Raw genomic sequence first — 144,179 nt, 5'->3', positions numbered from 1 at the left:
CTAATTTTGTTTCCGAAAATAGATGATTTATGTCCGTCATAAATGCAGTACACGCTTTCCCTTACAGAAAAGTTTGAACAAAGCTCTCTGTACAATCAAGTCTGCTACATTCTTTACTGCAAATATTTCAAAATTTACTCATCTTGTTTTTAAAGTTTAGATAGAACGTCTGAGTGAATTATTGAAGAATGGATTATGCATCTTGTCAAAGTAGAGTATACAATAGCATGCAGAAAGAAAGCTAAACAATAAAGGAATAGTTATTATTTCCAGCGACATCCTTAACAGTGTTTTGAACATGTCACTGGCATTGTCCCAGGAGATTATTCCGCTGTACTTGTTATATCTCAATATGCAGACAGTATTACTGCAAATGACATTTTAGATACTCCGTTATTGTAATGAACCACGTGACTGACATGAATGTCTTGCATTCAGACAGCATACTGATGAAGTTAACAATCAGAACACATATTTATCAGAATTACCAGTTTGTGAAAATAGTGCACATTTGTGTCTTTTGTAGCGAATCTTTGATATGCTAAACAAAACTTGTTAGGTAGTAAGTTTGTGATGGAAAATTGTTACGACATCCTAAAAAACAAATGTATTAGCTTATGTTGTTCCATAGATTTGTTAGTATATCTGCTGCAACAATGCTTCAACATAAAATTATAAAAGTGGTAAAATGCGCTATCTGGAAACAATTTGTATTTTTGTCGACACTTCCATGTAATATATGTAGACATGGAAGATCTTTCAAATATTGACAACCTATATTTTTCCGGAATGGTGAAACACACTTTATCCAAACAATTGTGAGTAGTAATTTGAAAACAACAATATATGATAAAAGAGACGATTTCAGTTTTGAAATTGTCAACTTCACTTCCCTTCCCCTACTCTTATGGAGATGTCCCTTCGGTGTCTATATTTCTAAACTTATTGGTCATGCAAGAGTTTGCTGAACGTAAGAGGATGGATTTTAATGATAGAAATCTTTATATTACTAAAAAGCTTTTACCGCCTCAGTTGCCTAGTGGTAAAGCGTCCGCTTCGAGTGCGGGAGGTCGTGGGTTCGATCCTCGGCCGCGTCATACCAAAGACGTAAAAAAAATGGTACCAGCAGCTTCATCGCTTGGCGCTCAGCATTAAGGGGATATTGCTAGGGCTGGTCAGCCCGGTGTCAGTATAATGTGACTGGGTGGGGTATCATGCCACGTGTCTACGGCGTGATATTCCAGTGAGGCAGCACTATAAATTGGGCATTGTGCTCACTGCTACATGTAGACACCTTCGTTTATATGACTGAAAAATTGTTGAAAAAGACGTTAAACCCGAACTCACACACACACACGCACGCACACACACACACGCACGCACACACACACACACACACACACACACACACACGCAGACACGCAGACACACAGACACAGACACACACACACACACAACTGGGTTACTGATACCATACACAACAGACAGAATGCTTTCAGTAACTTTTACTATAGATAAAGAAATATAACACAAACCTTTAAATACTTCCATACCCTGGTCTTGCAGTGATATTAGGTATCCACCATATTTTTGGCCGAGGACCGTCTTTGAGTGGTACTCTAAGTTGTTTCCATCAGCTTGTTTGCTGTGTGTGTCTGTGTTTGTCTTTGGCGGTGCCCAACAATGACTTTTCCTGCTTGTATGCTTCTTTGTGTGTGTATATGTCTGTTAGTTGTGTGTGCATGTGTTTTTTGTACTTTTGTGTTTACGCTGCTGAGGTTTACGGTGTAAAGTGACTACGTTTTTGGGTCGTGGCTTTCCCTGTTTAATATCAATCCTTGCTTTTTCCACTTTTCACCCCCTTCATGTAAACTACCCCTTATCCATTTTCTATTTTTCATATAAGGAAAATGCACTTGTTGTTTGATTTTTCAAGCAAGTTGTCTGCTTTATATTTTTGTTACAGTTTCTATTTGTTGGTGACCTACTGTGCGATGCATGGCTCTATGGCTGTGTTGGGGTTCTCTCTGCTTTCGAGAAATCTATCCTTACCTTTTATTTTTTACTACATATTGACCTATTTTTACTGCAGTCATTATAGACCAAAGATGTATCACAGACTTTACTTGGCTATAACAATCGTGTTGCATTTTTAAACTGAGTGACAAGCAAATGCCTCTATAACTTTTAGTACATTTTAAACGTAATTGTACGATAAGTATATGACACAACGCTTTAGATGATACAGTATGTTGTTATGCTCCTTTTAAACAATATGACGTCACTTTGTTTACCGCTTTTTAAAGTTTTATTGGCCGTAAAATGTGCAGGTAAATGCGTGAAAGGTAGAATGCAAATAAATCATATGATCAACATTTTGCAATATATGGCTATGATAAGGAAGATCCGTCATGGATCGCCTAACCATATTTAACCTAACATTCACCTTGTAAATTAAAAGCAAGATGCCGACTGATTTATAGCTAACAGAAAATGCAATATTAAGTCAGTATGATTATTGACATGGCATGTTTTAAAAGAATTCATCAATTTAACATCAGATGACATGCATGAAAAAAGAACAGCTTTGGTGGATGTATTTGTTTTATATGGTATATCTGCGTAAAATTTAATGCATACCTCAAAGGGACTTTCCTCTCTAATTGTATTACTTACAAATAAAAGTTGTCTGGAACTTGTCATAAAAATCGGGAAGTAATCGCAACATTTAACAGGAAAAGTTTAGATTCCCTAATAACACATTCTTCAAATACTGTCTGTCTTTAGAAGGCAAAAGTACGTAAACATTAAATAAAAACACATTCCATGTGTTTCTGGGTGATAATTTGTCAATGCCTTTCAAACACATTTATTCCTGTACTTGCAGTATTGATTTATTCTAGAAAAATGCTCTTCTGTTTCAAGAAATTAGTGAATGTTTAATGAGGAAAACAATTACAATTCTAGTGTTAGTCATTGTATATAGAGAGAACAAGCCAGTGAGCAAGATAGAGAGAGAGAGAGAGAGAGAGAGAGAGAGAGAGAGAGAGAGAGAGAGAGAGAGATCAGTACACTTGTCAATACAAGTTTGCAGTATTCATATTATTAGGTAGCAGTTGGTAGTTTCCAGTTTTAGATACGAATTTGCCAGGGTCAAAGTCTTACATTCAATGTTTATCTCAACAACTGAGGCTTAATTCTGCAGAAAAAAAAATGTCCCCAACTGGTCGGTCTGTTTTGCTGAACATTTAGAGTAGTTGGTATGTAAGGTACTGCAAAATGTTTGACTCTTGCTTTTCCTTGCGTCTTGTCTATGTAACCACATTATACATTGTACATTGTTACTTGAAAACGAGGCTCTAATTTTGGCAAAGTATCATAAATGGCAGAAATTATTTATTGATGTTTATTTATTTCTACTGAATCTAAGGACGTTTTCTGGTTGGATTTAGAGACGCCTAAACTATCTTGAGAGGATTTATACGACAAAACTCACCACCAATCTTATATATTCACACACAAAGACACGATTGCAGAAGTAAAATAATAACATCTCAAAGTATTATTTTGTCGTGTTGTCGTTTTGTCGTTCTGGCTGGGGGCGCCATGCGAAGATACGATATCACGAAAATATAACTTGCTGTCCTGCTATCGTTTTGTCATAGGACGTCAAGCGAAAAGGCGAGGGCCTGACAAATTACTATGTCGTTGTTTCGTCCGTTTGTTGTCACGACCTTTAAAAATACAAATGCAATTCACAAATGCAATTTCAAGTAATTAAAGTCGTCAAAGTGAGAACCCGTCGCTTAAGCTACAGTCACACATACGGATATGTCCGTGCGTTGAGGTACTGTGCGGATGGGACTGGTCTGTGGGAGTTCGGACACGGAGAAGTACGGAGCAGTACGTCTTTGTACGGGGAAAATGGTGAGAAACGGGGACCAAAAATATACTGGACGCGAATAAGTACGTATTGGTACGGCGTACTACGTTGAACTACGTTTTACTGCACCTGTCAACTTGCCCAGCACGTTGACGGGTCTGCGGTAAACTACGTTGAACTACGCTTAAATACGGACAGCCTCGGATAACTACGTTCAGCTACAGATCAATTTGCATGACTACGTTCGCATTAAGGGTCGGTATAAATAGGCCACGTATAGCCAGCGTTTTCATTACGATTATCTTTAACATCATGTTAAACTACGGCAAGGTACGTTTCAGTACGGATAACTACGTTTAGTACGTTTAACAACGGAAGAATAAGTTTCACCCAAGTTGGACTAAAGTCACGCTCAAATTGGTACGGTTTGTTCAAACTTTGGGATAAGTCTTGAATAGGTTTTGACCAAGTGTTGGTACGCATTGATACGGATTACTACTTTGAGGTACATTGTACGGCTCAGGTACGGATTGATACGGATTACAACGTTTCTATCCGTAGCTAGACGTAGTTATCTGCGCCGCATGTGTGACTGGGGTATTGGTGTCCTGCTAAGCCAAGATCGCATCCTTTCTCATTTTATTTAATTAATGCAGTCGACGAATAAAGATCTTATATCGTCCTATTTTATCGTGCCCTGGTGCTGGCAGGTGCAACAATACGACAGTACGATATGACAGAAACAAGCTATCATATCCGTAACTAGAGATAAGTTAAATATATATAACAGTTTGGTATTGTACTCACCTTTTTCACCTGAATGTTCATCTTGCAGGGATGTACATTTAAATGAAATGTTGTAGAGCTATTCACGTGGCACAAGAAAGTAAAAAAAAACATACAGAAAAGGTGTTTACATATAAAAGAATGCTAAAGAAAGTTCTTGTTCACCATCATAAGCTGACCCTGTACAGCAAGAAACATAACTCCGTTCTGCTTTTTGCAAGATTTATGGCCCCTTTCGGATTTAGAAAATATCAGATTTCTTGGTTAAGTTTTATGTTTAGGTCAACTTTTTCTCTTAAACTATCAAAGATATTGCTTTGAAACTTGCAACAGTTGTTCACCTTATAAGCTGACCCTATACATCAAGAAACATAACTCTACCCTGGTTTTTGCAATAATTATTGCCTCTTTTGGACTTAGAAAATCAGTTGTCTTGGTTGAGTATTATGTTTAAGTCAGCTTTTCTCATAAACTATCAAAGCTATTGTTTTAAAACTTGCAACAGTTTTTCACCATCATAAGCGGACGCTGTATGTCAAGAAATATAACTCTATCCCGCTTTTGCAAGAACGATGGCCCTTTTTAGACTTAGAAAATCATGGGTAGGACAATATTTCTATTATACAAAAACAAAATCAGATGAGCGTCAGCACCCGCAAGGCGGTGCTCTTGATAATTCACTTACAATAATATTTTTATTGAATTACTTCCCTTTTATGTAACTTTAAATAGCTTATTTAGTAACTTTTTTTATTACCGGTATTGGCCGTAGGGAAAAACTGATACCACACAATTGCAGTGTATCGATTGGTAATGAAAATCATTTCTCCAATGAACTTTCACGGCCATGTGTTTGTTTGGCTTGGTAACTTGTTAATCTGTTACAGTTATTTGGATGAATTTAAATAATCATTTCCCTTTGCTTTCCTTTATTTTCAGATTATTGATGCGGTCGATGATGAACCATATGTTCGCTTTTTGGATAACTGAACTGTAAGAAACATTAAGAAGAAAATACTGACTGATAGAAGATAAAGCCTTAGTGGTACCATCACAGATTGTGAGACATTTGAATATTCCAGAAGAAATTATTCAAGGACGTGCAGAAATGTTGAATATTCCAGAAGAAATTATTCAAGGACGTGCAGAAATGTTGTATTTTAAAGATTACCCTGTTTAGAATTAAAAATAGAAAAACCTTTCAGCAAATTCCCATGATCAGCTAGACTGATCTTTAACAACCTTTGTCTGTAGCGTCATTATAATGGTTCCACTTGGTCTCTGTTAAGGGTTACTAGAGATAGATTGTGGGGGTGGGGGAGGAACTTCTTAGAACTGCCCTTGTCCGTCAGACCAACCAAGTTTGTGTCGTTTCCTCAAATACTATTTGACCCAGAGTTATCAAACCTACCAGGATTTTAATTCAGCACGGTAAGTTGTGTCCCAGGGTTTCACACAGCCAGACCAGAGTTATTGCTCTTGACTTAGTAAAACATATGCATAAAAAGGGCCTAAGTTTCAGTCGCATGTTTCTCTAGAAGAATATGAAACATCACAGGAAAATTATTCAGCATGTGATAATGTGAACCTAGTTTTTGATAGGAGATATCACTTATCCAGACTAGAGTTATTGCCCTTGATTTAGTCAAACAATGCATAAAGAGACTAAAATATTACTGAGCATGTAAAGTTGTGCACCTGTGACTTTGTTCAGTCTGTCAGTCTGCTCATAGTTATGGTCCTTGATAAAAAATACATAAATGGGATAAAAGTTTGTGTCGAATGTATCTCAAAATGTATTTATCTTAAAGGCATAAAACATTAGGGGATTGTTAAGGTACATTTTAATGAACTGTTTCTTTACCAAACTTGGTCAAGATCCTCTTAAGGCAAAGGACTTGTTTGTATACTATTGCATCTCAAATTGTTTCATATGTTTTTATTAGTCCCCTACTGGTTGAAAACCAGTTTTGGGGATTATAGGAATGCTCTTTTCCGTCATTCCGTCATTCCGTCTTTCCGTCATTCCGTCATTCTGTCATTCCGTCATTCCGTCATTCCGTCCGTCCGCAATTTCGTGTCCGGTCCATAACTCTGTCATCCATGAAGGGATTTTAATATTACTTGGCACAAATGTTCCCCATGATGAGACGACGTGTCATGCGCAAAACCCAGACCCCTAGCTCAAAGGTCAAGGCCACAATAGGAGGTCAAAGGTCAACAGGGCTTTTTTCCTGTCCGATCCACAACTCTCCCATCCTTGAAGGGATTTTAGTATTACTTGGCACAAATGTTCCCCATGATGAGATGATGTGTCGTGCGCAAATCCCGGACCCCTAGCTCAAAGGTCAAGGTCACAATTGGAGGTCAAAGGTCAACAGGGCTTTTTTCCTGTCCGGTCCATAACTCTCCCATCCATGAAGAGATTTTAATATTACTTGGCACAAATGTTCCCCATGAGGAGACGACGTGTCATGCGCAAAACCTGGACCCCTAGCTTAAAGGTCAAGGTCACAATTGGAGGTCAAAGGTCAACAAGGTTTTTTTCCTGTCCGGTCCATAACTCTCCCATCTATGAAGGGATTTTAATATTACTTGGCACAAATGTACCTCATAATAAGACGATATGTCATGCACAACTTTCAGACCCCTAGCTCAAAGGTCAAGGTCACACTTAGCAGTCAAATGTTAACATAGCATGAACAGGGTCTGTTTCGTGTCCGGTCCATAACTCTGACATTCATTAAGGGATTTTAATATTACTTAGCACAAGTGTTCCCCATGATGAGACGACGTGTCATGCGCAAATCCCGGACCCCTAGCTCAAAGGTCAAGGTCACAATTGGGGGTCAAAGGTCAACAGAGTTTTTTTCCTGTCCTGTCCATAACTCTGCCATCCATGAAGGGATTTAAATATTACTTGGCACAAATGTTTCCGATGATGAGACAACATGTCATGCGCAACACCCAGTACCCTAGCTTAAAGGTCAAGGTCACACTTTGAGATCAAAGGTCAAGAGGATTTTTTCCTGTCCGGTCTATAACTTTGTCATGCAAAGCAGGATTTAGATATCAGTTGGCACAAATATTCCCCTGGATGAGACAACATGTCATGCGCAAGAACCAGGTCCCTAGGTCTAAGGTCAAGGTCATATTTAGAAGTCAAAGGTCAAATTCAAGAATGACTTTGTATGGAACATTTCTTCTTCATGCATGGAGGGATTTTGATGTAGCTTGGACCAAATGTTCACCACCATGAGGCACCCTTGTTTTTAGAATAACATCCCTTTGTTGTTACTATAAATAGATTTTATTGTAACTTTTTTATTACTGGCAGTAGAGAAAAATCGAGACCACTTTTCTGTGGTACAGCATGCATGTTACATCCAATTTTTAGGTGTATTTTGACCTATCTCTACCTGGTAAAGAGTTTCTTGTGGACTTATATTATTAATTTTTTTTTTTTTTTTTTTTTTTTTTTTTTTTTTTTTTTTTTTTTAAAGATTAATTTCCCTTTGTTGTTACTATAAATAACTTACATGATAACATTTTTATAATCAGCCAAAAAAATTCAATATGAAAACAACTGTGGGTTTTTATATATGCACATTTTAATCCAAGTGTGTTGTTATAATGTTATAACATATTGTATATGTAGTACAATATTGTTTATACATCATTGACAGATATCAGTTCATTATGTTATACTGCAGTAGAAAAAATTAGGTGCCTTCCAGTAGGGGACTTTGTATTGCATGGCAATACTTCATTCACTTGTTTGCATTGAACTAAGATGTATATATTGTTAAACTGATTAAGGCATGTATATCCATTAGTCAAACATAATTATTTTTGCTCTATTAAAAACTGTGATAGCTTTGCACAAGCTTTATCATTATTTAGTCATCTTCAGGGTCACAAGGATTTTTTTTTATAAAATTAGAGTATAGGTAAAACCGGTCATGCCATGTACAAAATGGGAATAATAAGGTTGCTATGGCAACACATAGACGAAAAATATAACAAAGTTTGATCCTGTGATAATGTAAAAAGTACATGTGACTTTTGTCGAGCCCGCTTGCAGCTGGAAGATATGGCTAATCGGTGTATGTGTTTCTGTCCGTATTTGTTTGCCCGGACCATAACTGACATGCATGGAGCTATCTTTTCATACGCCCGAAGGGACGTATTATGTTATACCTCTGGTGTCCGTCCGTCTGTCCCTCTGTGACTCTTGAACCCCTTGAAGGATTTCAAAGAAGCTTGACACAAATGTTCACACCAAGACGACGTGCAGAGCGCATGTTTTGGATGTCTCGATTCAAGGTCAAGGTCAGACTTAGGGGTCAAAGGTCTAATCAGTTTGTTTCGTGTCCGCTCTGTAACTCTTGAACTGCTTGAAGGATTTCAAAGAAACTTGGCACAAATGTTCACCACACCAAGACGACATGCAGAGCGCATGTTTCAGATGACTCGCTTCAAGGTCAAGGTTACTCTAAGAGGTCAAAGGTCATATGACTTTGCTTTGTGTATATTGGTCTGATTGCAGTGCTCTTGTTTTTAGCTCGACTATTCGAAGAATAGTCTAGCTATTCTACTCACCCTGGCGTCGGCGTCAGCGTCACGCCTTGGTTAAGCTTTTGCATGCAAGTACATACAGCCATCAATTAAAGGCTTATAGCTTTGAAACTTATTTTTCCTTTTTCTAGGTCAATTAACAACCTCACTTGGTCAAGTCCCATAACTCTGACATGTATTTTGAGCAGATTATTTCCCCTTTTGGACTTAGAAAAGTATGGTTAAAGTTTTACATGCAAGTTACTATCTCCAAAACTAATGCAGATATTAAATTGAAAATTCACATGTGTCTACGGGATTATAAAACTATTTGATAGCACCAAGTCCCATAACACTGACCTTCATTTTGGCCAAATTATGCCCCCTTTTGGACTTAAAAATTCTGGTTAAAGTTTTTTCGTGCAAGTACTTACATCTATTTCTAAAAGGCATATAGATTTGAATTTTTTTTCTAGATCAATTACCAACCTCATTGGGTCAAGTCCCATAACTCTGACATGTATTTGGAGCAAATTATGCTCCCTTTTGGACTTAGATAATTCTGGTTAAGTTTTACATGCAAGTTACTCTCCAAAACTAATGCAGATATTGAATTGAAACTTCACATGTGTCTTCGGGGTTATAAAACTAGTTAATAGCACCAAGTCCCATAACTCTGACCTTCATTTTGGCCAAATTATGCCCCTTTTTGGACTTAGAAAATTCTGGTTAAAGTTTTGCGTGCTAGTACATATAGCTATTACTAAAAGGCATATAGATTTGAAACTTTTTTTTTCTTTTTCTAGATCAATTACCACCCTCACTGGGTCAAGTCCAATAACACTAGAAAAACTAGTTGATAGCAGCAAGTCCCGTAACACTGATATGCATTTTGGTCAAATTATATCCCCTTTTGAACTTTTGAACTCTTTTGATATTTAACCTTTTGGGTAATATTTTCCTGCTTCTGGGACAATATTTCGAATAGTCGAGCTTGGCTGTCTTACGGACAGCTTTTGTTATTTGGCAGATCCCTTTTTTGTGCACTTACAATAAAATAAGTTTGAATTACTTCCCTTTTATGTTACTATAAATAGCTTATTTTGAAACTTTTATTATTGGCCGTAGTGAAAAACCGAGACCACTTTTCTGTGGTACAACATAGATGGTACCACCAATTTTTAGGTGTAGTTTTATACATACCTATACCTGGTAAAGATTTTTTTGTGGATTTAGAATTTTGTTTTAAATTTCTTCCCTTTGTTGTTAAATTTTGCTGCCATCCTCAGATGTAACCCTTCAGGCGTATATTACCCCGCTTGGCGGAGCTCTTGTTTATATTTGGCATGAATGTTAACCTCGGTGAGATGGAGTGGCATGCCCAAATTCCAATCTCAAAGTTGGAGGTCAAATGTCATGTCAGCTCTTGTACGGCCCATAACTATGCAATGTGGAATCTTGTTTATATTTAGCATGAATGTCAAACTCAATAAGACGGAGTGCCCTATACAAAGCCCAGGTTCCTATTTCAAAGGTCAAGGCCACAGTTAGAGATCAAAGGGGGGGGGGTGGGGGTGGGCTCGACATGTTGCCCGTGGGCATCTAGTTCATACAATGTGGTTGGTAATGTAGAGGTTATGTACAGTCATCCTATTTTGTGGCAAAAATAGTCAAGAAATTTGAGAAAAAGATAATTTTGTAAATAGCGGGAAAATGATTTCACATGAAAACTGATTTGCAGTTTGTGCAAATAATCCAGATTGGAAGTTGGCAATACCTAGTTGATAAGATGACTCGTCTCATGAAAAGGTTATTTTAAATACAAGTATAATAAATACAGCCCAGTCTGAAATTAAATATAACTCTGTCACATAAATTGTGTATCAAATTATAATTTGAAATATAAATTATTCTTTGAGATCACTTGTTTAAGTGTTTGCGGTAAATCAAGGGAAGAAACTACTGTACGTAAACGGAACCGTGGTAACAAAAATAGAGTTATCCCCCTCTTTAATTTAATTCAAGAAATGACTTATTTAAGTGACTGGTGAACTTTGAAGTGATCACTTATCTAAGTGATGTTGATCTATAAGTGAAAGGGAAACAAATCTTACAGCTAAACGAACGGGCAAAAAAATCACTGTGTCTAGTGATTTTTCTGATCACTGGTTTAAGTAACTCCCCTGACTGGTGAGAATATCTAATGGTGTTTTGGTATAATTTCAAATGTAATCAAATTTGTCCCAGTAGATTATCCATCTTTAGTAGTTTTATCTCAATATGCAGACGGTATCACTTCAGATTGCATATCAAATAATCCATTATTGAAATGAGCGCTATGACTGACATGATTTCTCAAACTAGAGCAGTATACTGATAAATAAATGTACCAGATCATAAAGTGTATCTAAATCTTAAATATCTCTTTAATACAGTCAGTGAAAGGGACATGAGAATATGTGGTCAAATACAAATTACATTTAACTAATTTAACGTGCTTAAATATTTGTCGGTTTCTTCATTGCGACTATTTCATTGTTTCTTGCACACAAATAAAAGTACAATGTGTCGTTACTTTTATGTCCTTGCCTGAATAAGTCAAATTTGTATTTAAGTAAGAAAGGACATAGACAGAATAAAATTTAAATAAATACTTTTTTTAAATACTTAACTGAAGAGAACAGTTTAAGTGTGTGTACTTGGTGAAACACGGTAAATATTAAGTGCCTATTTAATGTCGATGTGTACCTCATAGAGACTTGCTGCTCTGATTGTATCACTTACAATAAACGGCTTGTAATGGTCATTTGCAAGATAAGGAAGGAAACTCAGTATTCAACTTGGCTATTTTAGATTTCTTATTATTGTCTGTATATTCGAAGTAAAGTAGACCTTAACAAATAAATTCCGTTCATACCGCATAATATTTGTAATTTGATATGTTGTCCATTCCAAGATAATTGATAACTGCATAATGGAGAATACAATTATACCATATCTTCAGCCAGTATAATTACAAAAGGAATGCTTATTATGCCCATTAAACTAATAAAAGATAGCGTTAATTGTTAACCGTATATAAATATATATCATACCAGACTACCAAAAAAAAAAAAAAAAAAAAAAAAAAAAAGAAACACGAAATAGCTACGAAGTTCCTACAGTAAAAGCCACGTTCCTGGAACTCAGACGCCCACCCCCACTCCTTTAAAATTCCAACTGTAGGATAAGTAGGGATGTGAAAGCATATCTGAGACAGCAATACTAATCTTGTCTAGCACAGGACACAGGACATTTACATACCGGCATATTATGGTAAGTTACGTAAGGTTTAACTCCTTCAATCTAGTGCTTCTTTAATATACACCAAGTAAATAGTTCAATATTTTATTTATGATTACATTTAGAATTAATCAAATTTTCTCTGTTAAAGGCCATTGCAATGTTAACCTAAAAACGAAATACACTAATATTATCACTTTATCAAATTCTCTAAATGTTTTAGCAATGCATTTTAACTGGTTCCAAAATGTCAAATAGGAGATTACACGGGTAATATACATTCATGACGGATGTGTTGATCCTTAACATTGTCCTAAAGGCATTATAAATTGTCCATCATTCTCCTGTTAATATTAAACTTAAAATGGATATCCTTGCATAAAAACTACTTTTTTTCACTGGATCCGCCCATGTATAAACGGGAGAAAAATCGTGTGCAAACAAGGCAATTCACGTGCTGTTAATACATTATTTTTATTTTTGAAATGCTTTGCAAGGGACGTATGTATGTATTTCTGCACAGACTGATATTTGGCGTCTGCATCTTGTTTCTTCCATAATAACATCTTCTTGTAGCATTATAGACACGATGTAATCCATAGTATGTTTAGCTGTATCAGTTTCCAACCCCAAACGTACTGCCCCCATCAATGTACGCACAGCCTTCTCTTAGAGTTTACTCCCTTTACAAAGCGTCTGTTCAGTTATTGTATATAACTGGGAATAAATAAGTAACGCGTGTAATTTGTGCTATTGCCCGTTTTTAGGTATTATATTAATGCCTTTTGTTAGTATCAGTCGGTTTGGTTTTACCTGAGTGTTCGCAGAATTCATATAATAAACCTCGAAAGCTAGTCACTAGCTTCGTACTCATCCGTACTCTGTTTGTTCGTACTCAAAATAATTCGAATGTAAAGTTGTTATTCTTAAAATAATTGTGTTCCTGTTTATCAAATTTTTTAAGTTATATGCAAAATTATGTGTAATGTAACGTTTGTAATAACTAAAAATAAAAATAAGATGATCAAAAACCTTCAAATCACGCTTTTAGTTGTGCTGTTGTTATGTGTGCCCCGGTTATGGATATTTAAAACATGTTGACCGTTTCCAAGAAAACAAGAATGGTAAATAAAAAATGTACTGGAATCGTCAAGTCATCACATATGAAAACAATGCATTTAGTCGTCGTGTAATGTTTTTTATACAAGAATAGCGACAATACACGTTTGTTTTGTGTATTAACTCCTGCAGAAGCCCTTGGGATATGTTTGTGACCTCGACCTTCGGTCTCGGTCACAACAATCCCGCGGGCTCCTGCAGACGTTAATATACAAAAAAACGTGTATTATCCCTACATTTGAATTTGTGTTAATTCCTCATAGAATTATTCGATGTATTATGAAGAAAACATATATCATGCGATATAATTTTAAATATTGGATGTACAGTAAATTGATCAAGATCTCGGTCACACAACTTGGGCTATCTAGAGTCCCTCTTTGGTCAGAGCGATACCTTCTTATGTAAAATGAGTGCTTATTTTCCATGCAGCGGACTAGAAAGTGGTTCTGAAAACATTTAAACATTCCACGCATTCGAAATGAAATAATACGTCGATAATAAAAAACAAATGAAAAATATTGTACACATCTTTTATTCCGTTTCTTCTCTAAAAGTGTTATTTCACCTGAATCGAATTGCATTACTTACTTACTTACTTAGTCCTCTTTGATCGTGGACGGGCCTAGGGCCTTCTTTACAGATTCCCATCTGACTCGGTCCTGGGCCGCTCTTTTCGCCTCACCCCATGAAAGCTGGATCTTTTGCAGTTCTGCATGAAGAGTCCTTCTCCAGGTCATGACTGGTCGGCCTCTCCTCCTCTGACCTTGTGGGTTCCAATCCAGTGCTTGACGGGTGATGTTGATGTTTAATTTCTGAGCACTTGAATCCAAAAACTTTCCAAACATACGCACCTTGATTAAAATAGAATCTTCATTACTTATTTTAATATTCATCTGTAATATATACGCTAAAACGATTTCAAAACGCACATCTGACATAACTCTGAATAGCTGCAGAATGAAATAATTTAAATTGAAGACCTAGAACTGTATAGATCTGAGACTCTTACATCAGCAAAATTGGAGAAAGAACAAAAGCAAAGTGTGTATTTGTCAGAAAACACAGCAGCGAAAATTAAAGTCACACAATTTTAATTTATCAACTGAACCTATACTCAATATAGCTGGGTTCCTATTAAACAGTTTAATGAGGGCGGTGCAGTGTATATTCGTGCATAGATCTACTCCTTTTGCATTTAATGTGTTAATCAAAGAGCCTTATAAGATTCTTTCACTGGTTGTAGGTGCAGATGGGAATTTTCGGCCTCGAGGGTAACTGTTTAGGCGGTAACGAGGTTCCTACCGAGTTACCGCCTAAATAGTTACCCGAGAGCCGGATATTCCCACCTGCACCTATAACCAGTGACAGAACCTTTTTCTTGCATACCGATATAAAGATATAATAATAAAAATAAAATCAGTTGAAATGCTTTCTTTTTAGAACTATTTCTTATAGCAGCGTATTTAAACAAAGCGCGGGAAATCAACGTCCGTAAACAGGAAAGACGTCATGACGTTTCAAAGACAAATAACAATGTTTAGTTCCGGTTTTGTTTTATCAGTTCCAGCGTAACGTTATGAATTTTTGATAAAATAACGTGTTTTGAATCGAGAAATATACTATCAGGAACAAAGAGGAACTGTCAAGGTATTGGATTTTTATTCCGTTTTTCGAAATAAAATATAAATAACTACATAAATCTTCTACATATATGTAGTTCGTAATACGTCATTTAAAGCACGAGAGTCATCTTACACCCCGGGGTGTAAGATGGATTTTTCCAGCACCGGTAAAAATACCGGAAATCCCCGTCTGGTATGCAAGAATCATTTATCTCTCCCCGCTATCCGTTTTGCGTATCAAGATAGAATTAAAAGAAATTTAAACGTTAGTCTTCTTTCACGTTGTTCACACAAATATATATAATTTAGCATCTTTATTACCAGATTTCTACCCGAAGAACAATTCAACAGTATATAGGAGTGATATGACGTACAACACCACTTGTTTCATAAAACATCGCTTCCTTGAATTATTCACACAAAATAATTCCTCAGAAATAGTCCTTTAAAGATTGAAGACATTCAAAGACATTAACACCATGCACTGAGAAAGCCATAACTGGATTTAATGATATTCCAATCACAAACTGTCCGGAACTTTTCCAAGCTCTCCATTCAATGTTTTTATAATACAAATAATGAAGTAAAACTCTTTCTGGTACTGGCAACAAAAGTCCGCCATTCTGCAAAAGAAATGCATACTATGTACACAACTGCTATTCAAAGCAAACAGATGGATGGATGGCCCGACATGTGTTATACGTTGTCGGTCAAAACAACGAATGACCACAAAGAACTATGAACCGCACTTGAAACCTGTTTTATATTGGAAGTATGTTATACTGACGAAATTAAATACATACATTTCAAGTAAAAACATATTGTTTCGTCTTAAACACATCAAATAGTATACATTCAACACTTTTTAATGGGGCATTTCGAATTTATTAATGATGTTGTAAGACCATCCTTGGGTTTGAAAATTACTGCCATTCAAACAATCTACAATTATACCTGTATTTGAAATGATATAAATCATCTTTGATAGATAAACAGATAAATATAGGTTTGATAGAATTATTATCACTGCCTTATATACAAGTGTTTATGTTGAACGTGAATAATTTTTTCCGATTAGGTGCATTTGTAGCGGCATATTATATGGACAACGGCTGACAGTTACTGTATTGATGCAAGCAGATGCATGATCTTAACCATTTTAATTGTCTAGTCATGCAAGTTGAAATCTAAATACATTGAAGGTAGAATATTGCAATATTTGGCATGAAATGATTTAAAATGATCTATCGAAAAACGTCTTATTTAATGAAAGTTTTATCTAATGTTCAATAAATACCGTTGGCAGTTACAGCTTTTACTATATCAATGCATTTCGTACAGGAATCTGATCATGTTTTAACACACTCATTAATCTAGTATTTGCGGAACATTTTCGGAATTTATTCACTTTTCAATTCTTTAAACAAAAAAGGCTGATATTTAAAACTGCAATTTGCTTTCTTTTCAGTTTGAAAATAAATGATGCTTAAGAAAGGTAATGCAAGAATAATTCAATGATATTGTAGCCTGAAAGATGAGACATTCTTAAAAGCACATTTTACAGAGTGTTGAACATAAGCGGAAGAATTGAAATTTGACAACGTTACGTTGGATTTAATAATGGAAGTGCCGCGAAGCTTAAAATTTCTGATGCTTCATAGTGCAAAACAATGTCTGCCATTGCGCAACCGTAATATTCACCGGCATCTATTTCGTGTCAAAATACTGTCAATGACACAAACACAGTCACGTGATTATTCTTAAATATAATTTATTTGGTTGAATTTACTGTTTTCACAAAAAATTTAGAAGCGATATTAGGACAGAAGAACTGATTCTATCAGATTATAATTAATCGATGCACACAGTTCCCGCATGATTGCCAGTTGTTTTGAAACCTTTCTTCTGGTAATAGAATATTTGTAACATGGTCAAACAAACGTAACCTTGAAATTGTTTGTTTTATGTTTTTGAGAGGTTTCAGTTTTTATTACACACATAGATAAAGTATAGCGGGCTATAATTTGTAGACTGTGTGTCGCTTTAAAGTCTTTATCGGATTGGTGATATCAAATTTTGTAAAAGGAAACAATGATAGCCACGTGATCTAGATTAGAATTCATCAATTTATTTGTCTGGAGATAAAACACTGGACTGTCAATTTCATAGCGGTGCGTTTGAAAGGTGGCTTAAATTCGCCTTGTACAGATAACAGTAACAAAGGCTTATTATGTTATGACGAGGGGCATTAGAAAATCATAGTAAGGATGTAAAAGAGTCTCAATATTCAGTTAGATAAATCATCTGACCTCAGAGTAAAAGCAAGGAAAGCCTACATTTTCAAAGATGTTGTGAGAGAATTGTTACAAGACTTTTTCTTAACATATTCTATAATCTCAACTTGTAATATCCTTAAATCAGCCTGTCTCTATATTTATCAAACAGACAATAATTCTGTATTACTTACATCATGACATCCCAATGTTGACATGGATCGATACTTTGAAAGATTTACACAACTGAGACAATACAAAAGTGCATTCTTGATTTATGAAAAATTTAAGGCATTTATTTCTGACTAAGCAGATGCAAAAGAGTTTTGTCTGTTAATATTCTTTGAATAGTGTAAACTTTGGGATTAAAGTCTCTCTGGCTGAGTCTGAATATACATATTTTAGCGCTTGGGACATGTAGCTGTCTGAGGCATATGTTTTAAAACTGGCAACACGACACAATGAAAATGATGCAGATTCATTATGTTCGAGCTTGTTCATTGACGTCATGGATCCTGAGTCATGTTCTGGTCCAGACTTGCAAGCCTCTATCCACTGTCACAAAACCAGGTAATGCCAATATCCATGTTATACATGTCAACCATGGTACCAATGTGAAAATATTCCAGCCTACTTCAATCACACATTTCCCACCTAAAACGCGCTGCTCTGCAAATTGGTCCTATGCATACTGAATAAATGGTGATTTTCTCAATGTTTTAATGGAGAGACAATGCGGTATCTTATGTTTAAACGCGAGTAGTAAAACTTGGATAAACTTGCGTTACTGAAATGAACTAGTATGAAGGGACTTAGCCATCTCAATGTTTTACTTCAAAATCCTTTACATGAAACATTGCCTAATAAGAAAAACAATTCACATGAAAATTTGAAGAAAAAAACATTCATAAAGGTTGGAATACATCGATAAACTTTACTGACTTTTTTCAGGAGATAAGTCTGTTGATATTCTATGCGAAATGAAAGAAATTTAAAACAAATCAACTGGTTGTGGCTCAGCATAAGGAATTGTAACATTGCTTTTACAAAAGAAATACAAACAGCCATTCATAGTCCTATGGGGTATTGCTTCCCCCTTTGTAGTTAGAATAAAACTGTGACTGTCAAGAAAAGGTCAAGCGATTTGTAGCCATGGTCATTATTATCTCCCTGATTGCTTCTATAGAGAAATTCGCGGATAATAAGCTTTTCACTTAGAAAAATAGCATGAAACAATCAATGAAAAGATTTGAAAACATATTCTAAGAAATATTAGTAACCAGTTTTACTTTTGACATGATATTTTATAAAGATCATTAAAACCTAATGTACCATATTTCCGATCCACGAAAAGGTCGTTATAAGACTTAGACGAACAATTACTGCGATAGATCGCATTGTGGATCCTATTTATATAATCTGAAATTAGTTTGTTCATTGTCCACTTGTTTGTTATTCTTACAACTCTTGGTACATGACTCCTTGATTTGGAATAGAATGCTTATTATAAAAAAAGTTCTAACGATATAATATATGTAAATATATTTAACTCACGTGTACTCTCCATGTTTCTTATCATTGCATTTACGTAAATGTTTGACAGGAGTTTAAGTTATGCATACATTGGTGGAAATAGAAGCATACATTTATTGTGAATTTACGACTTTTGCATTTTGAAATTTCTTCAACGCCCATAAATTATTATTCAGTTGTTTAGTTTGCATTCTATTTCCATACCATTTAAATATAAATATGATTTTAGTGTATCAAAATGAAAATGAGTAGCAATTCTGGAGACACAAAGGGATGCAATGGTACTTTATAATATTTTCTTGTCAGTTTTATATCAAAATATAGAGTATGCATTTAGACATCTAAGGATAAAATGTGTTGTTTTATACATAAATGTTTAGATGTTTTAGACTGTTATTATATTATATTGTGTGACTGTCGCTTACGATATTAACTAGGTGCGAATCAGTTCTAGAACGAAACGTAGATTGTGATAGCCATTAGTAACCTTCCTTTTTACTTTGCGCGCCATTACGAATACGTTAAAGATACGCTTAACATTTGTGTCAAATCGTTCGTTCGTGGACACATAATTCAGGCCCAAAGAGGTTGGTATTGATGCAAATTAGTACATTTAAATGTTTTACTTAACTCTTTCGGCTGTATTTGGCATTTGACTGATATTTGTATTGTTTCCAAACGTTCGAATAGATTTGTCACATAATTTCACGATGCAGTATTTTCTTTGTGTTCAGATTTAAGACCCTTAAGGTAATATTTCGTACTTATTTCTTTGCAGTTTCGACGTAGAATGTTAGAGTTTGTAGAAATGTAAACGACAGATTGTACACACAGGCAGAAATTAAACAGTTAAAGCATTCTTCAGTTGATTCGTTTGGGCCAGTTTAGTCAGTTCGTTTAACGTACCATCACATATTGAATATTGTACAGATTTAAAAGGTAATTGACATTTATTTTGTTTGATACGCGACTGCTCGAAAGCTGCAGTTTTAAAGAACGATCACTTTTGTTATTTGTTTGAAGCACATGTATTTATATCATGATGAACCACAAAAATAAGAACATAAATAGCTTGTAAACAACTAGCTACGCGTGGCACTAAGCTGACCTCTGAGTTCTGCACTGATATCAATTAGAAAAAAGTTCTGAACGGCTGTTTAAACAAGCTGCCAAAATTAACCTTGTTTCTGAAATCTCGGTAAATCTCCGTTGTGTAAAATAAGTACGAAGAGAAAGTAGTGTAAATGGTTATACAAGCATGAATCTTTCAGGTAATCTTCACAAGAAAAATGATTGCCTATGTTACAGCTCTCCAAATATTCACTTTTACAATACCAATTACAAGAAAGTGATGCTTTAGATAAGTTAAAGAATCAGTGGAATAAGGTTTGTTCAAGATGACATTTATTTCTTAAATAGCTGCATGAAATACATAGATAGATAGTTTCTGACAGATTAGTACTGTTTACCAAATTTCTGACATATTTCCAAAATACACTGCTAATATCGTATCAACATTTCAACAAAATAAAATTATGCCAATACATCATTTCATTCATTTTACTACCACTATCCATTTTTAAGTAAAAAAGCACACGAAAGTAGATATTTTACAAAGAAGGAGCAAATATCATTCGTAAGGATAATAAGGCGTAGATAAAAACGTTTCGATAATCAATGTGAAAAATATCACACAAAATTAAAAAAATGTTTTGCTACAATAATTGTGGTTATTAGACAGCTGATTTTATACCATATAGTCCTGAAGCAGTAGTCTAGTCGCCTAAAGTGTTCTACAGTCTCTAATATATCTAATCCCCGTCCTTGGTAAAACAAGTATACAATAAACAACTAACTTAAAGGCAATATCGTCAATTTCCTAGCGAAAACTAGGCGTAAACTAATGTTTTGAAATTTTATCTTCTTATTGGTATTTGTCTTATACAATCTGAGAATTGATTAATAAGATATGTGTGTGTGCGAGCGCGCGCCGTGCATCACTGAATATTAATTTCATGGTATTTGTATACAATTGTATCGCGATCTTGTATCATTATGCTGAAGTTGGGTTAAAAGTGGCAAATACTTTTGCAATGAATGCATATTTACAAAATTAAAGAAACATAGAATTCTAGATGTCATTTCTTGTTGTTTTAAGTTTAAAACAGAATCCATGGAAGCATTCTGCACACTTACATGTACCAGGACCAAAGCCATATTGTGCGAGATTTTTGGGGGATTAAATTATTTTTGTTTGTCATTCACTTTCTGATGATTTATAGACATTAGCTGGAAAGAATATATCTGACATTGGTCCTCCCTCGAATTTTACTAGATTTGTTTACAATGTATACAGCATATGAAGTCGTTTTATGATTTTATAAAATAACAGTACATCTTATATATTTATTTAAAAAGAAAAAAAAGCTGTTTTAGCCCTTACCATGTTGGACACGATTGAATCTGCATTTGCGACCAGTGTAGATCATGATCAGCGTGCACATCAGTGCAGGCTAAACATGAGCTGCATTGTTCGCCATTCAGTCAGCATATTTTTGGTAATCACCCCATTTAGCAGTTAATGGCACTGTCCAAATTGAAAGATGGACAAGTTCATTTTAGAAATTTAGCAGGGTAAGGGTTGAAAGCATTGAACGCAATCAAGCAACAACTAAATTGAATAGAGGATTAGGTTTGATTGTGCACTAAAGGTGACGTAATATCCCATGCGCTAACCACGCATTTAAACGGGCTGTAGCCTAAAGTCCCATAACAATAATTGGAAAGCATATTTTTTTTGTATTCCTCGTTACGGATTCTAAGGAATGTAATCATGCATCTGTAGTAATATCCTGAATCTGAAACTTAAGACTGATGGCTTAAAAGCAATATTTACAGTTTGTTACATCCGATACTGGACTGCAAGAGGTTAAATGGTGTGCACAATGTTTAAAAGTAGCAAATATCATGTTTCATCTACTAAAATATGTGATTGAAGTCCGTCAAACAAGTGTGTTTTGTGCTGCGTTTGCTTTTTTTTTCAATATATGTCACGACTGTAATGTACAACATTCCAAACGCAGCAATTAATTTCACATTCTGTTGGATATCTATTCTTGTTTTTTATTCCAACAATTGCTGAAGTGATGCGCATGCGTTCAAAGTCAAATTACGATTACATGCATTTGCGTACATGCTTCTATTATATTTGTTACTAGTTTTGTAACTGTTTACATTGATGTTCATCTGATGTCTTACTTGTATTATTTAAGGTATTTAAGTATTGCAGAGATTTTATTTACAGTGCGTGTTCCGTTTTCCGTTAGTTATCAGTGTTTCCTTTTCTGTTAATTGTTACTGTATATACCTAGAATATCTCTTATTTGCAGCTTTGTTAAGTTTGTGATATATATGAAGGTATTTTTCGAATCCCTTAAAACTTTAAGAAGTTGTTAAAATGATCCTACTTCAAATGATGTTTCTAGCATCTTCCATTACTTTTCTGTCTAGTATTCATTCGCTTATTTGTGGGTATCATTGAGTCAATTCAATTTCATTGCAATGGAGTTCAGCTCAAGCCGGTGATAGGGTACTTCAGAGTTGTTGCACATTTCATTAACTTCTCATGAATAGACTCAACCCAACGATGTTTCTATTAGTTGCTCTGTTGCGTTCTATGCTTCCCGAGGATATAATTGAGCCACGCCATGAGAAAACCAACATAGTGGGTTTGCGACCAGCATGGATCTAGACCAGCCTGCGCATCCGCGCAGTCTGGTCACGATCCATGCTGTTCGCTAACGGTTTATCTGATTGCAGTAGGCTTTAAAAGCGAACACCATGGATCCTGACCAGACTGCGCGGATGCGCAGGCTGGTCTGGATCCATGCTGGTCGCAAACCCACTATGTTGATTTTTCATGGCACGGCTCATATATCTTTCTTTTAATTTCTTAGTAAGACTCCAGTAGAGTGTTTGTAATACCCAACTTAAGGACGCTCGCTACAGTTTCGTAATTTTTTTCTCAATAATAGATTTTGATGAAATGTTTTGTATTAAAAGATCATGTTATGATGTATTGAAAAATGAAATAAAAATACTAGGTCATCAGCTTTATTTCAATTTAATTTGCCCCTAGATATGGTGCTATTTTAAACATTTTTCAAAATTTCTGTAATCCTAAAATATATTTCAGTAAAGTACAATAATCAGCATAAATTTGATTATCTAAGCATTTTTATAACAGAAAACAATATATCTATTTGAAACATGCTCAGAGAAATCAAAAGAAACATGATTTTGTAAAGAAAGGGATACTTGTTCAGCAGACCCAAGGGCTATTTTTGCATGTTTTTGTCAGCTTGGTACTTTTGCTATTTTATCGAGTTTCACATAATATAATTTAGTCAAACTCTGCACATACCTTTTGTTATGTCTACCTAATCTAAAACAAAAAGAAAATTGATAGGTCACCATATTAGATTTCGCTTAAATCAAATTACAACGAGGTGGGGTGTGGCGTGCATTTATTCAACGCAGGTTGGTACGAAATACTCTTTCAGTGTTTGAGCAAATGACTTAGAAATATATATATATAAAATTATCAAACGGCAGATTTCTTAATAGGCGGATTTTAAGGTGTTTCTGATGGCATAGAACGATGAAAGTGTTCGCCTTTTTTAACAAAACCTATAGTTTACGAATGTACGGGTACGGTATGGGATTAGAAACAGCTGTGACTCAATGCAGAGTTTGAGCGCTGGTATAAATAACAGACTCCAGTATATGTCGGATTGAAGCAATTTGAGCTAAAAGTACTTTAAATGTATATATTTTGTAATCATGGTGATACTTACCCTAACCTTTAGTCAGTATATTATACATTTCATGCGAACATACAATAATTTGCGAATTTACGCGACATTAGATAATCACTTCCGGGCATGCGCAGAAGACCGCACCAACTCTGCAGTCAGCTACATCGATTAGAAACACAACCAAATTGGCACGGTGTTATGGTAAATATAGACCCGTCCGGAAAAACTGTAGTGCCTTTAACGTCAAGTTAGGCCTAAAAGTAAATAACAGTTGCCAGAGTAACTTACAACTTCATTGTAAGCATGAATTAGATAGATTACATTAATGTAACAATTACAATGTTTGGTTATCTAAATGCATTAATGACATATATAATTATATGCAACAGAGGAACGTAAACGATGTATATATTTTGTTTTTAAAAGAAAGTTTAAGTGAACAAAACTTTAAGTAACAAATTTATAATGAAATTTAAACATGTCTTCACTATCCGTTCTAAAATAATCAATGTTCATTGCCAGCTATCCTTTAGAAGAAAGGTCAGTTTCTAATTTCAATACAAGGAGAATAGGAAATAGTTTTAGATGCCTGACTTGTATAACAAATAATCATATCGCGAGATTAAAAAAATCACTTTCTAGTGCAATCTTCAGAGCAGAGGTCACCAATTATATTTTTGGGATGCTCCTTTATTCATATAAATTGGAAAATGTGAATATTCTAGCTGAAAAACGTGTACTTTTTGCATCATGTCCATTAGAAAACTGTGCATTATGGTTGAAAAGCCTATATTTATTGCATAATCTCTATAACAAAAGGGAGTATTTTACATATCAATTTGTCTGAAAATATTCAACCAGTCCTTAGGGCGGAAAATATAAGCGTAATCACGGAAACTATTTTTCTCTATACTAGGACATATTTCTCTAGACATCACATACTTTCCATTTCCTGATATATTAGACATACAAGGTGAACACCAGTCACAGTAATTTTAGCTGTGGCAGTGGACAATGTGGTTTTCACCTGATACTTACATATATATATCGGCTAAATGTTCTTTTAAATATAGCTTTTTCCATCATGATGAGTGTATTCATGCTTTTTTCAGGTATCATTTATCATTTCCAATATCAAAATAATCTTTTCTGGATTATTTATTATTCAAAGTTATCTTTCCCATATATTATATATTATATATATTATATATTTCTTTTCCTGTGAAAATACAAAACAATGACCACAACAAGATCAACAGACACTTTTATTAATGCAAGATAACATATAGGAGAAACATGACTCGTTTGCTAAATGTGGATGTAGATGTGGACAGATATAATGATATATATCATGCAAAAATACAATTTACGAACTTCATTTAAGAGAGTACAAATCATACAGTCAGTAGATTCATATGTGAAAATGTTTGCACTAAAATTTAGAAATAAGTCTTGATTTGCGCAGAATTAGACCACGGAAATATATCATGATATTTTTTACTATTAAAGTGTAGGTAATAAACTGTTACTTCGGTAGATTGGTAAAACACGACAAAATCAATATTTGACACGTTCAGGAACATTAATGACCAAGAAGACAAGACCATATTTTGCATTAAATTTAATGAAGTATAGGCGTTTCTTTTCAGTCGTGACAAGGTTTCAAAAATACTTTATAAACTTCTAACTTTTACACTTTTTGTTTAAATCAGTTTAAATCTTAAATTTCTAAAATTTGTTTCTTAATTTCCTAAATTTGTTTCTCTGTTAACGGCACTTAAGTTGTTATGGGAAGGCAATCATTTCTAACGAAATAGAATAAAACATGATTTCACAGGGTTGATTAAGAAAAACAAAAGTGTTAACATCTTGCAACATTTCATTAGCTTGAACAAAACTACCTTGAGAATGGATTACACGATCAATCACTGTGCATTTTGTTCAACGATTTCTAACACGATAATATATTTTTATAATTTACTTTGATGTTTAAATTGCCAGTTAATGTAACTGGCAATTTCACTTTAATAACAATGCCCAATCTTAATATGTGAAAATTAAAAAAATCCGTTTGAGAGTTTTGGACGACAGTTCAGTGAATAAATTTTATAAAATGACATATTTCAAATGTAGGGAAGGCGGAGTTCTGGTTCTTGTATGCTGCACTCTTCACAAAATATCCTTTAACAATATCTACACTTAGAATAAATTCTTTAGCTGTATTAGAGATATGTGACGGACAATTAAAATCAATAATTTTCTTAGAATGTAATAAAGCTTTCAAAACTTCGAGATAAATTAGATTTTACTTGGCGAAGTGAATGTCGATAGATTAACATTTTACAAATTTGTAAACATAGAATAGTTTAAAATTAAAACCACGTCTATGATATTACAGGTTAGTTCAAAAGCCTACACAGATATGACAAAACGTCTGTAATGAGTTTAGGATGTATTTGGGTGATTTAAAATGTGCAATATGTAAAAGTCAAGCTAACATTAGACAGTTTATCATGTTAGAAAAAGCCATTTCTACAATAGCATTTCATGGAGAAACTGAGGGCCATACTATCATCATCAAAAAGTAACGTGCTGAACGATGTGTTCCGAAAGATTAGTAGAAAGTCGATAAAGAGAATGTGATTAACGTAACATTGTTTTCAACAATGTAGCTGTTTCTTATATATTTAGATTTGGAAGTATTTAGGACAAAGAAAGTTTCTACACGACTGTAATAAATTTCATACCCGGAAATATCGGACATTGCATTAAACACTTAAAAGTATCGCTGAAAAGTAGTTATGGCCAGTATTTTTTCTGCTTATGTCGAGACAGAGCATTAATGAGAAAATTGATATAACTAATATAACCAACAAAAGAAGACTTCGAAAAATATTAATGATAACCGATATAAAGTTTGAGTGAACAGCCTTTATATTTGTGAATTGACCGGGTTTAATTCGCAAAACTTAGCCAATTAAACGTTTTGGACATAGAATCATTTCGGAACTGTCATCCAACTGCATTTTGATACGTTGACCTAAACACCAAGGGTTAATAATAGACTGGACCAAATCCTACCGTTTTTGTGGATAGAAATAAATATATTATATATATTAAGGACTCTACGTTAATATGTATTATATATTAGATATAATATCAAGCAATATTCCTTCATACTTTGATTAAATTTGAATAACGTGACTAACGTTTTAGACATATTTCATTATTCAATGTAACTGTGGTAAAAATTGTGTGTGAATTGTAATTATCCTGGTATAAAAAGATAACAATTATACTATGTAATGTTTGTAAAATCCGAATCTAAATTTTTCATTTTCCTTTTTAGTTTCGCCCATCTAAACTCTTTACTGAGACTATAAAATCTTCCATAATACACGGCAGTGTTTGAAGGATATTAGCATTTATGTTAATTGCACAATTCATTGTTTGTCAGAACTATACTCCGCATCTCAGAGAAATAAAGGAAATGTTATTACTTTGTCATATATTTCATGATATTTTCTAGACTAAGTATGGTTAATATAAGCATGGAGAAGATAAATATACCACGCTTAGAAAACCTCTTTTCTTATGACATCACATGCAAATGAATGGTGTCTGGAGATTGTCAGATGTGTCATCTGCAAAGTAGGAAAGTAATCTCAACATTTAACAGGATTAGTTTAGACATTTTCCTAAAGGGATGCCTCTGTCGCATCGTGTCTATAACATATGCCACTGAGGTGGTAATGTTGTGAGGTAAATTATGTCGATTGAAGACTGTCCTGTTAGTGGATGGGTTTGTGAAATAATTAACTTTTTGTTTTCTCATTAAAATGTCAATCCGTCATTCTCAAGAGAAATTACAAATATAATTCATCGCGATGACGTTAACATGACCTCATCCTCTGTTTCTGTTCCCATTTGTGTTAAGAATAAATGTATTATTAAGAAATCTGTAAAAGTGGCCATTTTCTGCCCTTTCCGTGTGTCGTCTCTGTTTTTTTGTATACAATTAAAATACACTTGCTGGTGGATGTTTGAAGCAACCCGTCTACAATGTATGTCCGTTTCAGCTTTTTATTTGTTGGCGGCCTACCTTGTGGTGCATGACACTATGGCTGTGTTTTAGTTGCTCTGTGATTCCGGAAAATCTACCCTTACGTATTATCTCTTGATGCAAATTGTTCTGTATATAATTTATTTTCAGTCATTATATTTGTGATAAAAACAGTTAAGTGGCTGTATGTGAGTATTATATCGCAGTAACATGTTAAAAGGAAATATATAACAATTATTTTAAAGCCAATCCATGTTAATATTTTTGATAAAGGCTTTATTATGCTGACATTTGGTGGCATGTGTCAGTCAATAATGAGTAGTTTAATGTTTCAGAAGCATGCAAATAATACAACTGCCAATGATTAAATACAGTATCTAAAACGTTACCGCTCGGCTAAGATTTTATATGGTGATTTCAACTCGCACGCGTTCTTAACGTATAAGTACTGTAACGGTAATGTACTTACTTAATTTTTGGAAATGGATTTTAATCTCTTATAAGTAAAACACAAGCAGTTAATATTTAGAGATTAACAGATTAAAATTGATATGTGTGTACTTATCCATCATATCTTTGACGCTTTAGATTAGATATCAGATTTAACATAAAGGAGAAGTATATAGGTTCGAAGTATTTAATTCAGCAGGTCATAGGGAGTATTTAATATAACATATATAGGGTGTATAGTAAATTCGTTCCTATTCGTTTTGTTACCCCTGATAAACTGAATAGTATCGAATTGATTCCGTTGCACGTCTTGCATTATACTGTAATACCTGTTTGGTATACAATAATGTCATCAAATACAATTTGGCATGTTGACCGTAAGCTAGATTTCACATTTAAAAAGTGTGCCAAGTTTGGATAATGCCATTTCGGATAAAATCAAGCTGTTGAATATTTTAAAGGCTAGCTTTCACATTTTGTAACTGATATTGATTGAACTATTTCATTTTCGGATGAACATACCTATAAGATACTTAAGCCAGAATCATAAATTTTTTAAGTGACCAGTATATGTAAACTGTATAATTACGTGGATGGGGACAGTGAAAATATTTGCCTTTTCGAAATTGAGTGATTTCAAAATATATATGTTTTATAGACAAAGAATCCAGTTTGCCCGGAAATTATAATATATTTATTCAATTTTCTAATACTGATATGTTTCAATTACAGCGGCACTTGCCTACTCATTTGAAAATGAAGCCTATGGAGAAAATAGGAACGAACTCTTTACACACCCTTTGTGAGTACTTGACAGAAATTACTTATTTATACCGAGAATAATTCATCAGAGTATTTGAAAATATAGTTGTTATAACCTGTTTAAAGAGCAGTTTTAATAATACTAATTTTGCGTTACAGATATTAAGGGATTAAAGTTTGTAATAATAGTAATTTAGCAATGAACAATTTTGAACGCTTTTCCATATTTTCATAATAAACTGGACATACTACTGTTTACCTAGGTGTTTGCTGTAGTTAATCGGCGAGGAAAATTTTATACTGTACTTCAGCGGCGTGGATATCGTTTATTCAAGTTTTCCGGTAAGGGATGTTCTATGCTGTAGTTAATTAACAGCAGATAACTTACTGTTGAAGATAACTGGCAAGGGATATAATTGGCAATGGATGTCGCCTTGGCGTAGATAATAGACAATGGATGCCCTATGCTGTAGTTAATTGGCAACATATACCTGACTGTTCGAGATAACTGGCAAGGGATATCCTATGCTGTAGGTATTTGGCAAGGGATTTCGTATTGGTTTAGATAATTTGCATGGGATATTCTATGTGTTCACTGGGCGAATACAGACTTAAAGCCTTATCTGATGAACCTTGCTAAAATGGACAGAATGTATCTGTACGGTTAAAGATGTTTGCTTGCTTCAGTGTATAAACTCAATATCTTCCACATAGTGAACATTAAAATGCAAAATCATCTTGTGGGACGCGGCTGCCTTACCGTAAATAGACGTAAATCAATCAGACAACTCTCCATCAACATTAAGTTACTAAAGCTGTCTTTTCTATTGAGGTTGTATTGTTTGTGGTAGTCATTTCGATGTTTATTGCCACTTTATTAAGGTTGGCTGCACTTGGAATATTATCTGTTATATTACTTACGTCTGGCAAATTCGATGACATCATACAAGTCAATAGTTTATAGCATGACGGAAAATAGTCATAATTATTAATAAAGTATGTAAAAGTTTCATTTGTAAACATAGAATACAGTCAAACAGAATAATAGCAAACTCGGTTTAATTGAGTTTGTCTGTGAGAGGTAATGAAATATGCAGCACCTTCTACGCCCCCTAGCACCGGCTTAAGTGGCACCCAGAGCACAAATTGGCATACTTTGCATTTGCTACAAGCGTTATATCAAGTAACATGGCGTAACATGGCGTAACATTACGTAACATGGTTCCAAATACGGAGATACTTTTTACAGCAACCTTTTATACCTGTTTTTATGGAGGTGTTAACTATTTCTTGTATGCTGCAGTAATAACAATTCAAGCATTAACACGCAACCATCAACCCCTCTATATGGAAATAATGATACGTGGAAGTGTATACCCACTCACACTGACTGAGTACATGTGTACCTATATTCAGTACAATTTGTATTAAGAGACCTCCAAAGGGAAGAACAAAAAGTCGCTTAACACAAATGGCCTCTTAATATAACATAAATTGTTCTTTAACAACACAAAATGGAACTGGAAAAATAGTCTCTTTATGCAAGTGGTCTCTTAATACACGTGGTCTCATAAGCAAAATCGACTGTACAAAGTAATGCAATGATAAAAACACAGAAGGAACAGAAACAAACATACATGAAAATTAAATAGACCTTGTCGCCGCCTTTGAACAGTCTGTAACAAACCCACCACTTGGGAGTTTAAGCTATTTTTATAAGTTCTGAAACAGTTCACGTTCTTTTAGTATTATACACTGTAACTTGCCTTGCATCCATATAGTTCCTGTAGTAATGACATGTAAATTTCCTGGTACTTTAAGAAAAAAAGTGGGACGATTGATTTGGTCATTTCGCGATTGAGTTTTTTATTTCAAAACAGGTAATGCAGGAAAAAAGGCGATACCTGAATTATTTTCTTTCCTTTTCCTTGTTTTATTTTTTTTATATATATACAAATGTAAATGGAAAACATCTGCGAGTCCCCTTTATGCCACTGTACAAAACTTACCATGACACCTTTAAATAAATGTGCATGTCTGAGAGCTCTACTGTATCATTTGCATATGTATGTCTTTTGCGTTTTAACTTTTCTATAAATTTCATACATTTTCATTTTATGTTTGGTTTTGCATTGTATTTTCATTTTTATGGAAATGTGATTGAAAAGAGTAAATAATACAAACGAAGATGTCAAACTGATGCAATGACACTTGTTTTGTACAATGTAGAATTTAATGTAAATGAACAAACTCTATATAATTCTAGACTTTTTTCATTAAGGCAGTACTTGGACAACAATTCAATTGGGAGAAAAATATCTAGATTCTGCATAAAATCAAATATTAATATTTCAATATTTATTCTCCTAGAAATTATTTTTTTTTCTGTTTTATTTGTTTGTCATTAAACACAAAAACACTATTCTGATTCCATTTGGGTATCACCTTCACCAAAGTTAATATAGCTTGATGCATTTTTAACAAAACACCATTTAAAGGTAACTTATATGAAAATATTTTTAAATTTGAAAAAAGTACCAATTCTGTACTAATTTTATACCAATAAAATACTAATCAGTATATACAACATTTAATTGGCACATCATTTAATGCAGTACTCGATAAGATACTTTATTTGATGCAAATGAGAAACAATATTGAATTATTATTTCATTATACTTCAACAGTTATGAAGAGTAATGAAATGAGTTTTATATGAAAAGTACTAAAAATGGTACTTTATATTACATCATGCTGAGTAGTATAGTCACAATTACTTCCGGTTACTTCTGGTTTGTTTGTAGCAGATACTATGTGTGGTCTTATGTAACTTAGGAGTTGCTAGGATTCCGTGAATTTGTACACACAAGATTTGATTCACTTTCACAGAAGTTGTGTAAAGATTATGGTGTCGATGAGTAAAAATGTGAATGGAATTTTATCACTAATCAATTTTAAGGGAAAAGAAATTTATCTTAAATATATAGGTAAATTCTATTTTTATTGTTTTTATTTAAAAACTCATTTTGAATTAAGTGGTATAGTACATTGACATTTTCGTTTGCAATTACAGCAAGGTCTGTTTCAAAATTTGTAAACATTAACGAAAAAGAGCAATGTTACTTTTTCTATACAATTTCTGTTTGCATTTGTTTGGCATATGTTTTACGTTTCTAAAAACTTAATAGTCCGAAACCCATTCGAATTCTTCTCGGGAGATAAATAGAACCGGATCGAATCTGCGTAAATTTTGAATTTATCTTTCTAAGGCTGACCAGTAGCAGCATATAAAATACTGAATTTTGTCACAACATAATGTAGCGACTAGACTTACCACTAGACTTCTAATAAAGAATTTGTCACAATATTGCTTTTTGAAATATCTCTTTTATTTTATGTAATAGTGACAAATGTCAGTCTTTTAGAGATTGTCTCAGAAGCCTGATTGAACAGTGGATATTCACAAATCAAAATCTCATGTACATGAACATACTGAAATATATAGATTCGAAGCCCATGAAAAAATGCACGATTAATTTATTTTTCAGAAGATTAATTTCAAACTGTCCCTCAATGTTTAAATGTATGAAGTTATGTTCGTGAAGTACATGATTTATTGCATATATGTCATGGAATATACACGCCAAGCATGACAATGTCACGCAGTTTGCACGCTATTATTGACGTCGCATCTCTAATTTCGTTCAATAATTTACTTAAAAATACCGTAGATAATGTCAAGAAAAGTCTCAAATGTGAAAAGTAGAAGAATATTCTTCATACATATTTTCAATTTTACGTCACTAATACAAGTTTTGTCATGTAACGACTTAAAAAGGTACGAACTTACTGTACATGTTTAATGTCCGTTTCAATCTAATTGTAATGTGCATGAATATTAAATGTTTGTAATTTTCAATCCAAATTTATCGAAAGAGTTGAATAAATAAAACTAAATGATAAATTCGAGACTCGAAAAGTATCCCATTATTCAACGCATTCAATAACTTCAGTGCTGCCACTACATTTGATATCATCAATATGTTATGACGATACTTGAAAACATTAAATTTTGTCAATAAAAGCAGGGTGCATCAGACAACTCTGAAAATCTATCATTTTACAGACGCTATTTTCTAGTAATGACAACGTAGTGAAAAACATGGGTTTCACTCTATCATAATCGAGGAGTACTTTCGCTTAAGGAGCTGTCCCGAAGGATTACTAGACACTATGATTCTCACAAAATTATGAAGCAGTAGGGCCCACGGGGATTTATTTTAAGGCGACCATAGGTAAGTTCCGTCTTTTAAATTTGCACGTAGAATGATGAGTGCTTTTCCAGCAGCTATACTAAATAGTCTAGTCCAGATTTCAATAAATGTGAGAGGTACAGGCATTTTCTTAGTAAAAGTATTAAGGAGGTCATTGGTGTATTGGTTTGCGAGCTGGACTTAAATGCTAGGTTCCGAGCTTGATTCCCGGTTCTGGCTGATATCTCGTCAGTTCTAGATGATAACGTAAATTGGTACTGTTTGCAGCAGTATCGTCCTAGACCGACTTCTGCAATGGGTTAGACAGGAAATGATTTAATCGAAACCATCCATGAATGAGACTGTCGCGACCTTTATTTTTCCTTCATACAATGCTGATATTAATGACAGATAACGCTATTCAAACATCGGTCTATCCCTCTGAATATCTCGCAACGACGGTGTTTCCTACCGTCATTCAGTAGAGCACCGCTTTTTCTATGGTAAGAAATATACGCGTACTCTAAACCCAACAATGCAGGGCCGTGAGGGTTGTTGAACATTTTATTACCTTTCGTGATCAGGCCTAATCAGACAGAGTCTGTTAATATTTTGCTTTGTATAGATTTTATCAACTATCAAAACATCACGACAGCAGTCCTTTAGTGCTGTTTAGAAACTGTTAAATGTCTCCCGGTAGATGGATTTAGTGTATATTTTCTAGTCCTTTCGGACCATGGAGTCCATAACTTTTACTGTAATAGTTCTACTTATGCCGGTGTTAGAGATCTTGAGAGCGTTGTACCTTTCATTTCCACTCCAAACAGTTTTGTTGGGTTTAACGTCGCACCGACACAATTATTGATCATATGGCAACTTTCCAGCTTTGATGGTGGAGGAAGTCCCTAGGTACCTCATCGTGTATTATTTCATCACGAGCGGACTCCTGGGTAGAACCATCGACCTTCCGTTAGCTAGCTGGATAGCTTCCTCCTCACATGAAGAATTCAACGCCCCCCCCCCCCCCCCCCCCACCCCACCCACACCCATTTTCTAAAAAAGAATCAATCAAACGGAGTCTGCTCTTATTTCGTTTGGTTGCGTTACCTGCTTCCAAAGGTCTTTAGATAGATTTACTTATCTTTACGTAAATAACACAAACCCTTTTTGTATATTTACTGTTTTGTTTTCATCATCGAGGTATGTCGTCGCATCATAACGCACGCTTTCCGTAGTCAACCGCGTGAAAAATGTAAATACATTATGTGTCCATGTAAAAAAGACAGCTTTTTCATCGGTTTAAGTCTAAGTAAGTCTACGTTGTTAACATATTTATCACGGATTATAGACGGAGACGAGACAAAAATGAAATACTTAAAATATGATGTATTACCCTTAGAGATTTGGCTTTCTAATGGCGTCGGTTACAAATTGCACACTGTCTGGATATTGTCACCCTAATTCCTTGTGAATTGAACCCGACATTTATCAGTATTATGCGATTTCCTCAAGTGATACCACTACCAGATATAATCTATTGAATGTGCGACTGTTGGGTAATAAACAAGATGATTCTTCATGTAAGGAAGCCATCCAGCTGGTTTATGGAATGTCGGCGATTCTACAGAGGTGTCCGCCCATGATGAAATAATGCACGGTAACCTGTGGTCTTCCTCTATCACCAAAGCTAGAAAGTTGACATATGACCTGTAATTGTGTTTGTGCAACAAAAACAAATCAAAAAGACGTTTTTGAACATGAAAGTAAGTAGATACAGATGAAAAAAAAGTCGTCGCAAAACGAGGGTTAGACATTGTATGTTAATGACTTTCATTTGCCAGCTTCAAACAACTCCATTTCGCCAAACATTTAATCATCAAGATATTCTACCTATAGCCTTCCTCATGGTCAGACTTAGTCATACTGAATCAGCTATTATTTTGCTTGGCTTTATTCTATGCTTCAAAAGAGTCTTGTTACGGATTTTATTCCCTGTTGCAAAATATTATCGCTTCCATATCATAGAATAATTAATTATAATGTCATGAATGAACATGTTTATTAAATCATAGTTTAGATAAAACGCATATATTTTAGAACCTTGACATTCAGTTATTGAAAAACAAGTGAAAGAAACGTACAAATTTATGCAGAGATATATTCTTTACAAACCAATTATACTGTAGTTGTATGAAATAAGGTATCACATACATCTTTGCTATTTGTCTTTTCACATAATAAAATACAATATTTTCTTTCAATTCATTTTATCCCTGTGTGTGTGTTGAAAACCTTATACAATGTAGTATAAATAAATTAAAAGGCATGCGGACAGTAAAAATCAAGTGACAAATCCTAGTCATGACATCATGAGTTTCACAGTAACTTTATGAAAAAAAGCTAACATGTCATTAAAAATGATAACAAGTATTTTAAGAGACCATGTACTATGTGTAACTCCCGTTTAAGACGAACGCGAACATGCAAGGTATCACAGCGGATTAAAAGACAGAAAGTGGCATTACTTTAAAAAGGTCTCATATTGTATACCAGTGCATCATAATAGCGCTTAAAATATTTGCTTTATAAATCACCATATCCGGTTAGGTATGTCTCTGAATATAGAGCTAAGTATCAATTCATCTTGGTTTAACAAATAATTAAGTTCCAGTATCATTATACTATGTGCATTCCTTCAGAGTATGCCTTTCATTATTCTGTACCATGAGCACATGCTATAGTAAGCAAACTCTTATGGTTATAACACACTAAATAGTTGTTGTTCTTTATTCTATATAAAATTGACCTATTTCCAATGACCGCAGCACACATCAGGACCCATTTTAAATTTCTGTAACTTACATTTTCTTGAAGAATATTGTCAGTGCTAACTAAAAATCAAAAGAAAAGTGGGGGTCATGTTTGATGCAAGAAAAATAATTTCAGTCAAACACACAAACTGCAAAATCAGCTAAAAAATGAGACCCCAAATTATACTGGTGGTGTATGATCTAAGTTTCCATGAAAAATTTTGTCATGGTGTTATTTCATGATCAAAATGCTATCTTCATGTCAAGCATAGATCTGTCATGTGATTTTACCAAAAAAATTGCAAAGAAAATAAGGAAAATAGCTCTACACAGCGAAAAAACTGAGGACTATTTGTATCCGCCATTATGCGACTACCATTTTTTTTCGCGCCATTTTTCTATTTAGTGTCTGTATGCCTATAAGAAAAACTTTTTTCTCTGACAGTGTGCCAATTTCATTTGAAATGTACAAGAAACCCAAATGCATGAAGAAATCCAAGGTTTCAGCTTGATATCAACAGTTTCCAGGTTTTTATGGCATTTTCAGTACCATAAGACAAAGCGTCAGATTTTGTCAAAAATAGCTGTCGCGACATAATGTTGAAGCAGTTACCTTAAATTCAGCCTTGTTTTGCCCTGTTTTCACATTTTCTACTCAGATCTGCATGCAAATTACAAATTTAAACTGTTATATATCTTCACTTTTACCTCTGATGGACAGAAAATAGCAATCAGTAGCCTATAAATATGCAGTTTATGAAAAAAATACACCCAAAACAGTGAAAATGTGATATTTTTGGGTTTTATCCTCATTTTCAACAAAATTGCCATTAATTTGTCATTTTCTATCAAATTCTAATCAAACTAGCCCATTTCCACCATTATCTGGCCAGATTTCATTTTTTACCAATGTCATCTTATAGGTTATAACACACTAAATAGTTGTTGTTCTTTATTCTATATAAAATTGACCTATTTCCAATGACCGCAGCACACATCAGGACCCATTTTAAATTTCTGTAACTTACATTTTCTTGAAGAATATTGTCAGTGCTAACTAAAAATCAAAAGAAAAGTGGGGGTCATGTTTGATGCAAGAAAAATAATTTCAGTCAAACACACAAACTGCAAAATCAGCTAAAAAATGAGACCCCAAATTATACTGGTGGTGTATGATCTAAGTTTCCATGAAAAATTTTGTCATGGTGTTATTTCATGATCAAAATGCTATCTTCATGTCAAGCATAGATCTGTCATGTGATTTTACCAAAAAAATTGCAAAGAAAATAAGGAAAATAGCTCTACACAGCGAAAAAACTGAGGACTATTTGTATCCGCCATTATGCGACTACCATTTTTTTTCGCGCCATTTTTCTATTTAGTGTCTGTATGCCTTATGTTAGCTAGTAACCTTTCTTGTTTATCTACTTCCAGCCTGAAATGGGCTGTTGCAAACTGGAACATTGCAAGGACTGTTTGGAGTCTAAATGGCATATACTTGACATTGGGTTCTGTTTCAAAACTACATTTAAACTTTCTGAATTTATGCTCAACTTGTATCTCATAAAGATCTGTAATTCATTGATTAATAAATTTATTACATAATACGATCTACCTAGACAAGGCCGTAAATTGTTCACAAAATTTTTAATGTTGATTATATTACATTTGAAAATATTAGCGTTTGTGCATTTAGAAGTCAAAACGTCAACTAAACACAAGTATTAATATCAATTTCTTATTTTATATTACGTAATGTCATGCGTTTAAAACACAACCATTATACATTTAGATGTGGAAAGTGACACTGGTTATAGTGGCACCTATTCATCAACGACATTGTGATGTACAAGCCCACATAACCACGCGAATTTAATTTCTGCAGATTAAATGAGCCGTGCCATGAGAAAACCAACATAGTGGCTTTGCGACCAGCATGGATCCAGACCAGCCTGCGCGTCCGCGCAGTCTGGTCAGGATCCATGCTGTTCGCTTTCAAAGCCTATTGCAATCAGAGAAACTGTTAGCGAACAGCATGGATCGTGACTAGACTGCGCGGATGCGCAGGCTGGTCTGGATCCATGCTGGTCGCAAAGCCACTATGTCGGTTTTCTCATTGCGCGGCTCAAATAGACATTTATTTCAATTCTTTGTCAAAATGACACAAAACATATAAATGATTTCTTTGTTTAGCTTGCTGCGATAACGGAATTAATTTCTATATACGACATGCAGAAGTGCTATTTTGCAGATACTTGACAACAAAGAGGCGTAATTTGTAACATAAAATAAGCAGAGCTATGTTTTTGCTTATGTCGTGGTAAAGACTAATGAACCTACAGTTATCTTATGAATTGAGACGATCTCGGCAATTGGATTCGAAAACAAACTGTCCTGGATTTATACGTCAAACGAATACGCAGAATAAGAGTCAGTTTGCTCACATTTACGTAATTTCAGTTCAGAATAATCATTTACAGTCTATTTTACATGCATATGAATAGTGATTGAACTATTAAATTATTTACTGTGTATTCTGGTTCTGAGTACCTTAAGGCATTCAGGCTAATGTTAATGTTGGTAAAATGCAGCTGCTGCCCTTATTATCATTATTATCATCATCATCATCATCATCATCAAAATATTTTTTTCATCTTACCATATGTATATTTCTTAAATCATTCCAGCTTGTAAATTAATCTGTTGAAAGAACTTGTTTATGTTGGCAACAAAATTAAGTAACTCAATGATATCATTTTTCTTCCTCTATCCATTATAAAAATATTCATTGATAAATACGAATATTTTGTTACAGAGTGAACAAATTCGTCTTTGGAAAGTTAATATAAAAAAGTCTACTGAAGTTATATCATTATACATCACTTAAATATGAAAGAAGTTCAATTGCTAATCCAAATATTGCATACGGATCTAAAAGCTTCATAAATTATCAATGCTTTTCAAAACAGATTATTTTCAAATGAGCAAAATTAATGTTGTTTTATGTCTATTTCTCACGGAATAGTGGTATGCAAAATATTACGAGTTTCAACAAATTAGACAATAACATAGCAGGTTTATTTTTAAGCAAGACAGATCTTCTGGAATAGAGTCTAGATATGCATTTTACTTATGCTCCAAGGTATTAATTTGTAAAATTTGTCTAAAGTAAATATTTGATATAAAAATAAAATCCGTGAATATAATGATTTTAACGCTTACTGGGAGGTGATTTGATTTGATGTTTTCTTATTTTCACTTGATTTTAATGTTTCGTTTAAATTATTTATTTATTTATTTATTGTATAATTCATTTCAGACACTACTTGCTATTTAATGATTATCATACTGGTGTTTTTATGGACAACACGTGAAAATCTATCACAAACTATGATACGTAAATGTAAATATCCGAGGGCTTCCTTGGTTAAGAAATGTGGGTGGGTCTGTTGGATATATTTTTAGGGACGTGTTCTCTTGTTTCTCTGTTCAACACGTGAACTTGAATTGCATTTATATGTATAATATGTTTATGTTTAGAGCAAGACAGTGTCGTCCATTTCCAGAAAGTCTATAATTTCATCTGTAGATTAAACATTCGTCCAGTCAATACATGTAGAAAGATAGACCACAAAATTTGCATCTTCCGTTATAGCCATATAAATCTCAAAACATGTCCATAACATCTAAATTACATGAACTTGGTCAGTTGAAGAGATCATGTCATTTGTTTTCAGCTATAAAGTAATATGCTATATCTATAAAGTTATGTAGGAAGACTAACAGGTCGTTAGGTACATCGTGTAAAGAAGTTTCTTACGAGACATAATTACTGAAACGATCTTCTGCATAATCTTATTCAGCGTTTTAAATTTTATCTTGATATGAGCCGTGCCATGAGAAAACCAACATAGTGGCTTTGCGACCAGCATGGATCCAGACCAGCCTGCGCATCCGCGCAGTCTAGTCACGATCCATGCTGTTCACTAACAGTTTCTCTAATTCCAATAGGCTTTGAAAGCGAACAGCATGGATCCTGACCAGACTGCGCGGATGCGTAGGCTGGTCTGGATCCATGCTGGTCGCAAAGCCACTATGTTGGTTTTCTCATGGCGCGGCTCATATATGTAATAACATTCACTGAAATTTGATTTCAACTGTTCAATTAGACTGTTAGATATTCACATAAATGAAACAATGGCCAGATTTTTCTAACTAATCCTGTAAATGTATGGTGAAATATATCGACATGACATGATTGTATCAAATCATTTTATTATTCATATCACGTACAAAATATAAAATATCGTATACTTCTGCAATCAACTAACTGTTGTTATTATTCACCCATTTTTTCTACCTGACAATTTGTCAATCCACATTAATTTCTGACTTGAGCTTATTTTTCTTGCTGGTCAGTGTATAAACCGAGTAGTATTTATATAGGATAAAGAAATGAAGTAGATTGTGAACAAGCATTTAGAGCCATGTCTAGACAGATAAAAGATAATTGAAGACGTAAACAAATCAGGAAGACAGATTTCAATCAACATTAAGTGCTGTCTTATTGTGTGTAATTTGTATTGTTCGTGTGCTCCCTGTCTAGATGTTGTCTGCTATTTTCCTGTTTGCTACTCTTGGAAAATGACTATGTTTTGGATGAGAAGCAGACAAAATGATAGACATTATGTAAACAAGTACATGCGTTTAGATTAGGGCACTCGGTTTTGTTTTTATTTATTCAATGTATTATCTATTGCTTCTCTGATAAGGTTTGGGCAAAACACTATGTTTATCTTAAATGTAATATTTTACCATCCGTCTCAAATAATAGATTCCTGTGTTCTATGAATACATCAAAATCTCAGTATTAGCTTTAATGCAAGTATCAGCTTTAATGCTTTTTGTCTGATCTAACACACGAACAGTTTTGACGACCTGAAGATAGACAGATGATATTGACTGGAACATTGCATTTGAACATTAATGTATTTTATTTCTTCAACTAAGGAAACTATAAAGCATATTTCCATACCTTAATAATGTCAATATCAAAATCTAAAATGCAAACATGTCTGCAAAATAGAATATTGATATTAAATATTTAGGAGGATTTTTTCTATTTCAGCATTTCTATTATTCTCACAATGTTAGTTTTAGTGCTGTCGCTGCATTTTATTTGCATGAAATTTAAATCTAAATGTGATTTTAGTGTAAATTAAAACAAAACATATATATCCAGCTTGAAGTCATAAAACGGATGCGTTCATATATGATTTGCGCGATTTACTTATGACAGATAAAAGCTATACAATGCATAATAAATCACTGTATCTAAGTTTATTACCATGAATAATGACTATATGCATGTTTATTCATGCTAGGACGCCATCCAACAGGCTTTTGTGACGTCGGTGGTTCAAGCCAGGTGCCTGCCAATGCATGAAAGAATGTTTGGATTAACACATGAGGTCTTAAATGAGCATGCATTTCCACTACCGTCCATGAACAGGCTCAATCAAACCGATCCTGCAACAGTTTCGTTTTTGTCGTGTTGAGCGACCTGTGAAGTTTCCACTTTTTTCTATTGTACTCCTGCATCAAAACCTGGAAAAGTCGTCATATGACCTACCTTGCGTCGGAATGACCCTTAACCAAAACAAAAACGCCTGATGTCATGCTTGATGGTAAGCACACTAAATGACATGCTATATAATAGATTCCAAAATAGCATAAAAACAAAGATCTGATATAAATAGAAACAGTCTAAGAATGCAACTTCCCGAAAGCAAAACCATTTAGCAATCAATGAATGTAACTAGCAACAAAATGGGAAAAATATTTTTCTTTAAATACAACGGGGCACAGCTTTAGAGCGGTGGGTGGCAAAAATACCAAGTGGGACTTAAATTGGTAAATTGCGTTCAAACCCTCACAACTGATTCCCACCAAATTACAGCGTAAATAAAACCTATTCCCGCCGGTGTTTTATGTTTAATAGACAACACTGTTATTTCATATCTTGTTTTCTCTTTTGAAATTATTGCATTGTACCACCATTGTATTAATGTTAACCACTGAATTAAATTGAATGGAACCTGGTTAAGAAATTTATCATTTCCGCTAGGTATTCCCATCGGAATTCATTGCGCGCAGACGTCTTTTATATTGCCATGAAATAGATTCTATATTAAAGCATCACCAGTCATGTAGGAACATGTCGTCAATGCATCTTACAGCACTTCAAGCTATCTGCATCCGAATATTGCTCCTATGGTTCCTAACATATATCTGAGAGAGCTTCAATTGAATAAGGCTTACATGTACAATTCGGGTAGCATCACTTCTCTATCCCTTGATAATGGTATTATTGGTATGAAAATACATGACAAGGGAGGTGACCTTTACATACCCTGTGAGCTTGAAGAACATTTAGTTTCCAAGACAAACAAGAGAAGAAAGAACACAGGTCACCGAACTCGTTTAAATTTTAAATTAATGTTATATATTTTATATATGATTAAGCATTTTTGATATTTTGTAAAATTAAAAAAAAATGGTGGTACTCCATAAAACATATAATATCCCATTTAATGATATAGGGATTTCATGTCTTATAGGTTAATATGAATACAAGGTGACGTCAGTATTATATAAGCATAAATGCCACTAACAAATCTCTTTCATATTTACATTTTGACATAATTACCCCACCCACTTTATTTTCAATGGAAAAATATATATTTAGATCTACAAAAAATGTTCTGAGAGTAAGATTTTCAAAATATTTTTCAGCTTTAATGACAAACAAAAATGCTTCAAAATGGGGGAAAAGTTGGGGTCACCATGCATTTAAAAGATTTATTAAGAAAACACTGTTAAAAACTGGTGAATTTTGATATGTTTTGTTCTTTTCGTTTGAATTTATATTTTCTATATAAAAAGTGCTACCTTGAAAACTTTTATTTCAATTTTAGCTTATAATTATATGTATCAATCAGGAAAACATCAAAACCAAACCTGATCTACTTTCATAGATATTTGAAAATACTGCCAGACAAAAATTAGGGTTACTTTTTTTCGCAAAAAGTAGAATCTATTTGGTTAAATGGTACATTATTAGCCATATTTTAATTATTTGGCATTGATTTTTCTCAAAACTTATGTTAGAAATAAATATTCGAAGAAACATTTTTCAAAATGGCGGATATCCTGAAACAAACGCTTGTATATCCTTAAATCAGTCTGAACCTTGTTTTATTTTATTTTTTTACAGTTTGCCCCTTAATTTTCTATCATTTGTTTCCTTTTTAACGGCACTTAAATTGTAATGGAAGACACTCAGTGTTGATGAAATAGAACAGAACACGATTTCACTGTATTGATTAAGAAACATGAAAGTATTGATATCCAGCATCATTTCATTAGTTTGAACAACACAAACCAATCCTTGAAAGTTGCTTAAACGACAAGTCAGTGAGCATTTTATTCAGCAACTTCTAAAAAACGAGAAAATATCTTTATAAATGCAATTCAAAGAGGTCCCACGGAAAGCGTGGTAGATAAGATACTAAGAGTCTTGAAATGGCACATTTACTTGGGTATATTCACCGGAATAGGTAATAACATGACAGGAATTTTCTTAAGTAAGACAAATGGTCTGGAATATAGCCTGAACATATATTTTATTTATGCTCCAAGGTATCAATTGGTAACATATGTCTAAAGTAAATGAATTATATAGAAATAAAATCCATGAATAATTTGATTTAACGCCTACTTGAAGGCGATTTCATTTATATTTAGTTTGAGGTGGTGTATTATTTTAACTTCTATTTAATATTTCGTGAAAATATCTAATTTACTTCTTCTTTTTTGATTTTCCTACTTACATATTTTGGACCATACGTTAAAACTATCATAGACTATGTTACTGTTGGGAAATCATAATAGTACCATGCAGAGACAACATTTTATGTTCAGAAAGAATGGTCCAGGCGATGAGTTTAACAGTGAAAGAAATACTTACGTAAAGTGGTTACCAACATCAAACAAAAATGGAGGCTAGTGTTCAAACACTCGGACCCAGTTTCACGTACAGTATATGCAAATGTCGGATAGCTTTCTTGGATTGGAGATATCGTCCTGATAGGACATACCTTAAGGGACTTTTTCGCTTGCTTCTTTGACTGCAAATATTGTGTTTATATGTTTAGAGCAGGTTACAGCTAGTGATCCTATAATTTCATCTGTGGATCCAACCTTGCGCTCAGGCAGTACATGTAGATACATAAACTCTAAACTTTGCAAATTCCATAATAGCCTAATCAATCTCAAAACATGCTCATCATATCTAAATTACATCTACTTAATCAGTTGATATGTAATATCGATAAAATTTTCTAGGAAGATTTGTAGGTTATTAGGTAAATGTCGTATAAACATTTCATACAATACATGTTTGACAGTTTTAAATGATCTTTTGTATAATTGCATGAAGTGGCAAAATGTAAATGTAATAACATACACAAACATACGATTTCTACCGCCGATCAATTTTTCATAAGGATTCATTCATTAGTTTATACAAAACTAGAATAAGAAAATACCATTGAGAAGTAAGTGTTGAATTGTAAAAGACTGAATTTATCTTTCAGTCCTGACCGTGAACTCAGTACCTCGCACACCGGAGGCGGCCACACTAGCATTTCGCTATAAAAGCAAGATTAAAGCAAATAATGTGTACGTGTATCTGTACACTCTATCAGACTACATTTCCATCTCTCTACTTTCTAAACTTTCAATCATCTGCCTCTGATCACAACCCCGTCACTAATATAAGGGTTTGATGAGTAGGCAAATGTAGATGAGGTCCAGTAAAACCTTTTCGAAGATTTAAATCTAGGAATTTTGTGAAAAAAGTAAAAAAAAGTACATTTTGTTGTGGTCTTTTTATTTTTAAGAATTATAAAAAAATATTTTAAAGAATTTTATCATGGAACAATATTTGTTCCTTTAAAACTTTCTTCTTTTCATATATAGGGGCCATTTCTGGTGTTTATCTCAATTTGTCATTTGTTTCCTTGGTAATTTTGGTTTAGGGACAAATAACGTCATTATGGCTTCCATAGAGACTTTGAAAATTTGTCTAAAATTATCAGGGCCTCGGTTGTCAATCGCTATTTGAAAAATAATTCAGAATGTGTCTTTATGCTTTTTGGAAAGTTATATTTATATACACTAATCATATACACTAATCAAGGCATGCATTTTTATTCAGAATAAGGTCTGTTAGACACTGACATAAATTAAAGAATGGCCAGAATTGTCTTACAAGCTTATACAAAGGTATGGTAACTTATACCGACATGACATGATTGTATCAAAATAATTTATCATTCATATCACGAAAAAAAATTATAAAGTATGAAATAATCCTACAATCATTTTATTGTTGTTCACATTGAACAATAATTGGATGATTTGTCGGTTGAATAAACAATTTGGAACCTAGGTGTCAATCCACATCCGATCTGTGTAAAGACTGAATAGCCTTTATTTTAGATAAAAAATGATTCGATTGTGAACATGCTTTAAGTATCGTGGCTTTAAGAATCGTGTCTAGAAAGATATTTCAACAGTAGTTCAGTCATGTAACGGCGGGCAGTTAACCTAACCAGTGTCCCTGGATTCTGTACCAGTACAAACCTGTTCTCCGCAAGTAACTGCCAATTTTCCCGCATGAATCAGAGGTGGATGACTAATGATTTCGGACACAATGTCGTTTATCATATAGTCACGGAGAACATACGCCCCGCCCGAAGATCGAACTCACGACCCCGCGATCCGTAGACCAACGCTCTACCTACTGAGCTAAGAGGGCGGGCTCTTATTGATTGTAGTTTGTATTGTTTTTGAGTCCTGTATAGACGTTGTCTGCTATTTGCTATGGAAAATGGTTAAAATATTTCGAATGTGACGCAAACAAAACAATATGTTATTCTTAAAACTTAATATTTTACTGTTCGTCTTAATGATAGGAATTCCCCTGTTTCGTGAGCATATTAAAATTTCAGCATCGACTTTTATGCCTTTTATTTGATCTCACAAACAGTTATGACGGAAGACAGACAGATAATATTCACTGAAACATTACACATAAATATTAATGATATCTATTTCTGTAACTAAAGAAAACTTTAATGCCTATTTCCATACTTTATTGAAGTCAATATATAATCTGAAGTTCTAAGATTTCATCAGCATCTTTGCAAAATATATGTATTGATATGAGATCTTTATGAGTTTTTCATTTCTTTTTTATTTTAGCATTACTAAACTTCTCAATGCGTTTTTTTTTAATTGCGGACGCTGCATTTTAATGCATGGCATTGAAATCTAAATGTGATTTTAGTGTAAATTAAAACAAGCAAATGTTCAGCTTGAAGTCATAAAATGGATGCGCGCGCGATTTATTTATAGAATGTAACAGACAAAAAAAACAAAAAACAAAAACAAACGTATGTTTCATTTATGTTACAATGTTTCCGTGTTAAGTACAACTGATAATGACTATGAGCAGTTTTTCCACCAAGAATCAATTTTACTTTTCGACATATGAAGAAGGAAATCAGAATTCCATACAAAGTAGAATTCTTCATGTGATGACGCCATCCAGATGACTTGTGGAAAGTCGGTGTTTCAACCAAAGTGCATGACCATGCTCGGAGGAGCATATGGGGTCTTTGTCCTGTACAAAAAGCTGTAAAAGTCGTCATACCTATTATTTTTCGCTGTGACTCTTTACCAAAACAAAAAACGTCTGATATCACTGTCAATGGTAAGCATATTTAATGGCATGATATATACAGGATTTCCAAATAACATTAAAACAAGGATAAAAGAACACATAGGAATAGATACAGTATACAAATGCAACTTGTCAATTTGAAAACAAAACCATATATTTTGAGATAAACAGTAGTGTTGGATATCTGTCTAAACTTCCACGTCGATTAAACAAAATAAACATAACACTGTTGCTGATTAATCATGATATAATATAGATATATTGTATGCATAGATACCATAACTGGACCAAATAGGAAACAGTTCGATTTTGAATGCAATTGTATACATATTTCGCTAACTTGAGGATCATGTCGCATTGTGATTATGATTAGTCAACGTTTCCCTATTCTGGCAAGCTACAAAGACAAAACAGACATAACACTGGTTTCACTTATATTGAAGGTATTCAAAATTCATCGACGCTGACGACAACGTCATGGATACTTCATTCACAATTCGCCGACGCAATAATTTATCAGCGTACCACTAGTAACCTGACCCCTTTCGTAGAGTGAAATACATTGGTTGATTTTTGATGAGAGACATTTTATTCCTTGTGACACATTTAATAAAAAGGTGACATTTATAAGCCGATATGCAACCTAACTGTGGTCAAATATAGATTCAGTCTAACATTTCTCTATTAAAGTGCCGTTAATATGTACATACTATTAAAAATATGTATCAGTCTGATTAAAATCGTTGAAAGTTAAAACTAGAAAATAAAACTTGTATCTAAAAAGTCATCTTCTATGATAATATGCAATAATTAGCATCTACGAGATGTTAAATATATGACCTCAGTAAAAGAAGTACAGCTCTACATGTATTACTTAAACAGTTATGTATGACCAGTGATTATTGGTGTATGTAACTGAGTAGAATATTTTGTAAATATTTAAACTAGAAATTTAGAGAGATTTCTTAAAAGTCAGGCCATGTAATATTTGAGCCGCACCATGAGAAAACCAACATAGTGGCTTTGCGACCAGCATAGATCCAGACCAGCCTGCGCATCCGCGCAGTCTGGTCAGGATCCATGCTGTTCCCTTTCAAAACCTATTGCAATTAGAGAAACCGTTAGCGAACAACATGGATCCTGACCAGACTGCGCTGATGCGCAGGCTGGTCTGGATCCATGCTGGTCGCAGAGCCACTATGTTGGTTTTCTCATGGCACTGCTCATTTACAATGCCGGTTACATCTTTTTTTACATTATGAGAGTATGAAGATATGTTAAAAAAATAGAACAGAAAGTATTGTGATTATGGAGCACTCTTTGTGAGATATGGCAGCGATTTATACAGAATATTCCCCATTATGGCTCAGACACGCTTTTTTATTAACATATCCTCTCACGGGAGTTCTTGATATATCGCCACAGTGGCTCTTATTCCCTAGCACAATGTTTGGAATTTCTTTTTAATTTTTTCCTACATCAGAGTACCGTCATTTTCAAACATGAATTACAAGTTATGTACTAGATAAATTATAAAAAGGTTAGATTTACTTTCTCTCAATTTAAAATTTACTTGTACACAAATTACATTGCATAAAAAACATGATGGGTACTTCTGTACACAGTCCTCTCTAGATTAATATGAAAACCTGCATTTAAGAGAGTTCTGCGCTGTTTCATGAAAAAGATGTGGCAGATGTATTTCTTTTTTAATTTTAAATAACCGTTCTATAAATGTCCTCGTGACAAAGTTTGTACTTCCTTTCAAATATCTTAGCTTAAATGTGATTGAACAGAGGTAACATTTAAACTGAAGTCGTTAAATTGATGCAATGGTACTTATTTTGTAAAGTTAACTGTAAATTGTCAAAAAACAGTTCCCATTCAAACTAAGTTTATGACTAGATTTTGATTATCTTATTTTGATACCACGCATGTTACAAAATAAACTATTACTGTTAATATCGCCCACACTGCATTTTTTGTTTTCTGTGTTTGCATCTTCCAAATGTAAGTAGAAAAATAAATTGCAGTTTGGGAGACTAAACGAAATATAAAAGCATAAAATATAGTTTAGTAAGACCCAAACGATATGTTATATGATAAGAATGCACCTGAAAAGACCTCTAAATACGTGATATTTATGCTAGAACTTGATAAACAAAAATGCGTCTATGAAAGAAAGTAGTAGCATCAAAGTGATCTGACATGTCTCATTTTACAAGACGTTATATTCTAGTAATGACAGTGTAAAGATGAACAAGGATTTCATTCTATATTATTACCAGTAAGTACTTTATTTGAGGAGCTGTCCCGAAAGATTACTAAAAGTAGGTAGCAGCATTATGATTTTCACAAAATTACAGAGCTGAAACATCTTATTTTGTCCAAGTATCTTCCGTTGGACATACAGCTAGAGTGACGTTTTATACCGTTAGCATCTAAAATAATGTGTACATTTCCAGGGCTCAGCGCGGAACTAGTCTATCTGCTGCTATTTCTATACACACTTAGCCTAGTTTTGCTCTGAGCCCTCGATTTATGGTATTCGTTTAGCCGCATATAGTGGCTTGAATGTAAAGATTTTGAGAGTGATGAAAGACTTTGATTTGATAGCAGTCTTTACGTCTACGAGCTTTACCTCTAAACTGTGTACTTGGTAGAACAGACGCGTACTTTGTTGAAAATAAATCTAGTTACGAGGCCGTTCATCTAAAGTACAGACAAATCTGTACTAAAGCGTATTACTTCCACCAGTCCCTTAAAAGATTCACCCTTATCTGAAAAGCAGTTTTACATCAGCACTATCCACGGCCCGGAAGTCACAGGGTATTCAGCCCGTGGTATACTGTGCAGACACTGTTACACCGAACCAGCACTTTTTCAGCAAAAAAAGGAGAAAAATCCATAGGGATTTAGGACGGGTGTATATGGAGGATGCAGAAATTGCCTGCCTTGCTGGTCTTGTAAATACTGCTGTCCAGTATTGCTATTGTATGCAGATGAATTGTCATACAATAAGACAGATTCCTTGTAAATTAGTTTGCAGGCGACGTTTAACGAAATGTTTTCTACTTGATTATAGAACCTAGTCCCTGTAAAACTTTCCAGTATTAGATTTGCCGGTTGCACTTGGTACACATTTGAAATGGAAGAATATGGTGTAAAAATACCCGTTTGAGTTCTTTTTGCAATAACTGGTCGTTCTTGTCCTTTCCTAAGTGACTGTTTTCTATTTATCCGCCTTTGAGGTTCGCCATCTGTGACCTCCATTCATTGATATTGTTACAGATAATTAGATTTTTTTTGGGGGGGGGGGGGGACATTGAACCCTTTGGACTTTTCCTCTTTAGTCAAATGAAGGGGTTCCCGTCATCCGCACACCTTCGATAATTACATAAATGTTAAGTCAGAATTAAAAAAAAAAAACTTCTCTCTGAAATGACCACTGATGCAGCTTTTTGAGAAGTACAATCTGGCGCTACAGCAGCATTGTTTTGAGAGGATGTTGACGTTTTGGGTCATCATCCTACACGAGGTAGATTTTTGGCTTTAGACTCATCCTTATCTGATACCCTTTCCAACTAATCAACTGTGGCTTTAGATGGGGACGATGACTTCTTAACAGATATATTCAGAAAACAATGCATCTTTACGTAAGACCTAATTTTCGTCCTACCTGGAACCGCCATGCTTTCGATATAATAAATACCAGTATTTACGAGTGTGGATTGTTTAAAGGCTCGTTACTCTATACTGAAATCCAACGTGTTAAAATTTTCAGTATGCATGGCTACTGAAACCCCTTAGAAGTCCATGAAAAAGTCGTGATTGTACCTGTAACGGCTTCTACGGAAGCGCTTCAGAATCAAAACTATCTGAATTCCCCTTCTATATAAAAAATGAAATCCAAGAAATAAATTCCAGCTTGATCCTATGTGGAAATGAAATATACGAGCATGCATGCGTATTTGAAACACAGTCCTGTTTCATACTTTAGTTAAATTCTAAAATTCTATAATATTTACTGTTTTGTTTTCTGTCTCATTTACATTACTTGGGCTGGTTCAAAATTTGCATAATTTTCAGTTACATACATGTAAAACAACTCAATCACGCATTAACTGTGATTGATGAAACAACAAATTAATTGTCTAATAACAATGATTATGGGAACAGAGAAGTCGGTCGTGGACGGCGTTTGTCGGAGCAACGGGCTAAATAGTCCACTAACGGTGTTTCTCTGGGAATAAAAACGAACCCCATCTCACACTAACCATGATAATATATTTGTTTTAACAACGAACTCACACGCCCACCAACGTTGGTTGTTGAAACAACGGACTCAGTCGACCACTAACGTCTTTTTGCTGGAAGAACGTACTGAATCGTCCATTAACGTTGTCTGTAGGAACAACAAATACAATCGCTCATGAACTTTGATTGTTGGAACAAAAAACTCAATCTGTCCTCTAACGTTGATTGTTTAAACAACGGACTCAATCGCCCACTGACGTTCTTTGCTGGAACAACGAATTCAGTTGTTCATGAACGTTGATCGTCGGAAAAACAAACTCAATCGTCCACTAACGATGTTTGCTGGAACAATGAATATTCTACAATCGCGTCACTATGCACGCTTTCCAGAGACAATGTCTCTTATTTTTCGCTTGTTTTATTATTTTTTAAGAAAGCGCATCAATTCGAAATATATGACATCGAAAACGTTCCACCTTTATGCAAGTACACATGTATTATTTGTAAAACTTACAAAACATGCAGTGTCTTCGAAAGAATAATTCGCACTGGCTTGTATGTGAGTACGGAATTGCTGTTTATTAGAATTATAGAGAAATATACAATTCTTAAAAAACGATCACTGTAAAATCCTTAGAGGTTTGCCTTTCTAATGGTATTGGTAACAAATGCGCACTTTCTGGAAATTGTCATTTTCAAGATGGGGAATTGATCTCAGCATTTATCAGAAATATGTCAGATTGTGATTTCCTTAATTTATTCCTCTGTCAGTTACCGTCTATGATATATGCCTCTATTGGGTAATGAAAACTTTGGAGAAGAAATTAGCTATATGTTTATAAAGAAACTCGTCGCAGTGTTAATCGTCAAAAAACAAGAAATTCCCTTTCATATAATACAAGTAAGCTTCCTCTTTCCCTATATATGTATCTTTGTTTAGCTTAATACAACTACTATTTCACTATTGGCATAGAGAGCAAATCGTTGTTTTGCCTAATACAAATATTCCTTTCCTTACCTTACCTATCAGGCAATCTCCATCTTGCCTATTACAAGTATTCCTTTCTTCATCTTACTTATCAGGTTATCTTCATCTTGCCTATTACAAGTATTCCTTTCCTCACCTTACCTATCAGGTAATCTCCATCTTGCCTAATACAAGTATTCCTTTCCTCGCCTTACCTATCAGGTAATCTCCATCTTGCCTATTACAAGTATTCCTTTCCTCACCTTACCTATCAGGTAATCTCAATCTTGCCTATTACAAGTATTCCTTTCCTCACCTTACTTATCAGGTAATCTCCATCTTGCCTATTACAAGTATTCCTTTCCTCACCTTACCTATCAGGTAATCTCCAACTTGCCTAATACAAGTATTCCTTTCCTCACCTTACCTGTCAGGTAATCTCCATCTTGCCTAATACAAGTATTACTTTCCTCACCTTACCTGTCAGGTAATCTCCATCTTGCCTATTGGCCTTACCTATCAGGTAATCTCCATCTTGCCTATTACAAGTATTCATTTCCTTACCTTGCCTATCAGGTAATCTCCATCTTGCCTATTACAAGTATTTCTTTCCTCACCTTACCTATCAGGTAATCTCCATCTTGTCTATTACAAGTATTCCTTTCCTCACCTTGTCTATCAGGTAATCTCCATCTTGCCTATTACAAGTATTCCTTCCCTCAATTTACCTATCAGGTAATCTCCATCTTGCCTGTTACAAGACAGTATTCCTTTCCTCACCTTACCTATCAACTAACCTCCATCTTGCCTATTACAAGTATTCCTTTCCTCACCTTACCTATCAGGTAATCTCCATCTTGTCTATTACAAGACAGTAGTCCTTTTCTCACCTTACCTATCAGGTAATCTCCATCTTGCCTAATACAAGTATTCCTTTCCTCGCGTTACCTATCAGGTAATCTCCATCTTGCCTAATACAAGTATTCCTTTCCTCACCTTACCTATCAGGTAATCTCCATCTTGCCTATTACAAGTATTCCTTTCCTCACCTTGCCTATTAGGTACCCTCCATCTTGCCTATTACCAAACAATATTCATTTCCCCATCTTCTCCATAAGGTAGAAGTAATCTCCATCTAGCCTAACGCAAGTATTTCTTTCCTCGCCTTATCTATAAGCTAATCTCCATCTTACGTAAGGCAATTATTCCTTTCCTCACCTTACAGAGTTTTATGTCCATACTACCCAAAACGAGTACTCTTGTCTTCAACTTATAAAGGTAATCTCATATTGTCTAATACAATAACTTTCAAATAAAACAGGTAGAGTTCTCTTTTTCTAATACAAGTGTTTCCTCTCACCTTTTACAAGTACTCATGTTTTTGGTTGTGTGCATGCGATAAACCAATCGCTTAAAGCATGTAAGATAAAGGAATCTGTAGCACGGATGTAAATCGCAAAGAGAGCGATCTCACGTATTCCTGCATATATAGATGTCCATTGAAAATGTTTGTCCAATCAAGTAAAATACGAAATGTCAGTGAATCATAGCTAAAGCCCATGTTTACCATCATTTTCTTTACTTTCGGGAAAAGCTGAAAGTCGTCTGACGTCACTTTCTGTGTTGTCAAAAACATACGTATGCCTGGCGAGATTTTATAAAAATGTGTCCGTCATCCTAAGGATATCTGATTATACATTGGTTGGCTGTATCTCTTAAAGTTCTCCATTGGCAATATTTGACTAAAATACTAAATACTTTCTTTACATATTTACTTTAAATGTATAAAACCCACATCAATGTGTTTAACTTTAACTAAATATAAAAATTAAACTTAAAATTACACAGTTATACTGTTTGTATCTATACGTATATACAGTTTTTAACCTACTGCATAGTACTGTTAATACACATAACCTTTCTTATTTTATGTTTTACATAAACTAAATGAAGTAATTGTCCATCTTCTCCGATACAAAATTTGGATCTAATATAGTAGTGTACAACCTCTCCAGAGTGGCCTTCTATTAAGCAAAAACCTCTCTATAAAAACATCATCAAACTTTTCCTAAGCTGAAATATACTATAAAATGTACCTCTTCAGAGCAACAACCTCTACATAACAGTCAAAATTTGTGTCTCCTAAAGGTGTGCTGCACTGTATTACCATGAAAAAATCGTATAAAACTATGTTTTTCATGTACATTTCTGCAAAGAAATCCAGTAGTTAATTACGTTTCAATGGCAATTGTTATGTTCAAAGAATATTATTATGCGACTTGATTACCCATGTATAATGGCATGTTAGTGCAATGCTTTTAAACTATATAATAAGTCCACTATTCTATCATTATCTTATAAAAAGGAAAAGAATATTTTAAGGTTACTCAGGACGAAGCATTTACACCGAGTATATAAGTATTCCCGTAGATGACATGTTGATTTTGATAGTTACATCTTGCGTTACCCAAGACATAAAGCCATTTTCGCCTAGAATACTATAAGAATACCTGCATCTGCCTACACACGCCGATAATTTCTTCGTCGTTGCTGCCTTCCTTATTTAGCATGTTTTCGACTCACCTTTGCCCTGACTTGACATCTTTAAAGTACGAATGGAACCTGAGTACATGTAACTGTTTATCACTCTGCAATATTACTCTGCAATTCTTTAATACCACATTACGTTACAAAAATTCTCAGGACATTATTTCTTAATTGTTTATAGGATACCATGATAAATCTGCAAAATGGCTTGCAAAACACATCCGGGTCCCATATATGTAGCCTATATAGGTCCCAACTGGGAGTCCATATGGGTCCAACATTGCCCCCATGTGTGCTTGACTCCGTATACCTGCTGTACAATTAAACCATTTATTGTGTAAGAAGATGTCTACTGTAAAATTAGAACTGCTTATTATATAAGAATATTTCTATGGTTACAATCATCCCCATATGTTAAAAAAAAGAACTTGCTTGAAGGATTTTGTTGAACTCTTTATACTGTGCGCCTGTAGATTTGTTTTTAACTTTGTTTCAGTGTAAGTAATAGCGAATGCAACAGTTGTATACAGCTGTGACTTCCTTTATAATTACATAAAATCCAAGACGTCTTTCGGATTTTGTCGAATTAATCAAAGGCAATTGTTATGTCTCGGTCCAATATACCACAAGAATTTAATTTCTGCAGATTTAGTAGATATTTGTTGCAATTCTCCCTTTCAATGACACATGGTACATAATTGATTACTTGGTTTAATTTGGAATTAGATCCTATAAAATACAGATAGAAATGCTGTTTTGCAGATATCTGACAACTTAGAGACATAATTCGTCCGCGGCCAAATAAAAGAGCATGAAACTCAACCGTGGTTTATGTCCTTTATACATATATATGTGTTTAATTGTTTGTATCATTTGACACGTTTAGCTAATTCCATTTAATAAGTATAGAACGTAATTCAAATACATATTGTCTTTTTGTTTGTCATTTAGCATCGTTTTTTATTGATACAATATATAAAATAATGTATTTTATTAATGGGTAATTGGCGATTTCCGTTGCAGAAGTTTATCACTACAATTTTAATTTCTAGTTGGCTGACCTGCTTTGCCTGTGTGACTCTGGTTGCGTTTGTTGTGCCCAAATCTGTATGAGATTCTCTTCTTTCATTGTCTTGTTGTGCCCATACAAAGTGATTACATAGTTCTTTTCTGACTGTCATTACAAGGGATGAAAACTGCTTACTGAAATCAAAATATTGAAACACCAATATCAATATTTCTTTGTTTGAAATGATAGAGGATGCCAGCAGTTTACACAATCATTTGTTAGTCCAATATAGAAAGGCAGAGGCATGGAAATTAAGAAAAAATAAAGAAAAGAAGTTCGTCGCTATAAAACTATAATAATATTTTCTTTATACTTTCAGGTAGTATCGAAGTTTCCGGGTACATGTACATATAAACAGTACCACAACAAATATCACAAACTATGCTGCTGTTGAGAAATCAAAATGGAACGGTACAGAGACACAGCTGCAACAAGCATCGACCGGGTGATGTGTCTTAAAGTGAAATACATGGACATGTAACGTAACACGTTACTGGGAAATTATAGGGTCCCTTATTTTTCAGTTTACTTATTTAAGATATATAGATAAAAACCAGAATAGAATATAAGAATTTTAATAGGTGCAGATTAGATCACGACATATTAATTAATACAATACAAATCACAAATTAACCACTTAAGACATAGACATATTTATACTATTATATTAATCATTACTTCAAACACTATTCTGTATAACTGAAGTGGTAGTAACCATTTTTTAAATAAATGAGTAGGGTAATCATGTCAATATTTAATTAAACGCCCACTATGTAGCATTAATAATTAAATATTGACATTAATATCAACTATTAAATACCACAATATACCAATATCTGAACATGTAATATGTAATAAAACACAAATTTCACTTAAATATAACTGACATATAAACAATATAACACGGTTTATAGGGATCTTTATTATGGGTGGTTGGGAAAAACTAAATTTTTTCGACGTGATCTGACCAAAGAAAAATACAGAATGAAGAAAGTTAACACAAAGGAAATTATGCTTTACTAAACTGACCTATCAAAATTGTATAAAGAGAACCAATCAAAATAAATTTTGAAGAATATAAGCCAATCAGAAGAAATCAACAAATTTTGGATTTACTTGATTTTGATAGAGAAAAATGTTTGGTTCTCAATAATTAACCGATTTTAATGAAACAATAAAATCGCCCCAATTATAGGGTCCCTTATTTTTCAGTTTACTTATTTAAGATATATAGATAACAAGAAATATCTTTAAAAATGATAGTCGGCGAATTGTAATAAGGAAAGAAGTTTATGAATTTTTCATCTTACATTCGTCTTTCATCTAACATTTTTCAAATTGCAAAACTAAACACCGCACTTTCACAATTTAAATGGTTCTCTTTTAATTTTTTCGCAAAGGTTTCGTAGGGTTGCAATTTTGTTTCGTTTATCCTTATACGAATAATTACAACAGTAGTTTGATGAAGATTCATGAAGCAGTTCATGAGAAGAGGTCATTAAACGTGTTTATATTTTTAGCTAAATTGGTCCCTATCCCCATTTGTAACAAAATAGCAGGAGACCTTACGATATTGTTACACATCGAGTTTGATAAAAATCCATTACACTTTAGTGGTTAATGCGAAGAAAGGCATATCTACTTTTAGCTATAGTGGTCCCTAATAGGGCCCAAGTTCCTATATAAATAAATTTGGAAGAGGACCTTATAATGATGCTCCAGACCAAGTATGACAAAGATCCACCAAGCTGTTCATGAGACGCTGTATAAAGGCATTTCTAGTTTTAGCTCTAGCAGCCCTTAAAAGGGGTCAAATGTCCCAGCTGAACAAAGTTGGCTGCGGGCCTAATAAAGATGCTACAAATCAAGTTTGATTAGAATACATGAGAAAAATCAATTAAAGGATTTTTTTTTTATTTATTATTTTAATTTATTTCTAAAATAGGCCAACTGATCCCGCTTTAACAAATAGCATATTCGCTATTCATGAATCTTTGGACAATGACGTCACACCTATAAAAAAGTGAAGGTCAAGCAAAACATACAATTGCAATTATTTCAATATTTCTGTTTCATAAGTAAAGTTTGATCGTAGTCATATCACATAGATAAACTGTATGCAGCGTACCTTCATTTCAGTGAAATGAGATTCAGTCATTATATAGCATATATATAATAAAACAGATTTCAACTGAGTTCAATATTTGCATACCATAAAAGACTCTCATCACACCCTTATTCATGTGATACGCAGACTGTATTTAGCTCTTTCTTTAATTTGATATATGTTGGTATTTAAACAGGTTTTATCATATTTATTAAACTTACTTATCATTTTGAGATATATCAATATTCTTGCTAAATATACTGAGCCAAAGTTAGCTTTAAAACTATGAACAGCGTCGTTTAGGATAAACGCTTTGTCTACATTTCACTCAGCGTAGCACATTCAACAGAGTGAAAGAAATTGACACTCTCGTCCAATCAGGCAGAGTGTTGCATAAATCTTCCACTTTGATAAATTATCTATAATGCGTTATCAAGTAGTTTGATTCGCAAACTGAAGTCACGTGGCATAGGTAACGAAAACGAATTTAGACGGCGTCGCCGAAAAACCAGAATAGAATATAAGAATTTTAATAGGTGCAGATTAGATCACGACATATTAATTAATACAATACAAATCACAAATTAACCACTTAAGACATAGACATATTTATACTATTATATTAATCATTACTTCAAACACTATTCTGTATAACTGAAGTGGTAGTAACCATTTTTTAAATAAATGAGTAGGGTAATCATGTCAATATTTAATTAAACGCCAACCCACAGGCCCAGGATAACGTATACCATGAGCAATTTCAAATAAATCCCCACAAATTATACATGCACAATACATTTAACACTTAGAACTGATGACAGTACATAATATATAACTGTTTTTCTTATATCTTAGTTCGCAAAGTCCCAGGTTATTGAGTTATGTACTAGGATAATGTGACATACCATTTTCTCTAGCACTATATATCTCAAAGTGTAAGTTATCACTTTGTATATACACTAGTCCCTCTGATAAATTTTTCATCAGAGTGAAATCAATACATTGCGCAAGATGATGAATAATATACCAATGATTAACACTAGAATATAACAACATTATCAGTGTCGCTATTTACTATAAGTACTAGGAAAATGTAATATATTCTTTTCTCTAGCACTGTAATATCCCAAAGTATTAGTTATTACCTTGTAGATATGTATAATTTCCTCCGATATGTTTTACATCGCAGTGAAATCATAAAAAGAGCATACAACAAAGTCAACAAAACACACTAGTGTATTATTATTGCTTACTAGGAAAATGTTGTATACCATTTTCTCTAGAATTGTGTATATACCACAAAGTATAGTACTTTGTAGCTATATACCTTCTTCTGATAAAAGTTTTATCAGATTGAAATCCTAAAACATATATATACACATCATAAAGATGTCACAAATCTCACTTATTTCATCACAATACGTTCATATTCTGACTCTGTCCTTTTTCTCGGGAAACGTCACATACCATTTCCTCTAGAGAAAACCCTTGAATCCAAAGTATAACATACTACTTTGAGATCCCAGTACTTCCTTTGATATCATATATTCAAAGTGAAGCTAACAAGTTAACACTAACTAAAGGGAAAAAACCCTTGAATCCAAGGTAACCACTTAGATGTTATAAATACTATAAACAGTAAAGATCACAATTTTGACAAGAATATTCATGAAAATGTTATATATCAGTGTGGTGACTGAAACCCTATATTTGTTATTAAATATAATTATCTTTTCAAAATGAAAATTGTAATAAATTGGCTAAAGAAAACTTTACTGTATGATTAAATGCTTCCTATTCAACAATGTTTTTTACATGTGTGCTACCGTATTAATAAAAAACTGTCTTAACCGTCTTGTACCCTCTAAATTTAGATGAAGACCCCCATCCTTAACTGCAAACAATTCTCTGCGAGGTAAATTTGCTTTCAAAAAAGGTCGAAAAGTCTTTAAGAACTTAATCTTCCTTTCAATACACATAGCTTCTAAAGATAAATTAATGGTTTTAACCTTAGCTCCTGTATCAGAAAAATCAACAGGTCTAGGTAAAATAGCTGACAAATAAATGGTGACAGAACTATCTGCGAATGTTTTAACGGCTGTAATAAGGTTTGAATACAATGAAGAAATTTCTCCAGAAGTGTAGTTGTTAACGTCGTTTGTTCCAACATGAATGAGAATATTCTCGTAATTCAGATTGATAGAGCCTTTCATGATTTTAGATGTCAACTGAGAAATGGTTATTCCAGGAAAAGAGCGGATATCAGTCTCTCTAATGTCAGAAACATGTTTGGCTATGGAATCCGAAAGAATTAAGCATCTCTTCAAGGCAGGGTTTCTAAGTTGATTGATACGAGAAACTGAAGAAGAAAAGAAAAAGGGAAAAATAAATAGATAAATCCTACTGTATATTGAAGAGGAAATTTCTATGAAAGGTACCAAATTCTATGCAAGTAAATGCTACATTAAAATTGTAATTGATCACTGACTGACTTAAAAATATCTAGTTTATCTTGTACAGAAAGTGAGATGTATTTTTTATATACATCAGAGTGCCAATCACCTAAAATTTGTATTTCATCTGCCGCAACATTAGATCTAAATGCGAATGTGGCAAAGCCGCGACGAAAAGAATGGGAAGAAAATAATGACGCATCATAACCCAAACTTGAAAGAATGGACCGTAACCTATTTTGAAACATTAAATAAGTAACAGCTTTCTTATTGCTTAGACAAAATAATGGTTGATCATCAGAAGTAGTTGGAATGAGATCAATCATTTTCTAATAGGCTGTGACTGGACATAAACAGGAGGAAGGCAAGCGTAGTAGAGGTGATTGTAAAACTCTTTCACCAAACTTTGTCCAACGCATACTAACACATAAATTTTCTCCAAGTTTACTGACATCACTTCTTAACAGGAAATGTCCAGAAACTATATCTGCCTTTGTGGTAGGAACTAAGTTTGATTTTCTGGCTACTAGGAAAAAGGCAAAGAAAAACAGACACCAAAAGACTACATCATTTTTTGTTGATAAGTTTAAAACAGAATGAATCCTGCTCAAAATGACAGGTGTGATAGGTTCAGCTTGTTTTATACAATGTTGCTTTAACCTAGTTAAACCTTTCAAAGACAAATTAATCAAAAACTGATTACAATTATCTAAAGAAAAGCCTAACAATAAATGCATAGTTCTGACACCACTTAAATAATTTCTAATACTGTCTACTGATTTAAAAGAACGACTCAAAAACTGAGCGTATAATTGTAAAGTGTAAGTTTCTGCTGGAAGATACTTCAAATGAAAATACAAGCAAAAAAGTATGAACGACTCCCATTGGCTTTTTAAGTTTTTCCTAGAACCGGCTGCATAAGCAGACAAATTAGATGTTCTTAAGTCCTGCTTCAATTCTCTAAACTGTTGTTCTGAAACAAAAAATATTAACCATACTACCAATCGTTTAAAAATTTAAATAATTCATCTGAGATTAGACATTCACTAGTTTCTAAATGGGCAGTGCAAGTATAAAATTCATTCTGATACTGCTTCCCTAAATGCCATCTTGAAAGAGAGTCTGCTAACCTGTTCTCCATACTTGACAAATGTAAAGTTTTGATTTCACATTCATGCATTGCAGATAAGTAACTTACTTCCCTTAAACCTTCTTGAAAAGATTCCGATTTTGATCTGCCTGTATTCAAAACTTGACATACTGATTGATTATCACAGTACACTATAATTCTTTTTCCTCTAAATTCTTGACCCCATATTCTAAGAGCAATAATAATTGTGAAGAGCTCTAATAAACCGATATCTAAGTTTTTTTGTATTATGAATTTGGGAAATTCTGTATGAAAATAAGCTCCTTGAAAATAACCCCCACAACCTGTCAAACAACTGTCTGTTGAAAAAATACCATCAGGTTTTGACCAATCATCATATAACATAATTGATATACCATTGTAACTAATCAAAAATCTATCCCACCAAATCAGGTCTTTTTTAACATACATTGGAATTACTTTTTCTGTATGAGGATGTTCACTATGTATACTCCTTAACCAATTCAAAAGTCTGTTTATAAAAATACGTCCTGGTCTTACACATGCTGCTACAAAATTTAATTTGCCAATTAGAGACTGTAATTCCCGAATAGTTGCTTTATCTTTTTTAACCAAAATGCTACTAATTTTTTAATTTCTTCAAGTCTTTCCAAAGTTACTTCCATTGTCATTGAATTTGAGTTAAATAAAATACCTAAAAATACCATAATTTCTGAAGGTGGACATGCTTTATCTTTTGATTCCATTAATCCTGCTTTTTCCAACACTAACCTTAAAGAGTAAAATGCAAACCAAGCTTTTTCTTTTGTTTCTACTCCAGCAAAATCGTCTAAATAATTTAGAATTGCTATTCCTATTCTACACATCATGAATGCTATGGCATTTGTCACCCTTTGACAAATGGCTGCTGCGTTTCTCAAACCCATAGACAAAACTGTGTCGCAAAAGATATGTTTTTTCCACCGAAAAGAAACTAAATTGTAATCTCCTGGACATATACTTATTTGCCTATATGCCTTACGTAAATCTAATTTAAACATCAAACAATGCTGACCTTTGCTTTTTATTAATTGAATAAAATCATCCACTCTTGGAAAAATTAAATCTGTATGTTCACCTAAATAGATATCTTTGTCAATAAAGTCATTTACTGATTTACCTCTTGGAAAACTGAGATCTAGAATAATTCTTCTTTCTGAAGTATCTTTTTTGGGAACAGAATTTAGCGGAGAAATTTTAATTTCATCACTAAAAAGATTTCTTTTAAAAGGACCAATAACACACTGACGTGATTTTTCTTTTTCCAAATAATTATTGATGTCTGAAGGAAAATTTTCCGCTCCTTTATGATTTTTATATTTCCATAATTCAATTTGTTCGAAAGATGAAACGTTACCTTTAAATTCTAACGGAAAACCATATTGTAGTAAATCTATGACTAGAGTGTCTCTATAACCAACTAACATTCTTTGCCAGAATTCAGTATTTATCTTTTCATTTACTATGATTTTACAACCCAAAAAATTTGGTAACCCAGAATTCTTCACTTTTTCATGTAATTGAACTTTATTCAAAGAATCAACATCATTTTTTGCACTTGTAACTTTACAAATTTTACACTTTCTTGAATGATGACAGAAATAAATATTGGAATTTTCCCTTGTATTTTCTTTTATGTTTTCTATATTTCTTAAAGAAAATTTTGGCAGAAAAAGATTCACCAAATGTTCCTTTGAATTGCAGGCTTCCGATAACTGTGCAAAACCCGATCGGAGTCACTTCTGGGTATGGGGACATGCACTAGAACATTCTGGATGTTCAAGTTTTTTATTGTCCTGTAACCAACAAGTGCCACAAATGTGCCTGGCCCATCTTTGCTTTCCTTTTACAACCATCATAATTTATGAGCACTTGACTTATGTCCACATTTGTTCTTTTGATATAATGGACAGAACCAAACTTTTTCCTCTACATTTTCATCATTCTTGACAGATTTTCCAAATTTTTTGAAAGAAGGAGTATAAAATTTTTTAACAGTTGCTCTTGCTAATATATTAGTTTCGACATAATGAAAACTATCTCCCCAAACTTTATGCCCTAATTCTATTTCACGCAAAATGGCTGCGTATAAAGCTTTTATTGTAGAAAACTCATATGATCCGCTGAGATACATTAGCCTTTTCAATAGATCTAAACGTGCTTCTTTTTCTACTTTTTTTGTTGATGAATTTGTTATAATCTCTAGTTCCCCAGCTACAAATAAATTCATGTTTAAAGAATCATAACTAACTTTCGAACTGACATGCTCAAATCTCAAGTATGCTTGCGGATATTTTTGTCTGTGTTTAACATTATCAGATGACTTAGCAGAAATGCCAGATTTCTTTTTTGAATGTTTCTTGTGTTTTCTATTAGAAGAGCTGGTAGAACTACTATCATCACTTGAGTCAGTACTTTCTGACTCCTTTACTATTTGTTTTTTAGATTTTTTCTTTTTTAATTTTTTCTTTTTCTTTTGTGTACTTGAAGGTTCGTCCGACTCTGAATCAGAACCTTCAATTTCAGTCTTTTTCAAACTTTTATGTTTGTCTTTCTTATTTACAGAATCGTCATTTTCCGACTCAGAACTATCTATATCTGACGAATTTATTGAGGATTCAGAACATAATCCTGTTTCTTTTAAAGTTTTCTTTGCCTTTGAACGTAGTTTTTTGTCTTTTCTCAAATCTTGTAAAGAAACTTTGTTGTCAACTAAAATACTCTCACCTCTTAGTTCTGCTACCTCTTTTTTCTTCCTATCCACCTTTTTTCTCATCTTAGCGACGAGTGCCTCCTTCTGGAGTTGTTCTTGCTCCTGTACAAGGGATTTATACTCACATTCTAGGAGCTGTAATGTATCCTCACTTGTCAACCTTGGTCGAGCGCCCTCTGTTGGTGGAATACAACTAGAGATACCTGAAGGATTTTCTGCTGTGTCGACTTCGAATCCAGTCTCACTCATCTGTTTGTAATCATGTCTTACAGTTGACCTACTGGTTTTCCTACTTTCTGAACCAGACATTTTCACAAATGTTCGAATTTTTTCCAAAATAAATGTTTCAAATAAACAAATGTTTTTGTTATTTGGAGAATTCCAATAAATTTCCGAAATCCTTTCGATTTTTCTACATTATCTTTGATTGACTAAATAAATAAAATTCAATTTCGACGAAATAATTTCTGTATAAGAAAACTAAATTTTTTCGACGTGATCTGACCAAAGAAAAATACAGAATGAAGAAAGTTAACATAAAGGAAATTATGCTTTACTAAACTGACCTATCAAAATTGTATAAAGAGAACCAATCAAAATAAATTTTGAAGAATATAAGCCAATCAGAAGAAATCAACAAGTTTTGGATTTACTTGATTTTGATAGAGAAAAATGTTTGGTTCTCAATAATTAACCGATTTTAATGAAACAATAAAATCGCCCCCATTAAAGGAAATTTTTGTTTATTATTCAGCCACTTAGACTTCAAGTTTGCTTACAGCATAATACAAATGTGTTTTTAAAGCTAACTATAAGGTGTTTATTGTCTAGTTGCTATGTAAATAGACAAATTTGGGAGTAGGTCAACAGTAAAATCAAAATATTGATAGAATATGCAGGCAATCAATTACACAGTTAATTTACATGTACAAATGTCAGATTTTAACCGTATAGATGAAGTAATAGAAGTATGGCAACAGTTGGCCTATCGCATTTGGAGCCACTGGCTCAAACTTTGACTAAAGTGGCTCAAAAAATCTCGAGTGGCGAAACATTATTGCTCCACATATATTTTCATTTTTTCCCCACGTTGTTATTGTGCATTTGATCCGGAAGCGTAGTTCCCGTTTCGCGCCTCTCGGATATTCTCCCAGGTAGATAAAACCGATAGCAATTAATCAGCTGATGAGATGACGCATGTCTTGACAGGTGTTTGTTTGTTTGTTTTGGGTTTAACGCCGTTTTTCAACAGTATTTCAGTCATGTAGCGGTGAGCAGTTAACCTAACCAGTGTTCCTGGGTTCTGTACCAGTACAAACCTGTTCTCCACAAGTAACTGCCAACTTCCCCACATGAATTACCAGAGGTGGAGGACGAATGATGTCAGACACAATGTCTTTTATCAAATCGTCACGGAGAACATACGCCCCGCCCGGGGATCGAACTCTCGACCCCGCGATCCGTAGACCAACGCTCTCCCTACTGAGCTAAGCGGGCGGGTTTATTACATAATGTTGTGACATGTGTGTGCGAGTTAACTGGAGCCGGGGAGACGGATGCGATCAGTTATTAAAGAAAGCACGTTTTCAATGGAAATGTTTGAAGTATCCGCTGATGTTTATTTTAATTGATCCAATTGTCGATGACCAAACCAATTTTATTGATCAATTAACGGCGACCCATTTGTTTTAAATGGCTGTTTTCCCGATAATTTTTCCAGTTCTTTGTACGAGATTAACTTAATCAGATAATATTTAGGGTAACTGCAATAATTATCCGACATTTTAAAATCATTTCAAACTTTTGTTTCAATTTCCGCCGTGTTTTGTAATTGCAGCATGATCGACACCTCGTGTCAGTTTTGTTGTTCACAGTTTGATCTCGGTTGGAGTTGATACTCAATATTTAATTACTTAGTATCGTACATGTAATATCTATGATTTTTATATTTCTTTCAGCAAAATAATGTTGAATTTACATTAAATTAAAATTATATAAGGGAAAAATCAACAACAAACAAACACCCGATTTTTAACGGAATGTAACGGCAATCTTAAATTTTAGCGTAGACAATTAGCGCGGAGAGTAGTTGTAATAACGGTATGTTCAGTAATATGATGAAAGTATAATGACATCATGAAAATGTATTCAGATTTGCACTAGAAGAAACTTGCTATGAATTCAAATGAAAAACAAAGAAACAGAACATTATTCCTGTTTGTTTATATAACATGCTTATGATTAATAAATATATACTGTCTGATTTATGATTGCAGTCATTATTTTTGTCTTGCAAGTTTTCTTTATCAGAAATATCATAAAATGTTAGGTTCTGCATAAAGATTGTATTGTACACTTACAAAAGAGACATTTGTAACCAAAAACCATGGAAATGAATACCTTTTGTTTGTTCTAGACAAAGGTGTGCAATGCGCAGAATGCACCCTGTCCCATTTTTAACAGTACTCTGCCCTTTTAAGAGTTCTTGAAAAATCCCTATAAATGTACATCTTTCTGTTTAAAAGAGTCTGTTGATAGTTGAAAGTTGATATAAGATGAATATCAGATTGTGTTGTTAATAAGCATGCTAATTTTAATTTTGTATCATCATTGATAAAAAGACTTAAAATTGTTATTTATTTATTTGTTATAAGAAAAAATAAAACACAAAGATATGACATTTACATAGATAGTAAGTGTAATAAGTATTATGTTGTTTATTTTATACACATATCCCTTCTTTATGCATACAAAACAGACCACTTCTTCAAAGAAATGGATTGGCTCCAAAGTGGTAGACATGTTTCAATATCTAAATGTTTATTTTATCATATTCATCAATCTTTTATTCATAGAGCAACAAATATATTCTCTATTTTGCAGATGGAATCAACTAAAATGGCTTCTGATTACTTGAAAATGTATGGTGAATTCCCAGGTCCATATTTACCATGCCCCACTTTGTGTAATACTAGTATGTAGTGGATGTGTTTGAAAACTATCTTTCTTCATAAATCAAAAATATTTTCCTTGATTACAGGCCAAAATATTTGGAAATTGTGCATTTTGGTTGAAATTATGCTAATTACTTGTAGAGCATTTCCATGAAAATATAGGAGTCACAGCCGGACTATGGGAAACCGGGTTAAAAGAGAAAACCGTGAACAAAAATGATGATTAGCTTATACAATGTTTAGATCTTGAATTATAAAGGAGTAATCAGTATGAATAAATGGGTTAGCCAGGACGACTCTATGTGGACGACTCTATGTAGGACGGTTCTAGTGTGTTGGGACAGGTCGCTGATGTAACAAAATTTGTTAAACAAAGTTGTAACAACGAATTTGTCCAAAACATTGCGATAATTGTTTACGTTTCCGGTTTCTATTCGCCGAGTTACCGTGTGCAAAAATCACGCGAGATCGTGACAGGGAACCAATCACAATGCAGAGAAAGAGCTGCTAAATTTAGAAGCAGTATAGTTTTCCCTAAACTCGAGAAATCGAGAGGCCCTCGGCGGGTGAAACATCCGTTTCGTACCTCAAATTCTTTCATAAACACAGTAAACTTGAAGCACTGTTCAGCGTTTCTAAATTTTTCTTTCTTTTTTTCATTTCAAACCAGAATATTCGTGCTTGTCCGTGGACAAACGGAATGAAAAAACTCACTTGTCCGCCGTAAAAAAGTCCCGAGTCGGACAAGTCAGACATAGGAATTCATCACCCCTGTTTCATATACTCCGACGTTTTATCAAAGTTGTAAATTTCCCGGTAGAGCTTTTCGCAAAATATCTTGCGGAAAGTTTTACAAGTTCACAGTTGAAGGGACTAAAAAGTGAAAGGTAAATACCAACAATGGACAAAGAAACCTATTTTACACATCCAGCCGAGCGCACGGCAGGTGTCATATTTACCTCCACATTATCCAGTCTAGGCCGATACTGCTGGAAACAGTACCAATTTAAGCATATCACCCAGCATTGAACACTAGTCGGGATATCAGCCGCGACCGAGAATCGAACCCGAACCGCTGGCGTTGTAGCCCAGCCTACTAACCACTGCGCCACTGACTCTCTTATATACTTTATATATTTGGACCGACGTAATTTCATCTTATGTGGTTTTGACTTTTACTATATCTCTATCGTAGTGTCCACTTTCGCTCCTTGTCACTATTGTATTTCGACTTTCGCAATGACAGTTTCGACCATCATTATCCTTGATGAGAATTTCATCATCATCATAGGGGCCTTCAGGGCCGAGTGGTTAATGTCACCGACTTCGAATCACTTGCCCCTCACCAATGTGAGTTCGAGCCTCACTCGGGGCGTTGATTCTTCTTGTGAGGAAGCCATCCAGCTGACTTACTGAAGGTCGGTGGCTCTGCCAAGGTGCCCGCTCCTGTTGAAATTATGTACGGAGGGGCGCCTGGGGTCTTCCTCCACCATCAAAGCCGGAAAGTCGTCACTTGACCTTTAATTGTGTTGGTGCGATGTTAAACACACCCTCTCACCTCGCCCAAAAAATATCACCATCATCGTCGCTTCGCCTTACTGTTGCGCAAGTGAAAATCAATAATTTTACGAAAAAATCTACATAAGCCCTGCAGAGTGACTAACCATTAAGGCTAGCGTGTCATAAAGTTGCTCCCAAGTTATATTGCGCTTTCATCATTTTAGTCTCGTGTTTTCGACCTTCCCTATCGCAGTTTGGAGCTATGTACCTTCTTTACCTTAGCAATCAGGGTAAAGGTTAAGAAGGAGATTTGATGTGCATTATTAATTGGTCCCTATGTGTGTTTTCTTGCAACTGGTCGTTCCAAAACGGTTCCCAACTATGATCCTCTAGTAGTTTTTCGTCTACGTTTTCTATAATACTTTATATTTGCACTGATTTTTATTACAAATACATCTGTAAATTTATACATTATTTGAATGAACTTGGCTGTGGGAACATGGCTTCTCCTGGTGGATCTTAGTCCGTGTTTGTTTAAAATAGAGTGCCACTGTACAATTTTTTGTAACAGTAATATATGATAATTTTATTTCAAAGGAATGGTGTATTATTTTCAGTTAAGTAAAATGCTCTCTCTTAGAAATCATTTCAAATTATAGTGCGGAGATAACAATTAAGAAACACAGCTATTTAAGACTATATAAGTACATACTGGGTGGTATAGAAGTACAATGTAGTTACGCGGACAAGGTAAATTCCGACAAATCAAGGGCCATCCACTGAAAATTACTGAACCGGAACAATTAGGTTTGGCACTTATCACACGTGTAATGTAAGCTGGAAATCTGCCCAATAATATAAGAGAAGTCGCCAAAACAACATAAGATTTGACGAACCAAAGGCCATAACTCCATTGCAAATCTGAATATGCCGACAATATGCAATGCGCCTGAAGGCGTCAGAGGATTTGCGTGGACAAATGTTGACGACAGACAGAGCTATATCAGTATGTTATCTCCTACCACAGGTTGGAGACATAATACCTTACAGGGACGAGAACCGTGGTTGCATAATTACTGAATAAAACAATAAATTCTATGACGTTTTTTATGCTGTTTTACACTGTTGATTATTTTCCTTGGCTTTGTAGTTTATTACTGAAATCAAATCAGGAGTCTGTTCTGGACATTTTAATAATTATGTTCCGGAGATAACAATTACATTTCAAAAACTCATTATTGAATTTGAGGTCATATTTTATCAAATCAATTCCGCATACATGCCTCAACTTTATCTAATATTCAATAGTATTTTAATGACTTAATTCATCTTTGTAGAATGATCCCGTTCCCCTATTGACTGATACATTTTTCATCAAGTGCTAGAAAATTATATGTTGTAAACGCAATTGTGGAGACGATTTAGAGGCTTTCCTAAGAGGTTCGAGTCCTGGTTACTCTCGTTGTGGTGTATCTTTGGGCAAGGCACTTAACACCGATTGCCTTAGTCGGCCAAGCTGTAAATGGATGCCAGTAAATTACTGAAGGTAAGGTATAATTGGTTTAACTGTTCTTAAGATATAGTCATTTAAAAGCCCTACCAAATATATATTCATTGTTGCAAGAAGTGGCGGTAAATAAAATTTACCTCTTCTCTTCTATCTCTCATTCTTCTTTCTCTTCTTTCTTTTTCTTCTCTTCTCTGTTTTTTCGTTCTCTCTTTTCTTCATTTTTATTTTTGTTATTATGCATCCCATTGGAAATAAGCTTTTAAATGGGTTATCCATAGGTCCCTGGCATTCTCAAAACACATGACCAAAAGTTATTAAACCCAGTAGGCATTTGACGTCGGTTAGACGTCGTATAGACGTCGGACCCCGACGTCGGATTAACGTTGGATTTTGGTTGGATTTGCAAACCGTTTAGACGTCGGATCCTGACGTTGGCTAGACGTCGCAATCCGACCATTTTCCAACCTAAATCTAACCACTTTTCAACCAAAATCTGACCAAATTTTCAACGTAATTTACAATCAAACAAGTAATCAACACATGTATTTTATCATCTTTATTTCATATTATGGCGACGTAAGTCTAATATAATAAGTCCAAAAAGTAATACAGTAATTGAAACTTTCAAGTTTCGTCATTTTTGTATAATTCTTCAACTCCGCCAACATTTCCACCTGGAATGTATAAAATTTGACAGTTCCATTATTTAACATATACAAATATACTAGTGCTATTACTAAGAGCATAATTAATACGTGCCAAACAAATATGTAATATTTTAAATTCTATGAAAAAAAAATATTCTATAACTTCGTAAAATGTAATTAAATGCAATTGCTTTTTAAAGTAACAAACAAAAATAAGTCAATTTTTAAAAAAAAATACGGAATATAAATCAGTATAACTTTTAAAATAAGTATAATTTTTAAAAATCTGTTACTCACGTTGCGGATCCTTCCCTTTGTGTAAAGTATTTATAAACTTGCTCTATCTTATCCCAATATAAATATCAAATTACAGGAAGACTGTGTAAACCGATGCAGGCTTATCTCGCGAATGTGTGACTAATAGACAACATGTGTAGAAGAGAAGATCTATGTGAATTTAGAATAATTTATACATGTGTATAGAATGCATTTTTATCTTGAACAGTTTAAAGTTCGTGAAAAAATCCGTCTCCGAAAATAGACAATCCCATGCGATATTGTAACATAATTAATATAATGTTTGTTGTGAGAATGAACTATTATTAATAAGCGCATGTCCAGGCCCCGTGTTCACAAAACATTTTTCGGTCTCAGCTGAGTTTGAGTTTGAAATTTTAATATCAATTTTACTATAACTTCAACACTTAATTCCAAATGAAACTGACCATCAATACTGAAAAGTCATTTGAAAATAGTTATAAACTTAAAATTTAGTTTTAAACATGCTATTTAAATACAAATGACAAATAAAGTTTCATTATCAAACTCAGCTGAGACTGAAAATGTTTTGTGAACACGGGGCCAGGCCTTTATGAAAACAAGTAAATATCTTTAAACTATACTAGCAAAATTATACCAGTTAGTTTTATAACTAAAAACATTTATCAGACTTTCTATCCAACCTAATTCCAACGTCTTCTAGACGTCTAAGTCTGACGTCTATTAGACGTCGTGGATATGACGTTGGTTAGACGTTGGATTCAGGTCGCCGACGTCGCGACCAAAATCCAACGTCTAACCAACGTCGGTACGACGTCAGGTGTTTACTGGGAAGGTATGCTTTTATGTGCAGTGTTATGTGCTAAAGTGCCAATATGGATGATATCTTATGATAATTAGTCATTATCTTTTTAGATTTTTGGTCTGTGATTTTCTTCTCGTATTTGTTTTTATTCAGTGGCGCAGACCTAAATGTCAATAATGTAGTAACTATTAGACACCTATTTACCTTTATGAAAATTTAGGTAAGATAAGAAATTTAAGGATGTACGAGCGTTTTTTATTTTTTTTTTTTTTTTCAGGATATCCGCCATTTTGAAAAATATTTCTTCCAATATTTCTTTCTAACAAAATGTATGCCAAAAAATAATGCTTAATAGTTAAAACATTGCTAATAATGTGTCATTTAACGAAACAGATTCAACTTGTTGCGAAGAAAAATTTTCAACCTTATTTTTGGCTGGCATTTGACTAAAATTTATGATGTACATAGGGGTAGGTGTCATTAATTTCAAAAATCTATTTAAGTAGACCAGGTTTGGTTCTAAGCTAAACTGAAATTAAAGTTTTCAACATAGCACTCTATGTTATCTATATAGGAAGTATAAATTCAGACAAAATTAACTAAAAATATCAAATTCACCAGTTTCTGTTTGTTTTTTTTTTCTAAATGTATCTCTTAGATGCATTGTGACCCAAACAGTTTTCCTTCCATTTTGAAACATTTTGTGTGTCATTATCTAAAGCGGCAAAATATGTTTAAAATTTTGTCAATTTTTATGTAGAGATACGATTTTTTCCATTGAAAAATAAGTGGGTGGGGTGATTATGCCAACATGTGAAAAAAATGAAAGAAGTTTGATAGTGACATTTATGCTTATATATTACTGATATCAACTTGTATTCATAGTAACCTGTAAGACCTGAAATCCCTATACCTTTGTGTAGAATATTATTTGTTATATAAAGTGCCCCTTTTTCAGTTTTTTTTTTTTAATTTCAGAAATGTGTAAACACTGGGTGAAGAAAATCCATATCAAATAAAAGCGAGTGCGATGATATGTGCTTTCTCTGTCCTTATTTTTCTTAGAAACTATTCTTCAAGCTCACAGAGTATTCATGAAAAAATTCTTAACTGTAGAAAAAAAATGATCTTATAACCTTTTAACTTGTATGGTTTTAGTGTGAAGTGTAGCCGTTTCAACTTTGCTACAATACAATACAATAAGTTTTATTTCAAGTCGGCAAGACACAAACATATGAAACATAAGCTCTGATGAGCTTTTTAAACGGCCATTAACAAATATATGTGGGGTCAACAAGGATATAAATAGCTGTAAAAGAAAATATTAGTATATATATCACCTAAAAGTACACAAATTAAGCACATCTAAAGCTGTGGAAAAGCTGCTGATCCTAGCCATAGGTTTAAAAACTTCTATAAGAATTTCATGTAAATAGAAAACTGAATTAGCAAAACAAGCACAAAAGTGCGACGGAAAAGAAAAATGGTTTTAAGACATCAATTATCCCCTCAAATCAGATTTGAAAGGAAACGATCAGCAACTGTCTCACAGAGAGCAAATACATTAAATATAATATTTAGGAACATAGTAAAACAATCAGTGAAATCATATAAAAAAATGCGACACATATAAAAACAGAAAGGATATTATGAGGTCATGCAATAAGTTACCGTGCATAAAACAAAACAATAATTGCCTAAAAATGAGCAGTGTAATTGCTGACTGTAAAGTTGCACAAACTATTACAAAAGCAAGCACAAAACAAAAAATAAAAAGCACAAAATGATATGCGAAACTATTACAAAAGCAAGCACAAAATAAGCACAGAGTAATAAACACAAATCATATGCAAATGAGACAAACAAAAGGAGAAGCAAACTGCAAAATAAGGAATACTAAGGCACAGAACAACTTATATAATAAATAATTAATATTATTTAGGAATACGCATCTGTGCTGTGATTAAATTAGAAAAAGAGAAAAATATCAATTTAGTTTGACGAGGAGTTACAGGCAATACATCTACTGTACAGTTTTGACCATTCCAACAAGACATAAGAGATTTAAATTGATTAAAGTTAGAATAAGTTCTGTAGCTTTCTGGTAATTTCAAATAGCATTGAAAAGGCCAAATATATATTTTGTTTTCCGTGCGTTTTCCGTTGTGTTTGTTTTTGCACCTAGGACTACATTACTTCTTTCTGGAGTTTTATTCGGTGAAGACTCTAAAATAGTTTCGACTGAATAATCCCAAACCCGGAAGTTGGATTTATTTTTCAATTCAATCAAGAATTTTCTGCAAATATTTACGAAAGATGGCAGACGGCCGACTGGCACAGGATTTGTCTACACCTGGATTTGATTCCGAACATTGTGAGTAAAATATCTGACGTTAGTGACAGTATTTAACTAATGTATTCTCGTTAATATCTCAAAGTTAAAGTTTAGTAATCTGAATTTCGGACGAACTGCCGTCGGATAAATTATATTTAAACTTTAGTACTAACTGGTTTGTTTTAAAAATTGCATGTTACAGTGCGTAAATTAGTATTTTACGTTAATATTATACAGAAATTCTATGCTTGTCTTTTCATACATAGTGGCACAGACACTTGTGGGTCAGCTAATCTGACACTGCCAACCTTCAGCCAATACCTTTTAAAACAAACTGAGCACATGTCTGGATCATACAACAACTTCTGTTACCATTTCAAAATGCATGTTTAAAAAAACTCCCATATTCTATCAATGCTCAGAAAAATAAAAGACAACTTACTCCGAGAATTTTAAATGTACAAATAGCTTGTCCAAGGAATACGAGAATAGATCCCAACTTGATGTTGCGCAGTCAGTTGCTTCAGAGCCGGGACACAGATGATATCGTCAGTGGTTATATTAAAATTACCCTCTGTAAAAATCAACTACCATGGTGGCCGAGAGGGTAAAGGCGCTCCATGGCTTCAGGATTTTTTTTCGAATGTTTTTATAGCCATTATTCGGCTATATTCCAAACGCCAAAAAGTATGTATTTTTCCCAAAATGAGTGCAAAAATTCCCAATCTACATTTCTGAAAAAAATTGCATCAAAATTGCACAAACATTGGCCAAATTATGGACAATTTTGTAATGGAAGTATGTTAAAGAGGTTGTACAGTGTGAAACAAGTGTATGAGAAAGTGTTTAAGCACATCCTTACTATATCCTATGAGACTAAATATTTCCCAATTTTGAACATTTGCACGTAAAAATTCCCAATTTTTGGGGGTATAGGCTATGTTCCCAAATTAGCTGGAAAAAACCCTGGGTTTAGTAAACTCTGTTTTTGTTGGGGCCGCGGGTTCGCTCCGTGCTATGGACAATCATTTTTTTCTCTTTATTTATGTAATAATTCCATATTCGTTTTTAACGATATAATCTCAGGAAAAAAAACATTTAAAAAAAGAAAAAAAAAGATTTCCATAGCGCAGAGCGAACTCTCGGCCTCTACAAAAACAGGGTTTACTAAACCAGCCCCTGTACCCTCTCGGCCACCACGGACAATATCGTCTGTGTCACGTCTATGTTTGTAGCGATTGACTATGCAACATCAAGCTGGGATCTGTTCTCGTATTCCTTGGACAAGCTATTTGTATTGAAAATGCTCGGGGTAAGTTTAGTTTTTCTGAGCATTGATAGAATATGGGAGTTTTTTTAGACATGTTGAAATAGTAACAGAAGTTGTTGTATGATCAGGACATGTGCTCAGTTTGTTTTAAAAGATGAAAATATATTGGCTGAAGGTTGGCAGGGGTGGATTAGGAGGGGGAAGGATGCTGTCCCCCAAGTGTCTGTGAGTAGCGGTAGTTCTTGCTACCATAACTTAACTGACACTATTTTTATCAAATTTTTAGACTAGAGGTCTGGTAATTCTATAAATAAACATCAGACTTCAATATTTTACGATTTTGACATTTCACAGGGCTGTGGAAATCCCAATATTTTTCACTTGTCCACGGACAAACGAGACTTAAAAATCTACTTGTCCGCAGTCAAAACTTACTTGCCCGGATTTTCAACATTTTAGCATGCAAATAATTCTTTATTTTTGACAATAATCTACAAGTAGTAACAAAAGCAAACATAATAAAGTGTAATACTGTAGCTGTTTTAAAAATAAGCTGTTTAGCTTGTGTTCGTCAGTGAGGCCATAGAACATTCAACAGAAATACCAGAAATACCTAAAAGACTGCTCATCATGCCATGTGAGAAAGCATGACACTTCCTGACTGTTAGAACAAAAAAAACACATGAAACTTCCTGACTGGTACTAGCTAGCTCATTGTGCTTTGACTGTTGACTTCCATTTTTGTTTGCAGACAAAGTTGTAACAGCGATAATTGTTTAGGTTTCTGGTTTCTATTCGCCGAGTTACCGTGTGCAAAAAATCACGTGAGATGGTGACAGGGAACCAATCAAAATGCAGAGAAAGCGCTGCTAAATTTAGACGCAGTATGGTTTTCTCAAAACTGGAGAAATTGAGAGGCCCTCGGTGGGTGAAACATCCGTTTCGTACCTCAAATTCTTTCATAAACACCATGAACTTGAAGCACTGTTCAGCGTTTCTAAATTTTTCTTCCCTTTTTTCATTTCAAACCAGAAAATTTGTGCTTGTCCGTGGACAAACGGAATGCAAAAACTCACTTTTCCGCCGTAAAAAAGTCCCGAGTCGGACAAGTCAGACATAAGAATTCCACACCCCTGTTTCATATAGTCTGACGTTTTATCAAAGTTATAAATTTCCCGGTAGAGCTTTTCGCAAAATATCTTGCGGAAGTTTTTACAAGTTCACAGTTGAAGGGACTAAAAAGTGAAAGGTAAATACCAACAATGGACAAAGAAACCTATTTTACACATCCATTGAACAATTACTGTCTTGTAAACTGAAATTACCGAAGATCTGTCCAGACTTTGAAAGTGAAATTTACATCCATTCACTTTTGCAACACAACACAAAACTGTCAAATTTTATTTATTATAAAGAATGACTTTAGAATGATTAAAAAATACGGCCAATTACTAAGGTATGGTCTATGTAGTGTGCATATGATTATAACCGATGGGTGTTACCAGCATTTATTTGTTGTATATTTAATTAAAATTTATTTCATTAAGTTATAAGTTCATATCAAAGTAGTTTAGAAGGCTGGTCCACATGCATTCGGCAGTACAAATGCGTTAAATAATGGCCCAGATTTTTTACTAGTGCCGTAGGTTAAACTTATTTGTTTTCATATAAGCATGTATAATTGAGTCTTTATATTTTTTGAGTGTTGTATTATATGATTGTTGGTGATATTTAATTAGATTATGCTAGAATAGTCTGCGTAATGCGTCGGGGAAGTGATTGGTGGTGCAGTTTTAATTTAATATATCATGTGTTTGAGAGTTTTCCATTACACTTCAGTAAAGTAAGGTTAAAATTTTTGCTATGCAAATGGCTGTCATTCGATTAAACTTGTCTGCATATTGCATTTTCCATATTCTAGAACAGGTACGAGACTTTAATACTAGACAACAGACTGGTTATATGTTACAGCAGAACAGGTAGCTTTTTATTGGAAAACGCACTGGACCATTCAGTCAGATCAGTGTTATTTGGGCTCTTTGTAAACAAAAAGTTACATTGATAAAATGACCACTTCTAGTACTAAAAGAGGTTGCAGGAAAACATTGTTGCAGCACAAACAAACAATATAGAGGGAGAGCACATACAGTGCTTTAGGGTATAGCGAATTTAATGGTATAGAGGATAGGTTGGTAGATATGGTATATAAACCATAATCTGCATTGGCATGCAGATTGACATTCTGACATGTATTTTAAATGTTTGCTTGTTGTGTTATTTTTCATAATTATGTCATCAAATGAAAATCGAAGCTATCCTTTACTGACTTACTCAGTGTGTATGTAAAAAACATCAGTGAACAGACATGCAGTTTATAACCCATTTGAGTTATTGCTTGTACTTTCATAACTTGTTTCAGTTATCATAAAATATTACAAAGCCCTCCTGTGCCAATTCCTCATTTTGAATGAGACTAATGCAATTATTTCCTGAATCCTTGACCTTTTATCCTTCCAGCTATGCAGTAAAATTTTAAACCGTCAGGGCTGTAACTGTTTCAAGTTATTGCAGTTTATAACCCATTTGAGTTATTGCTTGTACTTTCATAACTTGTTTCAGTTATCATAAAATATTACAAAGCCCTCCTGTGCCAATTCCTCATTTTGAATGAGACTAATGCAATTATTTCCTGAATCCTTGACCTTTTATCCTTCCAGCTATGCAGTAAAATTTTAAACAGTCAGGGCTGTAACTGTTTCAAGTTATTGCAGTTTATAACCCATTTGAATTATTGCTTATACTTTCATAACTTGTTTCAGTTTATCATAAAATATCACAAAGCCCTCCTGTGCCAATTCCTCATTTTGAATGAGACTAATGCAATTATTTCCTGAATCCTTGAACTTTTATCCTTCCAGCTATGCAGTAAACTTTTTTACGCAAGGCTGATAATGTTTTACGCAAAAGTTTTAAAGCTATAAAACGCTTAACATCCCATTATGCTTATCAGGTCATGAACAGACTAAAAGAGAATTGGATTAACCACAGTTTGCTACTAATTTCACTTTAAAGGTTATTTGTGAGAACAGCAAAAAGACTTCTTTTGAATAACTTACCTGAGTTAACTATATTTTATAACTAATACAGGTTATAAAGTGCTTGCATTGTGTTGAAAAAGTAACTGAAATAGCTTACATAACTTAAAACAGTCACACCTCTGACTAAAACAGTGCATATGTAAACAATGGCATAGAGAGAAAAAAACACATGAATTTCTATTAAAAGTTGAATGTTTTGCAAAGAATAGCTGTTTTCTGTCTGATATTATATACAGAAACAAAAAAACTAAATTTCATTTTTAGCTGGACTTATACGAAGTATGGAGAGCTATCCTACTCGACCCAGCGTCAGCGTCCTTCCGCGTCCGCACTCTGGTTAAAGTTTTGATGCACTTTATCTTTGTTATTACTTGATGGATTAACTTCAAACTTGAAATAGTTGTTCCTCATCATCACCAACATCATATGGCACAAGGGTCATAACTCTGTCACCAATATTTCATGAAGTATTCCGCCTTTTTACGTAGAATTTCAGATTAAAGTTTTGGTGCACTTTCACTTTATCTCAGTTATTACTAAATGGATTTGATTCAGACTTAAAATAGTTGTTCAACATCATCACTCACATCATATGACACAAGGGCCATTTCACTCTTGCACCAGTATTTCATGAATTATTCAACCCTTTTTACTTGGAATTTCAGGTTAAAGTTTTGGTGCACTTTCACTTTATCTCAGGTATTACTAAATGGATTTGATTCAAACTGAAAGTAGTTGTTCCACATCATCTCCTACATCATATGACACAAGTTCCATAACTCTGGTATGAATATTTAATGAATTATCCCCCCTTTTACTTAGAATTTCGGGTTAAAGTTTTGATGCACTGTCCTTCTATCTCAGTTATTACTGAATGGATTTGATTCAAACTTAAAATAGTTGTTCAACATCACCATTCACATCGTATGATACAAGGCCATATCTCTTACACCAGTATTTTATGAATTATCACCCCTTTTTGTGCCCCCCCACCCCATGAGTGGTGGGGGCATATAGATTTGGTCTTGTCCGTCCGTCCGAAGTTCGTGAAGCGCCTAGCTCGAAAAGTATTTGATATAAATTGATGAAACCTTGCATGAGTCTTAATCATGATATGAACTTGCGCACCTCCTATTTTTCATCTAGCTTCATCCCTATTTTCAGAGTTACGTCCCCTGAAATAGTCAAAAGTGCACATATTTACCTTGTGACAGGCCTAGCTCAAAAAGTATTTGATATAGATTGATGAAACCTTGCATGAGTCTTAATCATGATATGAACTTATATGTGCACCTCCTATTTTTCATCTGGCTTTGCCCCCTATTTTTAGAGTTATGGCCCCTGAAATAGTCAAAAATGCACATTTTCACCTTGTGACACGCCTAGCTCAAAGAGTATTTGATATAGATTCTAATTTCATGAAACCTCGCATGAGTCTTAATCATGATATGAACTTGCGCACCTCCTATTTTTCATCTGGCTCCGCCCCCTATTTTTAATCCCCCGCCGTGGTGGAGGGATTATAGGAATGGTCTGCGTCCGTCCGTCTTTCCGTCCGTAACAAAATAGTGTCTGGTCCATATCTCCTAAACCCCTTGAAGGATTTTCATGAAACTTAGGTCAAATGATCACCTCATCAAGACGATGTGCAGAACCCAATGAGTCAGCCATGTCGGTTCAAGGTCAAGGTCACAACTCAAGGTCAAATGTTTGAGCCTGCCATTTTGTGACTGCTCTATATCACCTGAACCCCTTGAAGGAATTTTATAAAACTTGGGTCAAATGATCACCTCATCAAGACGATGTGCAGAACCCATGAGTCAGCCATGCCGGCTCAAGGTCAAGGTCACAACTCAAGGTCAAAGGTTTGAGCCTTCCATTTTGTGTCCGCTCTATATCTCTTAAACCCCTTGAAGGAATTTTATAAAACTTGGGTCAAATGATCACCTCATCAAGACGATGTGCAGAACCCATGAGTCAGTCATGCCGGCTCAAGGTCAAGGCTACTTAGGGTCAAAGGTTTGAACCTTCCATTTTGTGTCCGCTCTATATCTCCTAAACCCCTTGAAGGATTTTCATCAAACTTGGGTCAAATGATCACCTCATCAAGGCGATGTGCAGAACTTATGAGTCAGCCAAGTCAGATCAAGGTCAATGTCACAACTGAAGATCAAAGGTTTGAGCCTTCCATTTCGTGTCCGCTCTATATCTCCTAAACCCCTTGAAGGAATTTTATAAAACTTGGGTCAAATGATTACCTCATCAGAACGATGTGCAGAAATTATGAGTCAACCATGCCAGCTCAAGGTCAAGGTCACAACTAAGGGTCGAAGGTTTGAGCCTTCCATTTGGTGTCCACTCTGTATCTCCTTAACCCCTTGAAGGATTTTCATCAAACTTGGGTCAAGTGATCACCTCATCAAGAACTCATGAGTCAGCCATGTCAACTCAAGGTCAAGGTCACAACTGAAGGTCAAAGGTTTCAGCTCTGTATCTCCTAAACCCCTTAAAGGATTTTCATGAAACTTTGGTCAAATGATCACCTCATCAAGACGTTGTGCAGAATTCATGAGTCAGCCATGTCAGTTCATGGTCAAGGTCACAGCTAAAATCAAAGGTTTTACCCTTTCGCTATCCATAGCAGTGGCGGGGGATTTAGCTGTCTTTCAGACTGCCTTGTCAGAGTTATAATGGCCCTGAAATAGTCAAAAATGCACATTTTCACCATGTAGCATGCCTAGCTCAAAAGTATTTGATATAGATTCATGAAACCTTGCATGAGTCTTAATCATGATATGAACTTGCCCACCTCCTATTTTTCATTGGGTCCGCCCCCTATTTTTAGAGTTATGGCCCCTGAAATAGTCAAAAATGTACATTTTCACCTTGTGATGCACCTAGCTCAAAAAGTATTTAATATAAATGGTTGAAAACTTGCATAAGTCTTTATCATGATATAAACTTGCACACCTCTAATTTTTTGGCTGGCTCCACCCCCTTTTTAGCTCACCTGTCACGAAATGACAATGTGAGCTATTGTGACCTCTTGATGTCCGTCGTGCGTTGTCCGTCGTGCGTCAACAATTTGTAAAAATATCTTCTTCTTGAAAACCACTGGACAGAATTACACCAAACTTCACAGGAATGATCCTTGGGTGGCCCCCTTTCAAAATTGTTCAAAGAATTGAATTCCATGGAAAACTCTGGTTGCCATGGCAACCGAAAGGAAAAACTTTAAAAATCTTCTTCTCAAAAACCAGAAGCCCTAGAGCTTAGATATTTGGTGTGAAGCATTGCTTAGTGGACCTCTACCAAGTTTGTTCAAATCATGACCCCGGGGTCAAAATTGACCCTGCCCCAGGGGTCACTTGATTTTACATAGGAAAATCTTAAAAAATCTTCTTCTCAAAAAGCAGAAGCCCTAGAGCTTAGATATTTGACATGTAGCATTGCCTAGTGGACCTCTACTAAATTGGTTCAAATCATGACCTCGGGATCAAAATTGACCCCGCCCCAGTGGTCGCTTGATTTTACATATGAAAATCTTCAAAATTTTTTAAAAAATAAACCAGAAGGCCTAGAGCTTAAAAGTTGGACATGTAGCATTGCCTAGTGGACCTCTACAAAATTTGTTTAAATCATGACCCCCGGGGTCAAAATTGACCCCGTCCCAGGGGTCACTTGATTTTACATAGGAAAATCTTAAAAAATCTTCTTCTCAAAAACCAGAAGCCCTAGAGCTTAGATATATGGTGTGAAGCATTGCCTAGTGGACTTCTACCAAGTTTGTTCAAATCATGACCCGGGTTCAAAATTGACCAGGTTTTTTTTTCGGCCGTTTTTATAGCCGTTATTCGGCTATATTCCCAATGCCAAAAAGTATGTATTTTTCCCAAAATGAATGCAAAAATTTCCCGATCTACATTCTGAAAAAAAAAATCATCAAAATTGCACAAATATTGTCCAAGTTATTGACAATTTCGTAATGGATATATGTTAAAGTCTCAAAGATGTTCTACAATGTGAAACAAGTGTATGAGAAAGTGCTTACACACATCCTTACTATATCCTGTGGGACTAAATATTTCCCAGTTTGGAACAATTACGCGTCAAAATTCCCGATTCTGGGGGTATAGGCTTTGTTCCCAAATTAACTAGAAAAAACCCTGTTGACCCCGCCCCAGAGGTTACTTGATTGTACATAGGAAAATCTTAAAAGATCTTCTTCTCAAAAAGCATAAGCCCTGGAGCTTAGATATTTGACATGTAGCATTGCCTAGTGGACCTCTACTAAAGTTGTTCAAATCATGACCCCGGGATCAAAATTGACCCCGCCCCAGGGGTCACTTGATTTTACATATGAAAATCTTCAAAAAATTTCTAAAAATTATCCAGAAGGCCTAGAGCTTAGATATTTCACATGTAATGTTGCCTAGTGGACCTCTACAAAATTTGTTTAAATCATGGCCCTCTGGGTCAAAATTGGCCCTGTCGCCGGGGTCACTTGATTTGACGTATGAAAATCTTCAAAAATTTTCTAAAAATAAACCAGAAGGCCTAGATCTTAGATACTTCTACTAAAATTATTAAAATCATGACCCCGGGGTCAAAATTGACCCCGCCCTAGGGGTAACTTGATTTTACATATGAAAATCTTCAAAATTTTTCTAAAAATAAACCAGAAGGCCTAGAGCTTAGATATTTCACATGTAGCATGGCCTTATGGACCTCTACTACAGTTGTTCAAATCCTGACCCCCGGGGTCAAAATTTACCCCGCCCCAGTGGTCACTTGATTTTACATATAAAAATCTTCAAACATTTTCTAAAAATAAACCAGAAGGCCTAGATCTTAGATATTTGACATGTAGCATTGCCTAGTAGACTTCTACAAAATTTGTTCAAATCATGACCCCCAGGGGCAAATTGGCTCTGCCCCATGGGGTTACTTGATTGTACATAGAAAAATCTTCAAAATTTTCTAAAAAAGACCCCCAGAAGGCCTAGAGCTTAGATATTTGACATGTAGCATTGCCTAATGGACCTCTACAAAATCTTGACCCCCCCCCCCCCCCCAGGTCAAATTGACCCAGCCCCAGGGTCACTTGATTGTGCATAGGGAAATCTTCATAAATTTGCTAAAAATAAACCAGAAGGCCTAGATCTTAAAGCTTTAGCTAAGAAATTTGTTCAAGCAAACAACTCTACTCAGGTGAGCGATATAGGGCCATCAAGGCCCTCTTGTTAGCTCACCTGAGCACAAAGTGCTCAGGGTGAGGTATTGTGATCACTCACCGTCCGGCGTCCGTCCGTCCGTCCGTCCACACTTTCCTTTAAACAACATCTCCTCCTAAACCAACAGGCCAATTTTGATGAAACTTCACAGGGTTGTTCCTTGGATGGTCTTCTTTAAAAATTGTTCAAAGAATTGAATTCCATACAGAATTCTGGTTGCCATGGCAACCAAAAGGAAAAACTTTAAAAATCTTCTTCTCAAAAACCAGAAGCCCTAGAGCTTAGATATTTGGTGTGAAGCATTGCCTTAGTGGACCTCTACCAAGTTTGTTCAAATCATGACCCCGGGTCAAATTGACCCTGCCCCAGGGGTCACTTGATTTTACATAGGAAATCTTAAAAATCTTCTTCTCAAAAAGCAGAAGCCCTAGGCTTAGATATTTGACATGTAGCATGCCTAGTGGCCTTTACTAAATTGTTCAATCATGACCTCGGATCAAATGACCCGCCCCAGTGGTCCTTGATTTACATATGAAAATCTTCAAATTTTTTAAAATAAACCAGAAGCCTAAGCTTAAAAGTTGACATGTAGCATTGCCTAGTGGACCTCTACAAAATTTGTTTAATCATGACCCCGGGGTCAAATTGACCCGTCCAGGGGTCACTTGATTTACATAGAAATCTTAAAAATTTCTTCTCAAAAACCAGAAGCCTAGAGCTTAGATATATGGTGTGAAGCATTGCCTAGTGGACTTCTACCAAGTTTGTTCAAATCATGACCCGGTTCAAATTGACCAGGGTTTTTTTCGCCGTTTTTATAGCCGTATTCGGCTATATTCCAATGCAAAAAGTATGTATTTTTCCCAAATGAATGCAAAAATTTCCGATCTACATTCTGAAAAAAAAAATCATCAATTGCACAAATATTGTCCAAGTTATTGACAATTTCGTATGGATAATGTTAAGTCTCAAAGATGTTCTACAAGTGAAACAAGTGTATGAGAAAGTGCTTACACACATCCTTACTATATCTGTGGCACTAATATTTCCAGTTTGGAACAATTACGCTCAAAATTCCGATTCTGGGGTATAGGCTTTGTTCCAAATTAACTAGAAAAAACCCTGTTGACCCGCCCCAGAGGTACTTGATTGTAATAGAAAATCTTAAAAATCTTCTTCTCAAAAACCAGAAGCCTGAGAGCTTAGATATTTGACTGTAGCATTGCCTAGTGGACCTCTACTAAAGTTGTTCAAATCATGACCCCGGGTCAAAATTGACCCCGCCCCAGGGGTCACTTGATTTTACATAGGAAAATCTTCAAAAAATTTCTAAAAACCAGAAGCCCTAGAGCTTAGATATTTGACATGTAGCATTGCCTAGTGGACCTCTACAAAATTGTTTCAAATCATGACCCCGGGTCAAAATTGCCTCGCCCAGGGGTCACTTGATTTTACATAGGAAAATCTTCAAAAATTTCTAAAAATAAACCAGAAGTTAGGCTTAGAATCTTAGCATGCCTATGCTCTACAAATTGTTCAAATCATGACCCCGGGTCAAAATTGACCCCCCCAGGGGTACTTGATTTTACATAGAAAATCTTCAAAATTTTCTAAAATAAACCAGAAGGCCTAGGCTTAGATATTTACATGTAGCATGCCTATAGACTTTTACAAAATTTTCAAATCTGACCCCGGGGTCAAATTGACCCCGCCCCATGGGATTACTTGATTGTACATAGAAAAATCTTCAAAATAAACCAGAAGGCCTAGAGCTTAGATATTTCATGTAGCATTGCCTAGTGACCTCTACAAAATTTGTTCAAATCATGACCCCCGGGGTTAAATTGACCCACCCCAGGGGTCACTTGATTTGTACATAGGAAAATCTTCAAAAAATTTCTAAAAATAAACCAGAAGGCTAGATCTTAGATATTTGACATGTAGCATTGCCTAGTGACTTCTACAAAATTTGTTCAATCATTACCTCCGGGTCAAATTGACCCCACCCCATGGGGTTATTTGTTTAGCTTTAGCAAAGAATTTTTTTCAAGAAAGCAATTAAACTCAGGTGAGCGATATAGGGCCATCATGGCCCTCTTGTTTTAAAGTTATGACTCCTGAAATAGTAAAAAAATGCACTTCTTCACCAAATTATGTGCCTAGCTCAAAAAGTATTAGATGTAAATTCAGGAAACCTTGCTGGAGTCTTTATCATGATGTGACCTTGCACACTTGGCATTCTTCTTGAGAATTTTAGCTCTAATTACAGAGTTATGGCCCTTGAAATAGCCAAAATATAGATTGTTTTGTTTGTGATGCTCATAACTCAAAAAGTAAAGGGCCTAGAATAATAAATCCTTTGCACAAAATGTTTGTTGGGGCGATACCCCAAATGTACCAGTGGGGGCACACCCTGTGTCCTACAGACACATGCTAGTTACTTATAATTTCAGGTTTAAGTTTAGATGCTCTTTCAATATATCTCATTTGTTACTGAATGGATTTGATTCAAACTTAAGAAATAGTTGTTCCACCTTATCACCCACATCAAATGACACAAGGTCTATAACTCTGGCACCAATTTTTAGCTCACCTGAGCCAAAGGCTCATGGCGAGCTTATGTGACTGCTCAATGTCCGTCGTCAGTCGTGCGTCTGTCAACATTTTCTAAAAAAATCTTCTTGAAAACCACTGGGCAGAATTACACCAAACTTCACAGGGATGATCCTTGGGTGGTCCCCTTTTAAAATATTTCAAAGAATTTAATTCCATGCAGAACTCTCAGGTTGCCATGGCAACCGAAAGGAAAAAACTTAAAAAATCTTCTTGTCCAAAACCTTAAGGCGTAGAGCGTTGATATTTAGCATGTGACATCATCTTATGGTCCTCTGTCAAGATTGTTAAAATTTTGCGCATGGGTTGAAAAGACGCCCCGCCCTGGGGGTCACAAGTTTTACATAGACTTATATAGTAAATTTTTTTAAAAATCTTCTTGTCTAAAACCACATAACCTAGGCCTTTGATATTTTGTATGTAGCATTGCCTTGTGGTCCTCTACCAAACTTATTCAAATTATGCCCCTGGGGTGAAAAACGGCCCTGCCCCAGGGGTCACAAGTTTTACATAGACTTATAGTAAAAAACTACAAATCTTCTTGTCTAAAACCACTTGACCTAGGCCTTTGATATTTTGTTTGTAGCATTGCCTTGTGTTCCTCTACCAAAGTTGTTCAAATTATGCCCTTGGGGTGAAAAGAGGCCCTGCCCCAGGGGGTCTCATGTTTTACATAGACTTATATAGGAAAAAAATCTTCTTGCCTGAAACTGCAAGGCCTAGGCATTTGATAATATTAAGTATGTTGCTTTTCCTAGTGTTTCTCTACCAAAATTATTCAAATTATGTCCCTAGGGTGAAAAGAGGCCCTGCCCTGGGGGTACCAAGTTAAACATAGACTTATATAGGAAAGAAATTAAGGATCTTCTTGTCTGAAAGTTCAAGGCCTAGGCATTTGATGTTTGGTGTGTAACATTGCCTGCTGGATCTCAAACAAGTTTTTTTCAAATTATGTCCCTTGGGTGAAAAGAGGTCCCGCTCTGGTTATGATTATGAGTTACATAAGAAAAAATACTTAAAAAATTATCAGGTCATATAACCTAGACTGTTTAATTATAATTACCTGATGACCCAAGCGATTAGGGATCACTTGACTGTGACCTTGACCTACTTTCTTGTTTATTAAGATACAGCCTTGAAATTTGGATGACATGTACAGTTTTGCACACCAATTTCAAAACTGTCTTTCAGTGACCATGAATGTGACCTACTGACCTACTTTCTAATATTTTAGCATCAGTTTGTCATTTGAAACATGTGGCTCATATTACTCAAGTGAGCGATTCAGAGTCATCAGGACCCTCTTGTTCATGAATTATGCCCCCTTTTACTTAGAATTAAAGGTTAATTTTGATGCATTTTCACTATATCTCAGTTATTACAAAATATTTTTGATTCAGCCAGACACAAGGTGCATCACTCTTGCAATTATGCTCTCTTTTTGCTTAGAATTATACTTATTTAATGTTTTGATACACTTGAAACTTATCTCTCTTAATACTTAATACTTTTGACACAAACTCAAGCTATTATCCAATATCTTCATCCACATTGGAGTCATTAAACACTCCAGTGACACCTCTAGCTTCATCAAATACATGTATGCCCAATTTAACTATCCAGCATCAAAATAGTGGAGCGCGCTGTCTCTTGTGACTGCTCTTGTTAGACATCATGTAACTATGTCGGAGACTTATGAAAATGAGAAGTCTCAGTTCCTTGGAGTGTTCCTAGTAATCAGAAGGTGAATGTGATTAAAATCTGTGTAGTTTTAGAATACATCTTTTTTTTGCCATTAGATAGACTATATATTTTAGATTTTACAGCAAAACTTGTGTCAATACTATCCCATATATTATTCGTAGATTAACTTTTGTTTAGAGATTATTTAAATCATATAATTTTCCCACAGTGATAGGGAAAATAGGCCTTTTTAGCTCGACTATAATGAAGTATATTGAAAGCTGTCCCTCTCGACACGGCATCTGCAGTGGTGTCTGTTACACATTCATACCTTGGTTAAAGTTTTGGTGCATTTATTCTTTATATCTGCTTCAAGCTTAACCCTTACCCTGAATTTCTTGGATGAACTTGTCCATCTTTCAATTTGGACAGTTCCATTAACTGTTAAAAGGGGTGATTACCAAACATATGCTGACTGAATGGCGAACAGTGCAGATCTTGATCAGACTGCACAGATGTGCAGGCTGATCATGATCTACACTGGTCGCAAAGGCAGCATCAATCGTGCCCAGCATGATAAGGGTTAAAATTATAAGTTACCCCTGTGACATCAACCAACATCCACATCATATGGTGCAAGGGCCATAACTACAAAACCAACATTTCATGAATTCCTTATTACTTAGAATTTCGGGTTAAAGTTTTGGTGCACTTTCATTCTGTCTATGTTATATCTAAATGGATTTGACTCAGACTTAAAATATTTAATCCACATCATCGCCTACATCAGAAGACTCAAGGTACATAAGTTAAGTATCACCAATTTTTCATGAATTATGCCCTGTGCTTACTTAAAAGTTTTGGGTTAATTTTGATGCATTTTCACTACAAATGTATTCTCTGTTATTACCAAATTGATTTGATTCAAACTAAGAACATTTGTTCCACATCCTCACCCACATGGTATGACACAAAGATTCAGTTTTAAAATAATTGTTCCACATTATTAGCCACATAATGATGATATGACACATGGTGCATTTTTCTTGCAGAAAGTTTCTGTGAATTATGGCCCTTTTATTCTTAGTTAATGTTTTATACACTTTATGTCAGTACATGTAACTCTATTATGTCTCCCACCACACAGTGGTGTGGGAGACATATTGATTTACTTCAGTCTGTCTGTATGTCACAAAGCTTGTCTGCACTCTAAGCCGAATATTTCTCATCCGATCTTCACATAACTTTAACAAAATATGTTTGACCATAAGTCCTCAACCAAGTTCGATAACTGAAGCCAAAATGGCTTAAGCACTTCGTAATTTTGGCTCTTGAATTATCGAAAATCGGCCTTTCTACTTTTGTCTGCGCTCTAAGTTGAACATTTCTCATCAAATCATCACCAAACTTGAACAAAATGTTTTTGGCCATTAGTCCTCGGCCAAGTTCATTAACTAGACAAATTGCCCAAGGCACTTCAGAATTATTGTATATGGCCCTTGAATCACCTAAAATCTTTAATCTTCAAAGATATATTTATAATGAGTAAACAGTATATAAAGACGGCTTACTATTTACTAGATGATTAGGCAGTTGTGGGAGAGATGCGCTTTTCTCAAAAGAAGCTGTGGTTACTAAATACATTTGTAACTGTACTAAAACTTCATTCAACTTGGGGTCATTAAACGCTCTAATGGCAGCTCCAGTTTCTTAAGAGGTGCACAATTTCACTATCCAGCATGGAAATAGTCGAGCATGATGTCACCAAGAGTTGAAGTATCATGCATCGTATTTTTAAGACAAAGATTTGTAAAGTATGTGACACTATTAAATATCACAGTTAGCTTCATCCATGCATTTGATGGGCATATTACTGTGTCCACTCAAGGTAAACCAGTTTTATCTCCCCTGTAAGAAGTACATTATGTATAAAAAATTTAGAGAGCATCCATGCAGGTTTGGCTAAAAGTTTTGCTTCACTTCCACTTTATTTTTTGTTTTAAGAAATGAATTTAAATCAAATTTATGGCTGTTTCACATCACCACCCTGTTTTATTTTCAGATGTGAGTCGATTGTCTGAGGAAGGGGAGATGCCTCTGTTAGAGATGAAACAAAAAGTACATATCCTGTCAGAGAAGACAGCACAGGAACTGAAGAAAAATGTCTACAAGAACTATTCACAGTTTATTGAAACAGCACGAGAAATTTCAAGTATCCTTTTTTGTAAAACAATGGTTTAAACCCTTTCCCTGCTAAATTTCTATAATGAACTTATCCATCTTTCACTTTGGACAGTGCCATTAACTGTTAAAAGGGGTGCTTACCAAAAATATACTGGCTGAATGGCGAACAATGCAGATCGTGATCAGACTGCACAGTCATATGTGTAGGCTGATCATGATCTACACTGGTAGCAAAGGCAGAACCAAACGTGTCCAGCATGGTAAAGGTTAAGGTCATAAAATTTTACCTTTATTGTCTCCAAAAAATTAAGGAGAGATATATTTTGTGATCATGTGGGTAACACTTGCAGACTCAAGATTATAGATTTTTTTATCCCTTAAGCATGGCTTGAACATGTTGAAATAAAGTAAGTTTGAATATCGAACATAGTTTAAGTGTGTTATAATAAAAAGATGTATGATACAAGCACTTTTTATTTTATTAAAAAGGTGTAAATGTTGACTAAAGTAAGGTGTGATCTCTATGCTGTTTTTAACACATCCAAAGCCAAAGAGGAATACCCAGAGTTTACACATGCTACATGCTAGGTAAACATAAAAATAGCGTTATGTAAGTGTTGGAATTATTATGTATGGGTATAGTACAAAGCATACAGGGCATCTGACGTTACTGGGCTGACATTTCACCTTTTTTGTTCATAACAAGGACAGTGAAGATCTTCATAATTATATAAGAAAGTTATATAAGGGGACAGTTCTACAACAGATTTTGAAGTAACTGTTCTATCCACATCCCCCCCCCCCCACACACACACAAAAAAAATGTGAACAGGCTGTTTTCATACATGCCATATCTCCCGCCGGGAGACATTTTCTCCCATATTTTTAGTATACCTCCCGGTCTCCCGCCAGGACATGAAAACCTCCCGTAAAAAATAAATTCAGAAAAATTGTCCTCTGTCGAAAAATCGTATCTCGGACCCAATGCAGACCTTTAGAAAATACTTAAAATTCAATATCGAGTAGCCCGGAAATACTCGTCAAACATGATTGGAAGTGGCTATTCCTACGGTCCCGTAAGAATAGCCTCACAGGCTATTCCTACGGCTCTCCCGTAAGAATAGTGAAATAGCCCGCAGGTGGCTATTCCTACGGCTCTAAAGACAGTTTGTATGTCCACCTTGTATTGCATTGTACTGAATTAATTCAACTGGTATATTTTCGAACAAATTGTTTACTTTTCAGTTTCACACCCAGGGCGCCCCCTCCCAATAATTTGACCAATTAAGCTAATTCTCTTAACAATCTTTTGACAACGAGTCAATTTTAGCTGTGTCCTGCAGTTTTGTAGTTGTTTTTGAGGTTTTAACAACCACTTTTTAAAAAAAGAAAACAAACAAAAAAAAACGTTGTTTAACATTTTATGGAACTGGGTTTGTTATAGGTCTGCTGACTTTCAAAATGTACGCCGCCCTAGCTCCCCACTCTAAAAATGCTTCCTATGTGCCTGACAAGCACCTGGATTCTTCCTCTAGTACCAGAAAGACTGGAAAATCATCAAATGACACATTTTCCTGTCAATGTTATGTTAAGCATTTTCACACACAATATGTAGCTGTCCGGCAATAATAGCCTTAATGCATGAATATTTTATCACCACCCGAAAGAAAATGCACTTACCTTCCAATCAAAATTTAACAGTGACTTAATGATAATGAACATGTAATGGAGGCCAAATGCAAGTGGTATTAGAAAACTTATTTTTCCTTGAAAAGATCAAATTTTTATGCAGCTTCTTTAAGCCACGTCCTTTAACAAGTGCATGTACTTATTTCACATCTGCCAAATAAGTATCTATTGTGAAATTGGCGAATTCACCCAGATTATCCCCTTTTCAATAAAAACATGAAAATGTACTCAGAATGTGAAACCCCTTATCTAATGCATTGTTTTATAAGAAGACTTATAATATTTTCTACATGTTCACAAGCACAGGCAGTAATTGTGGTCTAAACTGAAGTAAAACTCTTAAAAAGAAACTTTGAAAAATTAAACAAATTCCTTGAAAAACAGTACAAACTACTATCTGATGAATTGTTCTTCCACCACTATAAACCATTTATCTACCTGGTACTAACAACATACCGGTAATTATTGGTTTTTAACCGATATTTGCGCTAAGTTCAGTGATTTGAATATTACTTCCTTTTCTTTAAAACAATGTAAAATAGCACTTACATATCTTAAAGACAATTATCTCTAAGTGAACTGAAAAAATAAGGCAATTAATTTGGATGGCAAGATATGGGAACCACAAACTGTGGTTTGAAATGAAATGATAATAATTTTTACCAAAGTGCTCCATGTAATCTTTATGACTTTATGACTTAATTTTGCATGTCGATGACCATCAGGCAAAATCAACACCTGTATATACTTTTCGTTTCTAATTAATACTTAGTATAAGTATTTTTTTCTTGAAAATTGGCATGCACACGTAGAAATATATACTTAATAAAAGCTTAAAAGGATTTTAAAAAGTATTCAACACTTTAGATTTTATGTCTTGATTTTGCCTTTTACTTGAGATTTCTTCGCATATAAATTCTGTCCAAATCAACACCCTCAAACGTTTTTCGTGAATAAAAGCTTAAAATGATTCTTTAAAAAATCATCACTTTAAATTTTATATCTTGATTTTGCCTGTCATTTAAAATTTCTGCGTATACAGTAGAATCTGGCGAAATCAACACCTGTATACGTTTTTCGTTTCAAAACCACCTTATATATAACTATTTTTTCTTGAAAATTGACATGCAAAGTTCTCTCTCGATGTGATACTAAAAGGTAAACAATTTGTTCGAAAATATACCATTTAAATTAAGTCCGTACAATGCAGTTCAAGTATGTTTTCCGTGACTATTTGATATACGACATTGTGTCTGAAATCATTAGTCCTCCACCTCTGATAATTCATGTGGGGAAGTTGGCAGTTACTTGCGGAGAACAGGTATGTACTGGTACAGAACCCAGGAACACTGGTTAGGTTAACTGCCCGCCGTTACATGACTGAAATACTGTTGAAAAACGGCGTTAAACCCAAAACAAACAAACAAATCAAGATTGACATACAAACTGTCTTTAGAGCCGTAGGAATAGCCACCTGCGGGCTATTTCACTATTCTTACGGGAGAGCCGTAGGAATAGCCTGTGAGGCTATTCTTACGGGACCGTAGGAATAGCCACTTCCAACATAATTTTCATAGTTGTCTATAATCCCTAGCTTGTTTATCTCGAGAGATACACGCCTGAGGCATTAATAATCTTACCACCTACTGTCACCATCTGCAAACAATTAACCATTTAATCTTACCCGTAGGCAATTGTAAACATGTGCATGCGAGATTTTAGACTGATTCAATAACATCAAAGCCATTGATCCGTAGTTTTTTAAAGACACTGATTCTGGTATGCCTGGTATGTGGCCTATGGAGATGATAAGGTCTGCGTATTGGCGATAAGGGCCAATACACAAGTCGGGACCATTGGTAGACTTGCTTCTGTTTATCATAATAAGCTACTGTATAGCTACTGTGCAGTAAATAAATTGCAGGTGATATTTCTCACCTTTATAGCAGATCAGTTCTCACCTTTATAACGAGTTTAGAAAGCTTGATTGAATTAGGGCTAAATAAACAAAGTGATAAGAAAAAAAAACTGTGTTTTTATCATATTTTTAATAAAGTAAGTTTTTTAACATTGCTGTTTTTTATTATCAAAAATATAAAAAATACATTGAGGCACATAGCTTTTAGAAGTAATGAATTATTGTGTATTTTGAACAATGATAATCTTTATTGCTGGATTTTATTATACATAAAAAAACGTTAAAATTATTTAGACAACACAAGAGAATTCAGCATTTTTATATATACATCTTTTCTGTCTATATGCCTTCTTATCTATTAAAATTGCAACTGAACGCTTCTTTAATTTCTAATAAAATCAGCAATTATATTTTTTTTTTTCGTTTTTATTTTGTTACTTTTGATAAAAAGATCATAATCATTGAATAAACAAACTTGTAATTTCTCTTATTAAGTTTTGAATAATTATTTTTATAGTGAGAATTACTTTGCTATAAGAGTTATAATTTAATTGGCCAGGGTATTACTCAACATGACTGAGCAATCAAAATTAGTATCCTATCAATTAAAATAATTTTGTGTACATTCTAAAAAACAAGACTAAAAAAACAACAGCATTTCAATTAATAAAATGCAAAACACAGGAAATAACCAATTTATCTGTAGGCAATAAAATTTATGATTCTCTGACAATAATTAGGCTACATGTCAAGTCTACAGGGGTTTTATGGACCCTTATCAGACTGGACCAGACAGGATCTTGTATATTGGGGATTAAAAAGTCTGGTATTTGGGGGGGGGGGTCACTTATATAGGAGATTTTCTTTGCCTTTAAAACTATATGTAAACCAGTCTTAAAATTACGTCATTTTACCGCCACCTGCCAGTACTTTCGTTTTCACTGACCTCAATATTTATCGGGAAACACTCTTTTCACATATTTATCGAGCCATCAGAGGATGAGACAGGTTAGTGCTAACACCGAGTTTATGTTTCTCAATATAAATACTTGCACAACATGCAAAAAATCAAAAACGACTTAACAAAATTGGCGAGTTAATGTCAGACTACACAGAATTTCGGACAAACATGAATTCGGATAACTACATTTAATGAAATAAATTGCAATTCATACTGCCCGGATAATTGACTGCCATTCCTTTGTGATATTGTCATGTTGCAATAATTAATGAAAGAAGAATTCCCAGGTCAAATGCATGTAGTTTTAATCTAAATATCATGGACAATACAGCAAAAGAACGACTTCCATTTTTGTTTTAACAACTTCATTTATGAAAAGATATGACTGCCCTTAAAAAACTGTGTTGACATGATATCTCTGCAATCTTTTGAGTATTGTATGCTTAAACATGTTTTATATCAGTTGCAAAATGATACTGTACAGGACATGCAACATTGCCATTATGCACTGTAATTTAGGGACCGTCCAAGTAGTTTTCTTATCTTTTCTGTGATTTGTGTAATATTCATAGATCTGATATATGAATATGGCTGGGGAATTAACTCTTGGATAGAAAAATATAAGCTAAAAGACAATATAAAATACGATTGTAAATGCTTATCAGTGAAGAAGCTTTGTATAGGGAACTATAAACAAGTTTTATGCTGCAATAAATGTTTATACTTCTTTTCAGAGAAGTGAAATGGGGCCACTGATAGAGAATATGAACATTGCCATATCTTTCTATTACATTTAAATGCATTACAGTAACTGTAGTTTACAAATAGAATAATGCCATTGTGGTCCACAATGGAAAATAAATGGCAAAATATAACTTTATTTTCTTCATACATCAACAATATTATGGCAGAATAGCCATATATGGAATATTATATTTGCCAGTCTAGGGCAATGTTCCATATAATAATACATACAATAAACTATAATACTGTAACATAGACAGACAGTTTGTCTTATTACAGCTAAGTATTGAATTATATAATATTATAATTGAGCCACGCCATGAGAAAACCAACATAGTGGGTTTGCGACCAGCATGGATCCAGACCAGCCTGCGCATCCGCAATTAGAGAAACTGTTAGCGAACAGCATGGATCCTGACCAAACTGCGCGGATGCGCAGGCTGGTCTGGATCCATGCTGGTCGCAAACCCACTATGTTGGTTTTCTCATGGCACGGCTGATATCTAGATACAAACAGTTACTAAATATTGATGACCTCTCAATTATGCAGGAGTTTTGCTATATATTACACATGTATACATTTCCAATAGATTTTTTTATTTCTTTTTTTATCAATATGTAATCAAAGTGGCCTGGAGTACAATATAGTTTGTTCAAATGATATTGCTCTTTTTTTATGGCCACCAGAGCTAAAAATGTAAAAAAAGACTTGAAACCACTTCTGTTTATGAAATTTACTTTAAATTTCTTGAAACTGTATGTCTTTAGATATATTCAAGGCCAAATGGTCAATAGTTGAGAGACTTTAAGGCCTTATAGCTTTATGTTTTTTCAAAGTCTCTGCACGGCAACAATTTTGACTACTGAGTTTCAAGCCATTCATGTATGTTGTGCCCTACTGTTTAATATGCGGAAATTACATTGTAAGACTATTAGAAGAACAAGCAAAAATAAGCTTTTTAATGGAAAAAAAAAAAAGACCAAATTCTGACAGAATTTATGATGCCATCAAAGCTTTTGGAAATGTTAGAGTTGTTTGTATCTCTAAATAGTTTATGATGTCTGTTACTGCCATTATGAGTACTTCCTACATGCATACATAAGTACATGAAGTAAATATAACTACACAGTCCTTATATTTGTGGAGAGCTTATACTTTATTATTTGTGGATGGAAAAAAATCACCTCAGCACAGAAAGTAAGACATTAGTGCTTAATTACTTCTTAATTTCAATCCAAGTAATCACCTAATAGGTCCTTATAATATGGGATGTGCTCTTTGAACATGCTATGTCCATGTTTTAATATTTTGCCAGATTTTCTGTGAAGTTTCTTTAACCTGTGTGTAAAGTTCTTGAAGGAGAGATGTATCAAGTGAGCCACATGTTAACAGAACAGAAACAGTTGATGAACACAATGTTAGAGATGTCGCTGGTCAGTGATAAAGGTAAGTCTGTCAATAAACTATGGTGTACTATTCTGGTCAAAAGTCTCATTTTTGTGTGTGCTCAAAAATATACCTACATGTATAAAAGTGTGCATACAAGCCTAAATATACCAATGTGCAGGTTTGTATGTGTGCATGCATACACATGTAAAGATGCTCTTAGTGACGGTGCACAATCACGTGACTTGTGACGTTTAAACTGGGGTATCACGCCAAGCAGAATTAGTAAACAAAACAGTGTTTTTGAAGGTAAAGTTTTTAAAGATATATTTTTGTAAAATGACACCTAGCTGGTGCAAGTCCTTATATCAATGCATACCTCCAGTGATAATGTCCGTGTCTGAATTAGTTTTGCTAGTAACCCGGACAAACCACAATGCTTCACAGCAAGCGTATTTTCAAATGGCTTGAAAACCAAACCCAAGCGACTGTCACCTTGACAAACGACCAACTAGTTGTCATCGCTGGGGTGTCTTTGATATCTAACATCATTTTGGTAAGATTTTCGCTATAAAAAAAAATGGCGTATTTCTGGATAGATCGCCGAACTCGAAAAATGTCCGTTCTGAAATCCAATAGTTCTCACAGAAAGCACTATTTTAAATCGCAATTTTCTCGTTCCTCTCGTTGAATGCAATGCCGAAATTAAAACTCAATAATATTATTAGGATTATTTATTGTGTGATCTGATACTTTATAGCTTCTTTTCTGCTAAAAGTTGATAACTAAGTACAAAATCAATTATACGAAGCAGACAGCCATTACAAAAAGTTATCACATGAAGTTGACAGCCCTTACAAAAATTATCATATTGACAGAGTAGTGGACAGAGTAATAAATCATAATAGTGTATAGATGCTTGCTTCATAGGCTATGTTTATGAGCAGTTTACATTAGTTTGAATACTGTCTGGGTTGAATTCTGGCACATTAAAAAGCAATCCAGTTCAGTTGCAAAATGTTGTTCCCATCTGTGCAAGAAATAGGGTTAAAGATACCAAATATCGTCTTCTTCCTGTGTTGTTAATAGCATAATTTATTAAGATTTTACATTTTCTGTCCTCAGCTGTGGTTGAAGAAGCTCCGAAGGAAGCTGAACCAGAGAACCCAGAGGAAGAAACACGCCGGAATCTGGCCTTTCTGCTGGAGAAGGTAGAAGGATGCTCGGTAAGTATTGACAACTTTTTAGCTCAACATTTTGAAGAAAAAGTAGAGCTGTTGCATTTGCCATGGTGTCGCTATCTCTGTTGGTTAAAGTTTTTGATAAAGTCAAATATTTCTGTTACTATCAAGCTATTGACTTGAAACTTAAAATGGTTTCTTACAATCAAAGTCTACACAAGGAGAAACAATCCCTAAAATTATGATTATATATCTGATTAAGTTAAACACTTTTTACTGGCCAAGCTCTAATTCAGAGTCAAGCACTGAGAAAAGTTGAGCGTGCTGTCTTATGGACAGCTCTTGTTATGTAAAGAGGTTGCTTTTTCCATTTTTCTTTTAACTATATTATAGAGAATGCTAGACACTGTTATAAGTCACGCTTTAGCTTTTTCCTTTGGAATAGCCATCACTTGTGCTCTCTGTGTGTAATAGACAATGAATTACTTTTTCAGAATATGTCTTTGCATATTATATTCCTGTCACAACTTGACTTGTATATGTTTGTAACTCAGTTTTGACTTGTGGCTTTCAGAGTGTAACCGAGGTTCCAGGGAGACAACTAATACACAATGGAGACTTGGCTGATTTACACACAGAGTCATTTGCTCAAGTGCAAAGAGTTCATATGTTCTTGTTGAATGACAGCTTGATGATTGCCTCCTGGCTGCCTAATAGGTTATAAGATACATTTTCTTTTATTTGATTTAGTGTAACACACGTTCAAAGTCTGGGAGTAGGCCATATGATCGATTTTTCCAGCATTTTGTGGTGGAAGAAGAACTTCGGTAGAAACACTGACCTGCCATAAGCCAGAGAAATGGCTACCTCATATGAACATTTAAACACTCAAGTTAAGTTCCCTACCCTACTAAGGGGCAGTGTATTCAAAGTTAGCATCCTTAACCACTCAACCATGGAGGCTGTTTTGTTACCCAGTTTAGATACATTCTTCTTCTTGTCGTCCGCAAGGATGGCTGTGTAGACATAGCGATATTGCATGGTGGGCATGCACCCTTTGATTATTTTTTTTGGCAAGTATCTTTCTAATTGTGCTATTAGTACAGTCTGAAGTATATTTGTATTTGGCATAAATTTAAAGAAAAGAATCAAGTTGACTCAAAATATGGCTTTTAATTTGACTGAAGATACTGCTATTACCATGGTTAGTGAGCATGTAGGGACGAATTCTAAAACATCTTTTGTCTCAATTTCTTTCTATCAGTAACGAATTAGGGAGGTGCGCACCAGATAACTATTGCAGTGTTTATTGGATATGTTCAAGGGATGGCAGTATATTGGTGGATGCATAGTATATGGTTTCAAGCAGAATTTTGTAATTATATTGATATTTTGCAACTTGCATTGGCTCAAAAATCCATGACTGTATTCAAAGTTTGTGTATTTAATATGATGTTTATATGATAGAAGAGATTAGGTACACAAAGTGACAATTAATGTGATAACTTGACCTGTTTTTTTTTTCCAGGAGAGGACCAGTGCGATATAGATTTCAAGGTTTATATGAATTAGACAACCTCGCCATTGTCAATATTCGAGATGCTGGGCCAGTGAAAAATGCCTTCAAAGTACTCATGTTTCCTGACTCTAAGATATACCAGGCAGACAGTGCTAAATCTAAGGTATCATACTGGTTATTCTGCTATTCCATCATATGTTTTAGATGGTCCCACAAGATTAATGTGTGAAAGATTTTTGTTTAAATCTTATGCTTTAACTTGATTGTCTTATAATCAGGGAAGACGCAAAGACATTGAAATGAATTTATACTGTAATAATTGTAATTTCTGTCTTTTTGGAAAAGTATTAATTAGCATGTAAAATCAGTTTACTGATAGCACAGTTCAGAAATGCAGATTAAAATTATTTTTTTGCCCCCGAAGGGAGGCATATTAGTTTTCAACTGTCCGTCTGTTCGTTTTCGTTAGTTCGTTAAAGTATTAGTTCGTTCTTCACGATGTTAACTTTTTGCATGAAGGCACTTTACTCACGAACCACTGCACCCAGGACCTTCAAACTTCACATGCTGATAGTACTTATTGAGTACACCACCCCTACTGACTTTGGGGTCACCAGGTCAAAGGTCAAGGTCATAGGGGCCAATGTTAACTTTTTGCATGAAGGCACTTTACTTGCGAACCACTGCACCCAGGACCTTCAAACTTCACATGCTGATAGTACTTATTGAGTACACCACCCCTACTGACTTTGGGGTCACCAGGTCAAAGGTCAAGGTCACAGGGGCCAACGTTAACTTTTACATGAAGGCAGTTTACTCGCGAACCACTGCATCCAGGACCTTCAAGCTGCACATGCTGATAGTACTTATTGAGTACACCACCCGTACTGACTTTGGGGTAACCAGGTCAAAGGTCAAGGTCACAGGGGCCAATGCTAACTTTTTGCATGAAGGCATTTTACTTGCAAACCACTGCACCCAGGACCTTCAAACTTCACATGCTGATAGTACTTGTTGAGTACACCACCTGTACTGACTTTGGGGTCACCAGGTCAAAGGTCAAGGTCACAGGGGCCAACGTAAACTTTTTGCATGAAGGCAGTTTACTAGCGAACCACTGCATCCAGGACCTTCAAACTTCACATGCTGATAGTACTTATTGAGTACACTACCCATACTGACTTTGGGTCACCAAGTCAAAGGTCAAGGTCACCAGGTCAAAGGTCAAGGTGCTGCAGGGGCATTGGTCACCATTAGTGACAGGTCTTGTTTTTTGTTGGATTTAACATCACACCGACACATGATAGGTCATATGGCGACTTTCCAGCTTTAATGGTGGAGGAAGACCCCAGGTGCCCCTCTGTGCATGATTTCATCACGAGCGGGCACCTGGGTAGAACCACAAACCTTCCGTAAGCCAGCTGGATGCAGTTAACATTTCATTGATGACAGATGACACATACTGAAAAACAAACAAATAAAACAATGTCATATATCCACCTACTACATATGTTTGTAAGTTGTCAGTACTGAATACTGTTTGTCCTTTCAAAGGTGGTTTAGATGAGTCAACATGTAGGATATGTAAGTATTTTTAAACTGTTGCCCATAACCTAGTGAAAAAGGAATAAATTATCTTCTTATATAATTGAATGTGTCATATGAATTATGATATAGAGGCAGTGGCTTGACATTTTGGAAGACACAAAGAAGAAAAAGTTAGCAAGAGACAAACAGAAGAAAGAGTCAGCTGCCAGACTTGCAGAGCAGCAGCAGACGTCAGTGACAAACACTGCACAGAAACAGGATGATGATAAAAATCGTAAGGACCTTGTTCTCTTCTGTTTTTAGCTCATCTGATTTTTTGAAAAAAAATGATGAGTTATTGTCATCACTTGAGCGGTTGTCGGCGTCGGCGTCGGCGTCTGCGTCGGCGTTGCCTGGTTAAGTTTTATGTTTAGGTCAGCTTTTCTCCTAAACTATCAAAGCTATTGCTTTGAAACTTGGAATACTTGTTCACCATCATAAGCTGACCCTGTATAGCAAGAAACATAACTCCATCTTGCTTTTTGCAAGATTTATGGCCCCTTTTGTACTTAGAAAATATCAGATTTCTTGGTTAAGTTTTATGTTTAGGTCAACTTTTCTCCCAAACTGTCAAAGCTATTGCTTTGAAACTTGGAATACTTGTTCACCATCATAAGTTGACCCTGTACAGCAAGAAACATAACTCCATCTTGCTTTTTGCAAGATTTATTGCCCCTTTTGGACTTAGAAAATCAGTTTTCTTGGTTAAGTTTTATGTTTAGGTCAGCTTTTATCCTAAACTATCAAAGCTATTGCTTTAAAACTTGCAACACTTGTTCACCATCATAAGTTGACCCTGTACAGCAAGAAACATAACTCCATCCTGCTTTTTGCAAGATTTATGGCCCCTTTTGGACTTAGAAAATATCAGATTTCTTGGTTAAGTTTTATGTTTAGGTCAACTTTTTCTCTTAAACTATCAAAGCTATTGCTTTGAAACTTGCAACACTTGTTCACCATCATAAGCTGACCCTGTACAGCAAGCAGCGTAACTCCATCCTGATTTTTGCAATAATTATTGCCCCTTTTGGACTTAGAAAATCATTTTCTTGGTTGAGTATTATGTTTAAGTCAACTTTTCTCATAAACTATCAAAGCTATTGCTTTAAAACTTGCAACAGTTTTTCACCATCATAAGTGGACACTGTACATCAAGAAACATAACTCTATCCTGCTTTTTGCAAGAATGATGGCCCTTTTTAGACTTAGAAAATCATGGGTAGGACAATATTTCTATTACACAAAAAAAATCAGATGAGCGTCAGCACCCGCAAGGCGGTGCTCTTGTTTCTTTAACCCTTACCCTGCTAAATTTTAAAAATGAACTTGTCCATCTCTCATTTTGGACAGTACCATTAACTGTTAAATGGAGTGCTTACCAAATGAATAGAAAGAATACTGACTGAATGGCAAACAGTGCAGATCTTGATCAGACTGCATGGATATGCAGGCAGATACAGATCTACATTGGTTGCAAAGGCAGAATCAGTCCAGTCCAGCATGATAAGTGTTAGAATCTAGATGAGATGTATTTAATTTTTTAACAGAAGAGAACAGAAACTTTATTTCGACATCAGCATTTTACAGCTAATCGTCATAGATGATGATCACAATATACATTTATTGCCGTTTCAAGATTAAAGTGTTGGCTTTGTATAATGTAGTATCAGATATTTTTTCTTGTAACAAATTTTTTTTTTATTAACTTTTGAAACAGTCCCCTTGTCTTTTGTTTTTTCTTCCAGTAAACTGAAATTAAAGTCTGAGTTCCTGCTTGGATTTACTTTTGCAAATATTCAGAAAGGTCAGATTAATAGCATATTTGACACTGTAGCAAGTATTTCTGATTTTACTGTAAAACTACAGTACCCAGAATACAGAGAAAAATTAACGCAAAAATACACATTTTAAGAAATCTTTGAATTATACCCGTATACTCTAGCTATCAAATTGCAAAACTTATTTTAACCCTTATCATGCTGGACAAGACTGACTCTGCCTTTGCGACCAGTGTAGGTCTTGATAAGCCTACATCCGTGCAGTCTGATTATGATCTGCACTGTTGACCATTTATTCGGTATCTTTTGGTAAGCACTCCTTTTAACAGTTAAATGGTACTGTCCAAACTGAAAGATGAACAAGTTCATTATAGAAATTTAGCAGAGTATGGGTTAGGAAAATACGATGTTGATGATGATGACAAAATGACTGTAAATGATGTTGTTGATTAGAAAATTTAGTACATGCTTTTGGTAATGTCTATTTTATAGGAACGTTAATGTATATGAGCCATGCCATGGGAAAACCAACATAGTGGGTATGCGACCAGCATGGATCCAGACCAGCCTGCGCATCCGCGCAGTCTGGTCAGGCTCCATGCTGTTCGCTTTTAAAGCCTATTGGAATTGGAGAAACTGTTAGCGAACAGCATGGATCCTGACCAGACTGCGCGGATGCGCAGGCTGGTCTGGATCCATGCTGGTCGCACACCCACTATGTTTTGTTTTCCCATGGCAGGGCTCATATATATATTAATTTTATGCTTCAGCTTTTGAAGAGAAAGATGAAATTGATTCTGCACATGTTGCCATGGATACAGAGTTACTGGGAACAGACTGGTTACAGGAGCTGCCTGAAGACTTAGACATGTGTATTGCCCAGAGGGATTTTGAAGGGGCTGTTGACCTTGTGGAAAGAGGTGACTTTTGTCTGTGAACCTTTGCCTTGATTTAAAAATCATGACGGAGTAAATTTCTTTTAGAGACACTTTAGTTAACTATTTGAAAGTTCAATCTAAATGGATCTCCTACCAGTCATGATAAGCATAAAACAAATCAGGGCACTAGACAACTTTTGGGGACAGGTACCCATACCCTCAGGAAGGGGAATTTTTTGTCATTTTAAGACAAAAAGGGGAAGTTTTTAGCCATATATATGTTACTACTTTTCAAACTTACTAATACTGTTTTCAATCATTTCTAACTAATATAACTATATTGCAGCAGTAACCTTCCTTAGAGGCACTAAAATATAACTTGAAAGAGAGTTCATATCTAGTTGTGTCAAATAACCTATTATCAGGGGAATTTTCTTCTGATAAAGGGGAAAAAAACGTATTATTTTACTAGGGGAATGGGGCCCATATTCGGCCCCAAAAATGGCCAAACGAGTGCCCTGCAAATGGACATACTCATGTCAAACTAAACAAAACTTGAAAGCATAAATTATAGAAAAATTGGAAGTATTATAACTTATCTTAAACGTTTAATCTATGCATTCCTGTTATTATCGATAAAATCTGTGTTTTAAAATATGTTGCAGTACCATAAACTATTCAGTGATCTATGTAGAAGTTGTTGATGTACAATTAATGGGTGGATAGTGATTTATTGTAGAAGCCCTTGTTGTTGATTAGTTCTGGTAAAATGAGGTATTTTTTGCCATGTGTTGTTCTTTAAAAGTTTACTAATTAAGAAATAATATATCTCATTTAGTGATTTGTCACTGTATAAAACATTGTTTGGAGTTCAGATGCGAAGGAATTATATCACAAGGGCGCAGCCCGAGTGATATGATAATACGCATCTGAATGACAAGCAATGATTTTATTCATTGACCAGAGCAAATCACTAAATGAAATATATTATTTCGTTTCTAACACGTTACCAAGGATTTTCAAGTACATCCTTGATGGCATTCATTAAATATGTCCGGGCGTAGAATTCTTCACGTGAGGAAGCCATCCAGCTGGCTTACGGAAGGTCGGTGGTTCTACCCAGGTGCCCGCTCGTGATGAAATTGTGCACGGAGGGGCACCTGGGGTCTTCCTCCACCATTAAAGCTGGAAAGTCGCCATATGACCCAAAATTGTGTCGGTGCGACGTTAAACCCAACAAAATAAATAAAAATAAAATTAAATATGTCCATTTAAATGTACATCTGTTGAAAGCCATGAAGAATTTAACTGAATATTTGTAACATTTTCATCCATTCAATATGCATATTGGTTTTTTGTATTTCAGTAAATGACCATTTGAAGGAATGTCAGAAGACACCTGCTGTTAAAGAGTTCAGGTATATCCCTGCTGAAATTTGAAATTTCTCCAGATTATGAAATAAACATTTCATTTGTAATTTAGAATCACTTCCCACTCAAATCAAAATTGTGACTCCACAAGGAGTAAACATTTATTGATGTGAGCCATACAAGGTTAATATTCTTTCATGTTAACCCAACAAGAGAAATAATGTTTTATGCGAGGGCTGGTAAATGAATGTTAGATGAGTGTAACTAATTACCCTCTCCTAGATGAAATCATGCCTGGAGTAGAAATCTTTCACACCAAATGTAGAGTGGCTCAGTTAAAAAGAACATGCCTGTAATAGAATGGAACTGCTGTTTATTCCACATGGTCTGTATTAGGATATTTTAGCTTGACTGTTTGAATTTTCCATACAGTAGAACTTACGTTGTTACCCTTTGGTTGGCATTCCAAGCTTTGTCATGAAAGTTATGCATGGAGACAGTTATTTATAAAATAACTGGTAGAAGATGTACGTAATTCTAGATTTTATTTTGTGGAAATTATACCTCTTTTAAAGTCTTAGAGATTTTGCTTTATGTTTTGCTTGTAAGCAGGTTTTCCAGTATAAATAAATCAATTATCACATTGTTTTCATGGGACAGTAGAATTCAGACCAATACTGTGGGTGTTGGCTACACCTCAGTTGACTGCATTCTCATGTTGACCATATTTACTGCCCTACTCGAAGCGATAAGATTATATAATTTATTTATTGCCAGATATTGGTATTCCTTTATAAATATTTCAGAGCAAGGATAGATCACAGAGTGAAGTTGTTGACTGAGGGATTAATGAGTGAGTTACAGGTGTCACCAGAACGTTCCCTTAGAGGTGGTCCCCGTGCTGCACGGAGAGCAGTGGCACAGTTAATACGCCTTGGTAAATCAGCACAGGTATGTCAGAAAAGTATCAAAGAGTATAGTTTCAAAAGCAGTATTGTTGTATCATTACTGTTCAGTTCGTATATATCTTTACAGAAATTTTATCACAAAAGTTAAAACAAACAAGCAAACCGTTGGGCTCTGTTCACAACTGAAGGATTACATTTGACAGCATTTTAAGACTTTGTCAATGAATCAATAAGTCAACATATATCTTAATTGATATTTGAGTTCAGTTTTGATGTTATAATGGAGATTTGATAAAACATCAGTTTTTAAGGGCAAGAACTTATTCACCCATTAAAAAGTGAAAGATGCTGTGTTTTTGTTTTATTTTTCGTAAAATTTAGTTTCAGACTCCCGTTGTGTATTTTGTATTTATTGAACCTACAGTTTTTTTCTATTAGCAAATGCTTTTGTGTGAGAATATGTTGTAAATAACCTGATAGTCCTATGATCACCCGCATTTATGAGGAGCTGGAGTATTACTCATCCAGTTTTATGTCACTTTACATGATTATAGCATCAAGTGGCGTCTGCACATGCAATGTTAATCAGTGTTAATGAAAGCTTTTTACAATGTGTTATTGTTCATGTTATTGCCGAAGCTTGAATTTCTAGTGCAGGTCATCTAGATGCTTGATATGATAATGGATGTAATTGCTCTTGTTACTGCAGAAGCTTGAATTTCTGGTTCAGGTTATCTAAATGATTTATTTGATAAGCTGCAAAAAGCTTTAATTACTTTGTATGCCGAGAATACACAATGAAATGGTTCTGTACCAGTAGTTCATTCTCTTTGACATTGTTGAATGCTTTTCTCTTGAGAGAAATAAGAGTGCAATACTTAATAATTAAACATTTTTACTGCTTTAAAGTTGACTTGAACTTGTTTTAGAGACATTGATGGAAAATCTGCTCAAAACTTCAATTTAGTTTTTGACATTATTCAAATTGACAGAGTTGTGATAAGAATGAAAATTTCAGTCCTTAAAAGTGAGTGATCTTGAATAAATTTAGGGCATTACTTTGAAAATGAGCGGCACAACAGATTGTTGAAAGGGTAGTTTTGAAAGTGCTTTTTTAATAATTGCAATTAACTCCATATTTATTTAACTTCTGTCATATATGCAAACTGTATCTGCAGGCATGCGATTTATTCCTGAAGAATAGAAGTGCCATCATCAAGTACAATATACGCCAGTTAAAGTTTGAAGGAGCTACCAGTCTGTATATACGTTGTCTATGTGGGGTGTTCTTCTCAAGTCTTTCAGAGACTGGTTGTGAATTTCACAAGGCATTTCCTGAACACTATGGGTGTTTCTCAGGTAACAATTTATGCATAGCGTAAGCTTTGAATTTGATCCCCGTTAGTTCAGCAAGAAATTAGCGAATGATATTTGAGGTTAAGGTTTTAGATCACTAATAGTAATGTTTACAAAATGGCCTTTGCTTGGTATATTCTGAAAGGTAACCGTGTTTTGCACTATTTTGCAATTTTTAGCTCACATGTCACAAAGTGACAGTGTGAGCTTTTGTGATCATGCAGCGTCCGTCGTCCGTCGTCCGTCCGTGCGTCCGTGCGTAAACTTTTGCTTGTGACCTCTCTAGAGGTCACATTTTTCATGGGATCTTTATGAAAGTTGGTCAGAATGTTCATCTTGATGATATCTAGGTCAAGTTCGAAACTGGGTCACGTGTGGTCAAAAACTAGGTCAGTAGGTCTAAAAATAGAAAAACCTTGTGACCTCTCTAGAGGCCATATATTTCACAAGATCTTCATGAAAATTGGTCAGAATGTTCACCTTGATGATATCTAGGTCAAGTTCGAAACTGGGTCACGTGCCTTAAAAAACTAGGTCAGTAGGTCAAATAATAGAAAAACCTTGTGACCTCTCTAGAGGCCATATTTTTCATGGGATCTGTATGAAAGTTGGTCTGAATGTTTATCTTGATGATATCTAGGTCAAGTTCGAAACTGGGTCACGTGCCGTCAAAAACTAGGTCAGTAGGTCAAATAATAGAAAAACCTTGTGACCTCTCTAGAGGCCATATTTTTCATGGGATCTGTATGAAAGTTGGTCTGAATGTTCATCTTGATGATATCTAGGTCAAGTTCGAAACTGGGTCAGCTGCGGTCAAAAACTAGGTCAATAGGTCTAAAAATAGAAAAACCTTGTGACCTCTCTAGAGGTCATACTTTTGAATGGATCTTCATGAAAATTGGTCAGAATGTTCACCTTGATGATGTCTAGGTCAGGTTCGAAACTGGGTCACGTGCCATCAATAACTAGGTCAGTAGGTCAAATAATAAAAAAACCTTGTGACCTCTCTAGAGGCCATATTTTTCATGGGATCTGTATGAAGGTTGGTCTGAATGTTCATCTTGATGATTTCTAGGCCAAGTTCGAAACTGGGTCAACTGTGGTTAAAAACTAGGTCAGTAGGTCTAAAAATAGAAAAACCTTGTGACCTCTCTAGAGGCCATATTTTTCACAAGATCTTCATGAAAATTGGTCAGAATGTTCACCTTGATGATATATAGGTCAAGTTCGAAACTGGGTCATGTGCCTTCAAAAACTAGGTCAATAGGTCAAATAATAGAAAAACCTTGTGACCCCTCTATAGGCCATATTTTTCATGGGATCTGTATGAAATTTGGTCTGAATGTTCATCTTGATGATATCTAGGTCAAGTTCGAAACTGGGTTAGCTGCGGTCAAAAACTAGGTCATTAGGTCTAAAAATAGAAAAACCTTGTGACCTCTCTAGAGGCCATACTTTTGAATGGATGTTCATGAAAATTGGTCAGAATGTTCACCTTGATGATATCTAGATCAAGTTTGAAACTGGGTCACGTGCCGTCAATAACTAGGTCAGTAGGTCAAATAATGAAAAAACCCTGTGACCTCTCTAGAGGCCATATTTTTCATGGGATCTGTATGAAAGTTGGTCTGAATGTTCATCTTCATGATATCTAGATCAGGTTCAAAACTGGGTCACATGAGCTCAAAAACTAGGTCACTATGTCAAATAATAGAAAAAAAAAACGACGTCATACTCAGTTCAAAACTGGGTCATGTTGGGACAGGTGAGCGATTCAGGACCATCATGGTCCTCTTGTTAAACAACTGTTACCGTGCCGTTTTTTATAAACTTTGTATAACTTATGGTATCTCCTCAAGCTCAAGTAGAGACAAATTTCAAAGTGATAGCCACTATCCAAAACGTTTGTAGAGAACTCATTTTACCATTAATTTTAATAAAAGAAACATCATACTATTGGTAAACAAATATAAAACACAAAATAAAAATGTCAATATCATTTTTTCTATGGTGCCTCAAGAAAACGGATTTAATGAGACAGAATTCATACTTCCAACATTGAAAAAATAAGGTCGAATGCTGTGTTTCTGTTTTGAATTTTGCTTACTCCATTTAAAAATAACCTTAGGGCAGGTGTAAAACCTACCTAAATTTCTTCCACAATATATAATCTAAGAGCGAAAGCAAAATAGAGAACTTTAACCGTGTGTAACTTAATATTTTTAAAGATCTGTAAGTCTACCCCTTCTGTTTAAGTAGTAAATTCACTTTGAACACCAAGAAATCGCTTATAAGATTCATCTTTTTCCATTTTTAGCTCGACTATTCATAGAATAGTGAGCTATTGCACTCGCCCATGCGTCGGCGTCGGCGTCGGCGTCTGCGTCCGTGTCCGCGTCCCGATTTTGGTTAAGGTTTTGTATGTAAGCTGGTATCTCAGTAACCACTTGTGGGAATGGATTGAAACTTCACACACTTATTCACTGTGACAAACTGACTTACATTGCACAGGTTCCATAACTCTATTTTGCTTTTTTACAAAATTATGCCCCTTTTTTGACTTAAAAATTTTTGGTTAAGGTTTTGTATGTAAGCTGGTAACTCAGTAACCACTTGTGGGAATGGATTGAAACTTCACACACTTATTCACTGTGATGAACTGATCTACATTGCACAGGTTCCATAACTCTACTCTCTTTTTTTAGCTCATCTGATTTTTTGAAAAAAAATGATGAGTTATTGTCATCACTTGAGCGGTTGTCGGCGTCGGCGTCGGCGTCGGCGTCTGCGTCGGCGTTGCCTGGTTAAGTTTTATGTTTAGGTCAGCTTTTCTCCTAAACTATCAAAGCTATTGCTTTGAAACTTGGAATACTTGTTCACCATCATAAGCTGACCCTGTATAGCAAGAAACATAACTCCATCTTGCTTTTTGCAAGATTTATGGCCCCTTTTGTACTTAGAAAATACCAGATTTCTTGGTTAAGTTTTATGTTTAGGTCAACTTTTCTCCTAAACTATCAAAGCTATTGCTTTGAAACTTGGAATACTTGTTCACCATCATAAGCAGACCCTGTACATCAAGAAACATAACTCCATCTTGCTTTTTGCAAGATTTATGGCCCCTTTTGTACTTAGAAAATATCAGTTTTCTTGGTTAAGTTTTATGTTTAGGTCAACTTTTCTCCTAAACTATCAAAGCTATTGCTTTGAAACTTGGAATACTTGTTCACCATCATAAGCAGACCCTGTACATCAAGAAACATAACTCCATCTTGCTTTTTGCAAGATTTATTGCCCCTTTTGGACTTAGAAACTTTTTTTTTTATGGTTAAGTTTTATGTTTAGGTCAGCTTTTATCCTAAACTATCAAAGCTATTGCTTTAAAACTTGCAACACTTGTTCACCATCATAAGTTGACCCTGTACAGCAAGAAACATAACTCCATCCTGCTTTTTGCAAGATTTATGGCCCTTTTGGACTTAGAAATATCAGATTTCTTGGTTAAGTTTTATGTTTAGGTCAACTTTTCTCCTAAACTATCAAAGCTATTGCTTTGAAACTTGGAATACTTGTTCACCATCAAAAACAGACCCTGTACATCAAGAAACAAAACCCCACTTGTTTTTGCAAGATTTATTCCCCCTTTTGGATTTAGAAATTTTTTTTTTTGGGTTTTAATTTTTATGTTTGGGTCATTTTTATCCTAAACTATCAAAGCTATGCTTTAAACTTGCAACACTTGTTGCCATCAAAGTGACCCTGTCAGCAAAAACTAACCCCATGGGCTTTTTGCAATAATTTTCCCCCTTTTTGGGTTTAAAAAATCATTTTTTTGGGTTGAGTATTTGTTTAAGTAAACTTTTTCTAAACATCAAAGCATTGTTTTTAAAATTGAACAGTTTTCACCATCTATGGACACTGAACATTAAGAAAAAAAAAACCTCTACCCTGCTTTTTGCAAGAATGATGGCCCTTTTAGATTTAAAAAATCGGGTAGGAAATATTTCTATTACACAAAAAAATAGTAGCGTCGCCCCCGAAAGGGGGTGCTCTTTTTCAAAATTATCCCCCTTTTTTCGACTTAGCATTTTTTTGGTTAATTTTTTGTAGTAATCTGATATTAAATTTCCCCACTAATTGGAAGGATTGAAATTCCAACATTTGTTCACTGTCAGACTAACATGCACTGTGAAGGCCCCAAACTCTATTTGGGCTTTTTTACAAATTATGCCCTTTGATTTAGCAGTTTTTTTGTTAAGTTTTTGATGTAAGCTGGTATTCAGTATCACAAAATGGAAAGGATTGAAACTTACACATTTTTTCACTGTCTGATAGACATGCAGTAAAAGGGTTAAAACCCTCTACCTGATTTTACAAAGTTTCCCCCCTTTTTCAACTTTGTATTCATTCAATTACAAGGCTGTTGAATGTCGAGCGTTGCTGTCCTCCGACAGCTCTTGTTGTACAAGAAATCAATAATAAGCCCTGAAAGAAGAAAAAAAATTACAAAAAAAAGGAAAAAAAGGGAAAAAAAAAATTTGGTCCCGTGGGTTGAACCTACGCCCCCTAAAATTGATAAAGAGGTTTTGTAGGAATTGATATTTTAAAAAAGGAGGTTCTCTATTAGTATCAAATCCCTTAAGGTTTACTTAATGCCTTAAAAGGGTACCTGATATAAAATTGTGTTACGGAAAGAGGTTTGAAAAAAATGGCGCAATTGCCAAAATTTTTTGAAGAGTATTTGAAATTTTGACATTTTAAAAAAAAAATATTTTCAATTGTCAAGTTTTCCCCCGTTATAACAGACTCAAAACTTGCGTGTTAAATGGAAAAATATATCTAACTGCCTGACCTTATGAAATACTGGCGAAAATGTACAGCTTTCAGTTTGGATAAAACAGGACTTGTATTCACAAATGATATAAGACTTGAATTTGAAATGCTGTATTTTTAAATTGCTTCATTTTTAACTCCAATTTCAATGAAGCTTTACAAGAGGAAAGTGGTTACGAGTTTAAAAAGCTTCATAAAAATAAAAATGATGTTGAATGTATTGATTTTAAGTCAACATCTTAATTTTAAGCAAAAAATATTAATGAACATGAACCCTTGTGTAGTCATCTCTTATTTAATTCACATTAGTTTGTTATTTTATTTTTTTCAGCATTTATTGTTTGGTCCAAAATGGAACTAGAAAGTTTCATCAAGATATTTAAAAGACACGTGTTTGATAGTAAGTCCAACCTCCCTACAATAGCAGAATGTGTTTCCATAGCAGCTAAACATTGCGACGAGGTAAGAAAAAATAATGTACATGAATTGTTGGATTAGACTTAAGCTATATTATCAATATATCCTTTAGACACCTATAATATTGTAAATTAGTCACATTTCCACTGAAAGAACTGAAGTAAGGTATAGTATAAGGGTGCACATATGCTGTCTTGCTATATGTGCTAGCTTTTATAGTGACAGTAGTGTCTGCCTTGGTGTGAGCGTGCCTGGGATAAATTTCCTGGCAGGGCTAAAATATTTGCGCTGTTTTTCAAATTTAATCCCAAGTAAAAATTTTTATAGGGCCCTTTAAAAAAAGGGGACATATTAGGGGAACGCTCCGGCGGGGGGGCGGGCAGGCGGCGTACAGAATTTGTCCGGAGCAATCTTCTTTGCATGTGGGGATTTTGATGAAACTGGCACAGTTGTTCACCACTGGAGGGAGTTCTAGCAAGAACCAGGCGCTAGGTCTAAGGTCAAGGTCACACAAAGAGGTCAAAGGTAAAATTTCAAAAATTTACTGTCCGGTCAATCTTCTTTGCGGAGGGTTTTTGATAAAATTTTGGGCAGAATTGTTCACCATCTGGGACGGAGTGCATGGCAAGAGCCGGGTCCCTAGGTCTAAGTAAAGGGTCACATTTAGAGGTCAAAGGATAAAGAATGAAAACTTTGTCCAGGCTTTCTTCCATGCATGGGGGGTTTTTATATAATTTGACAAATTTCACCATCATGAGACGTAAAAATATTCACCGTCATGAAACGGAGTGTCATGCGCAAAAAGCGGGGCCCTAGGGTCTAAGGGCAATGTCAACTTAAGGGCCCAAAGGGTCGATGCAATAATGCCCTTTGCCCAGAGTTTTTCTTCTTCATGCATGGGGGTTTTGTTTTAAAAGGGGCCAATTGTACACCATCATGAGAAGAGTGTCATGGCGGGTTCCCTTTTTTGGAATTTTTTCCCTTGTTGTTATAAAAATAGCTTATATTGAAATTTTTTTCATTTTTAGGGAAAAATCAATCCCACTTTTCTGATAAAACATGCATTTACACCCAAATTTTTAGGTTTTTTGCCCTACTCTCCCGGGTGGGGGATTTTTGTGTGGACTTAAAATTTTTTGGGTGTGGTGGGGGGTGGGGGGGGGGAGTTTTTTTTTTTTTTTTAAGTTTACTTCCCCAAGTTGTTACTAAAATAACTTATTTTGAAACTTTTTTATAACTGACCTTGGGGAAAAACCAAGCCCATTTTTCTGTGGTACAACTGATTTTACTTTCAAATTTTGGGGTTTTTTTTAAGGGTTTCTCTACCTAGGATTTTTTTGGATTTAAAAAAAAACAAAAAAATTTTCAATAATTACTATACAACCGCAAAACAAAAAATTCCCATTTGCAAATACAGGTCTATGAAAGAAATTTTTTATAACGGGCGTATATTGTACATCCTGGCACTCTTTTTTCCCCATCATGTGAACGGGTTTGACCTTTTCCATAATACGATTTTGCAGGCTTTGAAAAAAAATTTAATTAAAATGGATTTTTTCAAAAAATTCCCCAATTTCTTGTGGGGAAATTTTTGCCAGTCCGGGAAAAATGAAAGTTTTAACTCTGAAATTCAAAAACTCTGTTCTTTTGTTATCAGAAAGCATGTCATAAGCAATGTGAGTTTTTTTTCAAACCTCTTTTTTATTGTACATGTAGCTTACAAAAAGGAGAAAAATTAAATTTGCCCAAAAAATTTTTGCACATTTTTTACGCCTGTCCCCAAATAGAGGGGGGCGTATTATGTGAACACCTGGCGGGGGTGGTTGAGTCCAAAGCAGTTTTTTTAAGTTAACAGTTTTCACCGTTTGCACCATACTTGTGACAATATGGGCAATATTAGCCCCCGCCTTGGGGCACTTTTGGATTTGGCCCTTAAATTTACCGAAAAATGAAAATTTTAGTTTGGGCCGTCCTAAGTCAAACATTTCCCATCTGATCTTCACCAACTAACGACAATGTTTGTGGGCAAATTCTTCGCCAGGTTCAAAACTACCCAAATTTTGTCCAAGGCCCCTTTGGTTAGGCCCCTTAAATTACTTAAAAAAACGCGAATTTAGCCTTGTCCACTCTCATTAAGTCAAAAGTTTTCACCCAACCCTACTAAATCTGCGAAAGTGTTTGTGGGCATAATATCTCGGCCAAGTTTGATAACTTGCCAAATCGCCCCGGGGCACTCTTGGATTATGGCCCTTGCATTACTCGAACAACTGCAAATTTAGCCTTGTCCAGTCTCTAAGTCAAACAGTTTCCATCCAATCTTCACCTAACTTGTTGACAATATTTGGGGGGGTAATATCACCTGGATACGGCCCTTAAATTACTCGAAAAACGAATTTAGCCTTTTTTGCTCTCCCCAAGTCGAACAGATTTTTTCCCTTTTTCCCCCAACTTGTGACAATTTGTGGGCAAAATACTGGGCCAGTTTTAAAACCACTTAATCCCCCCCGGCACCGGGATTATTGCCTTGAATTAGGCCAGATTCAATGAGGAGCGTATTTTGTGACAGATTGGCACTCTTGTTAGAGTCTTACTAGGCCATTTTAAAATAATGTTTAGTTTTAGGTGTGGTTTTTGGTGTCGAAAATCAGTATTTGGGAGGAACATGATATTTTTTTTAAAATATTGATTCATCCCCCCCTTATTTCAAATCTTTATGCCCCCCCCCGCCCCCCCGGGGGGAGACATTTTTTTTGCCCTGTCGGTCGTCTATGTCAACTTCATTTCCGACAATAAGGGAGAACCATTGACCTAGAACCTTAAACTTTATAGGTTGGGGGGGCTTATGGAGGAGACGACCCCTATTGTTTTTTGGGTCACTCTGTCAAAGGTCAAGGTCACGGGGGCCTGAACAGGAAAACCTTTTCCCGTAAATTAACTCGAAAACGACTTGACCAGAATGTTGAAACTTATAGGATGATTGGTCATGCACAGAAATCCCCCATTGATTTTGGGTTCACTCGTTAAAGGTAAAGGGGTCAGGGCCCGGAACAGGGGAAACCCATTTCCCGATCAAAACTTGGAAGATTGCCCAGAATGCTGAAACTTCTAGGTGTTTGGAATCAGAGTAGAGCCCTATTGTTTTTGGGGGTCACTGCATTAAAGGTAAAGGTCATAGGGGCCCGGGAACTTGAAAAACAATTTCGATCAAAACTTGAAAACCCCTCTTGACCCAAAAAGTTGAAACTTCATAGGAGAGAAAAAGCAGAGTAGAGCCCCCTTTTGATTTGGGGACTCTTTTTAAAGGTCGGTCACAGGACCTAAACAGGGAAAAAACAATTCTGATAAATAACTAAGAACCACTTGCCCCCGATGTTAAAAATTTATAGGATGTTGAACATGCAGAGTAGATGCCCCCTAGATTTTTGGGTCAGCTTTTAAAAGGGTAAGGGGTCACGGGGGCCTGCATGAAAAATAATTTTCGGAAATAACTTGAAACCACTTGCCAAATGTTAAAACTTATAGGTGAAGGGAAATTTGCGAGCAATGCCCCCAATTTTTTTTGGGGGGTCACTTGATAAAAGGTAAGGTCCAGGAGCCGAACATGACTTGAGAACCACTAGGCCAAGGTGTTAAAATTTTATGGGATGACTGGACATCCAAAGGGGAATGATCCCTTTTGCACCCCAAAACCTCAGTGCCTTTTTGCTTTCGCTCCTGATCCCTATTGACTTTTTGACTATAGGATTTTGGGGAGACATGCGCTTTTTACAAAAGCAATTTTTTTTTTCTTTTGTTGCTGGGCGTCCTTGGATATGTTAAAGTGTTCTTTATTTTAATTTAATTATCCTGTAGAATACTTTCACTAGTATGTAGCCTGCAGATGTATTTGTTTCTTTACTGAACAATTTTGTTTTGTTTTGTTCCGTTTATATTAGATTGAACATAGTTTTTTGCCAAACCAGTGTTTTAAATTTTTGTATCTATATTACCTTATCTACGTTTTCTGCAACTCCGGGATGGACTTGAAGATTCTTCATTTAACAAAAAATCAGGCCTTCCAGTGGTTTGTGTCTAATTTATCACAGTTCAGAGTTCAGATGTGCAGGAATTGAAAACGAGGGTGATAGCCAGAGTGGTTAAATATCTAAGCATCTGAACAATGAACTGTGATACATTAGATGACAAACACAATAAGGCATTGATTGTTTTCATTCTTCATGGTCATTGAAATACTTGAAAAAAATTTTTTGCTGGCTTCTTTTATCCGAGTATTTATACCACCATATGCGGCAATTTTGCCTCATAATGCTCTCTTAGGGGTCCGCGCATAAACCATTTTTTAGGCAAATATACAAGCTTGACTTTCTTATTTTTTAATCAAATCCAGCCATGTTAGAATAATAGTTTTATATTCCACTCATGTTGACAATAATTATTGTTTTATGGGCACTATTATTATATTGTATTATCATGATGTATATTCCAGTTGGCAGGAGGTGGGTTAGATGTTGGTTTCTATCTTGCTACAACTATAAATGATGATCTTGAAAAAGTCATAGAAGAAAAGGGGCCGGTTATAGAAGGTGTTAAGTATGGCTTTGGAAGAAAATATAAATTTCTTGGTGTTTATCCTTTAATTTTTTGAATATAAAATTTGGGTTTTAAAAGATGTCAGTGTTTTTCGAATCAAAAGTTTTCTAAGTGTGAAAATTTTTTATTTTTTGTGGGACTTCTGTGTAGATGTTTCAAAATTTGGGAAATTTTTTGTTAGGCCAACAAAAAAAAAGTGTTTCTGGGAACCCAAACCCACCCTTAATTTTTTGGCCCAACCCCAAATGTTTTTATGGCCCTTGGGGAAATTTTTTTTTTCAAAATTTTTAAAAAAATTGCAAAACTGCCTTTATATGGTTTTTTAGCCCAAATATTCATGTAGTAAGCTATTGGGCTCGCCCATGCGCAGCGTCCCCCCATCCCGATTTGGTTAAGTTTTTGTATGTAAGCTGGTTCTCACAACATTGTGGGGAAAGGATTGAAAATTCCACACTTTTTCACTGTGATAAACTGACTTACATTACGGTTCCTAAGCTGTTTTTGCTTTTTACAAAATTAGCCCCCTTTTTTTACTTAGAAATTTTTGGTTAAAGGTTTTTTATGTAACTGGTATTCAGTAACCCCTGCGGGGAAAGGGTTGAAACTTCACACACTTATTTTCGTAATAAATGATTACGTTGCACAGGTTCCATAACTTATTTTGCTTTTTACAAAAAATGCCCCTTTTTCGCTTAGAATTTTTTGGTTAAAGGTTTTTTTATTAAATGGTATCTAGTACTCACTAATGGGAATGGGTTGAAAATTCACACATTTTTCACTGTATGATCTGAAATTTTCCAAACAGGGCCCCAACTTTATTTTCTTTTTTTTTAAAAAAGCCCCTTTTTCAGCAAGAAATTTTTGGTTAAGTTATTGTATGAACTGGTATTCAGAAACCCTAATGGGGGAAAAATTGAAATTCACCCCAATTTTTCCCGTCATGATATGACAGCGTGCAAAAGGGGCAAAATCAACTTCGCAGTTTAAAAATCATGCCCTTTTTAATTTGAATTTTGGGTTAAATTCTTAATTAAGCTGGTTCTCATCACATAAGGGGGAAGGGTTAAATTCATACTTGTCAAGTCATGAGTGATAAGCATGGCAGGTTCCATAACCCTATTTTACTTTTTTACTAAATTATCCCCTTTTAGACTTTTGATTTCATTCAAGGACAGATGTTGAAAATCGAGTGTTGCTGTCCCCCACCTCTTGTTTAAACAGGGGCATTTTTAGAAACAATTTTTCTGATTCTTAAAAGGGATAACCCCCCAATTTTTATTATTTTTTTGACACAAAAAAATTTCCCGAAAAACCCCCTTTAAAAAAACATTCCCAAAAAAAAAATTACCCTCCCCCCTTTCCTATTTTTTTGGGTATTTACGGGAAAAAATCTTCTTTTTTTTGGCCTTATTTGAAATTTGAAGTCACACACAAAAAAATAGATTGTTTAAAAAACCAAAATTTTCTGAAAAGTAAAACACGACTTGTACACTGCCTTGTGTGATTTTTGGTTGAACACTTGAATTTGACCAGAAAATGGTAACAAATGTATTTTTTCATTCACTGCCTTGTTCAGAGAAAAAGATTCTAACATGACAGAACATTTCATGTACTAATTGTTCTAAAATTACAGGATGACTTGGGCGGCCAAAATTTTCTTTAGAAAATGAAAAGGATGCAATAAATTTGTGAAAAACTGGCATCTGGGGACTTGATGTCAAAGATATGTTTTTGTAAGTGGTTTTTAAAGTCATATTATTGCCTTTATACGTTATTTATTTAAAGGACTTTCGTTATGTTTTTAATGGAACAAAAGTATCAATTTTTAATCACAGTATATTGATTTTGTCTTTCAGACTACCTTCCCTTTCTAATGATAAATGCTGCTCAAACATTACTGGAAATCTGTATTTTTTTACTTTTTGTTTACATTCATAAGCTATTAAAGAAATGTCTAAGTCAGAAATTTAGAAAAAGTTTCCAATGAAGACATTCCTGTTTGGGTAAAAGCCAATAAATTGTTCTTGTCTTATTATTGGGATGTCCAAAGTTTTTGTGGTTGGGTTTATGTTTCATGGGGTAAGACTTTTTTTTTTTGTCCATGGGCTTCTTGTGTTTATGTTTCGGGGCTCCCTTTTGGTATGGTCCATGGGCTTCATTTGGTATATTTATGGTCTTCTGTGTAAAAAGATCAGGGTTTTTTTGAAAGAAGCATATCCAAGGCTTCTATGTGTATACCTAAATTCTTCATGTTTCATGGTTTATGGTCTTATTATGTATGTCCTAACTTTTTATCTCTTTAGGGGCCATGGTCTTCTTTTTTGTATGATCCTAAAATTTTTCATTTTTTATGGGCCGGTTCCATGTGTGTATGATCCCAACTTCTTCATCTTTCCCAGTCCATGGTCTCCTTGTGTGTATGATCCTTACTTGTTTATCTGTTCATGGTCCATGGTCTTCATGTGTGTATGATCCTAACTTCTTTTTCTGTTCATGTTTTTGATCTTCATTGTTATGATCCCTTTCTTTTTTCCGTTTATGGCCTTTATCTTCTGTGTGTATGTCCTAACTTTTCATCTGTTCATGGTTCTTGGTCTTCATGTGTGTATGATCCTTACTTCTTCATCTGTTCATGGTCCTTGATCTTCATGTGTGTATGATCCTAACTTCTTCATCTGTTTATGGTCAGGGTTTCATGTATTATGATCCAAAATTTTTATCTGTTTATGGTCTGTGGTGTGTATGACCCAATTCTCATCTGTTCTGGACAGGGCTTTTTGTGTTATGATCCTAACTTTTTCCCCCTGTTCCCGGCCTAGTCTTCATGTGGTATGATCCCAACTTCTTTATTTTCGCCCAAGGTTTTCATTCTCTATACCCCAAATTTTTTCATCGTTCATGGTCTTGGTCTTAGTGGTGTACCCTTACTTTTTCATTGTTATGGCCTTTGGCCCCCTGTTGTTTGACCCAAATTTTTCATCTGTCAGGTCCCCCCGGTTCATGTGTGTTGATCCTAACTTCTCATCTGTTTATGGTCCATGGTCTTCATGTGTGTTTGATTCAAGTATTCATAGTTAAATGCATTTCCTTAAATTTACCTTAATAAGTTGCAAAAGCTCAGACCTGATAGACAAGGGTTTGTAGAATCATCCATTCCTCAGGCTGAAATATTTGATATTAAATATAAAGCATTTTTCCTTCATGCAGGGGAAACCCCAGGATTTATTTCTCGCCTAGTTATTCACACACACAAAAACAAAACAAATTTTAACTGTTAAAAAAAGCAATTTTAAATCTTTTCCAATTCCGATGGTTGTTTTTTTTCACGACCTGAACTTGCATACTTCGTAAGGCGTTTTGTGATGGGCCCGAGCCTGTAATTGAACCCGTAGTGGGTGCTTGATTACAACCCGTGTATTTTTTATTTTCAGTGGTTTTTTATTTCATGACCAGAAACCCGCCCGTTTTTGTAAAGGGGTGTATTGTGATTGGGCCCGAGCCCGTTTTGAACACAGTACTGAGAGGGAAACGGATTACAAATACCCCAGTCCAGATTTTCAAAGCTCAAACAAACATCTAGAAACATCTGAAAATCAGACAAAATTTTAAATAGGTAAGTATGATAAATTTTTGCAAAAAAATTTTTTTTTTAATTGGGGAAAAATTTTTGATTTATTTTCGATAATAAGCTGTAATGTGATAATTTTTTTTAAAATCTTAGGGAATAACTGGTTAACACTTTATTTAAAATAAATGGAACTTTCCCCAAAAAACAGGCAATTCCAATAAAACAAGGGGTTGGGGAAAAATTAATTTTAAAAAAAATGGGAAAATGAGCCAGTAGCTGCCCTTAATTTTTTTCTAATTTATCACAAAATTTGTCACCCAATTTTGAGGATTTTCTGAGATTTAAAAATGAGGGGAAAGCTACAGCCCCTTTTAAAGCCCCCAGTTTGCGGGCCTCCGGGAAATACCAAGGGAAATAAAGAATCCCCCCCCGTTTTTGTTTGTCCATTTTCAAACTAACCTGCGAAAATCAAAAATTTTCAAGTAGGTTTAAAAACTTTTTTTTGGGGAAAAGAAGGATATTTGTAGAATGCACTAATAAATTATGTTTGTAGGGCATAGGCAATGTTTTCATTGAGGTCAAGTAAAAAATTTTTTAAGCTCCATAACTTTTTTATGCATTGATAGATTTTTTTGTGTTTCACATAAAGTTCCGTGTCAATGCATGTTATGCTTGACGGTTAAAAGTCAAGGTCATGTTTAAATCCGTAAAATTTGTTTCTGTTCCTTACTTTTAAAAGCATCAAAGATTTTTTTTGTACTAAACAGAAAAATTTCTCATGATTAGACTATGGGCATGACATAACTCATGGTTTTTGGCAGTGGGGCAAAATCACTATTAAGGTCAAATAAATTTTTTTTGGGAGGGACATTGTCACTGTAATACTTGGTCACTTGTTTAAACTGAAATGAGAAGAAATAAAACCTCTTTTTAGCTCAATTGACTTTTTGGGGGGAAAAAATGATGAGTTATTGATAGTATTGCATTGAATATTGAATTCAGCAAAATATTAATACCGCAATTGTCTTTTTTTGTTTTTACCTAAAGATCACTATCTTATTACTATGGTTTCAAATTTTTTGCATAACAATAAAAGGGAATCTGCAAATATAGATACTTTCTGTTTTCTGTTTTGTGTTATATGCAGGTTTTTAAAATTGACTCTGCACAGCAAATTCCAAAATCTTCATTCTTTTTTTCAAATAATGGTCCCTCTTGGACTTGAAAAAACATGGGTAGGACATACAGTATTTTATTATACAAGACAAAAAAAACAATGAGCATCTGCACCATCAAGGCGGGGCTTTTGTTTTAATTTTTTAAATTTTTGATTTAAAAATTAGAGATTTTCAAGAATGAGTCAGTTTTTCATTTTTGTTTTTAAAAAAAGTATAGCTTATTACAGGACATATTATTAACTTTTTCTTTTTCACTGAAGTTATTTTGAAGAAATCGCAGTATATTTGGAGGTACGAGGCTAAGATGAACAAGTATAAAACCCCCGAAAGGGCCCCCTTTTCCACACCAACTATCACAGTGAAAGGGGAATCAGAATGAAATCTATTGTAACAAACATGGGAAAATGATCTCCCATGGTTTGTTATTTCTTTTGCAGAGTTGTTATTCCTGAAATCACTTTTATCGCTGTCAGTGTTTACAACAGTGTATTTTTTGCTCCCACAGTAGAACATCTGGTGGTTAATGGTCAAATTATTTATTGTATCTGTAAACTACATTGAAAGATACAAATTTTGTTAGCCATTTTTTGATGACCAGATTTAAGGGAAAAGTAGCACATGTGATTTTTTTTCTGTCATTTCATGGAAAAAAAAACATAACATTATTGTCGAAAATTTGGGCCCATGTCTCAATGAACAAAGGCAAAAGTATCATAAAGTATAAAAATTTGTTGTTCAAGTTATACAAGTTCATGATTTTTTAAGCATAAAAGATTGTATTTCTTTTTTTGTTTCATCAAAAAAAAAAAAAACACGGCATTTTTTGCCCGAGTTGAGTAAAAGAATGACAATGTGTATTTTGGGTTTTGATGTCTGTAATTTATAAGACCTTTTAATCTCCCTTTGTTTGAGTACAATAAGTCTCATTTTTTTCCTACATTAGAGGGCAGGGATTCACTTTTTTAAATTTGTAACTAAAAGTCGGCAAATTTAAAAGGGTATATATGAGCCCCGCCCGAGAAAAACCAAAATAGTGGCTTTGCGACCGCATGGATCCAGACCAGCCTGGCCCGCGCAGTCTGGTCAGGGTCCATGCTGTTCGCTTTCAAGCCCATTGCAATCAGGAAAAAAGTTAGCGAACAGCTGGGTCCTGCCAGACTGCGCGGAAAAGCCAGGCTGGGCTGGTCCTTGCTGGTCGCAAAGCACTTGTTTGGTTTTTTCAAGGCACGGCCTATATGATATCCCATTCTGTGTCTTTGCCCCCTGAAATGGTGCCAAATCCCCCTTTTTTATGTTGTCTAAATTTTAGACCACTGTGTTGTGTATATATTGAAAAAGAGAAGTCTTTATGCTTGGACTATGATATACCAAGTAATAGGTATTGGTTAATTTTATAGCATTCCCCTTGCTGTCTGAATGCTATTTTAGACAAAATTACTTAATGATACCAAGGTAAATTTGTATTAGAGGACAGGGAAGTTGTTATGTTTTTTTGTTACGTTTGCCCATTCAAATGATTCATACAGTGATACGTTGAGAAAAAGCTTTCCAATTTCTTTTAAATTGACAGTGGTTTTGAAGTAGCTGAAGTACTCTTGACAGAAAGTCCGTAATAGCTCTTGAATTATTATAAGACTATGTACACCTCCGTTGTTTAAAGTGCTAAGTCTTGAACTATTTTATGGGAATTGTGCAATATAATTGTATAGTTGTATTATTCTTTGTGCATTCATTTCTGTTAAGACAGAAGAATAGTGTATATTTTGTATTATAATGACACGTATATAGATTAATCAAAGAAATATAATTATTGTATTACATGTATAAATGTGTAACCGTACTATTAATATTACTCATTACTTTGTGAAGTCATGGCCTAACCCTTATCATGCTAGACATGATTGATTCTGCCTTTGCGGCCAGTGTAGATCATGATCAGCCTGCACATCCATGCAGTCTGATCAAGATCTGCACTGTTCACCATGCAGTCAGTATCTTTTTGATAAGCACCTCTTTTAATAGTTAATGGTACTGTCCAAATTGAAAGATGGACAAGTTTGTTGTAGAAATTTAGCAGGTTAAGGGTTAAAAGCTTCTCATTTGTAATGTTTTGATTACACATAGGCACTGTCTGTTTAGAAACATTATAATGTGATGTACAGTTGGTGACATTTTTGTTTAAACTTTTTGTCATCACAGAGAGAGAATAATTTGTAAACACGTAATGTGAATAACATTAAAGATATATTACACCCGTATTCATATTTGAAAATATCAACAGAATTGAGTGAATAAACAATGCTGTGTGTTGGGTTCAAGATAGTTCACACCTTATACATGTATTGCTTTACACAGTATAAATTATTTGGTACATAGTAACACTTCACTTGATACTATTAATACTGAATATCTGAATTATGGAAAGGTATTAATATACCAACAATATATCAGTTGGAACTGTGCCTAAAGATAACATATCTTATTACGTATGATATTTAAAACTCTATAGAGATACGGATATTTATGAACTGGTATCAGATATTATAGAACTCAGAGTTTTTTTTGCGTATCAATAACCCTTACCCTGCTAAATTTCTATAATGAACTTGTCCATCTTTCAGTTTGGAAAGTACCATTAACTGTTAAAAGGGGTGCTTACCAAAAAGATACTAACTGAATGGCAAACAGTGCAGATCTTGATCAGACTGCACAGATGTGCAGGCTGATCATGATCTACACTGGTCGCAAAGGCAGAATCAGTTGTGTCCAGCATGATAAGAGATAAAGGCGACCTGCAAATATAGACTACTTCCTGGTTCTCAATGTTGTTGTCTGTATATGCAGGTTACAAAGCAGCATGTTTACTCTTAAAATATTGAAGAAAATAACCCAATAGCAGCGAAGCATCTCCAAACAAAACCCTACAGCAGTATATGTATGAACGTTTAAATGATTGAAATATAGGCAAAAAATGTACAGACAAAGTAAGGCAAATAGACAACAGTGACTAAACATATCAGTATAGGAACACGGTGATCTGTCTGTTATATAAAGGTTTGTTATAGTTTCTGGTCCTTTGTGAGCATGGAGTACATTCAATTATACCATTTTGATAGAATATGCTTAAGACGATGCTAGGGGACGTGAGTATTGTTGCCCTTTTCTATGTTGCTTGGTTGCATTCTCTGCTTCCAAGGGATCTACTTTTCAGATTTTATTAGATATATATGAACATTTCTGTATTTAAACAGTTTCATTTTTTGCATGTGTATTCAAAGGCTGTATGTCTGTAATATGTATGCACATAAGTATTGTGATTTAATGATGTGAACAATCTTGCAACTGAATAAATATTAAATCTTTCTACCTGTTGTCTTCCTTGATAGTCATTTTAAACTTATTAACTTGTACGGTACAGAGTGATGGTCAGGTTACTCAGAACTGAAAGTCCGCACTATAAGATGAAAGTTAACGACAAGAACTCACAACTGAACAGACAGATTATTGCAAACCATCTGGCTCGTTCATGTTGGTACTGAAGCTACTGATACAAAATCTTGAGTCTGAAATATTGTTGATAGTATTGCGAATGCCTGCTAAACCGCAGACTTAATCAATGATTAACTTTGAACAAGCATGTTAAATTCTTGGAAAATTTCATTATAGTAAACTTTGCCCTGCAATTCTGTCAAAAAAAATCACCATACTATCATCTTTATTAGCTCACCTGAGCCAAAGGTCCACAGTGCATCCATCAACAATTTCTAAAAAATCTTCAAAACTACTGGGCAGATTTACACCAAACTTTACAAAAAATTGCCCAAAGAATTACAGTTCATTCAGAACAGTTACTGTGGTTGCCATGGCAACCGAAACGAAAATCTCAGAAACTGTTGGCCGGATTTCAAAAATATTTTGTAGAAATGATCTCTAGGTGACCCTCTACCAAAATGCTTAAGCCGTTCTATTTTGGTAAATAACATGGCCCCAGGGGGCGGGGCTTATTTTACCTTTGGCTATATTGTAAATTCAAAAAATCTTCAAAACCACTGGGCAGATTTACACCAAACTTCACAGAAATTATCATCGGGTGGCCCCCTTTCAAAATTGCCCAAAGAATTAAAATCCATTCAGAACTGTGGTTGCCATGGCAAACAAAAGGAAAATCTTCTCAGAAACTGTTAGCGGATTTCAAAAATATTTTGTTGAAATGATCTCTAGGTGGCCTCCTACCAAAATTGCTTAAGCCATTCTATTTCATTAAAAAACATGGCCGCCAGGGGAAAAACTTAAAAAAAATGTTCTTCTCTGAAACCGAGAGGCACAGAGCTTAGGTATTTTACATGTGGCATTGTCTAGTGGTCCTTTACTAAAAATTCTTCAAATCATGACCCAGGGTCTATTTAAAGCCCCGCCCCCGGGTAAATTATAATTTATTTCTTGACTGTGACCTTGACCTACTGACCTACTTTCTTGTTTTTTTAAGATACAGCCTTGAAATTTGGATGACATATACAGTTTTGCACACCGATCTTAAAACTGACTTTCAATGACCATGAATGAGACCTACTGATTTACTTTCTTAATAATTTAGCATCAGTTTGACATTTGAAACATGTTCACACAACTGGGAAAAGATTTCAATGCTTACTTATATTTGACTTTGTTCCCTGATCTCTTACACTTGTCTATGTAGCTCATATTACACAGGTGAGCGATCCAGGGTCATCCTGACCCTCTTGTTTCTACCGTTGGGGGTTTGATACAAACACTGGTTGTGACGGGTAGCAATTGACTTCAATCCATTTCTTGAATAAGTGATAGGGAAAGTTAACACTGAGCACCGTGTTAAAGGGAAATACACCACCACCAACAAAAAATTTGTACAAGTCCCTCTGGTCTTCACATTTGAGCTAGTTGTCTTGGTCTCGTTATGGCAAGCAAGTTACAAATTGGACAGAAAAAAACTAAAATCTTTGAACTCCAGTATTACTATAACGGCCCTGACCATCGAGCACGTGATTAGAGTCAAGCGGGCAGGGTGGCACTTGATCCCGTTGGTGATTCTTTTTTACTCCTGGGACGGACCATGTTAACCTTTAAACTCCAAAATCCAAAGTTATGAACTAGCCACGAAGTTTTAGGGAAGGAAGAACGGACAGACGCATCACATTAATACGTGTTTTTTTTTCTTCAAAGACGGCAGGGGACTGGGAAAATGTCAAATTGATAAACTTAAGATAGTTTTGCACGTTCGGATCAAAATTTTATCTATCATGTAGAATTTGATCAATATGATCGACTTTCCAAAATATAACAAAAATCGGCAAATAGAAATGCTAGGGTCGCTTGCTTAATTTTTTTACTAGACTAATTTGAAAAGAAGCTTGCACAACTTGTCATAAATCACAATGATGACATTTTATCGAATAGATTTTTATACGCCCGAAGGGACGTATTATGTTATGACGCCGGTGTCCGTCCGTCCGTTAGCAATTTCGTGTCCACTCTGTAACTCATGAACCCCTTGAAAGATTTCGAAGAAACTTGATATAAGTGTTCACCACATCGAGACGACGTGCAAAGCACATGATTTGGATTGCTCGCTTCACGGTCAAGGTCACACTTAGGGGTCAAAGGTCATATGAGTTTGTTTCGTGTCCGCGCTGTAACTCTTGAACTGCTTTAAGGATTGAAGAATTTTAAAGAAACTTGGCACAAATGTTCACCACATCGAGACGACGTGCAGAGCGCATGTTTCAGATGGCTTGCTTCAAGGTCAAGGTCACACTTAGGGGTCAGAGTCATTTCGTGTCCGTTCTGTCACTCTTGAACGCCTTGAAGGATTTCGAAGAAACTTGACACAAATGTTCACCACATCGAGACGATGTGCAGAGTGCATGTTTTGGATGGCTTCCTTCAAGGTCAATATCACACTTAGGGGTCAAAGGTCATATGAGTTTGTTTCGTGTCCGCTCTGTAACTCTTGAACTGCTTGAAGGATTTTTAAGAAACTTGGCACAAATGTTCACCACATCGAGACGACGTGCAGAGCGCATGTTTCGGATGGCTCGCTTCAAGGTCAAGGTCACACTTAGGGGTCAAAGGTCATACCTTCCGCATTGCGGTGCTCTTGATTTTTCATATACTGTAGAAACTTTTCACAGTTGTAAATCAACATATTGTTTATTATATGGTCAAATAAAATGTTTACGTCCGTGTATCTATTTTTATGATATTTGCACATAATATAAGAGAGTAGCGGATTTGAAGGAACTAATCATGTGATAACAATTTTGTTATCATTTTTTATCTTTAGAAAGAAAATAATGTTTTCCTTATGCCGGGTCCAGGCTTTACTATGTTATCCGGATATTGTTCTACGTTGAAAACCGACCTTCGACACGGACACTTCATTGTTGATCTACGACGTGGACAGTCTTCGATTGCAGACCTAGGTCTATATTAAATATTGATCTAGAACCAGATTATCTTAAATGTTGATCTGCGATCTGGGCAACAGCGGTGAGGGGAAAGTTACCCTTAACAACTCTGCTGCCATCTACGATCTGAACAATTAGTTTGAAGATTAGTACGAAAATATTAATGCTTCAAGAAAAAAAGTTAACTATCTGTAAGTTTTAAAGTGTTTCTGTAATATTTATTGCACATAACAAAATGATAAATAACTGTGATTCAATTATCTACAATTTCATTGCTTGGAACATTTGAATTTTGGATGCTTTTATACAAACATGTTAAACTATTACTAGTACTTAAATTGGACAGTCTGCTTTTTTCAGATTGTTCAGAACTAAAACTTCACAGTCTTATTTTTTTTACAGGAGAATATTCCATTACTCGGGATAAAAAACACTTTACTTGCTAAATATTTTGACTGTACCGCAAAGCCTTTTTTAACTGAAGACACGGCCGATTAGAAAATTCCATAAATCTTAAACGAATTAACCACCTTTAAATTGGTTAATAATCTTGTAACGTAGCGTGGCCATTTAATACAACAAACATAACCTTTTATAACCAGTTTTATTTATCATAGCGACAGTCTTTAATATTTAAACATAACATTTTAGCTAGATATTATTAAGTAAAGGTGACCATATCAATCTAGCATTTATAACCCATCTTTCTCTCTAACTCTAAATCTAACTCTCTCTCTGACCCTAGATAATTATATTTCAGCATATATATTTAACTAAGCAGCCTAGCCGCTATGTAAAATTACACAATTCATTGTGCCTTTTTCCTTAACATATCTAACTTTGATCCCGGAAGTAAATGATATAAACAACTAAGTATACATGTTTAACCCTTGGGCTACATGTTTTGTGACAGGTTTGACAATTCAGCAACTTTCAATATTTTCAAATTTAGACTCAAGTATTACAATTTATCATCTTTCTCCGTAGCATATTAAACAATGATTTATATAATATACAATATTCTGAACCTTTCAAACCTGTTACATTACAAATCCCTTCATTTCTTCCACAAAAAAAAAAAAAATAAAAAAAAAGATTAATAGTAAATCTAAGCTATAACAAATCCTTAATGTTGATCGTTTAGAAATGTTGCCGAGGGTTCGCCAGGCATAATTTTAGTAAACGTAATTAGCTTTTGAATGCACGACTTAAACAGTTGGGTAATTTTACACATACATATTAAAAGACAATTTAAAGTACATAATATTACAGATAGATACAATTTCTCAGTATTTTGGCATCAGAATAGTTAGTACAAGCATAATACAATATAAACGAGGAATTTCCTAAAAAGTGATGATTTCTTTTATACAAATAAAGTGCATATATTATATATCTTTTTAAATCATTCGTCTGTAGGTTTACAATACTAGTATTTCATTTGCGAGTCACATCTGTCTATATTTTCACGATTACATGTATATAACAGAATATAGATATATATAACTCTAAAGTATCACGTTTGTCAGATAAACGTCTGTTTGTTTCGTTTTTCGTTCATTTTGTGGAAATTCCGTCTTTCTGATGCATCTATCAGAGCTTGTCATACATATAAAACATAAGTGGTTCTGAAATTAGAAAGCAAAATTACATATCTGGTTTTTAAATACTACATGTACATGTTTATAGATATCAACGGCCATAAAATCACATCTTCTATAGATACGATATATCTTTTGAAACATGCTAATATTTTTAAAATTAAATACGCGCACATGAATAGGGTACAGATTAAAGATCAAGGTATTTATATGCCTTGAACATGTATTTTTTTTTTAATTGCGCTCATGCTATAAGTGTATACGCCGAAAGTCGGATATCTAAAGCACACATTTAAAATACTGAATATTCTTTCAAAAGTATAAATTCTGAGAGACTTGTATCTAGAGTATTCATTTTGTATAGAGTATACATTTTATAAATACATCTGTATGCACCGAAAACATTTATTTATTTATTTTTTTTATAAATTTCCTTTCTTTCTTTTAAATATTCAAATGAAATAAACAATAAATGATACAAATTTTTAAACAAATCTGCCTCCAACATCAGCCATTTCTCTGCAGCTTAGAAACATCAGTTGTCGGTCATGTGGCACCAAGTCTGCCGTTTCGCGTTGTTCACATCGGCGTCTCATAGTTCCGTAATAATTCTCTGGTGTTGAATTCTATATGAACACATCTCGTTGCGGAGTAGCGGAGCAGGCCGTGGGATCCTGAATTTGCTTAACACTAAAATTGTCTAAAATACTTCCAGTTATATAGTTTCAAATTGTTGAATCTTTGCAGTTTTCAGCTAGGGCAAAATAAAGTCTTTATATCAGCTGGGTAAAATAGTCTTCATAATCAATTTTATTTGCAAACTGTGTCGGATATTTTCAATAAGAATTACATGGGGAATAAAAGTATAATACTCTGACGAGAATCTGGCATTGTGTAAATATATCTGTTGCTAAAATGTTTCTTATTTGTCTTGTTTCTTTGTTGTTTTCTACACAGAATTTCAGATTATTTCCTTTTTCATTTTAACATTTTTCATAAATTCTGTCTTAACAAAGTTTCTTTAATTGTAGATGGAGAGAAAGATTGATACACATGTATATCATTATAGCTCGGGGTTATTTTTCGTTGATTGTTGTATTATTCATGATTTTATCTTTGTCACTTTGGCGTTCCACCAGGAAGTTGCTGATATAGTTGACTGATAATAAGTCCTTGAGGGCTGTTATTGTTACGCAGTTTCTCATATACGAGCACTCAGATATAATAAAAGGATATAACAATGGACAGGAGGAATGATTACACGTATTCAAGTTATTATAAGGTAAGTACATTATATATTTATCTTTTAACTGATATAAATTGTTTTAAATAAAAAAAATACTCTAACATTTAATTTGCATTTGCAAACAGACTTATATTTTATGAATTATTTCGCCAAAATTTTTCGGACAAGTGAATTTGATACATAGTTAAACGAATAACAAAATTTTTGTACTGGTTGCCGCATTTTTCTTTCTATTTCACAGCATTTGTGACCATGTTTACTTTATTAATTTAAAAATAGAACAATATAACTTTAAAATGAATACTTTAAGGATATGAACTTTGAAACATGTATATTTGATACAAAAAATAGAATTAATACGATTACAGCAATTTATTCATTTTGTGGAAATGTATCGCGGTAAATGTGCTTTAACTATAATTGCTAGTAAAATAATGTGCTTGTTCTCACAAAAAAGGTATGAGAACACTAAATCTAAATCAACAAAATCATATATGCAATAAAAGTAATTACGTATTGTAGGCCGTACTTATTCGGCTTATTCTATGATATATTATTAAATTGTTGTTATGCCTCTTAATTTTAGTCGTATTTGCATTTTACTATTAAGAAAATACGTGTAAAAAATTCAAAAGTCATTAGATACTGGTAAAGCGTACGTGCTTTAATGAAACATAAATCTCGTATAGAAACTTCAAATGGGTTGAATATAACTATTCTTTTTTTCTTAATCTTAAACTAAAATCTTCAGAAATACGTTTAAACAGGTGCTAGGAGATATTTACCATGACACCGGATTTTGTAACAGGTGCGTGTATAAACCTTTCATGACACCGGTTTCTGAAACAAGTGCGTGGAGAAATCTATCATGACACCGGTTTCTGAAACAGGTGCGTGGAGAAATCTATCATGACACCAGTAAATGTAAACAGGTGCGTGGAGAAACTTATCGTGACAGCGGTTTTAATACTCTACAGACTGCTGCTGACATTAAATTGCAGAAACAAAACACAAAATATACATAAAAATGTTAGCCAGGCAATTTTTCTTTATTGTTAACATTAATCAATAACCATTATTGTAAATCTCACATTATGACTGTATTCATGCGTCTTACAATACTAAAGTATGCTTAAACTAGTGAACCTCACGATATAATTGTTCTCACATGTCTCAGAACACTAAATGATTTGACATTAAAATATTCTGATAACAATAATTACAAATGTGAATAACAGCATAGGCATTCTGTTCTAAACAGAACTAAAGAGAAAAAAATGTTACTTTGTGTTTGTATCTTGTATTTTCTACTAGCCTTTTACTATGCAGAAAATATAACTTTGTGCATTAGGAACTTAACCAACACCGAACAATTATAATAATAAATGTATGAACAATAACTTTAATTGAAGATATTTACAAAACAATACAGTGTATATAGTGAATATACACCTTGGTGAAGTCATTTGGATTTATCAACGTCATCATATAGCACTACCTTTCTTACCAATCTCTTGTTAAATCATTTTATGCTATAAAATAGCAAAATATTCTCTAAGATAGGACCTTCGCGTAAGTCCTTAAACAATTGTCTAGCAGTTAAGGTCTAAAACAATTTCTTATCAGACCTTGCATCATGTCATTTTTGTTTTTTTCACTCTCAGCCATGTGATTTGCAGATAATTTTGTTGGCATCATCTTCATTTTTGTTTACAGGACTAGGTATCTTTGTGTGTCTTGTAACATTTTCAATAACCATGTTACTTTGATTATTTTCAGACTCGTTTGACAAAGACTGTGTATCCATGTCATCCGTCTCTATGGACTGATCAGAATGCGAAGCACCTGATTCCATGCGGGATTCATTATCAAGGTAATTGTTTTCATCTGTTTTGTTACCCATACTAGCTGAACTTTCGCCAGTATTGCTTGCTTTTTGTTCAGTTTCTGAGTCATTTTGTTCCCTACTCTGTTCTCTTGAATGTTTTCTTAACTGAGCTAAAGGAATGTTATCTTCTGAGGAAGAATTTTCACGTTCTTGACGGGCCCTATTTGTGCTTTTAGGCATTTTAACTTTTCTGATTTTGTTTGATATTTCAGCATCAGAAACATCAGATTCATCATTACTGCTTGAGCTAGAATCATCTGGAGGTATAACATAGTTAACCCTGCGTCTTGGATAACCTTTGACAGCTTTACGTTCGGGCCATTCAGCAATGTTAGCAAGCCTTATCTGATCTGCATGCACTTGAACAACTGAGTTGTCAAGCTGGTTCTTAATAAGGTATGTAACTGGACCTTTTTGTTCAAGGATTCTGTAATGCGATTTCCAGCGATCTTCAAGCTTGTTTTTTCTTTGATAGTTCTTGTAATAGACAGGATCATTTATTTCAAACTTAATGTCTTTTGCTTTTTTGTCTACTTGTGCCTTATGTTTTCGTTTTGAGCGTTTTAAATGTCTATAAGCAGTAAGGAAACTTGCATGTTGTTCTTGAAGAACTATCTTGTGAAACTCTTCGCCATGGTATTTAGCTCTAGGCTTTAGCAAATTATCAACAGGTAAAATCGGGTCTCTGTTGTAAATTAAATAGAAAGGTGTGAACTTTGAACTTGAAGAAACATTGTGACGTATGCCTTGTAAAATAATGAAAGATTATTTTATTGTTTGTAAACCAGCTACACACCTGTCAAGTTGATATATTGTTGATGCATTTATGTAATTGTTTATTATACTAAACCCACACGTTTTATACGTCAAATTGTCAGACAGTACGTATGTATGATGTTACAGAACGACTATATAATGATGTCTAAGATATCTCGAGGCAGAAGGGTCTAGAAGAGACCAGGTGCATGAGACCTAGAAAATGGGTCTCATAGATACTAAGATTAAGTTAGGCTTTAGATATGACATTTGTTAAGGCTTAAGAAGTTACGAAACGAATCATGAAAGTCATGTACGAAATATTCCACCGTGTAAATAAACATCAAAAATGTATAGACTCGTGTCGTGTTCGTGTTGTGTTTGTGTACGCTACACAACCTCTATTCAATTTTTCAAAATGGGTTGTGCGACATTACCAAGCGAAGTACTACTGCTAACGACGACACGCTGCCAAGACGAAAGAAGAAAAACTGTGAGTTGCCATTTTACCTATCTTCTAGTGCAATTTTGCAAGCTAGTCTTTTCTTTTATTAAATTTTTGTTTCTATTTTTGAACAAAATTTCAAGGTAAATTTATTTTGATCAATTGTTAGACATGAAAAGAAATTCAAATTTATAAAATGATAAAACCTAACTCATAATAAACAAAATTCTAAAAAAAAAAGAGTAAAATAATAGAAAAAAAAAACAACGTAAAAACAATAAGGAAAAATGCCTTGAGGAAAAATACTCAAAAGACTGAATTAAGAAATGCAAATGTGAAATATTTGTTTTTCAAAAATTTTACTTGTCATATTATGTTTATTTTACTTGTTCCATATGATATTTGTTTCCCTTATGGCCACATTTAAACGGTTTTGAGCATTCCTGCATTGACAAATTGTTTAAATGAAGGAAGATGGATTGTCCTATGAAACTTGTGTATAGTCATAGATATGCACAAAATGAGTTGTAAATAGTTTCTGTTGAGGTTATGGGTAATATTCCATCACGAATATATGTGAAAATACAAGGAACGGCTGAAAACTAGTTAAATATGTGGAATTCGTGTTAAAGATGATTCATGCATGAAAATGCATGACTGGGTTATGTTTACATTGTTATTTTTCAAAAATATGGTTACTTCCGGTCTCAATAAATTAAAAGGTTGGTCTGGTCTGTTGTGCTGGAAATATTTTGAAGCCTGATATGGCACAAGAATATATTTATTACGTAAAAATGATTTGATATTGTCGCTGGAACATATGGATTCCAGTAAGGTTGAATATATTGTGAGATACTTAGAGTTACTTGATATTGTGTTTGTGAGACTGGAAGTTGTTATCCCAGTTGTTTTGTAAGATGTATACTATTATACAGACACAGATACTGTCTTCCGAAATCTTTAATCGGAGTCTTACTATCATAGCGTGAAAACAATGCATATATTGCATTATGAGGTACGTGTGTGTACCGGATATTTAAGCGCAATAGCTTTTTGTTTTATGAGACCTGATGTAGTATTTTTGTCAAAGAGTTGCAAAAACAGTCGAACGTGCTGTTACTTTTAGGTTACCTTTCATGGTTTTTAAGCAGGGTATTCTGTCGGAAAATTTATTTTTCTCGCGGACGACATAATATTTCTGTTGAATCATGTAGAAAGGTTACATTGTGTAAATATAATCATGGAAGAAATCATGATCATGCAGTTATTCTATTATATATGGGTGTTGGTTGTTTGTGTTATGTCTATTCGTATTTAGATATGACTGGGCGCTTTATTTTGTAATTTATTTTGTAGCTTTCGTATGCATTCTTAAATATTATATAATTAGATTGTTTATGTAAGAACATATTTTGCTTTTTGTTAGGAACATATTTTGACTGATATCTTTATTTTTCGAATAATGTAAAACGTAGGAAATAGCTTGTAAAAAAGTACAAAGAAGTAAGGTTCTCGGTAACATAACGGTTTATGTGAAGTACAGATCACTTAAAAGAGGAGATTACGAACTGGCTGGGAACATACCATTAAACTGTCAAATCAAACCGAAGAAAAAGTGTATTCCAAGTCAACATTATAAGTCTTGTCATATTGTGGACTGTCATTATATAATAGCCAAAGGAAGACTAATTACGTGTAACGGTTACATATTGGGAAGTACCTGTCAAAGCAAAATGATGACATTTGCATTTGTGTATTATGACAATTTGTAAACATGCAGTTTTGATTTTATCTGTCATTTATGACAAATGGGAACAATAATATAACATGAAGTGTATTTTCGGTGGTCATCTGAAATATTGGACATTACTTAATGAAACAATAATATTATAACTTTGAGAACTCTAGAAAATTTCAGAAGTTAGCAAATGAAGTTAGATTGATGAACATCATAAACTTGGAGAGTGCGGTACAACGTTACGGCCTATGACGGGAGATTTTTAGCTACTGAGACTGATGGTGATGCGTTACGCTGTATAAGAATGTCGGAACCAAAGGACAAATGTGTAGAAAGATGGCGAAACCAAGCGACAATGGCGAAAGTGGACTGCAAGCTGTGAGCCTGTGAAGTTTGGCGAAGAAAATGGTCCAGTTGGAAAATTACAGAACACTAAAAAAACTAATTATCGTTTCTTTCTTTTTACTTAACAATACATAATTCATATATTTTGGTCATTACATATTTTTTTGCTGCTTATTCAAGATCTGTAGTCAAATATCAAAATATTCGAAAGTAAGATTAATGTGCTGATTAAAATCTTTGTATAAATAAGTGAAATTTAAATACATGTATCATGATAAATTTTTATACACGCAACAATAATAACAAGCAATTTAGCAATGTTACTAAACGACTTTTAATCTTTTTCCTAACTCTTATATAGCATATATTCTAAAAGATGCTCACCTGTGTTTTCCTTTATTTTACAGTTACCGGTTTTGTGAAATATGAATGTAACACGGGTTAAAGAAAAAGTCTTGGAGGAAGAAAGGAGAAGTGCCACTACAAAGGCCGATATAAAATATAAAATATAAAAAAAGACTTTCTATGAATTGTGAAAATTGTTTAGTTTAAAATTCTATTCTCCTTTGTTCTTGTTTGTTGAGGCAGAAGGGTCTAGAAGAGACCAGGTGCATGAGACCTAGGAAATGGGTCTCATAGATACTAAGATTAAGTTAGGCTTTAGATATGACATTTGTTAAGGCTTAAGAAGTTACGAAATAAATTATGAAAGTATGTACGAAATATTACATTGTGTAAATAAACATCAAAAATGTACAGACTCGTGTTTGTGTTGTGCTATGTGACAGCCTGCTAAAGACATATTAAGATGGAGATCCCATTCTCATGTATTACCTTGAACTCTTTTTGCTAAAATATCATGTAGAACTCTGTGCATTCGTTCTTGTTCTGCATTACTTTCTGGGTGGTATGCTGTACATGATACATTGTCAATATTTAACTCTTTCAGGACCTCCCTAAAGGCAGAACTCGTAAATTCTGACCCTCGGTCATGAATTATCTGGAGAGGACATCCATATCTAGGATATATCTCATTCAAAAGTAAGTCTATTACTGTATTTGTACTTTTATCAGGAGCTGCGAAAGCTTCTGGAAAACCACTGAAACATGTCAACAAAACAAATGATGTAACGATTGCCACTAAGTGTTTCTCATAAGGACCACATATGTCTATTGAAACAATAGCAAATGGAAATGGTGTAATATTTGTTTCTCTTAAAGGAGCTTTAACCTTTGTCAAATTTCTAGACTGGCAATTCAACACAAAGTTGTTACATATCTATGAAGTTCTTTAAACATATTTGGCCAGTAGTACTTTGTTTTTATAGTTGAAAACATACGCTGTGTACCGGGGTGACCATTGTTGTGATATTCTGTTATAACTAATGATTTCAAATGACTAGGAACATATAGTCTCATAACTGGTTCTTCATCTGGGTTCGAAATATAGTATAGAACATTGTCTACTTCTAAATACTTCTTCAATTCAGCCTTACTTGGGTCACCATGCTTAAGTTGCATTTTCATCTGAACAATTGCAGGATCTTTATCTTGTTCTAATCTCATATCTAAATCTGCAAATGCTGGAACAGTTTCTACTAAAGAATCGTGTTTTTGATATTCTTTGTTAGCCACTTCTTTCGGGTTTAAGTTGTTAGAGTTTATAACATTTATGCTTTTCACTGTATGTTTGTCAGACATTTTGTAGGTATTGTCATTTATATCTGGTTCAATTTCTTGCTCACTTTCTGTTTGTTTATTTTCAGAATCTGGTGGTCGTGAAAAGAAGTCAGCAATAACATTTGCCTTTCCTGGAAGATACTCTATCTTACAGTTGTAACCACTAATAGACAATGCCCATAACTGAATTTTCTTGTTTTGCTTTGGGTTTTTTAATAAAAATACTGAAGCGGAGAATGGTCGCATTTGATTGTAAATTCAGCATTGTGTAAAAAGAAATCTAGACGTTGCAAAGAATAAAAGATGGCATATGCCTCTTTCTCAATACAGTAAAACACCGCTCGCTCGAGGTCGCAAGGGGATGAGCAAAATGCTCGAGTTATCCATGGTTTCGAGCGACCCAAACATTGACCAACATACGAAGAAAACTAAAGTTTGTTTTACCAACTGTCATTGGGACCGTTTGCAGAGTAAACGGTGATGCGTAATAATAACATACTTGTGACATTTTTCAAAAACATACGTATTACAAACATTATCTATTGATAGACGTTTCAATATATAATTTGTAAATGGCACATGTGAAGAAACAACTAAGATTTTTTTTTTATTCATCAACAAGTGCATATCATAATTATCGTCTGAATTTTATGAAACGGCTATATTATTTCCTTCATTTGCATGCAAACAATTGCTGATTAAAATACTAAGATCTCATAACTATCTTCTCGATCCCGCAGACAAGATGCTTTAAGTAATCAGTAATTGATCGATATTTGATCAATAAAACTTTTCTTTAAGATTTTATCAATAATTATTCTCATCATAAGATCAACTATACCGACAAACAAACATTTAAGATAGTCTGGGAATAGACTACGCAATTTCAACGGTGTGTGAAAATGTTAATTAACCGACACATTCTGACCGCCGAAGGTGTGAAAAATTTTGACACCTCTGCTCGAGTTAGCCAGAAGTAACAAAGAGTAAATTAACACACAGGGACCAGGTGTCATGCTCGAGCGATCGAGTTATCGATGCTCGACCCAGCCATGGTAATATCACATAGAAAATAGAAGGAAATCGGCCGGGACCACATGAATTGCTCGAGCGAGCCCGGGTGCTCGAGTCATCGATGCTCGAGCGAGCGGCGTTTCACTGTAGTGCTGTATTTCTTTTGTGTTTCACTTAGTTTATGAGACAGAAAATATATAGGTCTTTCTTTATTTTCATCTGATTCTGGTGAATTACACGCTTGAGTTAAGCACGCTGCCACATGACTATCGCTGGCATCGGTTTACAATGTATACGGCTTGTTTGGATCTGGGTAGGATAAGAAAGGAATAGCTGTTAATTGTTCTTTAATTTTCTCAAAACTTTTCTGACATTCTTCTGTCCAAATAAATGGAGACTTTTTCCTTGTAAGGTTAATAAGAGGTTCTGCTATTTCTGAGAATGAGGGGATGAATCGACGATAAAACGAGGATGCCCCAATTATTTTTCGAATTTCACGCACATTTTTTTGAACCGGAAGTGACCTAATAGCTTTAACTTTATCAGGATTTGGTCTGATGCCATCTTCATCTATGACAAATCCTAAGTATTCGGTTTTAGGCTGCATGAATTGACACTTTTTCAACTTAAGTTTAAGTTTATGCTCTCTTAACCTTTGAAAAATAATGTCTAACTGGCGTTTATGTTCTTCTAATGTTTTACTGAATATAAGACAGTCATCTAAATATGCCACAGCAAAATCTAATCCCTCTAAGACTTTAGATATTAATTCCTAGAACACCCCCGGGGCATTAACTAATCCGAAGCACATAACATTAAATTCGAATAGACCTCTGAATGTGGTAAATGCAGTTTTTTCTTTATCTTTTTCATCAATCGGTATTTGCCAAAATCCTGAGCGACAGTCTAGGGTAGTAAAGTATTTTGAATAGGGGTGTAACGATACATCGAAATATCGATGCATTGCGATACTGAGTGTCCCAATAGTATGCATCGATAGAAAAGTCACGATCCAAAAACAATCGCCGATAGTTCATTCTATAATCGATAGTTTCGATAGTTTTGAAATTTTAGTAAATACAGAAATAATTTATAATTTATAAACCAAGAAACAGAGCCAGCTTTCATTTGTGCCTCGGAAAATGTTTACGTCTCCATTACAATAATTACCCTCACGCAATTAAACTACCATAAAGGACTGGGAAGTATAGGAGATAATTAATAAATTCAGTTTCTTAGAAACTTTGATTAAATATATTTAAATAACCTGTCAATATTAAATGAGAAAATGTACTATGGACATGGAGAAAGTAGGCTACTTGTATGATACAGCAAACTGTTCGGTAGGGCCCTTCATTTAGTGCTGGTACACCTTAGTCCGATCCGTCAATTTTCGTCTTTTACGATGCTTTGAGTCATTAAACATGTTGACATTCGCAACGAAATGGCCGATGTCTTTGAGTATGCCTTGCATAGGTTTATTGTTTTACTTATTGTTTCAAAGCCAAGGAAGGCAAGAAATAGAAAAAAATGTTAAAACTATTTAATATTAGATACATTTCTGTCCATTTCAGTTATACAAACATCTCAGTGTGTGTTTACAGCAATTATAAACAGTGCTGTGTCTTACACTGTGTAATGATGCCAATTGGTAGATTTACTGTATAAAATATGGTGGCCGATAACTATTGCAATAGTTATTTATTTATTTTATTTTGTTGGGATTAACGTCGCACCGACACAATTTTAGGTCATATGGCGACTTTCCAGCTTTAATGGTGGAGGAAGACCCCAGGTGCCCCTCCGTATTGCAATAGTATCGCAATAGTTACCTGCAATAGAATAGTATCGCAATAGTTTTTCAGCAATATCAATAGTATTGCAATAGTCAAAATTGGCCTCAATAGTCACCCCTAATTTTGAATCACCTAAAAGAGCCAATATATCATCGATATGAGGTAGAGGATATGCTGTGGGTCTCACCAGGGAATTTAAACACCTAAAATCGACACAGAAACGACGACTGTCGTCGTTTTTCTTTTAAACCAGTACAACAGGACTTGCATAAGGGCTTTGAGAAGGTCTTATTACGTTAGCCTTAAGCATTTCATCTATAGCATCACTCATAATTTTCCTATCATTTAATGGTACTCTATATGGTCGCTGCTTTATCGGTTCATGGTCCACAGTAGGAATTTTCATTGTAATCGTATCTGTCTGTGACAATTCTGAGTCATTATTCGCAAAAAAGTCCCTGTTTGTTTGAACTAATTTTTCTACATACTGAAAGTGTTCTTTTGGTGCTATTATTTCTTTTGTATTTATACTTGATTTTTCACCCTTATCATGTGATAATTTATTGACATCAGAAACAGAAGCTATGCATTTTTCATCAATTTGTTCAACAGTTGCAACAGCACACCCTTTTCTTAATTTAATCGTTCTATTTGTAGAATTTACTAACATAACAGGAAACCTACGATGCTTTCGTAACTTTATGACTGAATTAGCTACCATTAAACCAGGTTCTGTACTAAGATAACCATCTTCAACACTTTTTAATTCATATGCTTTAAAATTCTTTAGTTTAGAGTCTTTTCGTAATTGTCCTGAACAAATATGCAATGTTTGAGGTTTAATTACAGTATCTTTTTGCAACCTAACTACTGAAGCAATACATCTTCTTGTAATGTGACATAGCTATTTTTAACTCTCATTGACAAAAGATCAAAATAAATTCTGCATTTGTTCTGAATGAGAAAGTCCCTTCCAAGTATTGCTTTTCTATTCATATTTGAGACCACATAAAATTTATGTTCTATTTTTTCACCACCTATTCGAAAAATAAGATTGGTGTATCCATCTACATGCAGTGAATTACCATTCACAGACTGTAATGAAACTTTATGATTTTTAAATAGTTTTGGCTTCCTATTTAATGATTCATATGTCCTCCTGTTAATTAATGAGACTTCTGCTCCAGAGTCTACCAATGCCCTAATCTTCTGTTTCCCTATTCTAATTGTACAAGAGTTTGGATTTCCTGCTAGCGCTATAAAATACGTTGATAAATCATTATTCCTACCATCGACTTCTTTATGATAGGAAGATCTTAGTTTAAAGGCCTAAATATATTCCTTTTAGGTCCCAATACACTCTTACATTCTCTCATAAAATGTCCTAATTTCCCACAATTCCAGCAATCAATATATTTTTTCCAATCATAATTGTTTTGAAATTTACTTTGGCTTAATTTCTGCATATGTCTAGTGGCTTTCTTTCGTAATAATACTGCATGAACATATTTCTGACGTGTCCTACATTGCTTGACATTATGACCTAGCCTTCGGCAATATTGACAACGAATTTGTGGCTGAATGTGATCTAAGTCTTTAGCTTTTTGACAAGTTTCTGAAAAATTTTGCTGGCTAGTAACATTTCCGAATCGTAAATTAAACCGATCTCTTAAATTTTGTTCATTCATAGCTGACGTAACTGCAGCCTGTAAAGTTTCCGGCGAATCACGCATAACTTTCATTTTCAGATAATTTTCTGTTAATCCGTCAATAAAATAACCTATTAGCTGTTTCTGAATAATTGCTAAATTAACAGCATGGTTTTGACCTTGATCTTGATTTTCATAGGCATCTTCTGCCAGAGTTAATAATCTTTCAGCATAGACATTTACATTTTCATCAGGTTTTTGTTTTATACTTTGCAAAAGAAATAAAGCATGCTGTGAGTCATGTACTGTAGAAAATCAAGTAAATGAAGTATTTTTCAAAGCAGCCCAAGTACAATCTTGATTTTCGTTCATAAATCTATGTATAAAATCTGACACTGGCCCTGTTGCAGTCTGATAGGAAATTAATTTTTTTCTATCATCATTTAAATCATTTAAAATAGAATATTTTTCTATTGATTTTACCCATGACTTAAAATCTTCAGATTTACCATCAAATTTTGTAATCATATGTTGTACGCTCTGAGTTCCTATTGCGGTGGAAACATTTTTTAATTGAATAGCCAAATCTTGAAAAATTTGCTGAATAGAAGCGTTGTCTGCCATTTTAAAATAAATTATTTAACAAGCAATAGAAAAGACAGTTTTCTAACCTTGTTTCTCGGCGTGATCATCTAGTGGTATTGCGTACTTCATCGTAGTGCCCTGACAACATTTCAAAGGTCCATCCTGGTCTGCGGCTCCAGAAACGCGCGTTGTAACGTAGCGTGGCCATTTAATACAACAAACATAACCTTTTATAACCAGTTTTATTTATCATAGCGAAAGTCTTTAATATTTAAACATAACATGTTAGCTAGATATTATTAAGTAAAGGTGACCTTATCAATCTAGCATTTATAACCCATCTTTCTCTCTAACTCTAAATCTAACTCTCTCTCTGACCCTAGATAATTATATTTCAGCATATATATTTAATTAAGCAGTCTAGCCGCTATGTAAAATTACACAATTCATTGTGCCTTTGTCCTTAACATATCTAACTTTGATCCCGGAAGTAAATGATATAAACAACTAAGTATACCTGTTTAACCCTTGGGCTACATGTTTTGTGACAGGTTTGACAATTCAGCAACTTTCAATATTTTCAAATTTAGACTCAAGTATTACAATTTATCATCTTTCTCCGTAGCATATTAAACAATGATTTATATAATATACAATATTCCGAACCTTTCAAACCTGTTACATTACAATCTTATACTTAGTCTCGAGTTAAAAATTACTTGAATTCTCTAT

The 144,179-nt window shown here is 34.6% G+C and overlaps 1 protein-coding gene and 1 long non-coding RNA gene across 2 annotated transcripts; both read left to right on the top strand.

Moving 5' to 3' along the window:
• The first annotated feature begins 74,205 nt into the window (after positions 1–74,205).
• On the top strand, positions 74,206–125,800 carry LOC123527866 (exocyst complex component 8-like). The gene is made up of 14 exons (XM_053522655.1): positions 74,206–74,355; positions 90,277–90,426; positions 97,062–97,157; positions 98,223–98,323; positions 98,853–98,995; positions 99,807–99,960; positions 101,475–101,619; positions 103,933–104,082; positions 105,407–105,458; positions 106,218–106,362; positions 107,498–107,678; positions 112,840–112,970; positions 117,412–117,515; positions 125,680–125,800. The coding sequence occupies exons 1-14, from the start codon at positions 74,298–74,300 to the stop codon at positions 125,798–125,800; spliced, it is 1,731 nt and encodes a 576-aa protein (XP_053378630.1). The 5' UTR covers positions 74,206–74,297.
• A 5,701-nt stretch (positions 125,801–131,501) lies between these two features.
• Positions 131,502–137,658, top strand: LOC128548524 (uncharacterized). The gene is made up of 3 exons (XR_008367132.1): positions 131,502–131,587; positions 133,331–133,424; positions 133,652–137,658. It is a non-coding gene; the product is annotated as an uncharacterized LOC128548524 (long non-coding RNA).
• The last annotated feature ends 6,521 nt before the right edge of the window (positions 137,659–144,179 follow it).

Source organism: Mercenaria mercenaria, chromosome 14, assembly GCF_021730395.1.
Source record: "Mercenaria mercenaria strain notata chromosome 14, MADL_Memer_1, whole genome shotgun sequence".
NCBI lineage: Eukaryota > Metazoa > Mollusca > Bivalvia > Venerida > Veneridae > Mercenaria > Mercenaria mercenaria.
This window is presented reverse-complemented; position numbering and strand designations above follow the sequence as displayed.

What these genes read in the sequence shown, in the direction of transcription:
- LOC123527866 (XM_053522655.1), top strand. Translation starts at nt 74,298, where the DNA reads ATGGCAGACGGCCGACTGGCACAGGATTTGTCTACACCTGGATTTGAT. An exon ending in ACAGGATGATGATAAAAATC is followed by an intron (nt 101,620 to 103,932) that starts GTAAGGACCTTG and finishes TTTATGCTTCAG; the next exon opens with CTTTTGAAGAGAAAGATGAA. An exon ending in GCCTTGGTAAATCAGCACAG is followed by an intron (nt 106,363 to 107,497) that starts GTATGTCAGAAA and finishes CTGTATCTGCAG; the next exon opens with GCATGCGATTTATTCCTGAA.